Here is a 144,179-nt window from a genome sequence, read left to right on the forward strand (position 1 = left end):
GCAAAGTATGCCTGGCCGAGTCGTTTTTTTGACATCCCCAGGCCCAATGGAAGAAAGGTGTCCTGCACTACGTCAGAGCTGCTTGTGGGAACAGTTTTTCCATTGACAGAAAGGTATAGCTTTTGATGCATTTTTTGGGATATGCCGGATTTATTGGATGCTGATGTCTCTGACACAATCAATGAGCTGGATATAGCTGTGTTTAAATTGGATTCACATTTCAATCCAAAAAAGAGCACAATTATAAAGTGGTGGGTTCATTTGGTCGGTGCACCAATATGCCTAGGCAGGAAAGTCAATTGTTCCAAATGCAAGTGATGGGGATATTTCGCTAACTACTGAAAAACCTATTACAGGGACATTTAACAAAAATGAATTTTATGGAGGTGGTAAAGGATAGGAATCCTCAGACGAAGAGGGCATAGAGAATGTTACATGATTACTGTGAATATGATGGGAGGTCAAGGAGTTGATGATGATGACTGTGAATGTCCAGAAGCAGTGATCCATTAGAATAGCAGAATGGTAAAAATGATAGCTGATTCAGGTGCAAAGGTATCACTTATGTTGATGTTCTAATTTCAACAGATATCAGAGTGGGGGGGATATAATAGGGATGAAATAGAGCTGCTGGATCTTTGTGGCTGAATTTGGGTTTAAATGGATAGATGCTGTGGGTAAGATATATGTAATTAAGAAGGGAGTGGCTTTATTAGGGTGGCATGAACAGAGGAAATTGAGCATATGTTTGGACCTAAACACAAAGGATCAGGTTCTCCATGTGGGTCAGAGGAGTGCTGTGAGAGATGTGGAAAGTTATGAGAATGTGTTTGTGCAAGGAGTTGGTAGCATTAAATGAATGAGGCATGAAATTGTCTTGAATTAGTGTAGTGTGCCTGTGGTAGCAAAGCTTTGGCCCAATCGGTTGGTTCTTGAGAAAGGTGTAAAAGAAGAGTTGAGCAAATTGTGTACTATGAGAATAATAGAAAGCAAAGGTAATCTAGTGTGAATCTCGCCGTTGGTCATTGTCAAGAAACAGAGTGGTGAGTTACGTCTTTGTGTGGACCTCAGGTAACAAATGTGTTGTAGTGGAGAGGCACACTTTACTGAATATGTCAGAAATGTCTTTGATAGGGAAGGGGAAGGTGTTCACAAAGTTGGATCTGTCATCAGCGTATCATCAGGTGGATTGGAACCACAATCACGGAAGCGTACTGCTTTCATGACACATGGATGCATATTGCAGTTTCAAAAGATGCCATTTGGTTTGGTCTCCACATGTTCTGTATTCTAGAAAGTGAAGTATACATTGTTTGATGGTGTAAGAGCTGTTCACTGTTTTCAGGACGACATTCTTGTTTGTGGGGAGACTATTGAAGGGCATTAGCGAATATAAGGAGGGGTGCAGAACATTTTGGAGGAGAGAGGGATGACGTTAAGAAAGGAAAAATGTGTGTTCCAGAAAGCATCGGTGGAATATTTGCGGCATGATATACCTGCGAATGGGGCGAGGCCTAAGAAAGATATGGTTGATGGGAATAGTAAGGTCGAGATGCCGCAAACAAAAAGGGAATTGCAGTCATTTTTGGGAATGATAGAGTTGTACCAAAGGTTTGTAAGAAACTTTGACGATAAAGTGTGTGAAATGAGGAAGGGAGAGGATTCCATATGGAATACCAAATGTGAAAAGGTGTGTCATGTAATGAAATGGATATGGCAAAGGTTTTGGAACAGTTTGACTCATGTAGAAAGTCAGTGGTAACCATTGATGTAAGTGATGTGTGTGTTGGAGTGGTGTTGACATAGATTTTTAGGTAAAGTGAGGAAAGAGTCATTGTGCATGCCTCAAGGGTCTTCCATGGACTTGAAAAGCGGTATTCTGTGTTGGAGAAGGAAGCACTGGCATATTATTGGGCAGTAGAGAAATGTTGTAATTTTTGCATAATTTATTTTGTGGATATGCCAAAGACCTATAAAAGTGATATTTGAATCTAAGTGACTAGATAAAGAGCGCAGGTAGGTAGCATGGATGCAGAGTCATGTGTTTACTATGGGAGTCATTTCAGAACAGCAATATGTTATGGCAGATCATGTATCCAGGTTAGGTGGTAGAGAAGAAGGAATTAATAGAGAAGAGATATCAGAAATTGGTGTATGTGACACACAATGGCTTCATTGGTAAAGCAGAATGGCAAGCGACAATAAGGGAAGACAGGGACATTTTGTGTGCTGTACGGGGGCAGAATCGGAATGGCCAGAAAGTGGAGGCTAAAGGGAGAAGAGAGAGCATATTGGGAGGTGAGAGGAGAGCTAAGAGTTGCAGGAGGTCTATTGTACTGAGGGCTAAGGTAGTGTTATCCTTGATTTTGAGGGGGGGGGGAATGGTGGATTTGGCCCATGTGGGCCACACAGGTGTCACAAGGCCCAAGGCGGTGTTGAGAGACGATTAGCAGTGACTAAGGGTTGATAGAGCAATAGAGAAGATGTTGGAAAATGATATGGCATGTGAGAAGTCAGGTAAGGGTGTGAAGGCACATGTCCAACCTGATTGATTAAGGGGGATGTTCCAAAAGGTGTGTGGGTAGACCTAGCAAAGAATGTGTTGGGTCCTGTGGATGTTGGTGGTGGCTATGGGAAATGTATTGTGCTCGTTTTGGCTTTACTGTCTAGATGGGTGAAGTTTATTGTGAGGGAAGCTAATGCCAATATTGTGACCAATATTTTGGACAAGATGTTTAAGAGGGAAAGATTTCCGGGGAGCATTCTGACCAAAAATGGGAGTGAATTTGTGGGGAAGGGAGAGTATTTGAAAAGGATAGGAATTGTACATAAGAGGATGGCTCTCGGCCATATGGAATGTGATGGAGCATTGGAGGGAGTTAACAGGAGTATCATGGATGTGATAAGGTTGGCTGGTGTGTGTGGGATGGATAGGAAGGAAGCTGAGAGGGAGTGGATCTATGCTCTCAAGATGTCACCTCATTCAGTGATGGGAGTGAGTATGTTTGAGATTATGAGAGCAAGGAAGGGTTATATGAGAACATCGCCTCCGTGGCTTGGAAGGGCAATAGCATCTGATTATGTCATTGAGGATGTGAGAAGGAGAGTGGACTGTAGTAAAGAAGAATTGCTGAGGTGAGCAAATGAAAGGAAAGATCGTATGGCCACTGATATATGTGTCAGTGACTGGGTGAGGATAAAGAAAGGTGTTGTGAGAAGGAAAGGTGATCCGTTGTATAGTGAACCAGTTCAAGTTGATAGAGTGATGAGACAAGCTGTGAGAATCAGGGGTGGAAAGGTATAGCACCTTAAAAGTGTTGTCAAGGTGAGAAGATTTAGGCATATGAGGAAAACATGGAGTTGTGTTATATATCAGGCTGGCATCTTATGAGTAGTGTGATGAGACCATGGAATGTGGAGTGTCAGCCTTTCTGTGTGAGTTTGGTAGGTTCCAGAGAAACCTTGATGGCTGATGGAGAAATGTCTGGGGGCTGCTAGCTACAAGCTTTGTGAAAATAAAGAAGATTAACTTTCACCTCAAGTCTAAAGCGTCTTCATAACAGGTTCCTCCTATACCTCCTCCATGCAGTCTTAACAATGGAGCTATTGATGGCACCTGACTACCATGCTCACTTCAGGCCCATCCCACAGTGTCAATCATCACTGTCCTCTATAGTCCCAGAAGAAATCAAGGATTGTACAATTCCTTCATGATCCTCTGGTCAAAATTCAAAGGGTTGAGTTATGATTGTGCAGGATCACTAAGGCACTTGGTAGCTCCTCCAAAGACACCAGCATGGTTCAAGGATAGTGTATTTATTAGGGTTTTACAGGCACTGATATGGGGAGTAAAAAACGATCCTCAACTTAGGGCAGAATCATAAACAAACATTGGAGTTTCCTCTCCCCCTATCACCCACATTGCTTCGCTAATTAAGGACATAGAAAGTCTTTAGTGAAGATGTCAGTCAGTATCAGTTTTGACCAGATTCTTTTGTCAGATTATTAGTAGTGTTGACATTAGATTTTTGTTGGTTTCCCCTGGATCCTTCTTGGTGGCCAAAGGGTTCCATGTGTCACCCCTTAAGGTATTGTCTCCGCCCTCCTGGTTGTTCTTCCATACAGAGGATCCAAAAGCAAGCAGTTTTGAACCAGATATTTCCTTTGTGTTTCTTGCAGCCCTTTCACACAAGGCAATGTGTCTGGTTCAAAGAGTCTATATCTGGGTATACCCTGGTGTCGCTCAGCCTCTGGCACAGAGTCGCTCTGTTCAATGATATCTGAGTGGGTGAGTGACATTCCCTGGGTGGTCATTCGGTGGATAGCATTTCCAGTATATCCCACAATGGCTCTTAGAGGTGAGATATGCCAGAGGGGTGCATTCATGCCTGAAGGAATGCTGGTTCACCTCCCTGCCTTATGACTCTGAACCTCTGACCACCCAGCCCTGTTTTAATTCCCTCTAAAACGAGTTGATGCACACACTTGTATAGAGACACCAACTGCCTACCTCCCCTGCATTGGAGACAAGTATTTGGAAGGATGTGTCTGTTGAAAGAGGCCTATCAAATGTAACCTCGGAGTGATGACAACCTAGAGGAAGAACTCCCAGAAGAAATATGAAAATGAGCAAAGAAATTAAATTAATGACATCATAAGAAGGTATGCATGACGTCTTGAGATATTGGCTGTAAATGATATATGGATCCTAGAGGTCTAATGACAAAGTAAGGGATCGAGGGAACTCTTAAGTGTAAAAGAAGAAGATTACACATGCAGGAAGTGCTGCAGAAAACAAACGTTCAATAAATGTCCAGATGCTGAAACGCAAGGTAGATTAAGTCATCATAGAAGCTAGCTATGAGTAGTGGACAAAATGCAGGTGTATCCGCCATTGTACAGAACTTGGATATTGGTATCATGAATACCAGCCAGAAACCATGAAGGGAGAATGGAAAGTTGTGTTGCAGCAGAAAAGCAGACTCATAGAGCTGTGTGGCGAGGCTGTCTGGCCTAAAGTCAAGATCCTAGAAATCAAGGTCAGTTATCTATTCTGAAGAAAAAAGAGTGCACGGAGGTCGAACTTTCTCACGTTAAGGTGCAAACAAGAACACAAAGGATACCACGTTTTAATTCATTTAGATCATTTGGAAGCTGCAAAATGGACCAGATCATAGACTCCAGTCATGTGAGCCAAGGATGGAAATAGAGTTTGAACTTAGAGTTCCAGACACGATAGCGAGTGCCCACCCTCCTGTGCATTCTCAAAGATAAGAATACTCTGCAAGGCCAAGTGCAAAGACAATTTCATGGCAGAAGACATGGGTGATGAGAGATGCAAGACTAATTGGGTGGTGAGGTAGCTTCATGTCCTATCTCCCTGCACCTGGGCTTACGTGCTGCTAACTTAAGCAAATGTTCCAGACATGGCACAAGAGTGCCAACCAATTGTTTTAGTCCATATAATGAAGGACCTTATAGTTTGTAGACCAATGAGAAACTATTTATCAAATGTTTCAGAAATTACATGTTTTGAGAGGTAGGCATAGGTTGTCCACCCGATATTGGACAGCCAATAACAATCCTAGCTCCTATAGAAGTATATTTATAGATTTTTCCCTTAACCAATCCTGACCCTTAATAGGTTTTTCACTATTGCCACGTAGTATGACATTACCCTGACACATTATTGAGTATAAGAACCATACTTTGTGTGAAGATCATTGAAAGACTGAGCATACGTCCATTGATGTTCATTGTAACCTTCCTGTTTTATATACCTGTTGCATAAAACAGTAACTTGCCATATTCTTGAGTTTGTCCGGTTATTTTGACTCAGAATTATTCTGGTGTAATCCCATCCATTACCATATGCACGTTCCAAAGGGCCATAAACTCACGTGGTAGTAGAGGATGGCTTCAGATGCAAACGAGTTTGTGTAATACTGTGATACCTGGACATACAGTGATAGTAATAGTAACAGGATATTGCACGGACCTAGGTTGATACAGCAGTAGACAATAGGAGAATCCTCCTGGTCAACCTTGCCCACTCCTGCCAAAATGGGCAAGAATGGACAGGGTTTCCAGTGAAACCCTCTGGGGACTAAAACTCTGTAGTGCCTCTATCGATGCCTCAGTGGGCTTGTCTCAAATCTGGTCAGCGGCTATCTGGATGCATGTCTATTCCGGAGTAAAATCAGTAGGTATCAGGGGTCCTGGAACTATGATAGAGAAGAGAGTTAATGAGGGTAGTGTACCTCCTTTGCCAGTAAGAGAGAAGTAGCGGATATGATTACCCGCGTTTTCTCCCTGTGTAGTATGAAAGATCCGGAATTCTGAGGTTCAAGATTTCTGGGTTGTCTAGGGTGAGCATATCGGGGTACCAGGAGAAGGGTTTTTGAGAAACGATGGAAAGACGAGATGTATGTTATTACATCTCGCTGGAAAGGCAGAGAGAATAGGAGAAAGCCATAAGTGGCTACAGTGAAACGCTTCCTGCCTACCTGTTGTCAGGGAGACTGGGGAGAAATGCAAGCTTGGCCGACACTGACTGTGTGGTTAGCGGCAGCGAGAGACGGCTGTGTGCTTTGAGGGATGGCAATATGTAGTCTCCGGATTGATTAAGTAATGTGCTTGTGAGCACGGGCATGCAGCTGTCAGCAGGGAAAATGAGGAAAGCGATACTAATGGGAACTGGTGCTAAGTGGGTTAGCTAGGAAACGGATGCCTACCCTGAACTACGGCGTCCGTGGCATTCAGCTGGAAGTACGGGTGGTTTCGGGTACAAGTGAACAAAATCTGAGGGAAGAAAGTTCAGATTAGGAAGGACAGGATATAGCAATGAAGATACAATGTCAGAAGGACTAAGACAAACTTATGGTGCACTTGCTAGTGAAAGTAGCTACGCGCCGGCTCTCAGTACATGGCTCTGTAAGAAGTCCTGCAGCACTAAAGGGTGGAGCCCAATGGATACAAGACAGCCGGCGGACTGTAATGTTGCAAACACTGCTGGCAGCAATCTTGGGGTGGAACAGAGAAACCAATGCGATATGCTTTTAACGGTGCCATAGTGACCATCGGAGCCCCTGACGCATGACAGTATGTACCCTCCGAAGGAAGGAGCCACCCGGCTTGGCGGGATGAAACCTGTGGAAGCGTCTCATCAGATGAGCATGTACAGCAGAGGCAGGCTCCCAGGACCTTTCCGCCAGACAGTACCCCTTCCAATCAACCAAGTACTGGAGGGTACCCCTGCGATAGCGGGAATCACAGATGGCCGAAACTTCAAACTCCGGACCAGTGGCAGTAGTACCCGTGGGTGGACGTCTCCTGCCAACCCTGTTGAAGTGATCTGGAACATCCTTCTTGAGTTGGGGGCTGTGAAAAACTGGGGGAATCCTGTACCAAGAGGGGGGAAGGTGTAACAGAAAGGCCACTGGTCCCCTTTGATCCGAAACCGGAAAGCACGAAAGAACCAGGGGGAAAGTTTTAACGGTACCAAATGGCGAGGAAGGAACCGAGAATCCAGCCAAACCCGGTCACCAATGTGGATGGTGGTCGTGGGAGAACGATGCTGATCCGCAAAGAATTTGACACAGTCCTGCTATGCTTGAAGAGCTGCCTTTGCCGTCTTGTGTCCCTGCTGTATGCTAGTGATCAAGGCATCGACATCAGGGGAGGGAGTGACAGCTGCCCCAATAGTCAGAAAACAGGTGGGATGAAATCCGTAGGTGCAATAGAAGGGGCTGGTTGTCAATGAAGCATGGGAAGTGTTATAATAAGCAAATTACTCTAGAGGAAGTCGCTCAACCGAGTTGTCCTAGGCCGCTGAAATGTAGCAACGGAGGTAGCCTTTGTAGAGAAGGAGCTAAGTACCCCCACCTCAACCATCTCGCCCACAGCACCTGTATGTTGGATGCCGGAGTGTGAAACACATGCAGTACCAGTGAAAATACCGATACCTGGGAGAATCTGGGAGGCAAGGTTCCCATTGAGGAAACCATACTTACATACAAGACAGTATGATGGTCGTCTGAATGAAATTCCAGAAGAAACAGGATGGCTGAATGAAGAAGATGAATGGTGATGTCATGCATTGACGTATAAGGGAAGCGATGCAGAGACTAGAGAATGAAGATAGTTTATAAGGTATCAAGAAAGTATCGAGATAAATGACATCTTAGGATCAAGATGAAGAAACTTATGCTGCTGATATAATGAAGAGATCAAGTTATTTCACACGTATACGCATGCAAATAAACGCAAGCAGATGAAGTATTCTTAAAGACTAGCTAAATAGTGAATAGAATGCGGCATGCGCCAACATGTGCACATATATATATATGGATGTTCCTATTACGTATGATAGCAGTGCTGAGCAAAAGAAGGAAGGCCGTTTTTCCCAGTTACCAAAGTGTGGGGCAGGTAGAAACACAAGTGAATTAACAAGGGTGAAACTCAGAAAGGCGAGGTTGGATGAGCCAAGAAGACAAGGCCATATCAGACTGGGGTTAGCTGACATTGGATACAAATCGTGTGAAAGAACAAAGCTCCTGTTCAGAAGGCATGGACTAAAACAAGGAAAATGTCAGAGGTCTATTAAAGAATAATGTTTTAATACAATGAAAGCTCAATTTAGTGGTCTCTAGTCACGTGGGGAGGAGAAGTTGGACAAGCATGATGGTCACACCTACGCATGAGGGCAGAGCGGGCCTTCTCTCACCTGAATTCCCTGGAGCAAAGAACATGTTCAAGGCTGAGTTCAAAGACCTAATTGACAGTGGACGACAGAGGTGATGAAGGATGGTCATGCTAATTGTGGGAAGCTATGGTTAAGACTAGTTTATCTGCACCTGGAGGCTCAGCCTGCCTGCTGCTAACATAGGTTGGGGGGGTCCTGACGGAGGTTAGTAAGTAACCAATGATAGAGGACCACATGATCAAGGGTCCTATAGTTGTGTAGCCAATTAGATGTTGTATATTTAGTGACGTTCATAGTGATATATTTTAAGGGAAGCGCTTAGTTACCCCACCTGATGCCAAGAAGCCTATCATTTTCTTCCACTACCCTAAATGAGTATGGATCATATACCTAGATGATCCTTGTAGAACCTATTACACTCACCATTAGGTTTTTATAGTTTACCCCATGGGGTGATGTTAGTAATACGCAGGTTAAACGTCACTTATGACAATGTTTTACTAGAAGAATGTAATTTTTTATGAACTGCTTTGAGAAGTCTCGAGAGAGATCATGATGAGGGATGTCTGTTGATGTCCGTTGTACTCCCTGTTTTAGATCATTGATATTAAAACAGTATCGTTTGCCAACTATCTGAGTTGTTTCTATTATTGATGTTTGAGTAAACTCTGCATCCACATCCATCTCTTAGTTACTGCTAACCCATTATAAAGGGCTGAGAAGGAACCTCAGTTCCCTTCAAGAGTGTGGTTGAGTCTCTCTGTCTGCCCATTTGTCTGGGGATGGAAACCAAAGCTCAAGGCACATTTGATGATAGTATCGTACAGATGAGTCTCCAATATCGGGAGATATACTGAGGAACTCGATCCGAGATGATGGTTTCAGGAAGTCCATGTCTTTCAAATATGTTCGATAAAAATGTGTGCCATAAGGGAAGTTGTAGGTACCCCAGGTAAAGGAACAAAATGAGCCCTTTTAGTCAAAGAGTCGATGGTTACCATGATTGCTGTTGCCCTTTGAGAGGGCGGTAGATCCACGACGAAGTCGGTGGAAATGATCTGGCATGGTCAATCAGGCAGTGGCATCCTGACCAAAGCTCCGGGGGGGGGGACACACAGGCTTTTAGTTTGAAGGCACACCACGCATGAGGATACATAATCCCTGACATCCGCGGGTAGCATGGGCTACCAAACGCTTCTTTGGATCAATTCGGTGGTATTGGAGATTCCCCTATGGTCAGCCGTGAGGGAATAATTGCACAGTCTGAGGACCTCCTTTTGTAGTTGTTCCGTGGGAACAAAAACCCTTATACCCCAAAAGTAACATCCTTTATCTTTCACAAACTTGTGTTTGGTAATGAGTTCTGGGCTCTGGGTATTAAGATGTCTGGATTCGGATTCGATGCTCTTCAAGAAGTCTTGTATGACATATATGAATTTGGCCTTGGGAAAAATGGGTTCAGTATGGAACTTAGACAATAATGTCGGCTTACTAGGGTGTAGGCTCTGAGGTTATTCCGTCCAGGTATGAACTGAAAGATGATATTGTAGGAAGAAAATAAATAAGCCCAACAACCTTGATGGCTGTTAGGTGTTTGAGCATATTGCAAAGTCTTAAGTTTATGATGGTCCGTCCTTACTTCGATCGGGTATTGGGCTCCCAGCAGTAGATGCCTCCACTCCCCAAATGCCTTTTTAATGGCCAATAGCTCCTTCTCTAGAACTGTGTAATTTATCTCGGCAGAGGACAAAGTCTTAGAGAGATCGGCAATAGGACATTCCACTCCCTGAGGATCTTCTTGTAACAAGACTGCTCCTAGCGCGTTATGAGAGTCGTCCGATTCCAGGATGAACCTCTTGTTCTAGTCTGGGGAATGTCAGATAGGTGCTGTAGTAAAGGCTGTCTTCAGCTCCTCGAAGGCCTGCTGGACATGTGTTGACCATTGAAACTGGACCCCCTTCTTGAGCAGGTGGGTAATAGGAAGGATGATAGCCGAGAATTGGGGAATTAAATGCCTATAAAAATTACCAAAACCCAAAAACCTCTGTATTTCCTTGACTGACGAAGGGGGAAGCCAATCTAATACCGCTGCCACTTTTGATGGGTCCATGGAAATGCCATTTTTAGAGAGAATATATCCCAAGTAAGATACCTGACTCTGATTGAACTCGCATTTCTCGATTTTACAGTACAGATGTTTGAATTTCAAATGGTTCAAAACCTCAAGAACGTGATGGGTATGGATCTACGGATTGGGGGAAAATACCAGAATATCATCAAGATACACAATGACATAATGTAACAGAAAATCTGAAAAGATGTTTGTTTGTTTATTTGTTTGTTTGTTTTTTTATTTCTATAGCGCACCTGACCCTGAGGTATCTGGGCACGGTTAGGACAAAGTACATGGTTAAAGACATGGTTACAGGCATAGTAGAGTAGTCACATTATAGTCAGATTACAGTTGCATAAGTACAGGCAGAGTACATGGTTGCAGACATAGTAGTATGGTTAGATTACAGTTGCATAGCTAGTAGGACATAAGGTGATAGTGCAATTGTGTTAGGTGAGCAGATATATTAGTAGTGAAGAGGTGGTTTGAGTTCAGTTGTATCAGTTAGTTCTTGTTAATCAGCCAGGAGATGACGTCTCTCTGGAAGTTGGAGAATAACTGGGTAGACTTGATGGCAGGTGGGGGGTGTTCCACAACTGTGCAGCTAGTACAGGGAAGCTACTTCCTACTGATCTTTTTAGTTTGTATCTGGGGACCAGTAGGTATGGCGTGTTGGCGGATCTGGTGGCATGCGTGGTGCGTCTATAAAAGTGAATTTTTCAGTGAGGTAAGGGGAGCTATGTGGTTAAGAGATTTGAAGGTAAGGCACAGGGTTTTTATTTAAATTTTTTCTTTGTTGGATAGCCATTTATGTTGTTTCCTTGTTGCTGAGATGTGCTCTCTTCTCTGTATGTTTAGGGCAGCTCTAAGTGCATTATTTTGCAGTATCCGTAATTTGTTAGTCACAAATGTACTTGCGCCCAGGTAGAGACCATTACAGCAGTCCAGTTTTGATTGTATGAGTGCTCTGGCTAGGATAAGGCAGCTTACTGATGAGAGCAATGGTCTGCATGCTCTTATTAGTTTGCCCATGTAGGCAGTAGCAGATGCAGTCATGTTGACTTGCTTATTTAAGTTAGATGTAGCGTCTAGATAAAAACCTACTGCTTTTATATCTTTGGCCATGTGGATGTTATTCCCATCTATAGTGAAGGAGTCGTAGCTAGGGCTTGTCTTGTTTAGGTTCGCTGGTGAGCCTAGCAATAGAAGTTCTGTTTTATCATCATTCAGGCAGAGGCCATGGGGGGTCATCCATGCCTCAATGATTAGGTAGATATCGTTCACAAGCCGCACATCAGTGTCGTAGATGCCTGTTAGAGGAAGGAGGATCTGGGTGTCATCAGCATAGTTCGTGTAGGCGACACCCAGGCGGTTCAGTTCATCAAACATAGGCTTTGTAAAGATATTGTATAGGGTGGGGAACACACACAAACCCTTTGGTACTCTGCAGGTGAATGGTATGGGATTGGCTGTTGCAGACGGCAAGAAGACCCGCACGGTTCAGTTATTAAGGAATGATTCAATCCAGGTGATTGCTGACTGTGCGAAGCAGGCTGCAGTGGCGAGGTGGTCGCAGAGAGCTCTGTGTTCAACCAAGTCAAAGGCGGCCGAAAGATCAAGGAGGAGCAAGATTGCAAGTCCACCTTTGTCTTTGAGTTCGTCAATCTGGCTTTTTAAGTCGATCAGGGCTGTTTCAGTCCCATGTTGAGGTCTGAATCCAGATTGACGAACCCCCAAGAGCTGATTCTTCACTAGGTATTCTTGGATTTGCAGGTATGCCTATCCAAGATCTTCAGGAGGAATGGGACTGTGGTGATTGGTCTGTAATTGGAAGGTATAGTGGGATCTAGGGTTTGTTTTTTAAGTAGCAGGAGTACCCAGAATCCCTTCAAGTTGCTGGGTACAATGCCTGATCAGAAGGAGACATTGGGCCTCATTACGAGGTGGGTGGTAAGGGATTACCGGCACTGGTAAGGGCACCGGTGCAGGTAATCCCTTACCACCCTACTACGAGTTCCCCAGGCTTTAAGGACGGGACCCGCAAAGGGACTCTGGAGCTAATAACGGTACCGCAATTTGCGGTACTGTTATTAGCGCCTTCCCCATTCCCATTGAGCCCTATGGTGGCTCAGATGAGAATGGGGAAGGGCCCTGGTGAATGGGGAATTACCGGTCCCGCCAACCTTGGAATGGGCCGGTAATAGCTCCAATCACCAGGGGGGAGTCAGTAAGGTTTTGGAGGCCGCCATGGCGCTAATAGCGCCATGGTTACCTCCAATCTCGTAATGAGGCCCATTGATTAATTTAGTTAAGAAGGGTAGCAGGTCTCTGGCTGCATCTTTGCGCTGGGCGATTGGCATCTAGTAGGTTTCAGGGAGGCGATTGCTTTGTGTACCTTTGACACAGATACTTTTGAGAATCTGAAGCCTTGGGGGTGTTGAGTGGGAAGTTCTTGAGGCAGTTGGGTTGTAACTATGTTGGTTAGGTTGCGCCGTTTGTTTGCTAGTTTGGTTTGCAGAGTAGCGATTTGTTTGGAGAAAGCATTCTGAATGCTCGTGCACCAGGGCTTGTCTTTTTGGCGTGTGTCGGCAGTGTCGTTGGGAGTCTCCATTTCTTTCAGGATGATGAAGAGCTCTTTGGAGAAGGATTCAGCTTGTTTAATTCTGTTGCTTTAGGTATCACTTTTGGTACGGATGACCACCTCTTTGTATTTGGCAGAGAGGTAAGCAGGTTGGTTTTGTTCTCTGGGGATGCGGTGTGTTTCCATAGTGTCTCAAGTTTTCTTTTTTCGGATCTTACTGTTTTTAGCTCTGGGGTGAACCAGGAGTTCAGGTGAGCTCTTGGTTTGCTTCTGTGCATTTTCAGGGGAGCAACTGCATCTACGGCATTGGACATGGTTCGGTTGTAGGTGTCTGAGATGGTTGGGAGTGAGTTTAAAATGAAAATCACCAGAGGCATAATAGCTTCAGCATTGATATTGCGTTTGTTTCTTTTTAGGCATGGCAGCGCTATGATGCTGGTTTTGTTAGGTGGGTTATTGTTGGCGAGCCCAAATGAGAGGAGGTGGTGATCGGTCCATGGTTGAGGTAGGATGTCAGTGTGATGTGCAGTTAAGGTCTCCTATCCAGTCGAGAGTCCTTCCTTTCTCATGGGTGGGCTGTGTGATTTTTTGCAGAAATACGTGTTAGTTTAGGGTGCTGGCCAGTGATGTAGCTTGTGGGTCGTTCGGATCATTGAAGCCTAGGTTGAAATCGCCCAGTATGACGATTTGTGAGGATGTTTTAGTATTGTCGGATTGTAGGGTTATCATATCTTCCTCGAATGAGCCTATGGGCCCTGGAGGTCGGTAGATAAGGTGGATTGTGATGGTGCTTTTATGTGATATCTGCAGTTTGGCTGAGAGCAGTTTGCAGGAGGCGAGTGATGGTGGGGTGATTATTCTTAAGTCTAGGGAGCTTTTGAATATGATGGCAATACCCCCTCCTCTGAAGTCAGGTCTGTCCACTCTAATGATGGAATAGTTGTCTTGTACTGCTACTAGAAGTGATGGGCCGGCCACAGCATGCAGCCAGGATTCAGTTACTACTAAGAAGTCCAGATTCTTGGCTAGAATGATGTCCGCAATGTCAGTGGCATGAGCTATCAGTGACATGGCATTTATTAGGGCTCCCTTGATCTTTAGATCAGAGTCGTGTGAGGTGGAGGCCTTTAGTTTCGGCTTTGAGGAGTTCTTATTTTGGATGTCAGGCATTTTATTTGTGGTAGAGATCTCTGTCGGGGAATTTGTTCTGGTGGAAGGATTCCTTTTGTTTTTGAATAGGTAGTCTGGAGCAAAGTCTATGGCAAAGTCTATGGTTTCTGTCGTTGATGTGGAATGGGCCTTTAGTGGATGTGAACAAGGTGGGGGTAGGGGCGTGTTCGGTCTTAGAAAGGTTAGTTGCAAGAGTGTTGGATGAGGTGGTCTTATGCGGCTCTATGATGTTCAAGCATAATTTGGGTAGGAAGGTGGTGGGCCTGATTAGGGCATTAGGCGTGTTGAGGTTTAGCACAGGTAGGAATGGAGTAGCTCTGATCCTAGGAGCGAGGTTTTCAGTTGAGGACATATCTGAGTTGGGGTGATATATGCTTGTGGAGTATGGAGGCAGGTTGTGCCAGTGGGCAGCTCCTGAGAGATTTAATACAACTAATAGGATGGGACATATGGAGTGCATGATGTGCTTTAGGGCCAGAGGATTGAGTAAGGCATCATGGCCGTATTTGGCAAAATAGTACAATACTGAGCTGATCAATTGGCATAACAATGTGATACAGGGCATTTGTCAAAATAGTATACTGCTGGGCAGATTTAGGAGCATTCCATGAACCTCTGGAATACTGCGGGTGCGTTGGAAAGACCGAAGGGCATTAAATGATATTGAAAGTGTCCGAAAGGAGTGCAAAATGAGGTCTTCCATTTGTCGCCAGTTTTGATCCTGATGAGGTGGTCCGCCCCTTGTATGTCCAACTTGGTGTAAATTACCACATTTTTGACTGCTTCTAAAAGGTCCGGTATGAGTGGCATTGGGTATCTATTCCGGGATGGTAATCTTGTTGAGACCACACAAGTCTATACAAGGACGCAACTCTGTCGTGTTTTTCTTGGGGATAAACAACAAGGCCCCCGCTGGTGATGTGGATTCAGTGATTAATCCATTCTTGACATTGGTTGCTAGATACTCTTTCAAGACTTCTTTCACTCTGGCCGATAAAATATTCATCCTACCAAAAGGTAACGGTTGGTCTGGTATCAGATCTATAGAACAGTTGTCTCTACGGTGTGCCAGGAGTTCAGAATATTCTGAAACCGAAAACACCTCTTGATGTTTTAAGTATTGAAAGGGGACTCCTTGGATTGAATTAAGTACCATGGTATCGGGCTGGTGGGGGACTTGGGTGGAAGGGACAGGAAACCCTAGGGCTCCCTGAGAAAGGCAATGGGTTAGACAATGTTTGGAACCCAGAAAGAAGGTACCAGCCGTCCAATTGATAAAATGTTTGTGTAATCTGAGGCAGGGTAACCCTAAAATTACAGAGTATTGTGCCGTCTTGATGAGATTCAAACGGATCGCCTCACGATGGGTTGCCATGTTCATGTGGAGGGGTTGTGTGGTCACATATGGGACCGGAGGATAAAGGACTACCATCCACACTCTCTGCCGGGATTGAAACTGACTTCAGAGAGCAAGGAATTTCATGAGTGAGTGCCTAGTCGTTGTGAATGAAATTTCTGGCTGCCCCGCTATCGATAAGTGACGGTACTTCTGCGATCCTGGTCTTTCCCCATTAAAATGTGACTGATATCACCACCATGAGTGTTTCCGGCAAGTCAGTACTATAGAAGGCTAATTTGGCAGATGGGGAACCGTCTACTCCAGCCCGCACCAAGGTTCCCTCTATGGCCGGGCACTGGTGTTTCCCCATTTTCTGGCAGGAGCCACAGGACATTTGCGAACTAAATGATGATTGGCCCCACAATACATGCAACGCCCTAAATTTCGCCTGGGTGCGTTCTTCGGTGGACAAAGGACATTGCGCTACTGCTAACTGCATGGGTTCTTTGGGTGGAAGTGCTCTTCCTCAACTCATGGGTTTTGTCTGAGTAGTGGTGGGTTCTGGTGGCTGCCTGGGGGCTCGATACTTTCTTCTTTCTGCCTGTCTCTCATGCAAACGGTAATCCAGTTGCATGACTAATGCAATCATCTCTGCGAGGTTGGGGGTCTCTGGAGACCCGAGAGACTTCATCCTTCAAGTTCTCATTGAGTCCTCTAAAAAACAAAGTTAACAAAGCATCACCCAGCCAGGAAGTGTCGGAGGCCAGCTGCTTGAACCGGGTAATGTATGATAACACATCTTCGGAACCTTGTCTGAAATCCAGTAGATGTTCTTGTGAAGCCACAGTTATCTCTTGCCTGCCAAACATAGTTTTTAAACTGCTAACAAAGGCAAGGTATGCATCCAAGATGGGATTGTTAGCTGTGACCAAAGGAGTGGCCCATGCCAAAGCTGGACCCGTCAGGTGAGAAATCATGTGCCTACTCTGTCTCTGTCAGTGGGAAAAAAGGCGAACTTAATCATAAACTAAATAGTGCAGGCTTCTAAAAAAATATTTTAGTTTATGAGGGTTCTTGTCATGACTATCAGTAGTCAAGGGCCCCGGAGGAATATCTGAGCTTTGCGGAGACTGGACCATCTGTTGCCTTAAAACTGCATTTTCCTGCTTTAGTGATGTCATGAGAGACTGGACTGCAGCCACCAACTGCTGCATCTGGTCCATGGCTCGTCTCTAGTCCCTGTACTATTATATTCTTATAAGGCATAGCTAACTGTAATACTGTGATACCTTTACATACAGTGATAGCAATAGTAACAGGATACTGCACTGACCTGGGTTGATACAGCAGCAGACGATAGGAGAATCCTCCTGATCACCCTGCCCCCTCCTGCCAAAATGGCAAAGAAAGGACAGGGTTTCCAGGGAAACCCTATGGGGAATAAAACCCTGTGGTGCCTCTATTGATGTCTCAGTGAGCTGGTCTGCAATCTGGTCAGCGGCTATCTGGATGCACGTCTATTCCGAAGTATAATCAGTAGGTATCAGGAGTCATGGAACTATAATAGAGAAGAGAGTTAATGAGGGTAGTTTACCTCCTTTCCAAGTAAGAGAGAAGTAGCACACGTGATTCCCCATGTTTTCTCCTTGTGTAGTATGAAAGAATGGAATTCTGAGGTTCAAGATTTCTGAAGTTTCTGGGATGAGTATTCCGGGGTGCCAGGAGGGTTTCTGAGAAACGATGGGATGTTTGTTATTACCCGAACATCAGAGAGAATAGGAGAAAGCTGTAAGTGGTGTACAGTGAAAGGCTTCCTGCCTACCTGTTGTCATGGAGACTGGGTAGAAATGCAAGGTTGGCCGACGCCTACTGTGTGGCTGGTGACTGCGAGAGATGGCTGTGTGCTTTGATGGATGGCAATATGTAGACTCCGGATTGATTATGTAATGTGCTTGTGAGCACGGGCATGCAGCTGTCATGGGAGAACATGAGGAAAGCGATATTAATGGGAGCCGGTGCTAAGTGGGTTACCTAGGAAACTAGGATGTGGCTGCCTATCCGGAACTACGACATCTGTGCTATTCAGCTGGAAGTGCAGGTTGATTTCGGCTACAAGTGCGCATATTCAGAGGGAAGAAGGTTCAGATTAGGAAGGACAGGACTTAGCAATGCAGATACAATGTCAGAATGACTAACACAAACCTACGGTGCGCTTGCTAGAGAGAGTAGCTACGCGCCGACTCTCAGTACACGGCTCCGTATGTAGTCCTGCAGCACTAGAGGGTGGAGCCCAATGGATAAAAGGTAGCCGGCGGACTGTAACTTTGCAAACACTGCTGGCCGCCATCTTTGGGTGAAACAGAGAAAGCAATGCGTTATGCTTCCAACGGTGCCATAGTGACCATCACAGCCCCGAACGCATGACAGTTTGGCTCCAGAGTTTCGGCCAATCAGGCATCTTGTGTCATTCGCTGGAAGATCATGGAATTTCCTGTGGAGAGCGGCTGATAGAAATAAACTTGCAAGAAGAACCGAGATGGGCAGGTCCCTCTTTGAATAAATCCCTGCTTGGTTTCCACGTGCGCTCCACGGACGGAAGGCGAAGTGGTCGGCTAGGAGGAGGAGTTGAAGTTGATACCAAAGGCCTCAAGGTGGTTAACGGATGTAAGCAGACTAAGGGAAATGGCAATAATAAGGAGTGTGATTGTGATATTTTTGAGTAACGGGAAAATGTTGTGTAGATAAATGAACGCCTAAGTAATCCTATTTCAAGGGAGATAGAAGAAGACATCTCAAATTCCTTTTGAGTATTATTTGTTGCGTGAAGTTTAAAGGAGTAACAAGCTGTGAAGGATTGGTAGTGACATAGTTTTAAGTTAAGTTGTAGTAAACGATTGGTGCCAATTAGAAGAAAGATAGGTTGTTAAAACAAAAAAAGATTGAGCAGTGATTGATGGTGCTTGCTCATATTTGCTGTTTTAATATTAAAAGTGGCAAGCAGTAAATCTTGTGTTAGATAGATTTTATTAACGACCCAGTGAGCATTGACAGTCAATTATGGCTTGCCGCTATGGAGGACACTCCTCTTGTGCACCTTTGTAAAACACTACCAAAACATTCGCCCAAGCTCAAACAGTACAGTGCAGAATGGGTAAAGGGTCCAGCTAATAAGATGTTCACGCCATGGCCACAAGGGGAATCACTGTCAAAAGCGGTATTGCAATACTTGGCCACATATGTGCACGCTGAAATCAACTGGAAGAATTTAGAACAAAGGCTGGCAGTTTTCGAACTTTGGAAAATGTACCAAGAGGAGAAAGAGGACCGGCCACCAGAGGAATGGATGCTTAATCAGCATAACTGGGAGGGCATTGAGCCCTTGGCTCCTCTCACCTTGTGTGAGATTAATAGCGTAGATATAGAAGAGATAGTTTATTATTTAAAGGAATTAAAAACAGCTCTGGGGCATAGTAACCTAATATATAAAGCCCCCACTTACAGCAGTGACATTAGCCCAGAAAAGAGCAGAAGGATGGAAGATCGTTGGAAGTTCATACATCATATGGTAGAAACAGATAAAAGATTGTGTATATCGACTGATATACACTAAGAAATTAAACGATGGAAAGGAGAAAAGGATAGGGCTGATGAGGTAACGCTCATACAGAACAAATGGATGGGAGGACAGATATCACTCAAGTTAGATGGGAAAAGCATTGAGGAGGTTAAGCAGAGAGAAGACAAGGATGTGCAAGAAAAGAAGGCCCAGGAATGAGAAAAGAGATTAAGGGAGGATGAGCAAGGAAGAAAAAGCAGGGAAAGACGGGATGCGAGAAAGTGAAGGGAAGTAGACAAAGAAATAAAACAGAATAGGAAGCTGCAATGTCTGGATGCCAGTCTCATCCTTAAATAATGAATGAGGCAGAGCTTAGAAATATGATGGGATAGAATAAGAGAGATTCTCCTGATAAAAATAAATAATGCCAGAAACACCTAGAGTAGCACTAGAAGAGGAAAGATATGATGCAGAAAATATTGGAGAAAGGATCGATAAGGTATATCAGCAATTGAGGCAGAACAGCAGGTATGGAACTCAGGTGAGCGGTAACCGATTCCCGGTATCTAAACCATGGGATGCAGAGGAAAATATGTTTAGTGATGAGCCCTGAGCACTGTCTTTGAGCAGATTAAATTGAGACAGGGAAGAGTAAGATGATAGTACCACCAGTTGGGGTGTAGCCATGTCAGACGAGGAAAGAAAGTCGCGTCGTGGGATGGATGGAGAGGGTGCCTGCATCCCCAAGGAAGTCAACATAAGGTGATAAGATGGTCAGATCTCGAACACCCTAAGGCAAGAACACCAGATCCTATATCATATCCTGAACTCCTCCAAAGACGATTGCATAGTGAAAAATGGGAATCTCCACCTTATGTGACTAGTTTAAGATTGTTACCAGCACGAAGACAAATATGGATGATCACCCCTGTATTAGGGGAAGGAATAGTGGGATCTGACTGTGGGATGGGGTTCTCACAGTTCCCCTTCCAAATGAAGGGGGGAGCAAGGCCACAATAGATTCCATGGCCACAGATGGATAAGGATCATTTAAAATGCAAGCTCCCTACTTTGACTCTGGGGGTTGGGAAATGGATATATGAATTAGAAAAAATGACAGGAGGAAACACGCTGCCCATAGGAGACAGAAAAGGTCTACTGGCAGCTAATTATGGGGAGAGAGCTGACGACATATGGAGACAAGCGGGACATGCGGGTGTGACAGCACAAAACACAACTCATGGTGGAACGCCATTTAATAATTGCAGAGCAGATGTTTGGAGGGCTCTCAGCGTACAGTATCCTGATACATCAGATATGGGTGCAATTATGACATGTAAAATGAGGGAAGAGGAAGACCATATTGCTTATATTCAGAATATTCAAGAGAAATGGCAGTTTGAAATGTGTGAGCTGTGGGAAAAAATGGTGGCACTATTATTTTGTGTCAGGGATTGCCGAACTTGTACAGAGACAAATGGGAAAACAAGTAGGAATGGAAGAAGCAAAGCCATGGGCTGAGATACAGTTAACTATTGTGCCTCATTATCGGTTATTACAACAGAAGAATAAAAAGAAAGATGAGAATAGTAAGATTGAGGAAGCCATTAGGTCAGAAAAAATTGACAAAGTTTGCCATAGAAGGGGCATTATTGACAAGTGGAGAAGGAGTAGGAACGCAAGAAATAATGGGTACGTCACAGGTGAATAATGCACACCCGATGGATCAAAGTGGGTACAGGTTTTGGCCATGAGGTGAAGGTGTAGGCTTCAGAGGAAGGGGAGGTGGATTTCAGAACACCCAAGGTGGATTTCAGAATACTCAGAATGGGAGTCAGAAAACTCAGGGAGGATATAATCAAGGAGGGTTTGCCAGAGGGCCACCCCCAGTATGTTGGAACTGTGGAATGACAAGGCATATTGGCCCTCATTACGACCCCGGAGGTAAGTAATGGATATTACTGGCATGGCGCAACTAACGTGTCCGTGCTGGCCTGAAACCGTTAAAAGCGGTAAATTACGACCTCTCGGGCACGAGCATTGCGCCATGCCGGTAATGTAATCTGCGCCATGCCGTTAACATCCCAAAAACGTCACCTACCGGCATCGTATGCCGTGCAAGCTGCACCACCGCCACCCTACCCACCGATATTAGTGATCACCGCAAATAGCGGTGACTGCTATTAGCGGTGACCGTAAAGAAGCGGATCCAGAAGTTACACCATCGCACCGGAACGGGAAAGAGCACGGTGGCCATCTTTAAAAACACAATCCATTGCAATCCTCCACAACCAGTGCACATCTGACCCCGAGACCCGCCACAAACCTTCACCCACATCTACCCATCGTCAGAATGCCGAAAGTTGTCAAAAAATCTTGCGATTTGCTGCGGTAGGAGCACTTCAGTAGGGAAAAGCTCAGCATGTTGGCGGAAACCCTACAGGAAAACGCGGACATCGTATTCTCCACTGAAATGACCAGACCGGCAATAGCACAGAAGAAGGCCATATGGGACCTAGTCACAAAGCGGGTCAGTGCAGTAGGAACAACACCCCGCACCACAAAACAGTGCCGGAAAAGGTGGGACGACCTCTGGCTCCGTGTAAGGCGCATACTGTCTTCCAACAGAAACCTGGGCATGGCAACTGGTGGAGGAGCAGACTCACCAATTAAAATGGAACCGTGGGAGGAGATATGTGCCACAACCATTGGCATCGAGAGCATCGAGGGGGTCGGTGAAATGGAGAGAGGAGCCCCGACATCAGGTGACGCAGGTAGGTGCCTCAAATGAAGCCATGCTAAACTTCCTGAAGTCCAGTTTCATGGGAAGCACAATGTTGCATAATAGGGTTAACGAAACACATCAGCAGAAGACTGCCAACAGGCATCACTGACCTACACCCTGTACACATGCAGTATGCACAGTCTCACTGTAGGCACCCACATTCCTGCATGCTTTTCCCACCCAAAAGGGAGACAACCTGTATGTCACTGCCTCCAAAGTGCACCATCTAGTCATCAAATTCATGGCAGTCATCACAATACCTGCTCAATGTCCGCAGACCCATCAATAACACTTTCCCTCCTTTGCTCCACCACAGGCTCCCATTCGGACCCAGGCGAGGACGAAACTGGCACCACACCTGCCAAAAAGGCCAGGCCCGAGGCAACACCACACCAACCCTCCACCTCTGCTGGACCAAAAAAAACCCACAGCAGCCAAAATCGACTGCCACAACACAGGCCAGGGCAATGATAAGCACCAAGGCAAGCAGCATGGTACCACCAGCAACAGACATCCAACAACTGGTGGCCACTGAAGGGATTGTGTCTGCACGAAGCAGTACGATTGGGGAGACTGCTGCCATTGCAGCTTGCTCTGATAGTGATGTGGGGAATGATGAGGATGTCATAGAATGTCCCCCCACTGTCCACCCTCATTCCCCCTACCTGTCCCCATGTAACCTGCATGCTGATAACACACAGGTGCTAACCCCCGATGACTCCTGGCCAGCCACTCCATGCCCAGTGGAAGGTGTGGAGGAGGGGAGTAGCCCAATGAACGCGCCAATGGCATCATCCAATGCCCAAAAATACCAACAGTCGCTGGACCAAATATTAACAAGGCAACACCAACTGTCCTCACTCCTCACTCAGCATGTAGCCGAATGTGGAGGTGCAAGTGCTGACATGCAAAAATGTGCCGAGACTGTGAAGGCAGCCATGCAATCCTCCACCAAGGACATCTGTGCCGAACTTGCAGCAGTGCGGCACGTGCTCTCGGAGCTTGTACAGACAATGAGGGACATGCGTCCTAGTGAGCAGCCGAGTACCTCCTCCGCTGCCAGTTCTGCCCCAAGCAGCCCCGTCCGCAGGTCGGCCAGGAACCTGCGGAGTACAGGCAGGGGTGCCCCGGGGGCCGGCAGAGGGGGCTGCAAATAGAGGCCACCCAGTGGATCAATTCTACATTAGGCACTTCAACACAGGCATCCATGCACTTTTTCGGGGAGTTGAGGGGGGAGGTGGGAGTGGGTGTGTTGGGGAGTTGAGCGGGGAGGGGGGAGTGGGTGTGTTGGGGAGTTGAGTGGGGTGGGGGAGTGGGTGTGTTAATTGAATTCACATTTACAATAACATTTTTGCTTGATCACAAATCACATGTGTGGACATTGCTCATTGAGTATGTGTGCTTTATTGGTGAACAGTCCACAGTGTGCATATCCCAGACACACACAGTGCCCCAATTGCCATCTCCATGTGACACCCCACATCCGTGTGTGCTAGAAACATTGGTTGATCAGAGTCCGACGCATGTCACGTCCCTCCTGTGCATCGCTGCCTCCCTGAGGTGCTGCCCCATCCCCACCCTCCTCATCCTCATCGACAGGTGGTTGCAGTTCAGCTTCAGGGGGCAGGGGCACATTCCGTCTGATGCACATATTGTGTAGCATGACACATGCCATGACGATCTTTGCCACCTTCTCATGGCAGTACTGGAGTGCCCCACCAGACCTGCTGAGGCAGCGAAACCGTCCCTTCAATAGGCCAAATGCCTGCTCAATCACCACACGGGTTCGTGTATGTGCACGATTGAAGTCCTCCTCGTGCTGGTTCTGTGGGTTCCGGACTGGTGTAAGGAGCCACCTCTTCAGGGGATCGCCTGCATCACCTGTATGTGGGCAACAATGTATGTGTCAATAATGACATCAAATCTCAAATCATGACGTGCTACCATGGCATGCATTCAACTGTTACTTTGTACCACTTTTACATGCACAAATGGATTCACACTATGTGACCGGTATATGTGTATTCCTCTCATGGACTGTTTTGCATGCCATCAACCAATGTATGCAGGGGGGTTCAGTGCCTTTTGAGTGCCCATCCACTGTGTTCGTTCATGGCGTTTGTTTTGGTGACCTGGCAGGTGTCCTGTGATATGAACGCTCTCATCATGGCAACTTTGCTGTCAGACTCATGATGACCCCACTGAGCACTACTAATGTTGATAGGCATATTTTTTGGGCCTCGGTGTCTGTGTCGTGGTGTATTGATGTTTTTGTCCGTCATGTGTCTCCTTTGTGCGCAGTTATGGGGGACTGGCCTTTCAGTTGATGGTGTTTGGTGCCGTGTATTGGCTGAAGTCATTTCATGTAGGTGCATTTCATTGAGGTCAATGTGGTCCGAATCGGTACAATGCACTTGCAGATGGTTGTGTCATGGTTGGGACACACCTTCATTCACATGGTAGGGCTGCTTACATCGGGCATTATGTGTACAGGTGTCAGTTGACGTTTGGGCTGCTTTAGGGTATGATCTGGCTCCATTGCCTCTGGTACTCGCAGCCAGGTAAAGTATGCATCATCCCCCCCCTTTCAGTCAGGTAAAGTATGCATCATTCCCCCCCCTTTCAACCAGGTAAAGTATGCATCATTCCCCTCCCCTTTCAGCCAGGTAAAGTATGCATCATTCCCCCCTACCCCCTCTTTCAGCCAGGTAAAGTATGCATTGGTACGTCAATCACCTACCCACTTCACATTTGCATGGCCATGACATGAGACTCACCGAGTAGCCAGGATCTTGGCCCTGCATGTCGCTCCATGTAGCGTGATATTGTGGAGTTACGCAGGACCATTGAATCATGGGTTGATCCGGGGAATCGGGCACAACAATGTGTGATGATCCTGTTAGAGTCACATACCATTTGCACGTTGATTGAGTGAAATAGTTTACGGTTGCGGTACGCTACCTCCATGGCATGTGGGACCACCAATTCCACATGGGTGCAGTCGATGGCACCAATACAACCAGGTATGCCGGCTAGTGCATGGAAACCCACTTTGGTGTTTGCAATCTCCTGGGCAGACCGTGGTAAGGAAATGTGGCTGTCTGTGTGCTTGAGGAGGGAATCGAGCACTTGGATCAGTGTATGTGAGAATAATGGTTGTGAAATGCCATGCAAGTGCCCCACTGTGTGCTGGTAGGTGCCTGTGACCAGGAAGTGGAGCACGGACACTACCTTCAGTAGGGGGGGGTGGCGGTGGGTGTTTCTATCATGCTGACGATGTCGGTGTGTATCATGTCAACCATGGTGGTGATGGTGTCCCGGTCCAAACGGTACAAGGTATGGATCTGCTCAGCGGTGAGGTTGAATGGACTGGCTCGGATGCGTGGGATTGGGGGATGCCTGCGTGGTGGCACTGGCTGTGCTGGTGGGGCTTGCTGGCCCTGCCTTGCCCTCCTTCTCCTCCTGTGTCTCCTCTGTGCTGCCTGTTGTTGTTGTTGTTGTTGTTGTAGTTGTAGCACTTGCATTGCAATCAGGTCCTCCAGCCCCAACATTGCTAGTCGTATTGGAATCATTGTGGAGTGTGACTGGGTGTGGGAAGGGGTGGGGTGTGCTCTTTTTTTACTTGGTGAGTCTGCATTGCCTCCACCTGTGCTGATTCTGTGCACCTGTGGCAGCTGGGAACACTGCACATGGCCATTTACGGTTGGTTCGCGATGGCGGAATTAGCACCATGGCGGTAAGGTACTTTACGGCCTTCGCGATGGCGTTAAGAGCATGTCCGCTTGGTTCGTGATTTGCCTACCTTTGCGCGATGCCGGTACTTACGGCGTGGAAGGTCAGGTGCGCGCGAGCTAGGTGCTGTTAGCGGCACCGTTAACTACGATGCTGCTAATTGCACTTTCACGGGTCATGATCGGACCTAGCGGTAAGCGATGCCGGTAATCATTTACCGGCATCGTTTTTCACTTACCGCTGGGGTCGTAATGAGGGCCATTGTGTGCATATGCAGAAGCCGAGTGAACGTGCAACAAAATGGACAGCTTTCAAGAGGGGAGACAGAGTGTCCACCACCATACAGTACACAAACACAAGAGAGAAGGGGGAGGGGGTTTACCCTGCATACCTCGCATCAGTTAATTTCAATAAATAGATTTTCCACTATTTCTTGAAATTAACAGATGCGTGGTATCCAGGTTAAACACCCCCACCCCTTCCCTCTACTTAACAAGTGAGGTGTGGGCTACACCTCAACACTAACCTGTGACCTTGCCACCAATACGAAACAAAAAAATGGATTTTCAATACTAGAGCCTAGCAAGGTCGGTTCCACTTCTAGGGCCCACGTTCTCCTTTCACAAACACAAGAGGGTTTTGTCCAGGATAACACATCCTATCAGGCACAGGCACCACAAATACAGCAGGCACAACAGCAGGGACCAGTGCAAATACACCCACCACAACGGCAGTCGCTACAAGCACATATGCAAATACAACAAAATGCGATCACAGATAACATACTGACACCTTGGGATAGGGGGTGTCACTGTGGTAGGAGGAAATCCTTTCAAAGGGGCGGTAATGAATGTATACCCTCAATAGGTTAGCTCACAGGGTGACTTGATATGTTCAGTACTATTTGTGACACCAGACCCCAAGAGGAACCAAGGGTTGATGTGACGATAGGAGGCAAATCCTTTTCTTTTCTTGTAGAGACTGGGGCGACTCGCTCTTGTATACAGGAGGGAAAATATCCAATGTCAGGTAGTGCCATGAATGCTCAAGGGTCCTCTGGATCTATGAGTTTAGTTCCTTTTACTGATAAGTTACCTGTTTCTATGGGGGAATGTGACATGTCTGTCCTATTGTTATATTCATAACAGACACCAGTTAATATCTTAGGAAGAGATTTAATGACAAAACTTAACATGACAATTTCATTCACTGATCAGGGAATAGTGTGCTCTTCTCTTGGAATACACTATTTAAATGTTGGAGAGTTCATACCTGCATTCACAGGGCAAGTGGCTCTATCAGGAGTCCTGTTAGTTCCGGAAGTCTTCATGTACGGGGTGAGCATTTCTTTGACATGGCTACCTCGACTAGTAGGGAAGAGGATGAGGATACCTGATGAGTTCTTATTTAGACCACATGTACCTATGGATGAGGAAGGAGGACAAACTATTCCTACAGAATGGGAAGTAGCTATAGTATGAGAAGAAATAGCAATGCTTGAAGGGGTAGATGACAAAGGCAGATCATGGAGAACAGTGAAAAAGTTCAGAGTAGAACATTTCCATGACAAGGTAGTGCTTTTTTTATAAGCATTACATACTGGATAAAGCTTGGGCAAAGAGAAGTCCCACAACGAATGGCGATAATGCAGCAACAACCAGCATTCTTTCAGGAAGACCTTGAAAAGGTGCCAAGCGTCCTTTGTACTACAGGCCCATTTTACATAGGCCTATTGAAAGGAATACGAGAGGTTAAAATAAAACTCAAACCAGGAGCAATTTTACCCCAAGCAAAACAGTACCATATGTCCCGAGAAGTTGATCAAAGCATATTCAAGACTATTTCAGCACTAATGAACATGGGAATCCCACTACCATCGGAATCCCTGTGAAGTACTGCGGTGTATCCGATTAAAGAATCTAAAGGGGGGTCGTGGAGATTTATCCAGGACTTTCTCCCTCTTAATCAGATTGTAAAAGCACAGTTCCTAATCCTGCAAAAATATTGTGTGATATCTCAGTTGAAGCGAAGTATTTCACAGTGATTGATTTGAAAAATGCGTTTTTCTCGATCCTGTTGCACAAGGACTCACAAGACCTTACTTCCTTTACGTTTAGACAAAAGAGACTAAAACATACTCGTTTACCTCAAGGGTATTGTGAGTCCCCATCAATCTTTAACAGGGTCATACAGATGGCTCTAGGTAACATTGAACTCAAGAGTGTGGTGATTGAACTTGTAGATGACATACTATTCTGCAGCAAAACAGAGGATGAGGGTAGACCCCTACCACCTCATTACAAAGTTTGCTTGTGGGACCCGGTAAGGATGCCTGGTAAAACAAGGTGTCCTTAGCGGGTCCCGCAAGCAGACCAGGATGCAAACGACGGGCCCGTTATTAACCGGCCCGTTGTTTGCATCCTCCCCATTTCCATTGAGCCCTATAGGGAACTCTGAGTCGGCAGCTGTGTGGTCAATAAGAATCCAAGGATGAGACGAGGCAATTCCGTTAGAGAATCCGGGTTCAAAGCAGTTCAGGTAAATTAGCGAGCCTTTGGTAAACAAAACAGACAAGGACACAGGAATACAGAGCAGTCCAGGAAAACGTAGCAAGAGTATTCAAGAAACCAGGAAACAGCATAGAGAATAGGTAGCGTAACTTCACAAAATCAGAAGCACAGAAGTTCTACAAGAAGGGGCTTAAGAAGGCCCTCACATGACCGGCAGCATGTGACTCCGTAGTAACGCTAATGGAAGTGTCCCAATCTCCAAGACAACTGTCAACGTTTCTTAAAGGAGACATAGGGCCTCATTGCGAGTTTGGAGGCAGCCATGGAGCTATTAGCTCCATGGCTGCCTCCAAACCGGGCTCCATTATCGGGTTCCTGCAATGGGGGCTTACCGGGTCTTTCTGACATAGGAGGACCCGGTAAGTCCTCCTTGCAGGAACAATTCCCAATTCCCATTTAAGCCCCCATAGGGCGCAATGGGAATGGGAAGGGAGGTAACAACTGGCACATTACAAGTGTCCCGTTGTTACCTCCCTCTTCCCCTCGCGGGATCCGGAAAAGACGTCTGGTTTTACCAGACGTCTGATCCGGGTCCCGCAAAGGGAACCTCGTAATCAGCCCTGACGGAATGAAGGGGGACGGTCCCATACCGGCCCCCTTCATTCCGTCAGCGCAAGCCTCGTAATGAGGCCCATAATGTTTATTTACAGAAGTACTTGGGAATCGTGCAAGGTAAAATGTACGGCGTCTGTGTTTAGAATGCATGGAAGAGCATTTTGGCTGAATGCTAATATTCCGAGAACGGGAAACCTTATTTCCTGATGTTTGCCCAATAGAATCGTAATTCTTCACTGTATTCCTGACAAATATGCTGTCAATTATGCAACTAATTGAAATTCAGGGAAGAGCCCGCAAGAGGAGCAAGAGCTATGGAAACATAGGGGGCGTTCTTTATCTCCCATGGAAGCATTATGGAGACAGAAAAGCACTGGGAAGCCAGTGATGCCAGTTGCATTATTAAAAGTCGCACTTGAGCAGCTGCCTTACCCGTGCATATACCCGGAGAAAGTATTGCTGACACAATTGCAAAAGACTGATTAATTCCCAATTTATTGGAACACTTTGCACAATTTATGGTGAATTGGATTGTTGTTCAAAGGTTTACTGCTGGGCATACACTGAGAACAATCAGAGGAGTAATACCTCGACCGAATGGTCCGTTTCCAAATTGAAATATTGATGACGTCGATATGTTGCAGACATGTAATGGATACAGGTATCTATTAGTGGTGGTGTGTCCCTTCTCTAGGTGGATCGAAGCCGGTCCATGTGCATATCGTGGTGCCACTTACGCAGTAATGTTTTTAGTGTGCAAAGTCTTTCCAAGATGGGGAGTCTCACAATGTATTAATATCCGATAATGGGCCACATTTCGTTAATGAACTATTTGAACAAATAGAGCTTCTATTAGGCACAAAGCATACGTTCTCTTCTGCTTATCATCCACAAGTGAACAGGATATGTGAGAGACTCAATAGTATGCTCAAGGAGGGAATAGCCAACATTAAATTAACTTTGAGGAAGGGATGGCTATATTGCCTACCACTAGCCTTTTATGCCCTTCGAAATCAGCCAAGTTCTGACAACCACCTCACTCCCCATGAGTTAGTGACAGGGCATCACATGTGAATGCCTCTTATGCCTCCATCTAAAGTCAGGACGGAAACCCAGAGCCTAGTGAAGGCTCTAGGTGATAAAATGCATGATTATTTGACATGTATGACTACCACTGATTCTTTCATTGCAAATCAAGTCAAGCATCGGATGGAGGGGTCAAGGAACATGGAAGAGGACAGTGCAGTGACCAATACAAGTGAACTATTGCCACTGCCAAATTTATATTTGGGTGATTTAATCTGTATCAAGAATTTTACCTGCAGATGGCATGATCCCAGATTTAATGGACCCTTTAGTGTTGAGGAAGTCTCCCCTTCTGCAGTTAAGGTATCAGGAAGATGAGCTTGGCTGCATTTAGGTGATATAAAGATCTACAAAGGTGAGACCCTCCCTCAAGCAGTTACTGACCAAGAAGCAAGACAAGAAGAAGAATTTCTGTGTGTGCAGACCCAATCAATCAGCAAGAAGAAGGATGATAAAACGAGTGGTTAGCACATATTTCTTTTGGACTGGAATTCAGTGGACACTCCTTACACATGTTAGCAGGAAGTGCATAGACTTGCAGAAAATTCAAGAGGCTGAGACATACTTTTTTTTAAAATTATTTGAAGGAATTAATATTGTATCAGTATTATGCCTAAAAGTCAGTGCCTGATTAGAAATTGGAAGCGAGATCAATACCCAGATTCATTTTGTGGAGAATATCTATTTCAATTATAAATATATGATTCCTGTCAACAGTGACACACGTCAAGTTGTAGTTGCTATTTTTGTGTTTATACTTCAGTCCTATCCTGCTCTTGTTAGGTGAAATGTCAATATTCATACCTTCCTACATGACCCCAAGAATGGTCCATTGATAATGAGATTCTTATCTTATTAACAATAATTGAGAAGATTGTGCAACTACAAATGAGAAATTGAATATTTGCATTAGAAATGATCTGTGAAGAGGATAAGGTGATTATAGAGTGAGAGCACAATTTGAAGAAGTATTGGGATGGCACACCATTTTTTTTCCAGAGTCCTAGACCTGATATACATATGCAAGTGTGGTCGCTTTATTTTTCTGTATCTTACATTTCGAAGTCTCTATATATCCTAATGGTCCCATTGAAAAAACAGCTCCTATGAGTTTTCCTACTATCAGTACAAATGAGGACACTTTCTTTGATCTTTATGGGCATGTCAGATGACATAACAGGGATACAGAAGAAGATAATCAGGGATAAATACCTATTTTGATAATGCAGCTCATCTGGGCCATTATATGTGGTACCAGCACATGTAAAAGGTGGGAGAGAGAGCATCTGATGAGAATTGCTATGTCTGATCCTCTATGCCATGAATACAGTAACAAGCTTCATTTCGAAGGAGATGCCACTGTGCTGTCATGACCACTTTGAGGGGGCACAAGTTGTGCCACAAGCAGGCTCCCACCAGACCCCTGAGGGCCTTAAAACCACCGCAAAAGGGCTCATGAAGCCAGTCCTGGTGCCTTTGGCACGGCACCAGGCTTATATGTAGGAAGGAAGGGCTGTTCAAACTAGGTCCCATTTATGTACATGGGCCTTTAAATCCAACATGGAAGCACCCACACAGTTTAGTTCTAAGAACCAAGCCATGTGGTCTAGTGTTTTGGGTGTGGCAGGCCTGGAACTACTTTCCCTGGTACTACTTTACCTGGGCTACCTTAAGGACTTCCGGCGAACCGCTACCACAGCTGCTGTTTGAACATTGTGACCTGCAATAACGAGAAAGGGAAAAACAATATTAGAATGCGCGCTTCCAAAACATCCAATTCCATCAGTCTTACCTGAATTTCATCGCGCTACATCACGCTTCCACCCGGAGCACCACAGCAACATCTACAAAGGAAAAGAGACATATTCAGGTTTGCTGTCAATATTGAACAACCGCACAGCGCTGTACTTACCTTAACGGATTCCGGGGGCCTGTTTTTCATCGCGCTCTCATCCACTCGCAGCACCACAGCGGCCTGTGAGGAGAAGAAGAAGAAAATACATGTTAGCTTTAAAAGACAATAAAGGCGCTGCGCTTCGCGCTTTCTCTTACCTAGAAATGTGCCTCTCCATCTGGCACGACAGCATCAAGACCTTCGCACCTGAAAAGAAGGAGATAAAGACATTAACGAATTCCCACCATAAACAGAACAAAGACTTACAATTAACAAATCTGCCTGCCTACCAGCAGATTCGGGGTCACAGTAGGCCTGGGCCCAAGGAAGGCGTACTGCACCAGTGAAGCAACTCGGGCAGCTCACCAACAAACGTCAAGCTCCCCCACACAAGAAACGCAGGACGGATAGCTCACCCTACAAATAACTAAGGTGAGAAAATAAAAGAACCCAGTGGGAAGGGAATCAGTCAGAGGGAGATGGGAGATTCACCCATTAGAGACAGTTATCACAAATCCTCCCTTCTGTAATTTCAGATTCATTATTCAGCACTGGGCAACTACGCATCCAGGGTTCCAGATCTCAAGCCTTCCAGACGCCCCCGGGGACATCAGGTGAGCGTAACAGCACTATGCAAAATGGCTCAGTCAGAGGACAGTTTCAAGGCAACTGGGAAACCTTGCGATGGAGATCAAGGCAATAATTTCCATATCAGGATGATTACATCAAGACAACACAAATGGAGAAGGAGCCTAGATGGACAGACAGGATGCTTGTGTACCCTGCTGCAGGACAGGACAAGGTGATTGTTGAAGAGATTAAAAAAATGAATTGTTCTGATATGATAGAGAAGACTGGAATGCCTGGATGCTGGGAACATTCAAAGCTGCTGATCTATTAACGAGTGAGTACAAACAAAGGATGGGAAGATGGGATGATGTCCTGTGCAGATCATCTGCTGAAGAAGGAAGCATTACAAGGAGTACAAAAGATGAATGATGAATGTCTAAAGTCTTGAGGCAAATACTCCAAACTGCTGACATGGTTGGAAGATGAAGCAGGGCGGATGTCTGTGGTCCCACTCGTTAATGTGACAATGTCCTTCCAAAGCAAGGGATAGAATTATATTGAACATAATACGGGGTGCAAAACCATAATTGATGTTCCAGTAATGAGGAGAGGGACAGCTGTCCTAATGGATCAATATTGGGCCTGCGTATCTAGAGCATATATGAAACTGCCCAGGAATTGGGGAGGAGTGTGTTCCTTGGTGTGTATCCATGTTACATCATTGGTGATTCCACAAAGTGACCCGGAGATTGAAGAACTTCCTAAAGTGGATGATCACTTAAGAAGAAAGAGGTCACTGGAATTCCAGCAGATGAAGAGATCAAACTATTTTTCCCAAAAATGACTAACGGCCTACGAAAACATTCTGGACGAGCACAAATTGGTCAGCAGAACTGCAGTGATGTTTACATCTATGTTCATGTCTGCAATTCAAACAGCAGTGAATTCCAAATGATGCAGATCACCAGATGGGAGCTGCTACAAACATTCAAGGCCCTATAAAAGCATTTAACGCCATAAAGGAAGAGCTGAGGGCCACAAGGTTGACGACCCTCCAGAATATGTATGTCCTTGACATGATTACAGCGATGGAAGGAGGTGTTTGCACCAAAATTGGGCCATTATGTTGCACATTCATACCTTCTCATGACGGTGAGAACCGGACCTTGACAGAAGCCATTTTTATGTTGACAGATCTGCATGTGAAAATGGTGGACGGGACAGAGGCCATTGCAGATGACAGTTGGTTTGAGCTCCTATTCTCATGGATTCCATACTGGATGGTGAATCTATTCAAGTTTCTTGGAGCAATACTGGTGATAATAATATTTGGATTCTGTATGATCAGGATATTAATTGGACAGTGCAAGAAAATGGCAAATAAAACAGTGGGAATAGAGATCATAATTGATGCAAAGGATGAACCAGAAGACAAGGTACTAAGCAAGGATGCCATCAGAGACTACATAAAGGCTAGCATTGTAGCAATAGAAGGAATTAAGTTCTGCTATCCAAAGCATCACACGAATTAAGTGGGACATTGGGTCTACTGTAGCCCGAATGGACAGTGCAGCTACATGACCTGGAGAGTGGATGAACATGTTAAAACAGCAGGAACCCTGTGGGGGATGATGAAGATATGGACAACAAAGAAAAACTTCTTCAAGAGAAAATACAAAGGAGCATAAAAACTTGTGGAGGTTGTCGAGGACTCGACTAGAGGGGGGGAATGTAGAAGAGCAGCTGTATACATCTGCAGGAGATCCCGTCCCCCTACCTCCCCTATATTGGAGACATGAGACCATGCCATGTCTGAAACCAGTCATCGTACCAGTACCACCATGAGTATACTGAAGGAGGTATCCGTTGAGAGAGCCCTATCGAATGTATCATCAGAGTGATGACAACCTACAGGAGGAACTCCCTGAAGGAATATGAAAAAGAGCAAAGAAATTGAATTAATGACATCATGAGAAGGTGTGCATGACGTCTTGAGATATTGGCTAAAAATGATATATGGATACTAGAGGGTTAATGACGAAGTAAGGGATAGAGTGAGCTCCCACGTGTAAAAGAAGAAGATTACATGTGCAAGAAGTGCTGCAGGAAACAAACATTCAATACATGTACAGATGTTGAAACGAAAGGTAGATTAAGTCATCATAGAAGCTAGCTAGGAGTAGTGAATAGAATGCAGGCGAAGCCATTCTTGTACAGAAACTGGACATTGGTATCATGAATTAAGTGAGCCAGAAACCATGAAGGGAGAATGAAAGTTGTATCGCAGCAGAAAAGGAGGCTCATAGAGCTGTGTGGCGAGGCTGCCTGGCCTAAAGTCAAGATCCTAGAAATCGAAGTCAGTTATCTATTCTGAAGAAAAACGAGTGTGCAGAGGATTAACCTTATTGCGTTAAGGTGCAAGCAAGAACTCAGAGGATGCCAATTTTCAATTCATTTAGAGCATTTAAAGCTGCAAAACTGACCAGGTTGTGGTCTCCTGTCATGTGAGCCAAGGCTGAAAATAGAGTTTGAACTTGGAGTTACAGACACGATAGTGATTGCCCACACTCCCATGCATTCTCAAAGACAAGAATACTCTGCAAGGCCAAGTACAAAACCAATTTCATGGCAGAAGGCATGGGTGATGAGAGATGCAAGGCTAAGTGGCTGGTGAGGTAGCTTTATGTCCTATCCCCCTGCACCTGAGTCTGGGTTTATGTGCTGCTAAATGAACCGAATGTTCCAGACATGGCACAAGCGTGTCAACCAATAGTATTAGTCTGTATAATGAAGGACCTTATAGTTTGTAGACCAATGAGAAACTATAAGTTTCTGAAATTACATTTTTTGAGAGGTAGACATAAGTTGTCTACCTGATATTGGACAGCCAATAACAATCCTAGCTCCTATAGAAGTATACATCTAGATGTTTCCCTTAACCAATCCTGACTCTTGATACGTTTTTCACTATTGCTATGTAGTATGATGTCACTCTGATGAATTATTGAGTATAAGAACCATATCTTGTGTGTGTGGAGATTATGGAGAGACTGAGCGTCCATCCATTGATGTTTGTTGTAACCTCCCTGTTTTAGATACTTGTTAAATAAAACAGTAATTTGCCATATTCTTGAGTTTGTCCGATTATTTGGACTCAGAATGATTCTGGTGTAATCCCATTCATTACCATATGCACGTTCCAAAGGGCCATAAACTCACACTTGTGCCTGCGGTCCTGAGAGTAGGCCTCATTACCAGCTATTACGATGGCTGTTGTCTAACCTTCTTGGTGCTCTGCCACATGCTTTTTTCTCTGTCCCATTCTCCCAGACAGCAAATAGGTTTGTATTACCTTACCATATATTGGGCACTCTCCGTATGCCTCCAACAGATTTGCAACTGCCCCCTTCCTGTTTCTTCTCCACTCCTAAAATACCTGCACTTTTCTCCCTCCAATTCGCCTGCCGCACTCACTTCTGGTGGTTTCCTATTTATACATCAAAGTACCTCCTCCAACCTCTTTTCCTTTCTTCCCTCCACTTGGCTCTAACCCCTTCACCCTCTCTGGTTGACTTCCCCTCCTCCTAATACTCCAATTCCTCCTCCACCCCCAATTACTTCTGCAACTCCTACTCCTACACCTCAAATGCCTCAACTCCTCCACGCACTGCTCTCCCACTCCTTTCATGTGTGGTTTTTATAGCTTATAACCTTCACCTGTTCTGAGCTTGTGGTAAGGACTTGCAGCAGAGTGTGATAATCATTACTATTCAGGGATTGGCTAGGCGGATAGGGCTTGCATGCCCATGTGTATTTAAATTGACTTTACCAGATTTTTGCCTAATGCAGATTTGTTCTCTAACATGTTGATCCACCATCTTGGATTTGGCAGAACCACTCATGAATATTGATCGGGATGCACACGCTAAGTTCTATGAGTGGAGCCGGCAGGACCCATATCTGCAGAACTGTCTGCTGGTCTTTCACTCAGGCAGAAGGCGGCCTGATGGAGTCTACCTTGGTAAGATTTTGAGAAATATCAAAATGGACCAAACAATTTGGGTGAAGGCTTAGAGAGCCAGGATTTCTCACCTAATAGCCATAGTTTGCTTTCTTAAAGGGCTGGTAGCAGCAACAAAGGCTGTGTGGCATTCCCCTTCCCCACGGCTCCCACTATTGTGGGGGATAACATGGGAACACCCAAATACCACCTCCACGGATCATAGCACACTTTGAGTGGTTGTGCCTGGTTCCCTTATTCGCCTGCCCACACAGACGGCCAAGCAGGGGACATTATCACTGTAAGAACGCTAACCCTTCATCTGGAGCAGCCTTTTACCCTAACTTGATAGTCCGACAGAACTAGGGCACCTTCGGCAAGGACCAGATTACACTTCAAGCAAACATGTGACCTGTTGCCTACAATGGAAGGACCTTCCTAATTGGAAATAGGCCTCCATTCAATTGACTGTGTTTATTAGTTTGCTCCTAAGTTACATTTTAACCAAACTTGCATTAAAACGTAAATGACGACTAACAGAAAAAATATGAAAATATACGTAGTCATTTTATTGGCCAAAAAAGTTGCTATCATTGCTTAGTCAAACATGTTTATATCACTAGGTATAAACGTGCTGTGGCCGAAAAATGTGGATAGCCCCACCACACAGCCCACACGTGAAATAATAAACCCCCCGAAGGTGTCGGAAGCTGGGGTGCACATTCCGGTCTTGGTCCCGAGTCTCGGGCCCCAGGGAGACTGCAAAAAAACTCACTTTGAAGTTTGGCGGCCGCAACAGAGTATCGAGCCACCCCGGAGCACTGTGAGAGGGAGGGGTGTGAGCGCCGACTGGAGGTGATGCCGGGGTTCCTTTGCAGGTACCATTATCCACGCTTACCGGAGGCCATCAGGATCCCCCTTACCTGCCCGCAGCCCACCACCCGTGACTGGTTGTATGTCAGGGGGCTGCATGGCATGCCACAACCCAGGGGTGTTCAGGCAGAGAGGCCGCCTGTGTTGGCCTCAGTGCTTTGATGAGTAGGTACGGGGCGGATCACCCCTTACCAAGGAACTGTAATTGCCAGCGTGGCGGCAAGCGAACCGGCACCTTCTGACCGGCAGAGGATCTCCTCCCTTCAACCACCAGCTGTGATCTTCGCGGCCACGCTAGCTTGCTCTGCGCCCCGTTGGTCTGGCGTCACCCAGTGCATGGGTGGAGTCGCGGGGGCGCCTTGGGGCCTGGCTTCACACACCCACCACCTCCATCAGGGGATAAGGAATGGTGTCCTCCAGACGGTTTAGAGACCGGAGAAAGTGGCGGAGAGGCTCCCCCGGAAAGATGAGGAACCAGAGTAATGCAGCAAATCCTCCCTCCGACACAGAGAGAGGACATCAGGCAAAACCTACAATGGGCCTAGCCTGGAAGTGTGAGCCCCCCATGAGAGCCCCATCTTCTTCCGGACCGTGGCCTGCAAATGCCCCGTCTAAGCCAGATACCTACAACCCGAGGGAACCTCTCCAGGTAGTCCCTGTGGCTGACCAGCACCTATGAGAATATAGCTAGTGGACAGTGGTCGGGCGCAGGATTGGGGTCACCGTCTCTAGGCCTTTCCTCTGCTGGAACTCATATTGGTATAGGAAGGTGGCTGGCGACACTCCGGATCCCGGTTGCCCATTTAAAGATCTACCCACCAAAGGGGTGGGGTGGTCTCTGGATGCCCCCAGAGCACCCTTTCTGTTGACATTGTCACACCAGCCTGACTCCAACACAGACCATCCGGTACGAGGGAGGTGGACGCCCCATAGCAGTGACCTGCCCCCTTACCCTGATCCCCTGGAACACAGGGTACCAGTACCCCAGTGAAGCACTGAGGTTCGCAATGCAGAGTCTCCCATCACCGAGCCACTGTAGGGACTCACATAGGAGAGAATCGCAAGTCCCCTGCCCTATCCCCCCTAACGAGACGTCAGCGGCCCGATCCTCCACCTGGACCCAGAGGAACTGCACACTCTGGAAACTATCCATGAGCTGGGCAGACTCCCTCCAGAAATTCCGCCACGACCACTGCCCGCCCCAGCAGCTATGCCAACATCAACCGTTCCCGATGCAGAAGAGGCTTCAATCCATGAGCCAGGACATAGTGGCACTCCTAGAAGAGATCAGGCGCTTCAGGGCGGACATTGGTAGGAGGCTCGATCTGCTGGCAAAAAAGTAGATAACTTGGATGATCGCGTTAAAGACTTAGAGGCCAACAGAACCACAGTGGACTTACTGGAAACCCAGATCGACATGCACCTCTCAGAACTGGAGAGGAGAAACGAAAAGTGTGCCTTAAAGATGGACGATTTTGAAAAACGAGAGCGCTGCAATAACCTGAGGTTCTTCAGTCTTCTGGAACGCCATGGTGAATCCCCAAGTGATATCATTGCATCCATCAATACAGTGGTCCAGGATGGGGACAACAAAGCTTAACGTTTTTCTGAGAAATCATGGCCTCCAGGTTGAGACCAACGCTTTGCAGTGAGATCGCTGTTTTCTTGGCTGATGCCTTGGAGGTGGGGTAATTGGAATGTGTTTATCGGACACAGGCTGTCTGAGGGGAGCTCAGAGGAGTCAATTTGCTTTACACGGGCCCAGGAAAGGGGTAGGAAAGAGTTGCCTGGTCCTGCAACGTGATAAATGTCACAAGTGGGCCAGGCACTGGGGGAGGGGAGAACGTTCGGGGGAGTGCTGTTCTTTGAAGGGAGGTTTTAGTTTTGCAGGCTACCAAACACTACATCCATTCAGGCGGGAATTCTACTTCAGTTAGGCAGAGGCCAGAGACTATGGCCGGAGGAGTGTGTACCGAAAAACTAAATCCGAGATGTATGATTTCATACTACGCCGCCCCCGATGGCTGACACTACAAGTACACTGGCACTGGGTTCCCTCAATGCGAGAGGTCTGAATTCCCCCCACAAGAGGTCCTTAACAATTCAAGAATTCAATAGGTTAAAGATGGATTTAATTTTCTTCAGGAGACCCATTGGAAAAGGGGGAAGGAGCCATCCCTAAAAGTGAGGGCCATAGGGGAGGTATTCTACGTGTCCGCTTCAAATAAATCAAAGAGAGTCACCCTATTAGTTGCTAGTAAGCTTCACTTTGTACCCAAAGCCCAGGTACAAGACCCAGAGGGTTGGTTTATTATGGTGAAGGGAGATATCAAAGGATATGCCCTGACTGTTGTCTCACTCTATTGCCCGAATGAGGCCCAAGACCAGTATTGGGATTCAATTAAGGGTAGGATTCAAACCTTTGCTGAAAGTTCGAAAATAATAGGTGGGGACTTCAATATGGTTTTGCACCCAAAAAGTTATAGAAAGAGAGTAGGCCCCTGTACTATAACTAGAGCACAACAAAGGTACTCCATGCGCTTCCAGAAATTCCACATAGAATTGGGAGTGACAGACACACACAGGAGGGGAATTGGTCAGGACCATCTTTTTACATATTACTCGAAGGTCCACAACGCTTTTTCAAGAATCGACTACATCCTAGTGGAATCCCCTCTGATGGAGCACGTGAGCGCGACCGCTGTAGAGGTAGTCCTGTGGTCCGACTACGACTTGGTGAGAGTCCAGGTAGGAGTCTCCCAGGAGGTGCAGCATAACGGAAGGTGGTCATGTAACGACCAGTTACTGCTGGATAAAGAACTAGCCCAGTAACTTCTGAAAACAGTTATGGAATGCTTTAAGATCAATGACAATGGGGAGTTTGGGACTGACGGGGTCTGGGAGGCATTTAAGAACACAATAAACTGTGCCGCGGAGATCCCACCAGAGAAGGCGGAACCCATGGAAGCACCAATCACGCCCCAGGAAGTGATAGACACAATTATTGCCATGAAGGGGGGCCACCCGGGGGAAAGAATGATTCACTGTGTGCTTTTATGAGAGGTTTCGCTCCACCCTTGCAGCCTTTATGGCCAAACTGTTTACTAGCGCTCTAGAGTTTGGGATCCTCCCAGGGCCATGTTGGCGGCTCCGTTAGTGGTAATCCCAAAAGAGGGAAAGAACCCAACCGAGTGCCAGTCCTATAGGCCCATCTCCGAATGAACACAGATGTGAAAATAATGGCTAAATTGCTAGCCAACAGACTCTCCTGTCAGATGTCCCCGTTGGTACACGGGGACCAGATGGGATTTACCCTGGGGCACCAGGGGGCAGATGAAATAAGGAAGACCATAGACCTAATGCATGAGGTGAGGGGTAGGGAGCTGGACGCACCCTTGATATCGATAGGCTCAGAAAAAGCCTTTGATCGGGTCGAGTGGGAGTACATTGGTAGGGTTTTATAGAAAATGGGGCTTGGCTCAAATTTTGGGCAGTGTATTTTGATGCTGTACAATGATCCCATGGAAAAGGTGGCCATTAACGACCTGATCCCCTCTTCCTTCTCATCTCTAGAGGGGCAAGGCAAGGCTGCCCCATCTCCTCCTTGCTTTATGCCTTGTCCATAGAGCCTCTGGCGATCGCCATTAGGGAAAACTGAGGTATCACGGGAATCCAATGTGGTGAGGTAGATTTCAAGCTTTCTCTATTTGCCGAACAATATTCTCTGATACCTGACAAACCTATCAACACCTCTTCTCACACTCCTGAGGCAGATACAGGACTTTGGTAGGTTCTCAGGCCTGAATATTAACCTCCCCAAGTCCAGTGTGATGTCCATAGGGGCAGATGAGTTGGTTACCACAGGCAGTAAAACAATCCGTGGGATGAGAGTTGAGAGGATTCCGGAATACGCAGCAGTGGTTGCATGGGGGGTTGGAAAGGGTAGCCCAATTGTTCAGGGAAAACACCTTTATTGAGTCCGATCCCCTAGTAGAAGGGAGGCTGCAATATCAATGTACTTTAATACCTGCACTTGAAGAGTATCCTGACTGACCCCAAATGACATACTAACATCTCTCAAACCCTTACCCCTTTGGAGAAAATCTTTTGCGAACCCTCAATGCGGAAGAGTGTCCTCTTTAAGATTTATACAGTCTTTGTTACGGAGGATATGGAGGGGAGGCAAAACTTCAAGTTCACTTGGGAGACAAGGACAGGGGAAGAGATAGTGGAGGACACATGGGGAAATATCTACACGTTAATTTTTGCTGGGAACCTTTACACGTCAGCCATGGAACATAACTTTAAGATCCTGCACTCCTGTCACTTGCCCCCTGCGGGGCTTGCTAAGATGTTTAAGGGGCCCTCCCCACTCTGCCCAAGGGACTGTGGACAGCAGGGAACGTGGTACCACATATGGTTGGTGTGCCCGAATGTGCAGATATATTGGTCTAAAGTCCTAATTTGGATCAAGGACTTGGTCGGTTTAGCTCCCCACTTATCCCCCATCCAGATCTTGTTAGCCTTCCCACTCACTGATTCAGAATCCCAGAGGTTCCCACAAATTGTGGAAGCAATGATGAGAGCTGTTAGAGTAGCCCTAGCTCAGAAGTGGAAAGACAAGACCACCTCTTCCAAGAAGGAGCTATTCATTAAAATGTGGGATATATTCACGTATGACAAGTTGTCAGCCACTGCTGGCTACATGCCAGGCTGCCTCGGTCACCCATAAGAAGCCAATGTGATGTTTCCAGTGTGAGAAGCAATCTTTAGGAATTCCAACTCAGTGGTCACAGAGGTCTGCCTTGCGCAAATTGCCCCTGTTTTTATTAGCCACAATCCCCGACAAAGTGTGATATTTGGTGGGGGAAAAACACAATGTTCACTTTGTCTGGGGATCTGGGTAATAAATTCTGGGCCGCTTCGCGCAAGTCAGACCTCTGTGCATTCGCACAGGTGTCCTCTTTTGGGAAATGCATGGGGTTCCCTATTTTCCTTGTTGGCTTCGACACCCTAGGCCCAAATCTGTAGGTTGCCCACATGAACAAAATGGGCAGTGGCGAAAAGCTTGGAGTTACCAGTGGGTTACCCTTTTCCTTTTGCGCCCCCGGTAGGTGCACCCACACATGTGAGGTACCATTTTCATCGGGACACGTGTGGGGACGCGGGAAGGTAGGTGCCCCTCAGCCTCCCCTAAAAAGCAGACTACGATTTTGTATTATTTTCTTTGTTTACCCAACTTCGCTTGGTGCAGATGGCCACATTAGTGTGCCAATCTGACCCAGGGTGCCCAAACCCTACGCCCCATCTATGGGGGGCCTGTCCCACCATTTGCGGTGGCCCTCTCCTCACCCACTTCGGATGGAGGGGGGGAGCACATCATGCAGCCCTTCCTCAGAGGCTCAGGGAAGGCTGCATGAGGTGTCCCCCCCAGCCATTTGGGGTGGGGGGGGAGAGGGCCACCACAAAAGGTGGGGCAGGAACCCAAATGCATGGGGCAGTAGGGTTTGGGCACCCTGGGAGCTGTAAGGTGTATTGACCCACGTTTGAGTCATTAAGCTTTGTCAGCACATTTGGTGCTGTGGGCTTAGAAAATCCAAGATGGCCAAAAAGCCCACATGTGCGCCAGAATCCAGGAGAACCGCGCAGTTTGTGTGCACACCAAAATGGTCGCCTAACCTTCCACCCACCAGTGCGAGCGTGATGGGCCAGGGGTGCCATGAGTGGAATGTGTGCCAAAGGAAAAACAGCAGTGCCTGTTAGCTTAAAAAGCCCATTGAAATCACCTTGGTTTCTCTGAATGCAAGCTTTCAAACATTGCAGGATATTCAAAAATCTCACTGAACACCAGCAGACATTTGGCAGAATGAAGTTTTGTGTGCATACAAAATCTGGAAAGAAAAAGAGCCCAAAACAATGTTCATAACAAAACTGGCTGAGCTGTGGAGGTCAGCAGCTTAAGTTAAACTGAACTGAAAACCACTAAAATCGAAATGTTTAAATTAAATGAGGGACCTACTTTTGAGTGTCACATAGTTTGTAACTGTTGAAATGTCATAGTTTTGAACTTAGAATCAGCATTCTAGCTGCATGTGTAAAAATTGTCAGTTTGATTTGAATGTAGAAAACTGGGAACAAAAAGTGACATTTAGCTGAAACCTGGCTTAATGAAACTGGATTCTGCCTGACAACTACCCCCGACAGGAGTTGAAACTGGATCAACAGCTGTGTTCCCAGGCCTGGCTGCATTCTGCTGCCCCCACAAAAAAGAGGTGACACCTCTCTGATTGAATTACCTGGGACTGCAGGAAACTGAACAATGGACTCAGGCAAATGTTATATTGGGGGGCGCGTAACGTCGCTTCCTCTTGGGAGAAGTGGGAGGAGAAGTGCCTGTGAGAGCCAGCTGAGCTTGGGGGAAGTGGATAAACCAGTTCTTCCACCATGTGATGTGGAAAGCACACCCCTTTTTTTGACCAGGGCATAAGTTAAAAAGATAGATAACTCATAGTGCGGACTGCTCAAAATTATATAAGTAATATCATTATTCTTGTGATTTTTCTGTGCACGTTTTAAGAGGCGTTAGGACCCTGTGGTGTATTCTGGGGGGTTGCTAGTGGAAAATAGGGTCTCACTCCAAATGTCTGCATGTTAAAAATCTGACACTTCATCAATTAATGTCCATACTCCTTGCGCACATGTGTGTAATTTTTGGTAAATGTCCGATATTGGTCAACCAGTCAAAAAGCGCAAAATGTTGTCATTTTTGAATCCAAGCCCCCAGGAAGATCAGAGGCGGACAAGCATGGACCATAAGGAATATATAATGTGTACATGTAATTTCAACAAATTGTGTATCTGGGAAATATGTATTTGAATCAAATATAGATTTGTGGGCAAATTGACCAGGGCTGGATCCTCTGACCCATAAACAGACCTCATCATGATGACAATCCATTTCCTTACCCCAATAATGGGAGAGGGGAGAATTGGGCCAATGACAAGTAGAGAGGGGCAGGCTTAGCTAGGCCCAGGCACACACCCATTTTCCAAACACATAAAAAGAGACTGCTGGGACAGGTAGAGAGAGTCAATTCCATTTTCTGCGGGACGCTCTGCCGGGAGACTCCAGACTTCACATTCATCAAGCTTCAGAGACCAGAAATTTACTTCAGAACTTAAAGCAAGGGCCTAAACCCACAAACTGAGAACTCTTCTCAGCAGGCCTCAGCATCCTTAAAATCATTTGCAAACTATTCCACAGCCGGGCGAGCTGTCTGAATTCTTTTGCCAAGATCTTTTTCCAGTACCCAGAAAGCAGTGTTACATCCAGAATCCACTTGATCCGGACCGGAAAGCTGAGCAGTATCCAGAACCAGAGGCCGCTGTATCCAGAGAGGCTAGACCAGCAGAGTAGAGCTGACCCAGACTGCTGTGAGCAGAACCAGAGATCCAGATTGCTATGAGCAAAACCGGTGCCTGATTGACCCACCGAGCAGACAGAACCGCCGCCGGACGTGTTGACCAGATCCGTGACGAGGCCTAGTTCAAATTTATATTGTGAGTACCTAGCAGAACTGTGCAGAACCAATCTCTTTGTTAAAATAATCTAATTCAAGCTATTTTAACCTAAGTAGAACTGCCTCCTAGAAATCGTGTCATCTGTCATTTTTAAAGCTGCACAACTGTCACCTGTCAATTCTGCAGCTGCAAGCTCTCACCTGTCATTTTGAGTTTTACTTTAAATCCGAAAATCTACCTTTATTAAATCGTCCGTATCTCTGGAATCGTTTGGGCTAGGAACGAAATTTAACTTTCATTTTAACGTTGTGATTCTAGGCTTTCCAACCAACCTAGAACCGACTTCCTACTTCCTATACTTTTTTCGCAATCGCGATTTACGCACTCGCAAAATTTACCGCGATTCCCGATTTTGGCTCAATTTCTCCACTTGTCAAAATAGCAGCTCCATTCTTTCCTTTGTTAAAAATCCGTTTGCAACCTGGTAATAACTCATAGAGCATTGCTAAAGTGAGCCTGAACTAATACCAACAAGCATCTCTCACTCACCCTGAATCTCTAGAGGGAATTAAAATCAGTTAGCACATTTTCCCATCCATTGCCATCACATTTAAAAGCATTTTGGGCCTGTGTTTTAAAAAGCATACCTGTTGTCTAAGCTTGCTGGGGGGGACTGAATTCTGTATTGTATTTGATTGTATTCATGAAGACTGTGTGTGTTACTTCCATCTCCTTGCATTGCATATAGGGGGGGGGGGTGAATTGCCACCAGGGGAAAAGTGAACATATTATCTCTTGTGAAACCATATCAAGTTATTTCTGTACTGCATTTTATTCATCATTGCATTGTCCTTGAAGCCATAAAAGTATTCTCAGCTACTTCATCCGCTCTATATCACTTCTAAGCCATCAAAAAGAGTGTACCACTGTAACATTATCCATTGTTGATCACTATCATCCTCACAAGTGTGCTATCAAATATTATTTTACTATAGAAGTGTGATATATACATATATATATATTGTTTAATTTTTCAAATAAAACCTTTTAATTTGCGAAACAAACCTACTTCTTGGCTCAGTGGGGTCAGGGGTATTCTAAGAGAGGGGTGTGATGTAGGGGTTGTCATCCAGAGTACATGAAATGGACATAAACATATATCAATAAGGGTTTCCATCAGCATCCCAGACTAGGCATTGACTTAGCTGTAGTGTTGAAGTGAAGCCGCTTAACAAAGTGGGGGCTCGGAGCCGGGATATTCTGGGTTAGATTTACCACTTGTGCAGATTAATACAGTGTGCCAACTGACCAGATACACATATCCGGTTAGATCACCACGCTGTTTTACACTGTGAAAGCACCCCTCAAAGGAACGCTCTAAGGAAACGGTCTGTTTTGCAAAATAAAATACAAACTTCTGTAAGTCAGGAAGGAACTCAAATTCCAGAATGACGACACTGGTAGACATCAAAATAGCCAGAGAGCACTTCTTACATAAGCTATTTGTGAGAGGTGAGTGGACTCATCAGGACCAAACGGTCTGGTTGCAGGCAATCGCGCAACAGGTCACTGAAACAGGGTCAGATACATGGAGAGATCAGGGGCCCCTACATGTGGCCCTGAGTGAACTATATATGGCCCCTAAAGCCAAAGATGAACATAATAAGATTGCCAGGATAGCGGCATATTTGTACCTATATATGGGAGCCATGCAGGACAAATGTGCTGAAGGCCAAGATCTGGCAAATAGGCAACAGATGGCGCTAGAGAAGGCCCAATCTGATCTGGACTCTTCTGAGCAGAGGCTGCTCAGGAGCCAGGAGTCAGAAAAGGACAGCAGACAGTACATCACTAAAATAAAGGAGGATATGGATGTGCGGCAACAGGAAAAGGCTGACCAGGATACCAGATTTCTGGCCTTGCAGAAGGAGTACCAAGAAAGTTTGGACTCCCTACTGCAGAGCCAGAAAAAGCTGGAGCAACAGTTAGACTTCAATAGGTTATGTGCTGAGCAGGTAGTCACCCTGCAAAGCCACCTAGCTAGGGAGAAGGCAGGGAGCAATAAACTGATTTTGAAAGACCTGGCTACCCAGGCAGAGTTTGACCAGGAGCGCTAGAAAGCTGGTGCCTTACAAAGGCAAAGGGACGACCTGACGGCACAGATGCAGGCTCTTAGTCAGGAAAGGGATACCTTAGGCCTGGAAGTCTGCCACTTAAAAAGGAAAATGGAAGAAAATCACCTGGCCCTCCAGGGACTGGGTGACCTCCAAAAAGAACACCAGAACTTGTTAGAGCACACCAGGAGGGTGGAGGATGCTCTGGCAAGAAAGGAGCAGGCCAATAGGGACACAGCTCAGGAGGTAACCCTCCTGCAGCAAAGACTGGCCCAGTACTCCAGGACCAATCAGGAGGCACAGAGAGAGAATGAGGCTCTCTGCCAGCACAATGATAGGCTCCAGCACCAGGTAGCGATGCAGGAGAGACTGATAGAGTCTAGTAAGGCCTTAACTGAGGAACTGAAAGCGCAGGCTCTTACATTGCAACAGGAAGCAGGGGCGGATAGAGATTAGGTTTGCTGGGAAAGAGAAACTCCTGAGCATTACCTCAGGAGCCCTAGTACCAGAGGCCTTCATCTCTCCCAGTCCCTGGACTCTGCCACCCCCATGTCCCCTCGCGCACATGAGCCCAGGGCCACGGGGATGGCAGATTACTATCCAGCTAGAAGTATGGGGCTCATAGGCCAGTACCTCCCAGGAATGGATGGGCGGGCATCTGGATATGGGCACCCAAGCACAGTGCAATTTAGTGGGGAACCCCAGGAGAGTAGGCCCATTAAGGGCATCCTGAAAACCTCCGCCCAGTTAAGGCAGTGGGGGGGTACCCATCAAATCCTGGCAGCAAGGAGGGATCTGAAGACTTCTCTGAGCATTACAGGACACAGGAGACCAGGTCCCCACATTCTGCCAGCCATTCCCAGGCTCGCAGAATCCGGGAAAACCTGGAAGATCAGACGGGCATCTCTGGGAGCAGTGCTTCTGAGTCAGAGGATGAATGGACCAGGGTTACCCGAACCAAAAAGGCCAATAAGTCAAAAAGGGCCTTGCTTAATGACCCATTGAAACAAATAAAGGCAATAAGGAGTGTCATCACGCCTTATCATAAGAACGCCAAGTATTCTGTTTGGGAACACTTGGAGCTCTATGAACAAATGATGGAGACTTTCCATTTGAAGGACAGCAGTAGCTGCATCCAGTACGTCAAATGGACCTTCTGACCAGAATACTCCAGTTTCTTTGCAGGGCTGGAGGACCAAAACCATTCAAGATGGTCCGCATATAGGGCGGCCATCTTGAAACATTTTTCTGTGCACAGAAATCCTCAAGAGGCTCGCAAGGCAGCCTACAATTTGCAATGTGGGGAGGATCAGGCCCCACAAGATTTTGTGCAAGAATTAAAGCGTGCTTTTGCGCAGACCACCAGAAGGGTGCGCACGGATAGCAGAGAATTTATCAATACGTTTTTCCATGCCTCACCCAAATACATAATGATCCAGCTCGTGAGAGATTTTCATGAGAAAAGTTCTTTAGACTGGGTCATTGAACAGGCTACCCGGATCTATGAGGTGCAGAAGCCCATCGAAAATAAAAAGAATGCGCAGAAAAACCCCAAAACCAACAACACCCCTGCTGCTGCCAAGGTGGCGGAGGTAAAGGTTGCCCCCGTTTTAGATTTGGAGATGGGGGGGCCTAAAAACCTGCCTGCACCAAATAATTCACAGCCCAGAAGGCCCTTGGGCCAGTCACAGACAGGGAGTCGAGGAGGTAGTCCCACAGATGGGGTCCCCCGCTCCCCTGACTATGTAAGTCCCCGCTACAAGGGAAACCGACCCATCCTGGGTTATGTGTGGACTCCTCCAGCCCAAGGGGGGGATCCAGCCAAGCACCTGACCCAGGGAACTTCCCTCCTAACGTCCCCCAGGGGGGCAGAAATTCACCAAATCCTGGGCAGAACTTTTCCCCAGGTATCCACCCAATTTCCAGCCCCAAAATCATCCATCCTTCTTTCCCCAATTCCCTGGGCCCAGACAACCTAATCCGGGAGAGGGGAGGCCAAGGGTAGAGGGGTACCCGAATCTTCCCAACCCAGGGTATTACCAGAGAAGGGATAGCTACCCCTCCCGGGATCAGCCCAGGGGAGAAAATAGAGCCCCGTATCAGCCTGAGCGGGTTTCCCAGTTAGAGCACCAGGTCCAAAATATAACACGGGATCTGGGTCACATACTGAGGGCTCAACAGTACCCTCAGATGAGCATGCCACCGCAGAATGCCCCAAACTCTGGACCTGGTGCTCCAGAACAATGACGGGGGCAGCACCCCGATAACCCACTTGTTCCCAGGGAGGAGGCACAAGGGGAAGGGGGGTGTAAATCCTTGGAGGAAGCTTCCTTCCTCACTTGTAAACAGCCCCTGGAAACTCAGGAACCGGAAACGAAATCTTCTGCCCCTGAAAGTCTGCCTCCAAAGGAGCAGAGGGGGGTAGGAGAAACAAAGTACCCAAACAGGCCCAGTTTGTGGAGGAGGCACAGATCTTCCAATTTGAGGGAGAGGAATCCTCAGAGGATCCTGGGAAAAGGATCTTCTCCTTTAGAGATGGGGGAACTCCTCCCAAAGAAAAATGGGTCCCAAGGGATTCCAATCCAGACTGGGGAGATATGGAGACTGAGCTACCGCCGCCCATCATCTCATCCCAGAACCCACAATACCGAAATCCCCTGGTTCAAACCCATCCTGGTGACTGCCTCCAAAAAGGGGGGAGCGGCCCAGAACCGGAACCAGGGGAACCAACAATGGCTCTGATCTCCAGTTGCCAACTTTTTCTTTCAGATTCCCCAGGCTCTTCACAGAATTCTGCCCAAATCTCTTCGCTAGCAATGTCCAAAACCAGAAAGTTAGCCCACCAGTTGTCCAAAAATGTGCATTATCTGTGCCCCCTTGAGGAGAAGGAGGGAAGATATTATGCCCCGGTACAAGTACAGGGGCAGGGTACAATTTTGGCACTGGTGGACACTGGATCCCAAGCTACCCTTCTGTCCAAAAGGGCCTTTGATGAACTAAATGCAGGAAGGGGGGAGAATTACCGTATTCCTCTCACCTCTCTTCCTGGACAACTGCAGGACTTTGACGGGAAGGAAATTCCTGTCGAGGGGACTGCAGATATGGACATCAAAATTGGGCGACACAAGGTGAAACACTGGTCATAGTAGTGACTCCAAAGGCACCCCTTGTTTACTAGGGAATGACCTCCTGAGAAGGTTGTCACTCCTAATAGATTGCGTAAACAAGGTCCTCTGGACCCAGACTAGCCGACCAATAAAATTAAAACAGAGTGTCAACCATGTTAGTTTAAACGGCACCTGCCACATGGTTGAACAAAAATCTGACCAAGTAGAATTTCACTTCCAGAACAACCAAATTCCAGACGTGACAGTAATAGCAGTAGGACAACAGACTGTAGATGGGGGGGTCCTCTCTATTTCTGAAAATCAACCTTCCTTCCAGTTTAAGGTGGTATTCCACACTGGAAGGAAATACTCTGAAATTCTTTATGGACCTGGAAGCACCTAATTCCAAACATCTCCTGCCAAGCAGGTGTATGCTCAAAATCTCCATTGGCAACAAGAGCATAGTCCATAATTGTTGGGTCGTGCGAGACGTCACTGCCGCCTTTTACTTAGGCAGTGACATTCTCAATCGCTTTGCCATTAGTTTGGACCTAATAAACTTCAAAGCTTGGTCCCGATTAGCGGATAATCCCATGGGCTTTGATGATCAAGAAAAAGCATTTAGGTCAGCTCAATTGCTACCTTATGCAGTTGAAATTCAGCTTAAAGAGGAAGTCACCATCCCAGAAAGGACCCGACAATTCTTCCTGGAAGTGAAAGTTAAAAGAGGGCAAAAATTGAAAAACCCTGATGCTTATATTCATCTAAATGCTTCTCTCCAACAGCAAGGGTTAGGGGTAAACCCAACACCATTAGTCAACATAGAACATGACACCATTCCAATAGAGGTGGATAACAGCGACTTAAAGAGTATTACTCTAGCCGCATTATTGGAATGGCGGTTGATGACCAACATTTTTCCATTGATTTAGGAAATTAACTGTTAGGACCGATCCCTAAGGACTGTTTTGACAGTGACAGTGAGGACAATACAACACCAGACAGGATTTTCACCCGGCATGGGGGGAACTTCCTGGTGTACACTTCTTGCCCTTATGGTAAGGAAGATGTGACTTGTGACTTCAGGAGGGATGAGGTGATTTTCCAGGTCCATGAGGGCTGCCTTTCCCACCTAAAGCCTCCAGTCCAAATCAGCACTCTGACCAGGGACTTCTCCACCCAGCTGGAGGAGGCCGCTGAGATAGCCAAACCAAAAGTCTTTCCAGGCTTCAGGCAGGTGGTGGAAGAGAGAGTCAACCTTGCTGATGCTTGTGTGACTCTGGAACAGAAGCAAAAGTTGAAACAAGTTTTCTTGGATTTCCAAGATCTCTTTGCGGTAGACTCATATGACTGTGGTCGCACCGACATCCACACAACAACAATTCCCACGGACCGTGGAATGACTCCAGTGTTTGTGAAGCAATATCGCTTGCCTCTCACATCAATGGAGTCCCTTACTGAAATAATTAAGAACCTTGAGTCCCGGGGGATAATTCGTCCAGTCCACAGCACCTTCAGTAATCCGGTGCTGGGAATATTGAAGCCAAAAGGCCAGTGGAGACTCTGCGCCGACCTTAGGGAGCTCAACAAACAGGTCCATACTTCCCGATGGCCTCTGCCCTACATTGACCAAGGGCTGGCCCAGATCCAGGGGTCACAGGTATTCACTGCAATAGACCTGACCAATGGATACTGGACTGTGCCTGTCAGTAGGGAGGACCAATACAAACTGGCTTTTACCTTTGGGGGCCAGCAGTACACATGGACCCGGACTCCCTTCGGATACCTCAACTCCGGCAATTAATTCAACATTTTCTTACATAAGGCCATGCCCGACTGGGTGCGAGGGGTAACCTGGCTTATGTATATGATGTCCTCATCAAAAGTTCATCTGTGGAGGAACACATAGCAGAGATCCGTTATGTTCTGACGCAGTTGAGGGCCGCCGGAGCAAAACTTTCCTTTCAGAAAGCACAGTGGTGTAGAACCCGTGTTAATTTCTTGGGGCATGAGATTACTCCTCAGGGTCTCTGTCCCCAGGAAAAGAAAGTGGAAGCACTTCAGAAACTGAAAGACCCCACCACTCTGCGGGAACTAAGGAGCCTCCTTGGACTGACTAATTACAGCAGAAAGTTCATTGAGGGCTACGCAGAGATCACCAGACCCCTGATTCATCTCCTGAAGGGAGGGGTCAAGTGGGAATGAGGTCCAGAACAATCCGAGTCAGTAAGACAACTCAAGAGAAGCCTCTCACAAGCGCCTTGCCTAGCTTACCCTGTCAGAAACAAGGAGTTCTTCCTGGAGACAGGGTTCTCTAATACGTGCTTGACGGCAGTATTATACCAAAAGCATGACAAGGTCAATAAAGTAATCTCCTATGCGAGCAAAACTTTATCCTCTGTGGAGGAAAAATTCAACGATTGTGAGAAGGCACTCCTGGAAACGGTGTGGGCATTGAAGAATTACCGCCCGTTTATCCAGGGGGAACACATCATAGTGGAGACTCCACACCAGCCTCTGCAATATCTCCAGAGTGACAGAATCCGGGCCGGAAATGTGAGTAATTCCCGAATTACTTCCTGGATTCTGTCAATGCAAGGCTTTCCTGTGGAGGTCAGGTATGGCCAAAACAAGAAGAGTCCCCTCGCGCAAGGTCTGGCTGACTTGCATGATTGTGCCATAGAAAACTGTCTCGAGGACGAAAGTCTAAAAATCAAGGACAACATGGAGGCATACCTTAATTCCCCACACAAAGTCTTTGAAGAAGACAAGTGTGAGGGAATGCCCACTGTCTATGTGGATGGATGCTCTTACCATGTTGACAACAACGGGGAGAAAGAACTGGTGGCCGGCGTAGGGAATGTATGGGTGAAGGAGTTTCCAGAACCCTCCGCAAGATACAAAATTGGTCCCCGAAGTAGTCAGGTGGCAGAGTTGATGGCTGTGCATCAGGCCATCCTCACTGCTGTCCAACATCAACTCCATGAACTGGTCATAATCACAGATTCGGATTATGTACGGAACGGGTTCGTGGAACACCTGGTTAATTGGAAAACCAGAGGCATGTTATGTGCTAATAACAAACTCTTGAAACATGGGAAGTTAATCCAAAATATTGATGATCTGGTCACATCGAATGGGATGACCATCTACTGGAAAAAGATCAAGGGTCATTCCAAAGTAGAGGGACCAGACAAAACTGGAAATGACTTAGCTGATCAGCTGGCCAAAACCGGGGCCATCCAAGGGGATCTAATAGAAATAGAGTCCCTGTTGGGGGAAATCCAGGTCACTGCCATCACTAGGTCCCAGACCAATGCTCACAATGATCTTTCAACTGCAAAATGGAGTAAGGAGACCCCTGATGCTGATTTAATTACAGCTCAGAAGGGGGATTCAATTATTGGTAAGTTTTACCAACACCTTGAGGACCCTGAGAACTTTCCCCTGACGGATACCGATTACATCCGGAAAGAGGACCTAAGAGTGTTGATGAAATGTCCAAAAATGTTCCGAATCCAAGACGGTTTGTTGGTAAGGAAATCCCAAGCTGGCCATGATCAGTGGGTGGTTCCTACCTCATTCCGAAGCCTGATGTTAAGTCACGCCCATGATGCGGCCACCGCCGGTCATAGGGGGTTTCATACAACACTTGAGATCTTAAGAGAGATTGCATACTGGCCACACATGGGGCAGGACCTCGACCAATACTTGAAGGGGTGTCTTGTGTGTCCACAGTTTCAGCCATCATCCCTCACACACCGTGCGCCTCTCCAAAAGAGGGGGATGACACTGCCATGGTCAGATTTGCAAATCGACTTTGTAGGCCCTGTAATTCGCTCGTCTAGAGGAAACAAGTACATGTTGACCATTACATGCTTGTTTACCAAGTGGGTGGAATGTCTCCCAGCCCCAAACTGCAAGGCAGAAACAGCAGCTGCCCTGATGATTAACCACATCTTTTCCTGTTTTGATCTACCTCAAAGGATTGAGTCAGACAGGGGTAGCCACTTCACCAGTGAAGTAATGACAAAGATGTGGGAGATACTGGGGGTCAAAAGGAAGCTACATATTGCTTACAGGCCAGCTTCTTCTGGAGCAGTAGAGAGATACAACCGAACCATTGTGAGCATATTAAAAAAGTTTGTGGCAGATTCTGGGCCAAGTTGGGATATCTGATTACCTCTGGTCCTAATGGCCATCAGATCTACCCCTTCATCTGCAACTAAAATGTCACCATTTGAGTTGATGAACGGACGCAAGATGGTGCTTCCCCAGCATTTGCTCTACAGAACCCAAGAGCAGACACTGATAAATGCCTCCACAACTCATGAGTATGTGGAGAATTTAAGGAAACACCTCCAACATGCTTTTGCCTATGCTCAGCGGAATCTAGAAAGATCAGCTGAGAGTATGAAAACGCACTATGATTTGAAAACCACCAGGAAGGAATATGATGTGGGAGACCGGGTCTATCTATACAATTTCCAAAGGAACCAGGCCAAACAGCGAAAATGTTTGCCTACATGGAAGGGACCCTTTGAAATTATAGACAAGATCTCCCCTGTTGCCTACAAAATCCGCATCCCCAAAGGTAATTTGGCGGAAGGGGAAGATAAGTGGGTCCATATTAATTAGCTGAAGTGTTGCCATCCCAGGCACACTCTGCAGCAACTGGAGGAGTCCTCTGCAATACCAGAGGGGGCCGCTCCAGAGTAATTCAGTTCCAACCCTAAAATATCCCATATATAGTCGCTAAAATATTATGATGCTTGTAAGCCACTGTCTCTGAATGATATCTTGTTTTTAAAAATTGGAATGCTATGTCTATTAAAGTATAAAATGTATATGTCGCCCCACTATATCAAAAGTGGGGGAGAAATGTCTATGAATAGGTATTGCCGCTTTCCTTTGTTGTCCTAGGAGAAAGAAAGCATAGAGACTGGCCAAGGAGGACGATCCGGAGACCGGGGGCAAAGATCCGAGGGGCCCGGGGTACCGCCCAATATTCCCATCAAGACCGGCGAGGAGAACCGATCGATCCAACCGGATGGAGGAAAAGATGCTGAACTGTGCCATTTGCGGAATTGGAAGAAGATGATGCGGACATACCAGTGCGTGGGTCAAAACATTCTTCGCACCCGACTCCCCCTTGACTCAAATTCAAAGTGCAGTCAGGTGGGGGGGCTTTGTCAGGTGTATTGACCCACGTTTGAGTCATTAAGCTCTGTCAGCACATTTGGTGCTGTGGGCTTAGAAAATCCAAGATGGCCAAAAAGCCCACATGTGCGCCAGAATCCAGGAGAACCGCGCAGTTTGTGCGCACACCAAAATGGTCGCCTAACCTTCCACCCACCAGTGCAAGCGTAATGGGCCAGGGGTGCCATGAGTGGAATGTGTGCCAAAGGAAAAACAGCAGTGCCTGTTAGCTTAAAAAGCCCTTTGAAATCACCTTGGTTTCTCTGAATGCAAGCTTTCAAACATTGCAGGATATTCAAAAATCTCACTGAACACCAGCAGACATTTGGCAGAATGAAGTTTTGTGTGCATACAAAATCTGGAAAGAAAAAGAGCCCAAAACAATGTTCATAACAAAACTGGCTGAGCTGTGGAGGTCAGCAGCTTAAGTTAAACTGAACTGAAAACCACTAAAATCGAAATGTTTAAATTAAATGAGGGACCTACTTTTGAGTGTCACATAGTTTGTAACTGTTGAAATGTCATAGTTTTGAACTTAGAATCAGCATTCTAGCTGCATGTGTAAAAATTGTCAGTTTGATTTGAATGTAGAAAACTGGGAACAAAAAGTGACATTTAGCTGAAACCTGGCTTAATGAAACTGGATTCTGCCTGATAACTACCCCCGACAGGAGTTGAAACTGGATCAACAGCTGTGTTCCCAGGCCTGGCTGCATTCTGCTGCCCCCACAAAAAGGAGGTGACACCTCTCTGATTGAATTACCTGGGGACTGCAGGAAACTGAACAATGGACTCAGGCAAATGTTATATTGGGGGGGCCGTAAAGTGGCTTCCTCTTGGGAGAAGTGGGAGGAGAAGTGCCTGTGAGAGCCAGCTGAGCTTGGGGGAAGTGGATAAACCAGTTCTACCACCATGTGATGTGGGAAGCCACACCCCTTTTTTTTTACCAGGGCATAAGTTAAAAAGATAGATAACTCATAGTGCGGATTGGTCAAAATTATATAATATCATTATTCTTGTGATTTTTCTGTGCACGTTTTAAGAGGCGTTAGGACCCTGTGGTGTATTCTGGGGGGTTGCTAGCGGAAAATAGGGTCTCACTCCAAATGTCTGCATGTTAAAAATCTGACACTTCATCAATTAATGTCCATACTCCTTGTGCACATGTGTGTAATTTTTGGTAAATGTCCGATATTGGTAAAACAGTCAAAAAGCGCAAAATGTTGTCATTTTTGAATGCAAGCCCCAGTAAGATCAGAGGCGGACAAGCATGGACCATAAGGAATATATAATGTGTACATGTAATTTCAACAAATTGTGTATCTGGGAAATATGTATTTGAATCAAATATAGATTTGTGGGCAAATTGACCAGGGGAGGATCCTCTGACCCATAAACAGACCTCATCATGATGACAATCCATTTCCTTCCACCAATCATGGGAGAGGGGAGAATTGGGCCAATGACAAGTAGAGAGGGGCAGGCTTAGCTAGGCCCAGGCACACACCCATTTTCCAAACACATAAAAAGAGACTGCTGGGACAGGTAGAGAGAGTCAATTCCATTTTCTGCGGGACGCTCTGCCGGGAGACTCCAGACTTCACATTCATCAATCTTCAGAGACCAGAAATTTACTTCAGAACTTAAAGCAAGGGCCTAAATCCACAAACTGAGAACTCTTCTCAGCAGGCCTCAGCATCCTTAAAATCATTTGCAAACTATTCCACAGCCGGGCGAGCTGTCTGAATTCTTTTGCCAAGAACTTTTGCCAGTACCCAGAAAGCAGTGTTACATCCAGAATCCACTTGATCCAGACCGGAAAGCTGAGCAGTATCCAGAACCAAAGGCCGCTGTATCCAGAGAGGCTAGACCAGCAGAGCAGAGCTGACCCAGACTGCTGTGAGCAGAACCAGAGATCCAGATTGCTGTGAGCAAAACCGGTGCCTGATTGACCCACCGAGCAGACAGAACCGCCGCCGGACGTGTTGACCAGATCCGTGACGAGGCCTAGTTCAAATTTATATTATGAGTACCTAGCAGAACTGTGCAGAACCAATCTCTTTGTTAAAATAATCTAATTCAAGCTATTTTAACCTAAGTAGAACTGCCTCCTAGAAATCGTGTCATCTGTCATTTTTAAAGCTGCACAACTGTCACCTGTCAATTCTGCAGCTGCAAGCTCTCACCTGTCATTTTGAGTTTTACTTTAAATCCGAAAATCTACCTTTATTAAATCGTCCGTATCTCTGGAATCGTTTGGGCTAGGAACGAAATTTAACTTTCATTTTAACGTTGTGATTCTAGGCTTTCCAACGAACCTAGAACCGACTTCCTACTTCCTATACTTTTTCCGCAATCGCGATTTATGCACTCGCAAAATTTACCGCGATTTGCGATTTTGGCTCAATTTATCCACTTGTCAAAGTAGCAGCTCCATTCTTTCCTTTGTTAAAAATCTGTTTGCAACCTGGTAATAACTCATAGAGCATTGCTAAAGTGAGCCTGAACTAATACCAACAAGCATCTCTCACTCACCCTGAATCTCTAGAGGGAATTAAAATCAGTTAGCACATTTTCCCATCCAATGCCATCACATTTAAAAGCATTTTGGGCCTGTGTTTTAAAAAGCATACCTGTTGTCTAAGCTTGCTGGGGGGGAACTGAATTTCGTATTGAATTCCGTATTGTATTTGATTGTATTCCTGAAGACTGTGTGTGTTACTTCCATCTCCTTGCATTGCATATAGGGGGGGGTGAATTGCCACCAGGGGAAAAGTGAACATATTATCTCTTGTGAAACCATATTAAGTTATTTCTGTACTGCATTTTATTAATCATTGCATTGTCCTTGAAGCCATAAAAGCATTCTCAGCTACTTCATCCTCTCCATATCACTTCTAAGCCATCAAAAAGAGTGTACCACTGTAACATTATCCATTGTTGATCACTATCATCCTCACAAGTGTGCTATCAAATATTAATTTACTATAGAAGTGTGATATATATATATATATATATATATATATATATATATATATATATATATATATATATATATATATATTGTTTAATTTTTCAAATAAAACCTTTTAATTTGCGAAACAAACCTACTTCTTGGCTCAGTGGGGTCAGGGGTATTCTAAGAGAGGGGTGTGATATAGGTGTTGTCATCCAGAGTACATGAACTGGACATAAACATATATCAATAAGGGTTTCCATCAGCATCCCAGATTAGGCATTGATTTAGCTGTAGTGTTGAAGTGAAGCCGCTTAACAGGGCAGATTGGCACACTGCACCAAGCGAAGTTGGGTAAACAAAGAAAATAATACAAAATCGTAGGCTGCTTTTTAGGGGGGGCTGAGGGCCACCCTAAATTGGCAGCGAATGATGTACTGCAACGGGGGGGGGGTGGCCCTCACCCTCCCTTTCCCAAATGGAGGGCCCCACCTCATGCATCCCTCCCAGGGGTCAGATGCCCCTTCCTAGGAGCAGATATCTGCCCCCAGGGAGGGTTGCATGAGGTGGGTCCCTTCATTTGGGGTGAGGGGGTGAGGCCCACCCTCCTTGCAGTACATCATTCACTGCCAATTTAGGGTGCCCCTCAGCCCCACCTAAAATGCAGCCTACGAATTTGTATTATTTTTTTTGTTTACCCAAGTTCGCTTGGCGCAGATGGTCACATCAAGTATTGGTTGTCCCGATTCCTGAAAATATTATTGGATTTGATATTCTAGAAGGATTGACCCTCAGATTGGGGGGTAAACTATATCAGTTTGAAGTCAGTGCGTTCACTTGAACGGCCCTTATTGTGGGACAATTAAATATGTCCCCGGTGCAGGTTCCGATAACCACTAAAATAGTGTCCATGAAACAATATAGGATTCCTGGGGGACAAAAGGAGATCTCAGAAACCACTAAAGAGTATGTAGAAGCCGGTGTGTTGCGACCAGTGACCACGGCATGGAACAGCCCGATCTGGCCTGTTAAAAAACTGGATGGAAGCTACAGGATGACAGTTGATTATCGCAAATTGAATAAATATACACCTCCGCTGATACCGGCAGTTCCTGATGCGGTGACTTTAATTGAAAATGTACAGAAATTTGAGGGAAAACATTACTCGGTATTAGATTTGGCTAATTCCTTCTTCACCATTCCGATCGCTGAGAAATGTCAGGAGCAGTTCACATTCACCTGGAATGGGAGGTATTACACGTTCAAACATCTTCCAGTGGGTTATATGCATCCTCCAACAATCTGTCAACGGCTGGTGGCAGAACATTTGGACAAAATCATGTGTAAGCCGGATGTGCAGATCATACACTATATTGATGGTATACTAATCCAAGAGAAAGATGAGCATAGTGTGCGAGTGCACTTAGATCTTATTATGGATGGTTTAAGGAAGGAAGGGTAGGAAATAAATGAGACTAAAACACAAGGTCTGGCAGAGAATGCGATTTTTCTGGGAATTCAGCAGCACAATGGGCAACGCAAAATGGTGCCCAAAGCCAAACAAAAGATACTTGAGTTTTCCACTTTGAGAACTAAAAAACAAGCTCAGCAATTTTGGTGCCCCTTTACAAAGTAACAAGCAAGAAATTCAATTTTGAATGGGGTGAGAAACAAAACGGAGCATTCCAATTAGCCAAAGACACCATTCAGAAAGTGCTTGATTTATGGCCACTGAGGGAAGGCAAGGTTGAACCAAATGTATATTTCCAGGATGAATATGCCAACTGGAGTTTGTGGCAAAAACAGGACAGACAACTAGTGCCTTTAGGGTTTCGCAAGTTACCTGAAGCTGATGACAGATATACTCCATTTGAAAAGCAACTGTTGGCTTGTTATTGGGCACTAGTCGATAAAGAACAAATGACAGTGGGTCATGATGTATCTGATCTGACCGGAAATACCTATATTACAATGGGTAGTGAGTTCTCCTAAAACCCATCGGATTGGGAAAGGGAAGGGTGGTGTGGCCAGACTACACAAACAAGTGGCAGGGGTTACGTTAGCTGACTTGGATCTCGGGAAAAGGGAAGAGTAGCCAATTTGCTGAATCAATTGGCAAAAGCCAACCTCCCCATTAGACTTCTAACTTTACCCCCACTTAAATCATGTGAATTGCTCACTGCCAAAGTGCCCATTTCCAACTGCCGTACTTGCCTATGAGGAGGACTTATCCAGCCTTCCAGCCAACAATACCAAAGATACTTCACTACTACTAATACTGGGCGACTTCAACCTAGGATTCAACAATCCAGAAGACAAACCTGCCCAAACCATAGCAACTATGCATGCTGAACATGGTCTATTCCAAATAGTCCACAACCCAACTCATGACAAAGGAAGGACCCTAGACTTGGTTGCTGCCCTAAACTGCACCACTACCATTACTAAAATCACCCATCAACTATGGACTGACCACCACCTAATTGACTTTTCCATATCTATAAATAAACAAGTAGCCAAAGCTAAAGCTATGGCAATGCCGATCTCTACTAGTTCTAAAAAAAACATCACACCAGACAAACTCCTACCACTCCTCCTCCCTCCCATTAACACTCTCCCTAGCAACTTGGATCCCAACCTCCTTGTGGAACTCTGCAATAACACAATGGCCAAGGCCCTTGATACTATTGCCCCCCTCAAACTATGCAAGAGTAAACAGCAGGCACATCTTAATGCTTGGTTTTCCCCTCACCTTGAAGTTTTAAGACTGCAAAAAAAGAAAATTAGAAACCCTGTGGCGACACTACCCTTCTGAGGAAAACCAATTGCAAAAAAACAACATAAAGAAATAACCTGCACCAAAAAAGACCTCTTCAATGAAAGAATCTCCAATGCCAGCTCCAACACTAAGGAATTGTTTGTGATCCTTCGGGAACTTGAATCTCCCATACCTCTGCCTGACAATGTTCCCAAAGACAAACACTGGTGCACCAGTATCCAGAATGCCTTAGCTAATAAAATAACAACACTTCAAATCAAAATTGCCAAAAAAAAAGCTTCCTTGCCCCCTACCGAGATGCAACTCACTAGCCCTACTAAAGACACAGGGCCTCATTACGAGTTTGGGGGTAGCCATGCCCTTTAGCCATGCCCTTAATAAGGGCATGGCTACCCCCAAACTTGGGACCGGGTCTGGGTTCCCGGAATGGGGAAGTACCGGCCATTCCGACCTTGGAGGGCCCGGTAATTCCCCTTCCTGGGAACCTGGACCTGGTACATCCCCATTCCCATTCGAGCCCCCATAGGGCTCAATGGGAATGGGGAGGATGCAAACTACGGCCCATTAGCAATGGGCCCGTTGTTTGCGTCCTGGTCTGCTCGCGGGACCCGCTAAGGACGTCTGGTTTTACCAGGCGTCCTTACCGGGTCCCGCGAGCAAACCTTGTAATGAGGCGATAGGGGGTTAACGAGCCCAGCAGCTATACCAGCGCCGTTAACCCCCCACCGCCAGGGTCCTAATGAGGCCCACAGGCAGTCAGCACTATTCAAATTCACCAAAGTATCCAACCAGGAAACTGAAAAAATTATTGCATCTCTGAAGCCATCTAACTGCAAGGGCGACAACTGCCCTGCCCAACTAATCAAAGATGCAGCTCACAACAGCTGGCCTTGAGACGCTAGGCTTCATCGCTCTGGGCACCGGCCTGGGCTTATGAAGGCAGGGGGGTGTGTGGCTTAACTGGCAACAGGATTTTATGGACTCTGCTCTCCCGTGGCTCACAACAGCTGCCGATCACACCCTGGGCTTCACCGCTCCGGGACCCTGCCTGGGGTTATGAAGGCAGGGGGATGGCTTAACTGGCAATGCGATTTCCTGAACTCTGCTCTCCTGTGGCTCACAACAGCCGCCCTTGACATGCCGGGCTTCACCGCTCCAACTCCCTGTCTGGAGTTATGAAGGCACAGTGGTGTGGCTTAACTGGCAATGGGATTTCCTGGACTCGGCTCTCTGGCAGCTCACAACAGCCGCCCATGGCATGCCAAGCTTCACTGCTCTGGGTCCCTGCCTCAGGTTATGATGGCAGGGGGGTGGCTTAACTGAAAATGGAATTTCCTGGACTCTGGTCTCCTGCGGCTCCCAATAGCCGCCCTTGATATGCCGGGCTTCACCGTTCCGGGTCCCTGCCTGGGGTTATGAAGGCAGGGGGGTTGTGGCTTAACTGGCAAAGGGATTTCCTGGACTCTGCTCTCCCGTGGCTCAAAATAACCGCCCTTGACATGCCGGACTGAATGTGTACCAGTAGCACAAATGAAAGGACTCATATTGATGGCTGTATGAATGGTGTTGCTGTAAGCAAATTTGGCAATGGGTAATAAATCTACCTGATTTTCTTGGGTAGTGGTAGAATAACAGCGAGATAATACTGTTCCATGATATGGTATAATCATCCGATTTGGTCATTGGTTTGTGGGTGGTAACCAAAAGACAGGGCTCTTTTAATGCCTAATAGTTTACACAGTTCCGACCAGAAACTGGAAGTGTTTTGAGATCCTCTGTCCGTGGTAATGGAAATCGGCAAAACGTATAATCAGAATTTTTCCTTTCAGAATACTGAGGCCATGACAGTGGCTCAAGGTACCCTTGGTAAAGGGGTCAAATGGACAATGTTGGTGACGGAATCTATAGTCACCATGTTGGCCGTGCAGCCATTAGGACATAAGTCAATAACAAAATCGGTAGAGATATGTGACCAAGGGCTCTTAGGAATTTGAGATTGTACAAACCTTTCTATTGGTTTTGATGTGGAATATTTGCTTTGTGATCATATAGGACAAATAGACACATAGGGCCTCATTACACGTTAGGCGGTAGGGGGTTAATGGCGCCGGTATACCTGCCGGCACCGTTTACCCCCTGCCGCCTCATTACGAGGTTTGCTCGCGGGACCTGGTAAGGACGCCTGGTAATACCAGGCGTCCTTAGTGGGTCCCGCGGGCAGACCAGGATTCAAACAATGGGCCCGTTATTAACAGGTCCGTTGTTTGCATCCTCCCCATTCCCATTGAGCCCTATGGGGGCTCGAATGGGAATGGGGATGTACCGGGTCCGGGTTCCCGGGAAGGGGAATTACCGGGCCCTCCATAGTCAGAATGGCCCGGTACTTGCCCATCCCGGGAACCTGGACCTGGTACCCGGTATGGGGGTAGCATTGCCACTAATAGCGGCATGGCTACCTCCATACTCGGAATGAGGCCCATAGTCCGTAATGTCCGTCTTGATAGTAGACCCCCAAAAGGTATGGGAAATGAGATCAAGGGTGCCAGAAATTCCTTTGTCTGGCTGACCTATTGTCATGATATAAGGACATAACTCTTTGCTGAAGGTCAGAAAAAGGTATCACAAGGAGGTATTAAAAAAACAACAGATCTTCCTTCTTTTGAATACATCCAGTTATCAAAGGCGAAAGAGGGAGATTAAATCCAATGGGGGCTTCTTTCACACTCTGAGGGAAAGTGATGATGATAAACACAAATTGTTTATCTTTTAGTATCTTTTCAGAAGACGTAACAACATGAGTTCCAGTTTCATTCTTTCATGAAAGGGGGACTGTGATGACATTTTTACTGCCTGGAGTATAAATTGGAGAAAAGTCATATTGAGAAATGAAATATACTGATCTAACTTGGCAGCTATTATGGCATTCCGCTTGTTGTAAGACCTTTGCTGTTTTTGTGATCTGTCCGCACTTTGAAATCCTATAGGGCCCCTAGGAGTAGGTGTCACCATTCGGTACAAGGCTGTTGGATCACCAATAACTCTTTCTCAATGACAGAATAGTTTAACTCAATAGAAAGGAACGTTCTGGAGAAACATGCCACTGGATGTTCTTGTTTTATAAGAACAGCACCTATAGAACCATAGAAAGCATCAGACTACAAAATAAAGGGGAGTAGTTGATCTGTTTGAGACAAAACGGGTGCTGAACAAAATGCAGTCTTCAGGTTCTGGAATGCTGTCTCTGCCTCTGTGGTCCAAAGAAAGCATACATCCTTTTTAGCAATTTGGTAATAGGCAGAATAATGTTGGAATGGTTTTGAATACATTTACGATAAAAGTTTGCAAGTCCAAGAAAATGCTGTATGTCTTTCACAGAGGAAGGCATTGGCCTTGCAGGGGTCCATTTCTGTACCATGATTAGATAGAATAAAGCCAAGATTAGCAACAGATTCAAATTCATAGATAGCTAACCCTTTTTTAAACTTCCAATTTTCTTATCTATGTTTGTTTGTACGGTAGGGGTTGAAAGGGGCCCCTAGGGGTCCCTCGTGCTATGGAAACAAGGCAATAACCATACATGAAAAGATGCGCCAGACACAAGGTTCAAATTCCCAATGCTAGGGTTTATTGCAAGCAAAAATAGTATCAATTGGCCAATTCTGATCTCACGCCCCGCGACGTGAGTTTCCTAGACCTCGAGGGACGCAAGAGAGCGAATTACGTACATCAGTTACATATATACAAAATGCATATCATACAATCAGCAATGTCATGTTTAACAACCCTCTTTATTAAGTTCCTTTGAACTCGGGATGACGATGGACATATCCGACGAGTATGACGATTATGACACTTTCGATGTCTATTCTAGTAACAATGTGCAATTAGAAAGTGCTGAGGCATCTTTTAGTTGTTGAACAGAACACGGTGGTTCTGTTCTTGGAAGCAAGCTGCACACGTGGGAAGAGCCACATTCCAAGCTTTGCTATCTATGCGGTACTATTCGAGTCCTGGGAGCCAACACGTTCTAAAGGGCTTTGCGAGGGGGGGCCGTAGGAAGAGCATAATTCAAGCCTTTAGCTGTTTTTATTCTAACATATTCTACCATCGTACGAGACTGGCTGGCAGCTGTGAAGTGATAAATGCCCTGCAGCTCTCTCCCAAGGCTACAAAGGGGGAGTGTGGGCATTCCTCTCTGGGCTACTCATGAGGAGTTTCACCAAATTCTTCAGTCCCGCGACCTTGTCCTTCCATATTCAGACAACAATGTTAACAGTTGAGCAGACTAAGCAGAATTCACATGAATTGCAAGCTGCAAAGCAGTTTTAGACAGAAAGCAATGAGCAATGGTTAACAAGCAAAATGGCGATTCTTGCTACATTTAAAATGTCCGCTTGTTAGTCAAGCATAGCAGTTTATATTTCTATAATTCGGTGCATAAGAGGGTTGGCCCACGGCCATCAAGTTACGTCTGTCATTCAAATGAAGGGTATTCATTTTTCCAGATTGACAAACCCTCCTTTTGGTCGTATGCCAAACGTCTTATTCATTCATTGTATCCTCCTCCAATGAGGATAAGTCTGGGGTATCTATGTCTGAACCATCTTCATCATTAATGTCTATCGCCATGAATTGTTTTACTGTTTTTGTTTCCTCAGTGTCTCTGTTATTTCGGCCATGTGTTTGTTTTCCTCTCGACACCATGTGCATACATCCCTTTGTACATCCGTCAGTTATTTCAGTGCAGACTATTGGTAAGCATTGTATGCAACAGCAGCATGTTATGAATATCCCAAGCACCATCATTAGTATCGAAATTAACTTCCATCCCCAAGACCGCAATTATCCACAAAACCAGGATCCTATCCCCTAACCCCCTTCTTCAGTGGAGAGTGTGGAACTTATGATATGTAATTTCCAGATCGCTTTAAATATCGTAGGGGAGTAATCATCTATATACACACAGCATGCAGTTTTTACGAGTTTGCAAACTCCCCCACGATCAACTAATATTATATTGAGAGCCATCCTGTTTTGAAGTGCCATTAGTCTTATTCCTTTTTCTTCTAACGTCATATTCAATAAGATATCCGTTGTTGAATCTATTGTTTTTTGTAATATTCCAGACAGTTTTCTTATATTGTAGGAATTCTCTATTTGGGACAAGAATGGTATAAATGATTTGGCTATATCCATTGCTATCATTCCATCCTCGCTACTCCTTTGAGTTCTACCTTTTGTTCGTCTGGCTACTTCTGCTGTCTCCAAGAGGAACACTCCTGGGAACAGTAGACCTAGGTAGCATGTACCTCCCCAGTTCCTAGGTAACCATGGATATGCTTTTTCTCCACATATAAAGTAAACAGGGTCCCCTACGTACAAGGGTTCTATTTCGTGTTTTTAAACCACTGTGTTTAGGCAGTTGCGAAAACGTTCCTACTTTATAGGAACCCTTTTTCTGTAGACATAGGGGAGCAGTTTTGGGGCTGTGATCCACTGTATAGGCAGGGGGCACAGCATCTTTGTTCCATTCATCCCTCATTCGAAATGTCATTACTGATGTTTTTTCTGCTGGCGGGGTTGGTCTATTTTGCCTATGTAATCTATCCAGTCTTGTTATCTTTCATGTATTCTTTCTCATGGGTTCTAGTGCAAACACGCGAGCTTTTTGGAATATGGAACAACCCACAGGTCTCATGATCCCTTCCTCAAATTCATTCATATTGGTCTCATCTAGCTGACCCGTATTACTCTTGTTCCATTTCCCAAAGAACATTGCACTTAATGTTACTTCACATGAATAAATCAATGGCAATGGTTGTACATACCAGCCTATCCCTTTCCCACCGTGCTGTGATAAATGGGCGCAAACCCAGCAATCTTTTTTCTTTAAAACCACATGGGTCATGTTCATGATGAGCAACAATGTATTGTTGCTATATCCTTCTCTATGTCTCTCTTCCATTGGGGGCAAAGTACCAGTGATTACATGAACTGGGCTTTCAGTAGCTGCTTTTGGCAAAAGTGTTTCTAATGGGTGTACGTACTCCAGGAACCATAGTGTAATAGCTGTTATTGTTGGTACTACCATACTTAAGAAACACAGGACCAATGTCCAAATCAGTACCTTATTCCTTTTACCATGCTTTTTCATTAAATTTAGTCTCTAAATCTATTATCTTTTCAGCAGGGTTGCAGGAGGAGGCTGGAACCGGTCTTGACTTGTTCTTCATCGTCCTTCTTCTTGCTGGCAAAGTTCGTCGCAAATGTCTCTTGTTCTTGATGCCAGAAAAGTTCAACGAAAAATGTCACAGTTCAATTCTGCCAGCCTTTTCACAGCCTAGATCATTTATCCACTCCGAGCAAGATTAGTTGTTCTTTCTCCCACTGCTCAGATGATTTCTGAACAGTTCTTTATTGATAGAGTACTATGTGCATCCATCTTGTCCCGCTCTGGCTTAGGACACATGTACTCTATCAGCCTTAGTACTTATGTGCGTACAGCTTGTCCTGCTCTGGCTCCTGACACATGTACTTTTATAAGCGCACCGAGGAGCCGTGAGTCTTGAATTGTCCGACTTGCACAATTCTCACACTTCTCTCCTCTACGCCCTTGGCTCTTACTCCGTCCGTGAGTGGAACCAAAGGCAAAAGAAAAGCACCAAAGATCTGTGGATCACTTTGCCTGTCGAGGCCGCAAATTATACCGATTCACTCCTGGTATTGTATGATCCGTGAATAGTGCCGTTGCATTTCCAGTATTAGGCTCAGAGTCAGCCTGTGGCACAATCATATAGTTTCTTTCTTTGGCTTTGGTGCATTTGCAGAAACTGGTGGGCGCCAAAGGGGTACACGTGTTGTTTCTGCTCGTGTTTGCCATGCAGGGTTTGTGTCGCTCGGCAGTGATGTTGTTTCTGTTGAGCACCGTTGGGGCACTTTTCGCCCTTTCCCCTTACTGGCAGCCTCCTCAGGCTCTGTTTCGAGTTTCACTTCTCGCTTGCGCTTTGTTTCAACTTTCACTTCTCGCTCAGGCTGATGCTGTGGCATTGGACTGGCAACAGTTTCTTTCGTTTCTGAGACCGTTTCCTTTCTCTGGTCGTCGGCAGTTGTCTGCAGTCCTGGGAATCTTTTTGCATGTGTTGCATGGATCCTTGCCTTCCATTCGTCTACTCGGATGGCCGTTTGCGTTGCCAAAAGTACTTGGTAGGGGCCGCGCCACCTGGGTGCTAATGCTGTCTTCCGTTCAAAGTTTTTAATCAGGACCCAGCTTCCAGGCTCCAGAGAGTGCCCCGGTCTGGTATATCGCACTGGTAACGCCTCCTGCACCTGCTGATGAATCAAACGCAACTTCTGTATTAAAAGCCCACAGTTAACATAGGATGCTCGTCCTCACATACAGGGTAATTCATAGAAATTCGCACAAAAATGGCGCACGCGGCTGGCGCACAGTGTCTCCGTGCGATACACTGCGCCAGCCGCGTGCGAAAAAATCCTTTTCATCGCACAGCGTATTCATGGATTTTAGCCTCCGAAACCAGCCGTGGCGCAGAGTGGCGCAGCGACCCTGCAGCGGCGCCAGTTACGCCCCCAAGAACGCCCTGGCGCAAGGAAAAGCCTTCAAAATCCGCAAATCATCGCAAAGGGCTGAGCTAACCCTGGACCAGTTCACAGGGCTGCCAAACAGCAAACGCCAAGCGGGGAACGTGTATTTCAGTGGTTCGCGGGAAGTTCCACAAGCGATTGTCCTGGGTACGTGTACATCAGGGGTGCGTGGGAAGTAACACACGCGATTCCATCAGGGCACGTGTATTCCAGGGCTGCGCGGGAAGTACCACACGCAAAAACAGCAGGGTACGTGTATTCCAGGGGTGCGCGGGAAGTATCACACGCAAAAGCAGCAGGGTACGTGTATTTCAGGGGTGCGCGGGAAGTATCACACGCAAAAGCAGCAGGGTACGTGTATTTCTGGGGTGCGCGGGAAGTATCACACGCAATTCCATCAGGGTACGTGTATTCCAGGGGTGCGCGGGAAGTATCACACGCAAAAGCAGCAGGGTACGTATATTCCAGGGGTGCGCAGGAAGTATCACACGCGATTCCATCAGGGTACGTGTATTCCAGGGGTGCGCGGGGAGCACCACACGTGAATTGCACGTGTGGGTCCTCCCAGGTGTTCCCTCTACACCCTCCACAGCCCCTGCAGGTGGCCCACACCACAGGGGCCTACCCTGCACATGTCCCACAGGCACCCCATCCACCATGGCCATGCCCCCCAGCCAACCCACATGTCACCTTGCACTACTGCCCACCAACGCATGTCCCCTGCACCCCCAGCCACCAGGGGCACCCTCCACAAGGCCCCCACTAATGTCTCCCACCACCCCACCCCCCAGCATCCAGGGGCACCCTCCACCAGGCCCCCACTCATGTCTCCCACCACCCCCACCCCCCAGCATCCAGGGGCAGTCTCCACCAGGCCCCCACTCATGCCCCCTATCACCCCCACCCCCCAGCAGTGCAGGGGCAGCCTCCACCAGGCCCCGACTCATGTCCCCCTGCACCCTCACCCCCCAGCATCCAGGGGCACCCTCCACCAGGCCCCCACTCATGTCCCCTACCACCTCCACCCCCCAGCAGTGCAGGGGTAGCTTCCACCAGGCCCCCACTCATGTCTCCCACCACCCCCACCCCCCAGCCACCAGGGGCACCCTCCACCAGGCCCCAACTCATGTCTCCCACCACCCCCACCCCCCAGCAGTGCAGGGGCAGCCTCCACCAGGCCCCCACTCATGTCTCCCACCACCTCCCAGCATCCAGGGACAGCCTCCACCAGGCCCCCACTCATGTCCCCTATCACCTCCACCCCCCAGCAGTGCAGTGGCAGCCTCCACCAGGCCCCCACTCATGTCCCCCTGCACCCCCACCCCCCAGCATCCAGGTGCACCCTCCAACAGGCCCCCACTCATATCTCCCACCACCCCCCAGCAGTGCAGGGGCACCCTCCACCAGGCCCCCACTCATGTCTACCATCATCCCCACCCCCCAGAATCCAGGGGCAGCCTCCACCAGGCCCCCACTCTAGTCTCCCACCACCCCAACCCCCCAGCATCCAGGGGCACCCTCCACCAGGCCCCCACTCATGTCTACCATCACCCCCACCCCCCAGCATCCAGGGGCACCCTCCACCAGGCCCCCACTCATGTCTCCCACCACCCCCACCCCCCAGCATCCAGGGGCAGCCTCCACCAGGCCCCCACTCATGTCTCCCACCACCCCCACACCCCAGCATCCAGGGGCACCCTCCACCAGGCCCCCACTCATGTCTACCATCCCCCCCACCCCCAGCATCCAGGGGCACCCTCCACCAGGCCCCCACTCATGTCTACCATCACCCCTACCCCCAGCATCCAGGGGCACCCTCCACCAGGCCCCCACTCATGTCTCCCACCACTCCCACCCCCCAGCATCCAGGGGCACCCTCCACCAGGCCCCCACTCATGTCTCCCACCACCCCCCAGCATCCAGGGGCAGCCTCCACCAGGCCCCCACTCATGTCTCCCACCACCCCCACCCCCACAGCAGTGCAGGGGCAGCCTCCACCAGGCCCCCACTCATGTCCCCCTGTACCCCCACCCCCAGCATCCAGGGGCACCCTCCACCAGGCCCCCAATCATGTCTCCCACCACCCCCACCCCCCAGCATCCAGGGGCACCCTCCACCAGGCCCCCACTCATGTCCCCTATCACCCCCACCCCCCAGCAGTGCAGGGGCAGCCTCCACCAGGCCCCCACATATGTCTCCCACCACCCCCACCCCCCAGCCACCAGGGGCACCCTCCACCAGGCCACCATTCATGTCTCCCACCACCCCACCCCCCAGCAGTGCAGGGGCAGCCTCCACCAGGCCCCCACTCATGTCTCCCACCACCCCCACCCCCAGCATCCAGGGGCAGCCACCACCAGGCCCCCACTCATGTCCCCTATATCCCCCACCCCCCAGCAGTGCAGGGGCAGCCTCCCCCAGGCCCCCACTCATGTCCCCCTGCACCCCCACCCCCCAGCATCCAGGGGCACCCTCCAACAGGCCCCCACTCATGTCTCCCACCACCCCCACCCCCCAGCAGTGCAGGGGCAGGCTCCACCAGGCCCCCACTCATGTCCAACTCATGTCTCCCTGCACCCCCACCCCCCAGCAGTGCAGGGGCAGCCTCCACCAGGCCCCCACTCATGTCCCCCTGCACCCCCACCCCCCAGCATCCAGGTGCACCCTCCACCAGGCCCCCACTCATGTCTACCATCACCCCCACCCCCCAGCATCCAGGGGCACCCTCCACCAGGCCCCCACTCATGTCTACCATCGCCCCCAGCCCCCAGCATCCAGGGGCACCCTCCAGCAGGCCCCCACTCATGTTTCCCACCATCCCCAGCATCCAGGGGCACCCTCCACCAGGCCCCCACTCATGTCTCCCACCACCCCACCCCCCAGCATCCAGGGGCAGCCTCCACCAGGCCCCCACTCAAGTCTCCCACCACCCCCACCCCCCAGCAGTGCAGGGGCAGCCTCCACCAGGCCCCCACTCATGTCCCCCTGCACCCCCACCCCCCAGCATCCAGTGGCACCCTGCACCAGGCCCCCACTCATGTCTCCCACCACCCCCACCCCCCAACATCCAGGGGCACCCTCCACCAGGCCCCCACTCATGTCCCCTATCACCCCCACCCCCCAGCAGTGCAGGGGCAGCCTCCACCAGGCCCCCACTCATGTCTCCCACCACCCCCACCCCCCAGCCACCAGGGGCACACTCCACCAGGCCCCCACTCATATATCCCACCACCCCCACGCCCCAGCATCCAGGGGCAGCCTCCACCAGGCCCCCACTCATGTCTCCCACCACCCCCACCCCCCAGCAGTGCAGGGGCAGCCTCCACCAGGCCCCCACTCATGTCCCCCTGCACCCCTACCCCCCAGCATCCAGGGGCACCCTCCACCAGGCCCCCACTCATGTCCCCCTGCACCCCCACCCCCCAGCATCCAGGGGCACCCTCCACCAGGCCCCTACTCATGTCTCCCACCACCCCCACCCCCCAGCATCCAGGGGCACCCTCCACCAGGCCCCCACTCGTGTCTCCGACCACCCCCACCCCCCAGCATCCAGGGGCAGCCTCCACCAGGCCCCCACTCATGTCCCCTATCACCCCCACCCCCCAGCCACCAGGTGCACCCACCACCAGGCCCCTACTCATGTCTACCATCACCCCCACCCCCCAGCATCCAGGGGCACCCTCCACCAGGCCCCCACTCATGTCTACCATCACACCCACCCCCCAGCATCCAGGGGCACCCTCCACCAGGCCCCCACTCATGTCTCCCACCACCCCCACCCCCCAGAATCCAGGGGCACCCCCCACCAGGCCCCCACTCATGTCTCCCACCACCCCCACCCCCCAGCATCCAGGGGCAGCCTCCACCAGGCCCCCACTCATGTCTCCCACCACCCCCACCCCCCAGCATCCAGGGGCAGCCTCCACCATGCCCCCACTCGTGTCCCCTATCACCCCCACCCCCCAGCATCCAGGGGCACCCTCCACCAGGCCCCCACTCATGTCTATCATCACCCCCAGCCCCCAGCAGTGCAGGGGCAGCCTCCACCAGGCCCCCACTCATGTCTCCCATCACCCCCACCCCCCAGCAGTGCAGGGGTGCCTCCACCAGGCCCCCACTCATTTCTACCACCACCCCACCCCCCAGCCACCAGGGGCACCCTCCACCAGGCCCCCACTCATGTCTCCCACCACCCCCACCCCCCAGCAGTGCAGGTGCAGCCTCCACCAGGCCCCCACTCATGTCTCCCACCACCCCCACCCCCCAGCATCCAGGGGCACCCTCCACCAGGCCCCCACTCATGTCCCCTATCACCCCCACCCCCCAGCAGTGCAGGGGCAGCCTCCACCAGGCCCCCACTCATGTCTCCCACCACCACCACCCCCCAGCCACCAGGGGCACCCTCCACCAGGCCCCCACTCATGTCTCCCACCACCACCACCTCCCAGCAGTGCAGGGGCAGCCTCCACCAGGCCCCCACTCATGTCCCCCTGCACCCCCACTCCCAGCATCCAGGGGCACCCTCCAACAGGCCCCCACTCATGTCTCCCACCACCCCCACCCCCCAGCAGTGCAGGGGCACCCTCCACCAGGCCCCCACTCATGTCTACCATCACCCCCACCCCCCAGCATCCAGAGGCAGCCTCCACCAGGCCCCACTCTAGTCTCCCACCACCCCAACCCACCAGCATCCAGGGGCACCCTCCACCAGGCCCCCACTCATGTCTACCATCACCCCCACCCCCCAGCATCCAGGGGCACCCTCCACCAGGCCCCCACGCATGTCTCCCTAGACCCCCACCCCCCAGTATCCAGGGGCAGCCTCCACCAGGCCCCCACTCATATCTCCCACCACCCCCACCCCCCAGCATCCAGAGGCACCCTCCACCAGGCCCCCACTCATGTCTACCATCACCCCCACCCCCCAGCATCCAGGGGCACCCTCCACCAGGCCCCCACTCATGTCTACCATCGCCCCTACCCCCCAGCATCCAGGGGCACCGTCCACCAGGCCCCCAATCATGTCTCCCACCACCCCCACCCACCAGCATCCAGGGGCACCCTCCACCAGGCCCCCACTCATGTCTCCCACCCCCCCCCAGCATCCAGGGGCAGCCTCCACCAGGCCCCCACTCATGTCTCCCACCACCCTCACCCCCCAGCAGTGCAGGGGCATCCTCCACCAGGCCCCCACTCATGTCCCCCTGTACCCCCACCCCCAGCATCCAGGGGCACCCTCCACCAGGCCCCCAATCATGTCTCCCACCACCCCACCCCCCTGCATCCAGGGGCACCCTCCACCAGGCCCCCACTCATGTCCCCTATCACCCCCACCCCCCAGCAGTGCAGGGGCAGCCTCCACCAGGCCCCCACACATGTCTCCCACCACCCCCAGCCCCCAGCCACCAGGGGCACCCTCCACCAGGCCCCCACTCATGTCTCCCACCACCCCCACCCACCAGCAGTGCAGGGGCAGCCTCCACCAGGCCCCCACTCATGTCTCCCACCACCCCCACCCCCCAGCATCCAGGGGCAGCCTCCACCAGGCCCCCACTCATGTCCCCTATCACCCCCAGCAGTGCAGGGGCAGCCTCCACCAGGCCCCCACTCATGTCCCCCTGCACCCCCACCCCCCAGCATCCAGGGGCACTCTCCAACAGGCCCCCACTCATGTCTCCCGCCACCCCACCCCCAGCAGTGCAGGGGGAGCCTCCACCAGGCCCCCACTCATGTCTACCATCACCCCCACCCCCAGCAGTGCAGGGGCATGCTCCACCAGGCCCCCACTCATGTCCAACTCATGTCTCCCTGCACCCCCACCCCCCAGCAGTGCAGGGGCAGCCTCCACCAGGCCCCCACTCATGTCCCCCTGCACCCCCACCCCCCAGCATCCAGGTGCACCCTCCACCAGGCCCCCACTCATGTCTACCATCACCCCCATCCCCCAGCATCCAGGGGCACCCTCCACCAGGCCCCCACTCATGTCTACCATCACCCCCACCCCCCAGCATCCAGAGGCACCCTCCACCAGGCCCCCACTCATGTCTCCCACCACCCCCACCCCCCAGCATCCAGGGACACCCTCCACCAGGCCCCCACTCATGTCTCCCACCACCCCCACCCCCCAGCATCCAGGGGCAGCCTCCACCAGGCCTCCACTCATGTCTCCCACCACCCCCACCCCCCAGCAGTGCAGGGGCAGCCTCCACCAGGCCCCCACTCATGTCCCCCTGCACCCCCACCCCCCAGCATCCAGGGGCACCCTCCACCAGGCCCCCAACCATGTCTCCCACCAGCCCCACCCCCCAGCATCCAGGGGCACCCTCCACCAGGACCCCCATTCAGGTCACCTATCACACCCAACCCCCAGCAGTGCAGGGGCAGCCTCCACCAGGCCCCCACTCATGTCTCCCACCACCCCCACCCCCCAGCCACCAGGGGCACCCTCCACTAGGCCCCCACTCATGTCTCCCACCACCCCCACCCCCCAGCATCCAGGGGCAGCCTCGACCAGGCCCCCACTCGTGTCTCCCACCACCCCCACCCCCCAGCAGTACAGGGGCAGCCTCCACCAGGCCCCCACTCATGTCCCCCTGCACCCCCACCCCCCAGCATCCAGGGACACCCTCCACCAGGCCCCCACTCATGTCTCCCACCACCCCCACCCCCCCCCAGCATCCAGGGGAACCCTCCACCAGGCCCCCACTCATGTCTACCATCACCCCACCCCCCAGCATCCAGGGGCAGCCTCAACCAGGCCCCCACTCATGTCTCCCACCACCCCCACCCCCCAGCATCCAGGGGCAGCCTCCACCAGGCCCCCACTCATGTCTCCCACCACCCCCACCCCCCATCAGTGCAGGGGCAGCCTCCACAGGCCCCCACTCATGTCCCCCTGCCAACATGTCACCACAATCTAGATCCCTGGCCCTTATAGTCAGCCTCCAAATGCCAAACACCCACCTGAGTATTGCATCCACCCACTTAGAAATGGCAAAAACATGATAGAACCCCAATTGCAGGTTTGGAAATGAACACATGTCCCTCACATGCACCCAATGGGTGTCAGTGAATGTCAAAAACCATATCATGATAAGCATGAAACCAATGAGATGATACTACACATTGAAGTGTGAAGAAAAAATATGTATTAAAAGCAACATAAATTGAATCAAAAATAAACAAACAATAATGGAAATTAAAAAAAAAATAAACAAGCAGGTACGTGAAATAATACAAAACCACAAATCATAATGCAAAGGAAAGGTGTCCAAAGTCACAGTCCACAAAAGTAAATCCAATGGAAAATTAAAATCGAAAACCATTGCTCCATGGGGAAATCATAAAAAAAAATGAAAATCCAAAAGTCAACTATATACAGAGAAACAATCCAGGGTCCATGATCCCAACCGAAGAAATGAAACCTATCTAATAACACTACCTAAAAAAAAAAAATGTGGCCCATTGTCCAAAAGGTCCAAAAAAAATGCAAAACCAAAGGAAACCTAAAACTAACTACAGAACTATTTACAAGGGCAGCGGGCTAGTCCGATGATTCACTTCGGGATGTTCCGGGCCAGGGCATCATCGAGCTCCTGCTCAATGTCCCGGAGGCGGTCCTCCTCCATGGCCCCGAGGGTCCGCAGAGCCGTCCACATGTTCACCCCAAACTCCCTGCGGATTGCCTCGAGGCACTCGCCCCGCCTCAGGGCCCTCCGCATGGAGTTCTCCGCCCTGACCATCGTGAGCCGTGCCTCTTCCACCCGCTGCCGCTCCGCATCTATGGCGTGGCCCAACGGCTGCCACACGGAAAACACTTCACGTCCTGGGTCCTCCTGCCCTCCAGCCGATACCTGCCCCTCCGATGTCGAAGGCCCCGAGCCATCATGGCTCCCAACACGTTGCTGCTGCTGCTGTGCCTCTGCCCGTGCACTGCCTCCTGCTGCCTGCACATCCTCCGCTGGCTGGGGTGCAGTTGTTGATGTGGCCACCCCTGCTGGACATCCGACTCCCGACTGTAGCAGGGATGCCTCCTCCACCAGCCTGGCCGCACCGTCAGAGGCCGCTCCACAGGGCACCAGGTGACTGATGGGTGGGAAGATGGCACAGAGGACGACTGGTGCATAGGGGGTTCAGTTGAGGAGGGGGTCTGAGCAAGCCCCATCAAACGGAGGAATCCGGCCTGGGTGACCTGTCCCAGTAGGCCGACGCGGTCAACGAGCCATTCGAGATGACGTGCAGTCTCCTCATGAAAAGACTGCAGGTCACCTCGCATGGCCCGTTGACACAACACCACACCAGTCAGGACAGGCTCAACCCGGACCCGGATAGCCACGTCCGCAGGCAGAGGAAGGCCAGTCGTCGTGAGCTCATCCCCTGCCTGAAAACGGGTCTGGACGTAGGCATCCCTGCTGGTGCAAGATGATGCAGTGACAGGATCAGGGACAGGATTGCACACAGGCACCTCTGCGGCGACCTGTGCTGCCTCCTGTCCCTGGTCCTGCACTGCACCACTAGCACCAGTGGAATCCCCACCTCCAGACCCCGTCTCTGTTGCTTGCACGTCCTCCTCCTCCACCAAACCCCCCACCAACCTGGATGACTGTGTGCCATCTTCCCCCGTTGGGCCCTGTGGGGTCCCAGCTGCCCCTTCTGCTGCCGAGGAGTCCAACTCCGACCTCCGTCTCTTGGACCTCCCCCCGGCAGCTGCGGCCTGGGATGAGGCACCGGACTCCTCACTCCCTGACGAGATCACAACCTGGGAGGGGAGCCGGGCCTTGCGTCTCCGGCTGGCGGTGCGATCCCCGCCGCTGTGCTCCACAGAACCTTCTCCGCCCTCTTCATCAGTTGACGCTGCAGACAGGTAGAAATAAAACACAGGCATCTCGGCACTGTACAATAGACACATACACACATGACAGTTGCACATGAGTGGCATTGGCAAACCTCAGACATGGTATCACAATTGGCAACACACATGTCATTTCAACATGCACACATGAGCCATACCACAGCCACATCGCAACTGCCGGCACCATCCATACACATACAACAGCATGAGCAGGCAAAGGTGAGCCAGACATCACATGCAACACAGGGAGTGCACTACACATGCACACACACCACCACACTTGCATGCATGTGTACACCTCAGCCAACTGTCGCAGTGTTCCGATGGGCATCCATGTCACATCTGCCAATCAGGCTTCCACATCCCGCTGTCACATGCATCCATGTTGCATCACTGTTGCACCCTTGTCAAATACACACACATGCACATGTACACAGTGCTGATACATGCAGCTGAAAACAACATACATGCGTGACATCACGAACATGCCTACTTACACACACATTCATCCAAACATGTGTGCCCACACAACTGCATTTGGCATGCAAGCCTACACACACAAGCACCATCCATGTCTCACACATGACAGCCCTCGCATGTGTTAGCCTCATGGTCCTGTACACCCCCACCCATACTCGGCCCCATACAAACAGATGTGCAACCGGCACACTACTGGCACATCACCATACGCAGTTTACAATCATGATGCATGTACACTTACCGCTCGACTCCAGACGGGTCTGCCTCTCAAGGACCTGGACGTGGAGCGCTGGGGATAGGCGTACCAGGACCCTCATCTGATCTTCCGACAAGTGGCCCGGCGCCCCTTAGCATCCGCTGCCTTCAAGAGGCGCCGGGCCTTGTTCAGGGTCCTGGACCTGAAGTCCTCCCAGCGCTTCTTGACATGTTGGAAGTCGCGGACTGCCACCCCCTCCGCGTTGATGGCAGTCACGATGTCCGTCCAGATCCGAGTCCGTCCTTCCTTGTCGGCGCGCACACTTCCGTAGAGGGCATCATACTGCCCCAGGACTTCCTCCACCAGGACACCAACTTCCCTGGCACTGAAGCTGGTGCCCCTCTGCCTCTCTGGCCGGGGTTGTCAGTGGTGCCAGATGTTGCAGTGCCCGACATGACAACCCCAGAGGCAGGAGTGGGTGGGCAACTGGGTCCTGGGGCTGGGCTGTGGAGCGATGGAATCCCAGTCGGGAGTCTTCGGTTCCTGCAGGGGTGGTCACAGCAACAGCACCCCTGGCTGATGTGCAGGCAGCAAATGGCAGGGCATGTGGGCAGCAGGCAGTCAGGCAGCAGCAGATGGCAGGTGGGAGCGTGCTCGGGGGCTCTGGGGGGCAGTAAATCGGCTTTCTGGGCAGGAGCGTGGTCTTCCGTGTGCTTACGCATGGCCAGCTTGATACGGAGTGATTTGGCACGTGAAACGTCCTGCACGTCTGCGTGTAATTCGAGGAAAGGCCCTTAGCGCGTAAGCGCGTCTGCACGCATATGCGATTTCATTGGCCCAAAGGCCCCCATGCGCAGCTATGATGTCACGCGCATGGCCGTAGAGAATGGCGCGTGTAAAAAAAAGATACACGTCCGAGTGTCAAATCGTGTAATTGGTGGAAATGGCTTCATCGCGTATGCACGTCTGTGACGTGTGTAAAAAAGGTACGTGTAGAACGCCATTTCCTTGTACGTGCTTTTAGTGGAGAGTGAGTGGGTGAAATCTGTACTTCTTGTCGGTTCACACGCGATTTACTTCACGGCGTTTCAAGTTTGTACTCCCTGTTACCTCTGACAGCTTTTTCTCTTTTCCTCTTTTTCCTGGACCTGTTTCCTCAAACAGCGTTCCCTTGTATTGTTGTCCTGTCTCCTCAGACAGCGTACAATTCTTCTTTTGGCGGGGGTGTTGCCAACGCGCACACGCGCATATTTTTCACGCTTTTGTTCCTGGCAGACGGTGAGTCGCGCACGTATTTAACATCTGTGCTTGCCCCGTGTGTTGCGTACCCCTTCAGAGGTCATTCTAGGCTGCGTGTGACACGCATACGTTCATTCTTGTGTTTCTGGGTGCCACAGCGTAGTGCAGGTTTATTTTTCCACGCACGTGGTCTAGGAGGGGTTGCGTGCACCTTACTTCCCTTTTTTGGGGTGCCTGTGCGTTGCGTGACCCGTCATCTTTCCCCAGGGGTGACATACAGCCTTGCTAGAGCACTAGGGTACGATTACCATCTGGTACCCAACCCCTTTGACCCCCAATTGCCCAGGACAATAGTTCACATCGACTCCCATACGCACAATAACATCAGTGCCATGGCTGGGAGGCGAACAAGCCGTAAGGGTGGAAAAGGTGGCCGAGCCCCAAGTGGTGGCCATGGTGGATCTGGTAGGGGACGTGGCCGTGACTTGCAGGGTGCCCCTAGCCCCCCATGTGTGGAGGAGCAGTCAGGGACACCCATGCCCCCCCGGTTGAGGTTAACATGGCTGACACCATCCATGCTCAGCCCTTGTTGGACCAGCCCACTGTGGAACTAGACCTGGCACAGGGTGACTCCATGGCTGACTTCCAGGTCAGCAGGTCTAGGCCACGTGCGCCGGTGAACGTTGGTGTCATCAGGCCACGTGGATCAGGGGCAGCTAGGTCATCTGCTGCCCCGCGTAGGCAGGCTGGGGAGGCTGCAGGGGCAGCTGCGGCTCCATCCCCCCCACCTCTCACACACCCAGCCAGGACAGTGTCGGTCCAAGTCCATCATGCTGACATTCCCCCTGATACTATCACACTTGAGCTAATGCCTGCACCAACTCCCATGCTGAGTGTGCAATCCCACACTCCTAGTACAGAGTCCACCGGGGCTCCTGCCCCTAGTGTCCAGAGCGGCGTAGGACACTCAGGATCCCCACCACCTTCCAAGCGGAAGAGGAAGAGTGCTCGTCCAGTAGAGGCTGATGCCCTAGACACGGCTACACAGTCCGGCCCGTAAAGGAAGCCCAGCTTCAATGATGCCGAACTGAATGCACTTGTAGAGTATGTGTCCGCACATGACCGTGAAATGGTGATTGTTGCAGGATCCAAGACCACACCTGCACAACGTCAGGCACACTGGCAGACCATTGCGGACATCATAAGTGCCCTTGGAATCGTGAGGCGCACAGCTACTGAATGCTACAAGCGCTGGAATGACCTGAAGCACAGGGCAAAGAATAAGCTGGCCTCAAGTCATGCCGCAACTCTAGTGACTGGAGGTGGGTCTCCAGCAGAGGACATAGAACTCACTCCACATGAGCAGGTTGCTGGGACCTACGTCACGGAGGAACAGATCCAAGGCGTGGGAGAACTGGCAGATTACGAGGCATTGTCCGGTGAGTGCACATGCATGTGTGTGTCATCCATGTGCATGGTGTGTGTGGGAGGGCTTCTGTTTGGGTGCCAGGTGAGGGTGTGTGTGCCTGAGTGGTTTGGGTCACCCATGTGCCTCATCCTATACATTCTGCGCACCAGCATTTGGGTATAGCAGCATCCCTTCTGCCAACATTAGACATCCAGCCCAACACCACGCCAGTTGCCCTTGAAGTGTCATCTTGCCACAACATTGTTGCTTATTTACCTCTGTTTATTCAGGCAGATTGTTTGCATACCGCCACTTTTACTCTGGATTTCTCAGTCCTATTGTCACATGTCTGACATGGCTATGGTACAGTGGACTGGCTTTGTTTCCTGGACATGATTTGTTTAGACATGTCCCTGTGCTATAGGACCATTTTGGACTGGCAGCTCCAGGTTAAACATTTGAACCATTTCAATGAGAAAATCAATTTCATGAGGAAACTGGACTGAATGAACAATTGGTGCTCTCCTCTCCCTCTTCACTTTATGGCTAGGGTACATGCCATCTATGTGATGGCATGTGTTTTTGACCTGCCAATCACTGGCCAATGTGTGATGCCACTGCTAGGCAGCATGCAGCAAATGTGTTCATCTTCCATCTTGGTGTCATCAATGTGTGCCATCTGCCTACTCTTCACACGCAGTGACGGTGCAGGCATGGGAGGGTTTTAGTCATGTGGGACATGTGTCAATCAAGTACTGTTTCTGTAGCCTCTCAGCCCTAATTGTGTGCCATAGTGCTAATGCCTGTTTCCATTTGTTTTCTTTTATGTCTTTGCAGGGGATGACGCACTTGATACTGCTGGGGTTGTGGAGATGGTGCAGACCCAGGAGGGGTCTGAGGCCCGACCGACCACCAGTGAGGGACGTGGTGTGGTGGTGGGTGAGAACCCACAACTGCTGCAGGTCGTGCTCTCAAGGGGTGTCTCTGGCTGCACTTCCCCCGAGCTGTATTCAGGTGTCGATTTGGATGATGAGAACTATGTGCCGTCGCAGGTGAGTGTTCCTGGGAGGGATTCTGTTCTGTCTGACCCACCTGCACCAGGGTTAGAACCCTCAATGGGGATGTCAGTGTTGGCAGGTATGCCTTTGGTGGTTACGGATACAGGGTCACACTCCGCGACATCTGATCCTGTTCCTGGGCCAGCAGATCAGAGGGGGAATGCAGTTCTGCAGCCTCAGGCAGTGCCGGCACAGCAAGGCGCAGTTCGCCTTGCCCCAGACAGGTGTGGTGCCCGCTGACGTGGTGGCCGTCCGCCACCTGGCAATACCGCATCGGAGCAATCCATATACGGTATGGCAACCCAACAGGCAGCATCATCAGAGATGATGGCTCAGGCCATGGATAGGGTAGCCACTTCCATTGTCCCCCCCGAAAGGCTGATGGAGCGACTACAGCAGGCAACAGACTCTATCTGCCAGTCACACAGGGAGGACATGTTGGCGTCCGACAGGGACAGGCGGGCGGCTCTGGCAACTCTGCAGGAAGTCATTTTCATAGAGTCCCAGGGCCACAGGGAAGCCCTGAGGGTGGAACTCCTTCACCTCAGGACAACTCTTGTTGAGCTTGAGGCTTCAACAAACAGAAGGACAGAACAGCAGCTGGAGCGTCTCACACGTACGCTCTCAGCTGAGATGCAGGCAACTAGGGCGGAGGTCCGGGCATCCCGTGAGTTGTTGCATGGGGACCTCCGCACAATTATCCTCCAGAACGAGACCTACCACACCCGCATGCTTGCTGCCATGGAGGAATAGACTAGGGCTTTGCGTGGGCTGCCTCCCATAGTGCCACCACCTCCTGATGCAGCTGCAGAGGGTGAGGAGAGCGACAGCAGTTATTCTCCCGCAATAGGGTAGCCGTGTAGGCCATGAGCCCATGGAGGTGGTTTTTTTTCGCAAGATCCACACAGGTGGGTTTTGGTGTGCACCCTGTCCCCGGACCTCCTGGGTGGCCTCCCCCACCCCCCCCCCCAGGCCCATTAATGGCCATTTTTGGGTTTTTTTTTTTTTGGGACAGTGTGTTGCCTTGTGTGGCTTCCGATGGCATACGCTGCATTGTGGCTGGGCACATGCAGGCTTGTCATGAATTTGGTTCAGATGCTTGGGTTTTTGTGACACACACCCCTCCTGCTTCCCATTTCCATGGGCTTGCAAAGGGTGTGCCCAAGTGACATTGACGTACATGGTGACATTGGACTCCCATTCGATGTGTGGGCAGTCTGTAGTCAATACTGTGTATACATTCATAGTGCATATTGTTGTTGTATTGTACACTGCATGGTTTATTGATATGTGCCTCTGCATCCATCTCATCCTCCTAATTTTCAGGTCCATTTCTCATGTCTTCACAAGGCGGTCCACCTTGGAACTGGAGTCCATGTTGTAAGCAGTGCACCTACACTCTTGCGTGGCGCTTACACTGTATACTTGGAAGTGTTCGAAGTGCTGACATCATCAGGTAGTGAGGCTAGCAAGTTTTTAAGTATGTAATGTCATGTTTAAGGTAGGTTGGAGGTTGTGTAGGTGATTGGTATTCTTGGTAAGTATTTGGTAATGTGTGGTGTAGGTCCTGCATTACTGTGAGCATTTCATGTGTGGCCATGTTTCCATTAGGGACACTGTAACTGGTGACACTTGGGCCATGTTGTGGGGATTAATTTTTTTGCTCTCACATTGCATGACATGCCATGGTGTGTTGTGTGGCCGTGCCGGGGAGGGGTTGGGTGACATGGCACTGTTTTCATGTAGTATTTTGCAAGTGGGTATTCATTTCTGCAGCATGGAAGTGTGTCTTTTGATGACACTGCATTGGTGGTGTTTGTGTAGGTAGGGATGCACACATTGTGACACTTCCACATGAACAATCTCAGGCTGCTATGGTTCTGGCAGTTGACTGTCCCTTTGTTCGTCATAATTGTCAGGTCGAGTCATCATTGCTTATCGGATGGTATGTGCCAGGGCTGTGTGCACTCCACAGGGGTGTGATTTCTATGTGAAGTAATTAGCCACCAGCTGCGTACGGGCTGCCTCACCCCGTGCCCTCTCCCCTCCCATGCGCAGCGGGCGTGCATGTGGTTGGGGATGTGGGGCACTACCATGTCCACAGCCAGGCCCCGGCGTGTTGCAACATTGTGCAGGACACATGCGGCCATTATGATCCTGCACACTACTGGGGGCGCATATAACAGCTGCCCGCCAGAACGGTCAAGGGAGCGAAAGCATGACTTGAGCACTCAGAATGTCCGCTCCACTATGCCCCGGGTTGCAATATGGTCTGTGTTGTATTTTACCTCGGGAGGCGTGATGGGCTTCCGAATTGGCGCCATCATGTGGGTGCTCAGAGGGTAGGCACTGTCCCCTGGTGAGGAGGTGATGGGTATCATTAGTGGGGTAGTGACATAACTCTGCATCTGACATGCATGCATGTGAAGTGGCATTCATACTCACCAAGCAGCCATGTATCGCCATGCCGCCCAGCTTCTAGGTCCCGGCTTAGGGTAGACATTCGGTAAATGAAGCTGTCGTGGGTGGACCCTGGATAGTTGGCATATACTGAGGTGATGATTCCCTTGGCATTACATACTACCTGCACGTTGATGGAATGCCAGTGCTTGCGGTTCCTATAGATGTGCTCAGATGCCCTGGGGGGACGTAGTGCCACATGGGTGCAGTCAATGGCACCTAGCACTTTGGGTAATTGTGCCACACCGTAGAAATCGAGGGCGGCAGCCTGCTTTTCTGCAAGTGTCCTGGGCAGGTATATGTGCCTACGGACTGATGGGCGTGCAGTGATGATGTTCAAGACCTGGTGTAGGCAGCGTGACTGCGTGGACTGTGACACCCCACCCACTATGGCACTTGTCCGCTGAAATGATCCTGTGGCCAAGAAGTGCAGTACATTGAGGACCTTCTCCAGGGGGCTGAGTGCTTGGGAGCACAGGGTGGGTGATGTGAGGTCATCCTCCCACTCACTGACCAGGTCCAGTATTATGTGTGGTGGAAACCTGTACCTCCCATACACCTGGTCATCAGGCATCCCAAAAAGGCTGGTACTGGGAGTGAAAATTCGGGCCCTCACTATCCTCCTCCTCCTCCTTTGGTAATCCACGGCCACTGCTGCTAGGAACGGTATATTCATCCTGGCGTCTGAGCTTGTTTGTTGTTTGTGCGCACTTTTATGCTGCGCGGGTCGACGTACGCCTGCTTCATGCTGGCGTACGTGTTTCAGGATTGGACCATTTATTTTTCGGCGCGTCGTAGGCGAATGTGTGAATGTACTCGCCCACCCCAGGAATACACGTAACACGCTCTCCCAGGCCCAGTCGTGAGTAAATATTCCCGCCCACCCCTGGAATACACGTACCCCACTCTCACAGGCCCAGTCGCGTGTGGAAGTTCACGCGCACCCCGAAATACACGTACCCAGGGCAATAGCGTGTGGAACTTCCCGCGAACCCCGTAAAACACGTAGCCTGCTGGTATCGCGTGTGGAAGTTCACGCGGACCCATAATACACGTACCCTGATGGTATCGCATGGGAGACTACCCGCGCACCCCAGGAATACACTTACCCAGGCAAATCGCACGGCTGGGGGATGGGGGTGCAGGGGGACATGAGTGGGGGCCTGGTGGAGGGTGCCCCTGGATGCTGGGGGGTGGGGGTGATAGGGGACATGAGTGGGGGCCTGGTGGAGGCTGCACCTGCATTGCTGGGGGGTGGGGGTGGTGGGAGACATGAGTGGAGGCCTGGTGGAGGCTGCCCCTGCACTGCTGGGGGGTGGGGGTGATGGTAGACATGAGTGGGGGCCTGGTGGAGGGTGCCCCTGGTGGCTGGGGGTGGGGGTGGTGGTAGACATGAGTGGGGGCCTGGTGGAGGGTGCCCCTGGATGCTGGGGGGTGGGGGTGGTGGTAGACATGAGTGGGGGCCTGGTGGAGGGTGCCCCTGGATGCTGGGGGGTGGGGGTGATAGGGGACATGAGTGGGGGCCTGGTGGAGGCTGCACCTGCATTGCTGGGGGGTGGGGGTGGTGGGAGACATGAGTGGGGGCCTGGTGGAGGCTGCCCCTGCACTGCTGGGGGGTGGGGGTGATGGTAGACATGAGTGGGGGCCTGGTGGAGGGTGCCCCTGGTGGCTGGGGGTGGGGGTGGTGGTAGACATGAGTGGGGGCCTGGTGGAGGGTGCCCCTGGATGCTGGGGGGTGGGGGTGGTGGTAGACATGAGTGGGGGCCTGGTGGAGGGTGCCCCTGGATGCTGGGGGGTGGAGGTGGTAGGGGACATGAGTGGGGGCCTGGTGGAGGCTGCACCTGCACTGCTGGGGGGTGGGGGTGGTGGTAGACATGAGTGGGGGGCTGGTGGAGGCTGCCCCTGCACTGCTGGGGGGTGCGGGAGGTGGGAGACATGAGTGGGGGCCTGGTGGAGGCTGACCCTGTACTGCTGGGGTGTGGTGGTGCAGGGGGACATGAGTGGGGGCCTGGTGGAGGGTGCCCCTGGATGCTGGGGGGTGGGGGTGGTGGGAGACATGAATGGGGGCCTGGTGGAGGCTGCCCCTGCACTGCTGGGGGGTGGGGGTGATGGTAGACATGAGTGGGGGCCTGGTGGAGGGTGCCCCTGGTGGCTGGGGGTGGGGGTGGTGGTAGACATGAGTGGGGGCCTGGTGGAGGGTGCCCCTGGATGCTGGGGGGTGGGGGTGGTGGTAGACATGAGTGGGGGCCTGGTGGAGGGTGCCCCTGGATGCTGGGGGGTGGAGGTGGTAGGGGACATGAGTGGGGGCCTGGTGGAGGCTGCACCTGCACTGCTGGGGGGTGGGGGTGGTGGTAGACATGAGTGGGGGGCTGGTGGAGGCTGCCCCTGCACTGCTGGGGGGTGCGGGAGGTGGGAGACATGAGTGGGGGCCTGGTGGAGGCTGACCCTGTACTGCTGGGGTGTGGTGGTGCAGGGGGACATGAGTGGGGGCCTGGTGGAGGGTGCCCCTGGATGCTGGGGGGTGGGGGTGGTGGGAGACATGAATGGGGGCCTGGTGGAGGCTGCACCTGCATTGCTGGGGGGTGGGGGTGGTGGGAGACATGAGTGGGGGCCTGGTGGAGGGTGCCCCTTGTGGCTGGGGTGGTAGTAGACATGAGTGGGGGCCTGGTGGAGGGTGCCCCTGGATGTTGGGGGTTGGGGGTGGTGGGAGACATGAGTGGGGGCCTGGTGGAGGGTGCCCCTGGATGCTGGGGGTTGGGGGTGATGGTAGACATGAGTGGGGGCCTGGTGGAGGGTGCCCCTGGATGCTGGGGCGTGGGGGTGATAGGGGATATGAGTGGGGGCCTGGTGGAGGCTGCCCCTGCACTGCTGGGGGGTGGGGGTGGTGGTCGACATGAGTGGGGGCCTGGTGGAGTCTGCCCCTGCACTGCTGGGGGGTGGGGGTGGTGGGAGACATGAGTGGGGGCCTGGTGGAGGGTGCCCCTGGATGCTGGGGGGTGGGGTTGATAGGGGACATGGGTGTTGGCCTGGTGGAGGCTGCCCCTGCACTGCTGGGGGGTGGGGGTGGTGGGAGACATGAGTGGGGGCCTGGTGGAAGGTGCCCCTGGATGCTGGGGGGTGGGGGTGATAGGGGACATGAGTGGGGGCCTGGCGGAGGGTGCCCCTGGATGCTGGGGGGTGGGGGTGATAGGGGACATGAGTGGGGGCCTGGTGGAGGCTGTCCCTGCACTGCTGGGGGGTGGGGTTGGTGGTGGACATGAGTGGGGGCCTGGTGGAGGGTGCCCCTGGATGCTGGGGGGTGGGGGTGGTGGTAGACATGAGTGGGGGCCTGGTGGAGGGTACCCCTGGACGCTGGGGGGTGGGGGTGGTGGTAGACATGAGTGGGGGCCTGGTGGAGGGAGCCCCTGGATGCTGGGGGTTGGGGGTGGTGGGAGACATGAGTGGGGGCCTGGTGGAGGGTGCTCCTGGATGCTGGGGGGTGGGGGTGGTGGTAGACATGAGTGGGGGCCTGGTGGAGGCTGCCCCTGCACTGCTGGGGGTGGTGGTGGTGGGTGACATGAGTGGGGGCCTGGTGGAGGGTACCCCTGGATGCTGGGGCGTGGGGGTGATAGGGGACATGAGTGGGGGCCTGATGGAGGCTGACCCAGCACTGCTGGGGGGTGGGGGTGGGGGTGGTGGGAGACATGAGTGGGGGTCTGGTGGAGGCTGCCCCTGCACTGCTGGGGGGTGGAGGTGATGGTAGACATGAGTGGGGGCCTGGTGGAGGGTGCTCCTGGTGGCTGGGGGGTGGGGTTGGCTTTAGACATGAGTGGGGGCCTGGTGGAGGCTGCCCCTGCACTTCTGGGGGGTGGGGGTGGTGGGAGACATGAGTGGGGGCCTGGTGGAGGGTGCCCCTGGATGCTGGGGGGTGGGGGTGATAGGGGACATGAGTGGGGGCCTGGTGGAGGCTGCCCCTGCACTGCTGGGGGTGGGGGTGGTGGTAGACATGAGTGGGGGCCTGGTGGAGGGTGACCCTGCACTGCTGGGGGTGGGGGTGGTGGGAGACATGAGTGGGGGCCTGGTGGAGGGTGCCCCTGGGTGCTGGGGGGTGGGGGTGGTAGGGGACATGAGTGGGGGCTTAGTGGAGGTTGCACCTGCACTGCTGGGGGCTGGGGGTGGTGGTAGACATGAGTGGGGGCCTGGTGGAGGCTGCCCCTGCACTGCTGGGGGGTGGGGTGGTGGGAGACATGAGTGGGGGCCTGGTGGAGGCTGCCCCTGCACTGCTGGGGGGTGGGGGTGGTGGGAGACATGAGTGGGGGCCTGGTGGAGGGTGCCCCTGGATGCTGGGGGGTGGGGGTGGTGGGAGACATGAGTGGGGGCCTGGCGGAGGCTGACCCTGCACTTCTGGAGGGTGGGGGTGATAGGGGACATGAGTGGGGGCCTGGTGGAGGCTGCCCCTGCCCTGCTGGGGGTGGGGGTGGTGTGAGACATGAGTGGGGGCCTGGTGGAGGGTGCCCCTGGATGCTGGGGGGTGGGGGAGATAGGGGACATGAGTGGGGGCCTGGTGGAGGCTGCCCCTGCACTGCTGGGTGGTGGGGGTGGTGGGAGACATGAGTGGGGGCCTGGTGGAGGCTGCCCCTGCACTGCTGGGGGGTGGGGGTGGTGGGAGACATGAGTGGGGGCCTGGTGGAGGGTGCCCATGAATGCTGGGGGTGGGGGTGCAGGGAGACATGAGTGGGGGCCTGGTGGAGGGTGCCCCTGGATGCTGGGGGGTTGGGGTGGTGGTAGACATGAGTGGGGGCCTGGTGGAGGCTGCCACTGCACTGCTGGGGGTGGGGGTCCAGGCGGACATGAGTGGGGGCCTGGTGGAGGCTGCCCCTGGATGCTGGAGGGTGGGGGTGGTGGTAGGCATGAGTGTGGGCCTGGTGGAGGGTGCCCCTGGAGGCTGGGGGTTGGGGGTGGTGGGAGACATGAGTGGGGGCCTGGTGGAGGGTGCCCCTGGATGCTGGGGGTGGGGGTGGTGGTAGACATGAGTGGGGGCCTGGTGAAGGCTGTCCCTGCACTGCTGGGGGGTGGGGGTGATGGGCAACGTGAGTGGGGGCCTGACGGAGGCTGCCCCTGCACTGCTGGGGGGTGGGGGTGGTGGGAGACATGAGTGGGGGCCTGGTGGAGGGTGCCCCTGGTGGCTGGGGGGTGGGGTGGTGGTAGACATGAGTGGGGGCCTGGTGGAGGCTGCCCCTGCACTGCTAGGGGTGGGGGTACAGGGGGACATGTGTGGGGGCCTGGTGGAGGCTGCCCCTGGATGCTGGGGGGTGGGGGTGGTGGGAGACATGAGTGGGTGCCTGGTGGAGGCTGCCCCTGCACTGCTGGGGGGGTGGGGGTGCAGGGAGACATGAGTGGGGGCCTGGTGGAGGCTGCCCCTGCACTGCTGAGGGGTGGGGGTGCAGGGAGACACGAGTGGGGGCCTGGTGGAGGGTGCCCCTTGATGCTGGGGGGTGGGGGTGGTTGTAGACATGTGTGGGGGCCTGGTGGAGGGTGCCCTGCACTGCTGGGGGGTGGGGTGGTGGTAGACATGTTTGGGGGCCTGGTGGAGGGTGCCCCTGGATGCTGGGGGGTGGGGGTGCTGGGAGACATGTGTTGGTGATCAGTAGTGCAAGGTGACATGTGGGTTGGTTGGTGGGCATGGCCATGGTGGATGGGTTGCCTGTGGGACATGAGCAGGGGTGCAGGGTAGTCCCCTGTGGTGTGGGCTGCCTGCAGGGGCCGTGGAGGGTGTAGAGGGAACACCTGGGAGGACCCACACGGCCAAATCACGTGTAGCATTCCCCGGCACCACCGAAATACACGTACCCTGCTGAAATCGCGTGTGAATCTTCCCGCGCACCTCGGAATACACGTACCCAGGCCAATCGCCTGTGGAACTTCCCGCGCACCCGAAGTACACGTACCCAGGACAATCGCGTGTGGAACTTCCCGCGCACTCCGAAGTACACGTACCCAGGCCAATCGCGTGTGGAACTTCCCGCGAACCCCGAAACAAACGTACCCAGGCTAATTGCGTGTGGAACTTCCTGCGCACCCCGTAGTACACGTACCCAGGCTAATCGCGTGCGCAACTTCCCGCGCACCCCGAAGTACACGTACCCAGGCCAATCGCAAGTGGAACTTCCCGCACACCCCGAAACACACGTACCCAGGCTAATCGCGTGTGGAACTTCCTGCGCACCCCGTAGTACACGTACCCAGGCTAATCGCGTGTGGAACTTCCCGCGCACCCCGAAGTACACGTACCCAGGCAATCCCGTGTGGAACTTCCCGCGCACCCAGGAACACACGCACACGCTATTTTTCACACAGCGGGTGTCCGTGTTTGTCGGTACCCCTTTGCACCTCATTTGTCCTAGAGGGACCATTCATCATGGCTGTATATGGGTGCTTTTTGTTAGCACACATTTTGGCGCACATTTTTTTCAGGCGCAGGGGCGCTACCGCCTGCTTTCTTGTGGCGTACTTGTTTGGCCCTGTGCACGTCTTTGACCGTGCGCTGGTTTGCCCTATTCGATTCCATGAATACGGGTTTTAGGCGAGCGTGTGGGCGCTCCGCGCACTTACCTCCTGTACTTCCCCCGTGACGCCCATATATTTTCACGCGTTGTTCCCCATTCCGAGTGCTACGCCCCGTGTTCCGCCTACTTTTGTGATGTGCGCCGCGCTATGTGCGATTTCGCAGTGGCCGTGGCGCACGCTGTTGGATGACCTGTGCGCCGGCGTGCGCGGTGCACATTTTTAGCGCACATCCAATGTTTTTCTCGCGCACGGACTTCCATGAAACGGTGTGCGCTGGTTTCCCTGCGATTTTCGCACTTGCACTGCGATTTTCACACTTCTACTGCGAATCGCACGTTTTGGCACCTCTGCGCAGGAATTTTCGGCGCACATTAATTCCATGAATCGAACCCATAATCTTTTGGGCTGCGGTGTGTACCATACATTTGCTGGTCTCCCCATTATAATCTCATAGGGGGAGAGCCTAGTCTTAGCCTGCACAGACGTGCACATACACAACAGCGCTAGGGGTAATGCATCCACCCAACTCAACTTGCTCCCAGCGCAGATTTTTGCTAACTTTGACTTCAAGATTCCGTTATGTCTCTCCACAAGCCCGGCAGAGCTGGGATGCCTGGAACTGTGGAATCTCTTCTCTATCTGCAGACCTGCACAGATCTGTAGCACTACTGCACCCACAAAGTGGGGACCGTTGTCTGACCACAGGACACGGGCAACCCAAACCGGGAGAAATACTCTTTTAACATTGCTTTTGCTGTGGACATGGCAGTACAGTATTTTAAAGGATATGCCTCCACCTACTTGCTGAATGCACAAATTACCACTAACACATATTTGTAGTTCTGGTACCTTTCCATTTCTATGAAATCAAAATGGACCACCTCAAATGGCATAGAGGGTGGGCCGAAACTACCTGCTGGAGTCACGGTACCCTTCTCTACATTGTGTTGCAGGCACGTAATACAATTCTGCACTAGTCTTTCTGCATTCTTTTTTATGTGCTCATTCTTCCATACTGTGGATAAATGCTGTACCATCTTCTTCGCGCAAATGTGGGTAGGGCTATGCGCCATTATAACCATTGCAGTCACGTAACAATTTGGCAACATCCAGTTCTTTGTTTTCTTGTCCACCCAACATCCTTCCAAATCTAACTCAGCAGAGCCCTCAGCCCACCCCTGAATCTCTATGGTCGTGGCCTCAGCCTGCATTTCTTTGACTGTGGCAACTCCATTCTCTATCATACAAGGAACTTCCTCAGTCTGTACTGTCATCATTTTATTCCCCAAATCTGTGGCTGTTTGCTTCGCAATCCTGTCTGCAAATGCGTTTCCCTCTCCCACTCTACTTGTTACTTTCTTATGTGCCTCGCACTTCACTATAGCTAGGCGCTTTGGAAACGTGAGTGCAGACAACAATCGCACAATCAAAGGGCCATGCTGAATCCTGGCCCCATGTGATGTCAAGAAACCCCTCTCAGCCCAAAGTCGACCAAAGTTATGAACCACGTCAAAGGCGTACTGGCTGTCAGTATAAATATTCACGTTCAAATTCTCAGAGAGTTCACAGGCTCGGGTCAGTGCTATTATTTCTGCAGCTTGCGCCGAATTGTAGGGGATTCTTCTGCTTTCTACAACACTCTTTAGGGTAGTAATTGCATATGCGGCCGTTGATGTGCCATCAGGTAATTTGAAACAAGAGCCATCACAAAATAACTCCCCATCTGGCTCTTTCTGTGGGATATCGCTCAAGTCAATCCTTCCCTTTGTTTCTTCTTCAGTGATCATTAAACAATCATGGGGTGGTGATTCGTTGTCACCAATTTCTGCTATGGGCAGTGGCATTAATTCTGCAGGATTCAATACGCTACACCTCATAATTTGGATGTGGAGTACAAACAAGATGAGCTCATATCTTGTCAGTCTAGCTGTGGTGAGGTGTTGCGTCTGTGTCCTATTTAATAGAACGTCTATAGCATGTGGCACCATCAGAATTAAAGTGTGCCCCAATACCATTCCTTCCGTTTGTTTCACTGACGCAGCAGCCGCTGCGACAGATCGCAAACATCGTGGTAGAGCGCGCGCTACAGGGTCCAACGCGCAAGAAAAATAGCTGCACGGCCTATTTCTTCCACCTTGTTCCTGTGTCAAAACCGCCAATGCACATCCTTCACTCTCACTTACAAACAGTCTAAAGATCGAAGGCCACCAGGGGGCGCAGGCAACATGGCCGCCTGAGCTGAGAGCTCCGTACCCAGCCCCGGGTAATTGTTGGCAGCAAAGAAGAGTGGGGGCCCCACCCTCCTCGAGACCCCCCCACGAGATTGTGGGAACCCTCGGCCACCAGCTGGGTCCAACTCCGACCCTCGTCCGTCAAGGCATCGCCGAGTTCCGCCGCCCGAGGGATCCGCCGGCCCCTCCCCCCACACCCCGGAGTGGAGCTCGACCGTGGGCAGCGCCGGCCACGCCAGACCCGGAGAAGGAGGGACCAGACGCGACGCGGAGAGTGCGGAGGCCGAGGCAGAGACCGGAGGCGGGACCCGCGGCCGAGCGAGGACACAACCTGAAGCCCGGACCCGCAGTGTGGCGCGTCGGCCCGGCGCGAGAGGTGAGATCGCCCCCGGCGCACCCACGGATCCAGAGGGGCGACACAGGAGCGCGCCCCCCCCCGGCTTCAACCTCCGTACCTGAGGACGCACGGGGCTCGACGTGGGACAGCGACCCCAGACACCCCCACGTACACGGGAGGCCGACGCGGGTGCACGCCCCCCCCCCTCTTTTTCTAGCCTTGTCCCCCCCCCTTCAACCTCCGTACCTGAGGACGCATGGGGCTCGACGTGGGACAGCGACCCCAGACACCCCCACGTACACGGGAGGCCGACGCGGGTGCGCGCCCCCCCCTCTTTTTCTAGCCTTGTCCCCCCCCCTCTCGGGGGACGAACGGGGCCCGAAGCGGGTCCGTGGCGGCCCTAGCCCCTACTGCAACAGTGAATCCCGGGGGGCCGACGCAGGAGCGCGCCCCCCCAGTCTTGACTCTCCCCATCTGGGACAAGCGGGGCTTGAGGTGGGACTGCAGCGGCCCCAGCCCCCAATACACCAACGGATCGGGGGGCCGACGCTGGAGCGCGCTCCCCCCCCCCCGCCGCCCTCTCTCTCGCCCTGGCTTTGGCTCTCCCCCCCTCCCCCGATGATAGAGAGAGCGCAGAAAAGGGAGGTGAACCCAGACTGACTGTCAAGGTGGGACCCTGAGAGGTGAGACCTACGACAAAGAGGCAGATACACGGAGAAATACAAGGGACCACGGACTATTGGTGGGAGGTCAATCAGACCGTTCCCCTCACATCCACCCCACCAGAACACGACGCCGCGAGCACACTGTGGGAAGAGAGGGCACCGGAGGAACACCAGAGGACCCCACCGACACCGGACCCCCACTTTCTCGACTAGGCCACACGAAAGCTTCGGCTTGGCTGCCCCCACCGCCCGGGATCGTCGTCGGGGGGGCATTCGTCCACCAGGTGCCTGCCCGTCCCGCCTCCGGGGTTGTCAACTACACACTGCATCCTCCCACGATCAAAATTGTGGGTTGGATAGGTCACAAAAACCACAGCCCACCGGAGTGCTCTTCCCATGAGCTGGAGGGAGAGCCTCGCCAAATACCAATTTGTGGCTTCTGAGGGCGAGATGGCGGCGGGGGGCACCTCTACCCCTCCCCCAGACCTGGGGGCTATACAAAACAATATCCAGATAATCCTAGAGGAGATTCGCGGGATGAGAACGGACATGGGGGCCAAATTGGCAGATCTTACCACCAAAGTCACCACCCTCGAGGACCGGATGGAGGGGGTCGAAAATAATCAGCTCTCCACGGCGCTTCTCGAGACCCAAATGGAGGTCAGATTCCAGGATATGCAACGGCGGGAGGAGGAACTTCGGTTTAAAGTGGACGACATGGAAAATAGAGAAAGGAGGAACAACCTACGCATTTTTGGGCTGGCGGAATCCGAGGGCGAGACCACACAAGGTCTGGAGGGCAAAGTACTGGACATCATAAGGATTGCCCTGGGTGAGAATGCTGCAGGCGAGATCAAATTTGATAGGGTCCACCGGGCGGGCGGAGGGGGCAGGGGCCCACGCTCGGTGCTGGCTCGATTGCATCACTACAGAGACAAAGCCAAGATCCTAGAGAAAGCGAAGAACCTAGGCAACATCCAATACGGGGACTCTAGGGTGTCCATATTTCAAGACCTTTCAGCCCTCACCCTACTAATGAGGAAGAAATGTGGCACCCTCACAAGATGGCTACAGGGGAAGGGGGTCAGATACCGCTGGGGCCACCCCTTTTGTTTATCGTTTGAATGGCAGGGAGAGAAGTACCATCTGATCTCGGAGGAGGACATCCAGAGGGCCACAGACGACCTACTTGGCGATATCCCCGCTCCCTCTGGAGGTAGAGTGGGTGGCACCCAAGACCTCCCTAGGGGCCCGGTCGGTCCGGGAAAGCTCAGCGGCAAGTCCAAGGTCAAGGGTACTCGCAAATTCCAGAAAACAAGACACCCATCAACGGCCTCCGAGGACCACCCGAACTCATGACTATACCACTCTCTCGGGGGTTGAGGATCCCTACGGAGGCTCCTGTGTTCTAAGCTTTGGCAGAGCTGGAAATTGAGGCCTGGCCTCACAGGGCCAAGGCCAGGCGCCACGTCGGCGCGAGTTTTAACCCGCCAGGTTGAAGGGCGGGAAGCAGTTTGATGCAATGTTAATGGTTTGGTTGTGGTTTTCCCGGTGTGGGGCTGAGTTTGAACCTTGAGGTGGGTGTGGGGGCCGGGGGGCTCTTTGGCTCCTGCGCTGACTACCCCCACCGAGGTAATGGTTGGGGTCGATATAGACGGAAAAACAAGAGTTGGGGATCCCTAATATAAGAAATACCCGGGGCTGGGGTAAGAGTCCTTGGTGGTTCGTTGACCAACCCCGACACTAGTTGGGGGGCGTGGACGGACGCCTTACAATGAAAGGGAAAAGGGAATGGGGGGAGGGGGTGAGAGGGGAGGACTGGGTGGGGGAGGGGGGGTGTGGAACACAGGGGAAGGGAGTGGGGAATAGCCGAATCAAACTAGGACTCGCAATGCGGAAACAGACTACAGGGCAACACTGCGACACAGGACAAACAGAGGGGGCATCCCCATACGACAATGGTTGAGGGCAAGATAGGCACACTTAATGTCAAGGGCCTTAACTCCCAGAACAAGAGATCCCTGACAAGTAACATGTTTCGCAAACAACAACTAATGGTACTCTTCCTCCAAGAAACTCACTATAGACAGGGCAAGGAATCACCCATAAGGGGAAGGGACATTGGATCTAATTATTGGGCATCCCACAGAAGCTCCAAGAAGGAGGGGGTAGGGATCCTCCTGAACAAAACGTTCCATCTCTCCAATATTGAAACCAAGAGGGGCTTTGGGGGCGGTTCCTGGCAATCAAGGGCACTCATGAGGGCGAACGCATCACTCTGGCCACCCTCTATGCACCCAACTCTGGCTAGATTAGGTTCCTAACCCAAATTATGGGGGTAATTGATGAATGGGCGGAGGGAGCCATGATCCTCGGGGGCGACTTCAATCTGGTAGTGGACCCCAAACTAGACTGGTGGACGGCCCGAGGGGTTGAACCCAAGGCGACATCTAAAGATAATATCTCATTCCAGAATCTCCTGAGGGAACACTATTGGGAAGATGTTTGGCGGGCGACACACCCAGAACCGGGAGGCTATACATTTTTCTCCCCTCCACACTACACATACACCAGAATTGACCTGCTCCTGACCTCTAAGGAAGGAGGCGGGGTGGCCACGGATCCACGAGTCGAGGCAATAACCTGGTCCGATCACGAGCTCCTGGTGGCGAGCTGGTTTCTCCCCCTCTCCCCTCGATCAACCCACTGGAGGTGCAATGATGTGCTTCTCAGAGACCCAGTCTTTAGGGACTTCCTGAGAGGCGAAATGGCGGCATACTTCGAAACAAATGATAATGGGGAAACAGACATGCCGGCGGTGTGGGAGGCAGCAAAGGCCACCTTTCGCGGCCTCCTCATAGCGGAGGGAGCCAGACGTAAACGGGAAAAGGGGCTCATCGAAGCCAGGATACGGGCGGACCTTGGAATCTTGCGGGGTAGGCTCAACCAGGGGGGGACGGACAGGGAATCCATCTTAGTGGAAATGAGCGAGAAACGACAGGCCCTACACACAGTTCTCATAGGAGAGGTGGTTAAGAAGCTGAGATACACACGACAGAGGTACTACGAGAGGGGAGACAGGGTGGGAACGCTGCTAGCTCGCAGAGCCAGGGGATGTCGACTGGAGAGAAGGGTTGGCCCCATCAGAGGCCGGGAGGGCTCCATGCTTAATACCAAGGCAGAGGTTGTGGGCTCCTTCGCAGATTATTATAAGGAACTATATACAAAACAGGGAGGAACATCAATAGAGGAGATGCGGGCTTACTTGGAGGAATACCCCCCGCCCCGCTTGACGGAGGCGGAACTACAGGAACTAGAGTCGGACATAACGGTTGACGAGGTTGAGGCGGCCATCAAGAGGCTGAGGGTGGGCAAGGCACCGGGGGGAGACGGCTATACAGCTGATTTTTACAAACAGTTCTCACCTTCGCTGGTGGAGCCCCTAGCCAAGCTCTTTAACCAAATCCGAAATGAGGAGACGCTCCCACCCTCCTTTCTCCAGGCCCTCATTACGGTTATCCCGAAGCCGGGAAGGGACCCGAGGGATTGTGGCTCCTACAGACCCATCTCCCTCTTAAATCTTGACGCCAAGATATTCACTAGAATCCTGGCGTCTCGCCTAGAGAAGAGCCTCCCACGACTGGTTCACCCTGACCAGGCGGGTTTCATACTTAACAGACAAGCCTCGGACAGCATGCGTAAAACTCTCCATGTGCTGTACTCAAGGGAGATCCGGGACGAGGGAGCTCTGCTCCTGTCCCTAGACGCGGAGAAGGCCTTCGATAGGGTGAGCTGGGAATTCATGGGAGAGGTCTTGTCTGCGGTGGGGACGGGCCAGAGGTGGCTGGGCTGGATGGCGGCACTGTACTCCTCCCCAACAGCCAGGGTGGTGGCTAACGGGACGAAGTCAGAGCCTTTCCCCCTGGGGCGAGGTACAAGACAGGGATGCCCACTATCCTCCCTGATATACGCCTTAGTTATGGAACCCTGGGCAGTTTCGGTACGCAACAATGAAACCATCACAGGGGTTCGGTTGGGCGACTCCCATTGCAAGATTAGTCTGTTCGCAGATGACGTCCTCCTGTACGTTACCAAGCCATCGCAGACGATCCCTCATTTACTACAGGCTCTGACGCGCTATGGTAACCTCTCCGGGTACAAGGTCAACTTAGACAAGTCTGTGGCATTCGTGGGGGGTCAGTTGTCAGAATCGGAGATACAATATGTAGAAAGTCTCCCCTTTCAACTGCAGAGGGAGGGGTTCCGGTACCTGGGAATCCAAATCCCATCCACTCCGGGCGACCTCTTTGCGCGCAATTTTACCCCACTATGGACTGCTGTCAAGAGAGATATTGAGAGGTGGGCGGCGGCGGGGATTTCATGGATGGCACGGCTCAATCTGATTAAGATGGTAATACTCCCTAAGTTCTTATTCCTCTTTCAGATGCTCCCCACCCAGGTGCCGAAGCCCTTTTTCGACTCAATGAAGCGGGTATTGCTTCGATTCCTCTGGGCGGGAAAGAAACACAGAATCTCCTACGATGTCTTGACAAGACCGAAGGAGGAGGGAGGGGTGGGGTTTCCCGATTTCGATGCATATTACAGGGCATCCCAGCTAAGGATTCTGGTTGACCATTTTAATCCTGGGACGGAGAAGCAGTGGGTGGCTCTGGACAATAGACTTCTTGCCCCAGTCACGATCGACGAGCAGTTATGGGTCCCAAGAACATGCATTCCCAGAAGGGTACACGAACACCCAGTGTTGGGGGTTCTCTGGTCGATCTGGAAGGAGGGGAGCTACTTCAGGTGGCTTACGACCTGGCCCTCCCCGCTGAGTTGCATCTGGGCGCCACCATTCCTGGCCAAAATAGCAGAACCAGCAGCATACCAGAGTTGGTACGAGGCGGGCCTGGTTAGGGCCGGCCATCTATGGGTGGGTGGATCCTTCATGCCCCTCCCCGATCTCGAGGAGGCTCTGGGTCTGGGTAGGCTGTCGCCATTCCGCTACCTTCAGCTTAAGGGAGTCCTTTCGGAACCCTCATGGGGGGACACTCTTAGGAGGGACCTTACAGATTTTGAGAAAATTATTATTTCCACCCGGGGCTCCAGAGGGGTGATAGCTCGGTTGTACAGACTCCTCTTGTTTTCAATACCAAGGGACCCCCCTCTAGCACGAACGCAATGGGAAAGAGACCTTGGCGTGGCAATAGATGATAGGAGATGGACCAAGATGTGCATCCGAGCCCATCGCTCAACCACGTCCCTCCAATACAGACACCAGGCATTAAAGGTCCTACATAGATGGCATTATCCCCCCCAGAGAATATCCAGAATGCTCCCAGGCTATGACCCACACTGCTGGAAATGTCGAAACACCACTGGAGACTACATACATATGTGGTGGTCATGCCCTAGGGTACAGATGTATTGGGGCGAGGTCCTATCCTGGATCAGGGGAGTTGATGGGATAGATAGACCCCTTTGCCCCTGGTTACTCCTCTTTGGGATTGAGGTTGGGGACGATCAGGAGGACACCCAGGGCCACATGCTCCAGGTTATGCTCGTGGCGGCCAGGTGTTGCCTGGCCCAAAAATGGAAAAACCCAAACATGCCACAGGAAAAGGAATGGGTCACCAAGGTCCGAGCGATTTATGACATGGAATTCCTTACACACGTTCTGGATGAGTCTAAAACCAGCATCGGAGAACTCTGGCTTCCATTTTTTGAAAGATACGAGCGCAGTGCATAAAGGGCCCAGTCTTCACGGGGGACCTGGTTCTGTCCTTTGAACACTGTTAAACTGTAAAGTCGGGGACTCCAAAGGCACCCATTAACTGGGACATGCTTTCTCCCCCAATAAGGGGGTCTTAATAGGTTGAGCCCAAGGACAAGTGCGCAAAATGTGCCCATCACCTGTGTTCTGGGACTGTGCAGTGTGTTCCAAAGTGTGCAATCAAGAATCTATTTTGATTAAACGGCTAGGGGGGTGGGGGGTGGGGGGGATAAAAGGGTTATTGGTGGGTACGCTTTCTATAAATGTAATTTTGTTTTTTGGTGCAATGTCTGCAATAATAACCTACAAAATGTCAATAAAAACATATTTTCAAAAAAAATAGTCTAAAGATCTTTTTATAGTTAGGAGTGCCTAAAACTGGCGCAGCACACAATGCAGCTTTCAATTGCTCAAACGCTTTCTGACATTCCTCATCCCACTGTAAAGGCATCTCTGCATCCTTTTTAGTCAACTTTATCATCGGCTTCACAATCAACGCAAAATTACTGATCCACTGCCGACAATAAGAGGCCATGCCTATTACAGCTCTCACTCCTTTTTGAGTTTTTGGAATAGGCATACTAGAAATACTTTCTATGCGTTCTGGTGTTAATCTTCTCCCTTCTTTCGTAAGTAGGTAACCCAAATAAGACACCTCCTTCTGATTATACTGGAATTTCTTCAAACTTGCCTTATGACCATGGGTCGCTAAGTGTGTCAATAGTAATATAGTACTTTCTTTACAGATCTCTTTCGTGTCAGCAGCTAATAACAAGTCATCTATGTACTGCAAGAGTATGCAACCTTCGGGTAATTCTAGCATGTCTAGCTGCTCTTTTAGCGCTCTGCTGTAAATGCTCGGGCTTTCTGTGTATCCTTGTGGAATGCGTGTGAATGTGAATGATCGACCTCCTAGAGTGAACGCAAACAGATATCTACTGCTTTTATCCACTGGAATGCTAAAGAATGCGTTCTTCAAATCGACTACACTAAAGTATTCTGCAGTGGCCGGTATCATTGTCAGTATTGTTGTGACATCTGGGACCAAAGGGAATTGTGGGTCTACCACTTTGTTTAATGCGCGCAGATCAATTATGAAATGATAGGGTACCTCATTGCCTCCTTTCTTGAAAACTGGAAGAATCGGGCTGTTGCACGTGCTACATGCAATTTCCTCAACCACCCCCAATCTGACCAGGTCAGTAACAATGCTTTTCAATCCCTTCTCACCTTCAACAGAAATGTTATACTGGGGAATTTGTGGTAGTGTGACACCTTCTTTCAAAGTTATTTTTGCTGGCTCTATTTTCAAGCACCCTACATTGTTATAATGCAATTCCCACAGACAGGTTGGTACTCTACTAAGCTCTTCTGGCAACTCTTTTAACAGAAATTCCGTCACCGGTGCATCGTGAGGCCACATCGTGAGGAACACCCCGTCTGCCGTACAATGTATGACTGCCCCCAATTTTCTCAACAAATTTAATCCTAGCAAGTTCTCTCCACAATTTTCTGTCAAAAGAAATGGACACTGTTCCATAAATGGTCCTATTGTAATTGGGACAACTTCGGACATGGGGTTAATTACTGGTGTACCTGCGAACCCTACAGAAACATTCTTCTACCCCGACAGTGGTATCTCCGGAACCAAGTGGTGGTCTATCGAGCACTTCTCTGCCCCTGTATCTACAAGGAAACGGTGCTCCTTATTCCCGACTCTCATTTCTACGTAGGGTCCTCTCTGATTCACGGGAATAGACACTGGTTCCGACCCCTGCCGTGGGCTGTCCTATCGCGAAAATGACACATCGTCCGATGTGTAGTCACCGCTACTGCTATAATACGTGTTTGGTTGTGTATCAAAAATATTCCCATTTCCCCCTCGATGTCCTCCACTCTGATCATTTCTCTGTTGGCCCTGCCCGCCCTGATTTTGGTTCGAAACACTTTGGTTCAATGTGCTTGGTTTTGACCATAGGATTGGGTTTGAGTACCTCCATTGGTATATCCCTGCTGCTGCTGCATGTTATTTCTGCTTGGGCCGTTTGACCCCTGATGTCCTCTATGAGGCCTTCTCTGACCAAACCCACCTCTATTCTGTAGGTGCGGGCATTGCGCTCGCCAATGTCCTTCCTCCTTACAAAACGCACATTGATTTAATCCCAATGGCACCCCATGCATATTATTCAAATTTCCTCTGCCTTGTGCATTTCCTCTACCTCTATTGTATCCAATGACCTGCTGCAGTAACACCCTCGTTTTTAAATTTACTCTATCCTTCACCTCTCTTTCTTTCACCACATTTAGCCTGTTCTCGTAATACTGGGCTATGTGTAATATCTCACTCACCGGTTTTGCTGCCCAGGAACTTTCCGACATCATTAACATATCTTGAATTGGTGATATTAGTCCCTCACATATTTATCAACAAATAGTCTTTTCCCCGACTCCGTGCTCACATCCTGCCCACTGAAGTCTGTGAATACTCCTTCAAATCTATTGAAATAATTCGTTACTGGCTCATCCTTGCCCTGTACACATGTAGTTAATTTGTTCCAATTAATCATTTTTTCTGGAATTATTTCCCTCAATCTCCGCATTATCCGTTCTGGTAGGTCTGCCATCCGGGTTCCCGGATTTTCCCCTACTTCCTATTTTTGTCCTCCAATAGTAACTCCGCCCATGTGGCGCCAAAAGCCCCTGCGTCATCTACCGTCCTCATCTGTTTCCATATATCTGCTGGCAAAATGACTGGGAAAATCAAATCTATATCGCTCATAGTAAGCACTGCTGATCTCAGGGTTGACTCTACTTCCTTGTAGAAACCTGCTGGATTCTTTCTTATATCGGGAATCGTCTGTTTTATAGTATTCACCTGTTGCCTGGAAAAGGGGACATGCACATACTGAGCGGTGAAATGGGCTGGTGTTACCTGTGCTCCTATTGCTCCCGTCGCAGGGATCTCTACTTTTGGTACAAACGTGGGCGGGACCTCTCTCATTGGAAATGCCCCACTCACGATCCCCTCCCCCTTCTCTTAGGTTCAAAAGTATTCCTAAGTCCAGTGATAAGCCCGTTTCTCCTGTATACCGCTAGTATCTCAGGTGGGCTAGCCTTATTATTTTTTATATCCTTCTCCATCAAATGTTCAGCCATCGATTGCAGTGCTTTTCTTTTCATTGGCATGGAATATTCGTCAAATATGTCATGTATAACCATTGTTGGAATACTAGGTTTCGATACCCATTTTATCGCTTCTCGTATACATACTTTCAACTTCTCGCCCTTCTGTACAGATGACGTTGAATGTCTCCGCTCTATGTATGATTCTACCGTCTCTCTCCCCTATCTTCTAATATCCCAACCCCTGTACCCAGGTGCAGCAAACATTTCGGCATATTCATTATCCAACTCATTCTAAGATCAAAAAGTCTATTCACATGTTCCCTCACTTCTTCATCTTTTATTCTACAACATGCTAATTGGTTCAAATCTAACAATCGCTGTGGTGGTAATTTGTCAAGTAACTTTTTCCATTCTCCCACCAAAAATGTCCCCATGCATTCCAACACTACCTGTCTCTCGTTGCTTCTTCGGTACCCATACAATGAGGCCAATGCTGCCGTCCCATCATTTCCTTCTATGTACATTTCTGCCTCTTGCCGTAATTCAATCTTTCTTTCTTTGCTGATCGCGCTTCGAGTTACCCGTCCAAATCCTGTTTCTTCAGCCCCGCCTCTCGCCTTCCCGGTCTCAATTTCGACTTCGGGAGGGGCGGATGGTGCTGAATCTGTCTCTGGAGCGGGAGGTGCGGATGGGACAAGTGACACAGGTGGCATCTGTGAAGGGCCTTCCTGGATGCTGGGAAATTGTGTGTCCGCGGTCTGCACTTGTGGGAGTGCTCACGCTGTGGGTGGGGCTTGGGTTAATGCTTGCATGAGGGGAAGTGCTTGGGCTACGGGAGGGGGTATGAGAGCTACTGGTTGGGCCTGCGCAGTCACTGCTGGCGTGTTTGGTTTTGATTCTGGTTTTGGGCCTCGACCCGTGTTAGTTAACAAATGTTCCATTAATTTGTCTGCTATGTGTAGTTCCCGCTGCGGGTATATTCTTTCTATGTTCATCTGGTCATCTGGTCACGTCTCCCTTCCCATCTTAGACTTGCCGTCCACTCCTCCTCTTCCTTTTCTTCTGCTACCTCAAGCTTCGTTTTGTGCCTACGCGCATGCTTCTGTCTACTCCTAAATCGGAGCATCTTTGACAGTCTCAAAAGCTGCAGGTCGCGCTTTCTTTCTAATTAGCACCCTTTCTAGGTTATCTATCCTCCCAATCTCAAAACTACCATTAATCGGCCACTGATGGTCGGGTTGCTTTCTAGTTTGCCTGTGCCAAATTTCACAAAATATTATCGCACCCACACCATATTTTGCATACATATCATAAGCCGGCGTTCCCCCAGGCGGTGCACTTTGGCCATATTCCAAGGACTGTCTACCGCAGCTGAAAAGCCCCGCTAAAGTGGACAGTACTCCAGGCATGTTTCTTTAACCTTCCCCTTTGGTTAGCTAACTTTTACCTGGACGTTTGAATTTGCAAAATCAACACTCTACCAAAAATCAGGTTTTTCTTTGAATCGGGGAATGACTCACCTGATAAAACAAGTCGCCTGTCCTAACGCAACCTCTCCCAACGTCGTGTCTGCGCTTCTCTGTCTTCTGCCTCGTCTCGGGACCCTCGCCTCCTTTGCCCTCTGGCCCGGTACGTCGATCAGGGATCAGATGTGTGCAGATATGCGGAAGGAATCTCTCCTCACTTCTACATGGCGCCCCGTACACTTCTTGATCCTGGCTCGACCGTCCCGTCCTCGCCGTTCTTCCGCCTTTACTCCGTTACAACGTATACGATGGAGCAAGTGAGGGAGGGTCCCTATTTGGGCACCATATTGAAAGGGGCCCCTAGGGGACCCTCGTGCTATGGAAACAAGGCAATAACAATACACGAAAAGATGCGCCAGACACGAGGTTCAAATTCCCAATGCTAGGGTTTATTGCAAGCAAAAATAGTATCAATTGGCCAATTCTGATCTCACGCCCCGCGACGTGAGTTTCCTAGACCTCGAGGGACGCAAGAGAGCGATTTACGTACATCAGTTACATATATACAAAATGCATATCATACAATCAGCAATGTCATGTTTAACACCCCTCTTTATTAAGTTCCTTTGAACTCGTGATGACGATGGACATATCCGACGAGTATGACGATTATGACACTTTCGATGTCTATTCTAGTAACAATGTGCAATTAGAAAGTGCGGAGGCATCTTTTAGTTGTTGAACAGAACACAGTGGTTCTGTTCTTGGAAGCAAGCTGCACACGGGGGAAGAGCCACATTCCAAGCTTTGCTATCTATGAGGTACTATTCGTGTCCTGGGAGCCGACACGTTCTAAAGGGCTTTGCGAGGGGGGGCCGCAGGAAGAGCATAATTCAAGCCTTTAGCTGTTTTTATTCTAACATATTCTACCATCGTACAAGACTGGCTGGCAGCTGTGAAGTGATTAAATGCCCTGCAGCTCTCTCCCAAGGCTACAAAGGGGGAGCGTGGGCATTCCTCTCTGGGCTACTCATGAGGAGTTTCAACGAATTCTTCAGTCCCGCGACCTTGTCCTTCCATATTCAGACAACAATGTTAACAGTTGAGCAGACTAAGCAGAATTCACATGAATTGCAAGCTGCAAAGCAGTTTTAGACAGAAAGCAATGAGCAATGGTTAACAAGCAAAATGGCGATTCTTGCTACATTTAAAATGGCCGCTTGTTAGTCAAGCATAGCAGTTTATATTTCTATACTTCGGTGCATAAGACGGTTGGCCCACGGCCATCAAGTTACGTCTGCCATTCAAATGAAGGGTATTCATTTTTCCAGATTGACAGGGTGTCTTTACCCCCCCCAATCCTGTTATCGCAAAATGTCGCCCTTTAAATCTCAAAGGATTTCCATGTATCAATGAGGCCTCTACCCCGGTATCAATTAAAGCATTTTCCTCCTGGATGTCTCCTGATTGCCAAAATAATTTTACTTTCACATGAGGTCGTCTATCGATCTTGATTTGGGCATTTGTTACCGGAGTTTGACTGTCATCCTATTCATATTTTGAGTGCATGTTTCTGGATTCCATTTCCACCATCTCACTCACCAGTTTCCTCAGATCAGCATATGTCGGCTGAGATTGCTTGGACGTTTCCGAGAACACATCATCTCCCTTCTCACGGGGCGATGCAAAAGGATCCTCCCCTTTCTGTTGTTTATGCATTTCTTGGCGTTTCACCTGTTTATAACGCTCCTTTCCATCCAAATCCTGCTTTTTGTATAATTGATACATTTCTTGTGTTTCAATCCCATCGATATCCCCTTGCGGTACCCTATCTTTCAGTAACGCAAGGAACATATCCTTTCTAGACATGTGCGAATCGCGACTGTCGAACCTCTTCCCAGGAGTGCGCCTTTCACTTCGCCCCTCCCTCTCCTGTTCTCTGGGTCTTTCCTCTGTCTTTTCCCAATCTCCTAATCCACCAATTGTCTAATAGCATCTACCATACGTTATTTTACCTGTCATTCCCACCAGTAGAGTCATTATGACATTCTTATATGCTGGAGGGGCGGTGCGGATAATAGTATTTCTGGCTGAGACAGACAATGCTACTAACCCCACATGTTCGGATCATCTAAATGGATTGCCTCTTTCATGGCATGTTCCCTCACTCTTTGATCGGGTTCCCAGTCCAGCCAAGCGGTGATAATCACAGTTGCTACCTTACGAGAATTCACTATCCCCTTCTCTTCCTGTATTTATAACGAGCCACTCTCACAGCAGCCCGCTCAGCTACCACCTGATATTTATCTGCTTTATCATGATATATTTTCATCTGGAGCTGTTGCATCAATGCAAGTTGTTTTTCAGCTGCAAGCTATTTTTCCAATTTCAGGACAATCCCCTGTAATTCTACATTCTGCTGATTTTTTTTTTTTCAGAAGGCATGTAACAATATCCAGCCCCTCCTAGCTAGGGCCAAACATTCCTTCCCTTTTTCAACCAGCACCTGTTGCAGACAACTCACTAATTCAGCCAGACTCGCCTCTCCTATACTGGTGTCCCATTCCTTGCTCAAATCCGAACCACATACCCAAGTCTGTGTGACTCTGTCATACACACTCTTGGTCCAGCCTGGAATAATCACCTCTGGACAGCCTCCACCTGCGGAGCTTCCTTTTTTCCTAAATAGGGAACCCATGTTACCAAATGGATATTACATGTCCCCTATCATTAATACCTCACCACACACTACTCACTTCCCAAAGTGTTTGCCTTGTTGAGTCCAATAGCATATATCTCATAGAATATTGGCAGGGAACCTTGGCATAAATATCAGCACAAGAACCCTGCTCACAGCACCAATTGTTTTGCTTTATCTTGGCCACCTATGGAGATCTCGTACGTACGTTCTCCTGACCCTTGCAAAATTAGTTATTGGACTCAGATAGGCAAAGATTTACACATAACACATTGGTTATAGTTATAAGAAAAATGGCACGTTGCAGGCCCTTTAATCACTTAAAACATCCAGAAAGAACAATAAACACTTGATCAGTTATAAGTAGACAAAGAGAAAATGCATCACTGTTACAATCGCTGCAGAAGACACCTTCATCTTGGCCACTACGACACTGCTTGGTCCCACAGCAGGTAGGTAAAGCGATTGATCATTCAAATGGGATCTGGAGCAGAGCGTCCTCCCTCTCAATGAGACTGCATCACCTGGGGTCCGAATTCTAACTAACTATTCTAAGAGGAAAACCTTGTCTCTTATAGGGCTGCTTTCGATCCCCGCCCCTTATGGGTTACCATACTGCCCTCGGCCGAAGAGCAGACAATAAGCATGAGGTGCAAAAAGAGTAGAATATTCCAGCTAGAAGCAGAAAAAGCCCATCCTCCCTTCTTGCTGTTGTTCCCATTACCCTTTATTTCTGCACCTGCAGAGTACTCCAACTCCCTTTCTGGCTTTGGTCATCTTGGTCATCTGACATAAATTTGTGACCTTGTCTTTGCAGCAGAAATACATGTTTAATTGCTGAGCCCAGAAATACATAGGCTTTCATTACTGTTTCATTGTAGTAAATGGAAGTGAATTCACTTCCGGTCCGGAAGCACCTCAAGGCCTTCCTCTTTTCTTCTGCCTTCGCTCCCCCTCTCCCCTGCTGATCTGTTCTCTCTTGGCAGTGTGCACCTGGCCACCCTCTGTCCTTCGGGCCCAGGTACCTGCTCACCCTGCCACCCTCCTGCACTGCCTCCGGGCCACCCCTTGCACTGGGGTCTGTATCTGTACCCATACAGCCCCCCTTTTTCTTCCTGCACTTATCAGACCTACCCTGTCTGCCGCCTTAAACACAGCACTTGCAAATTGCTGGCTGCATTACCACTGTTTGTTGCCTTTATTATTTATTTGTTGTTATTTATCTGTTTCTCCTCTGCTTCGCACTTTCCACTTCTCCCTCCTTCCATGCACTTTTCCCCTCCCCCTCTCCCATGCACTTGCGCGTTCTCAATGTCACTGGGCCTAGTACGATTGCTGTTTTGTTCTCCCCTGTTCCCCTCCCTTGCCGTGTCACACTCTGAAACACTTGTGTACGAGCGCGATAGAAATAAAATATCAATCAATCAATCAATCAATCAAGATGGCCACGCATCAGCGCCGTGTTTTCTGGCTCATTTTGCACACGCACTACAAAGTCCAGCCTTGAGATGATTGAAATAAGATTGTTAGCTCCAATACGATATAATCTTTAAATAGATGGGCCTACCGGATATGCTTACTAAGGTATGGGTCTTCCCTTCCACAGCCTGGTTAAAGTCATTTGGACTGGCTAGCTTATGCAATTGATATTGCAATAGTGGTTTCTATGCTTGCACTTTTATGGGCTATACAACAGATATCTGAATACTCTATGGAATATAAGTTAAAACTCAACTACATTAAAACTAAAGTTATGTGTTTCTCAAACAAAAGGACCTGTTGCATCCACTGTGGTATATATTGATGATGTACGCTTAGAAGTGGCACCAGGCTTTAAAAATGTGGAGGTAATCATTAATGATAGAGTAAAGTAGACTAGCTAAAAGTGTTCAATATTTAAGGCTGCATACAATTCATGTCAGCACTAAAGAGATTTCAGACTCAATGTGAGGGGATCCACATGTGTCCTCTGACTGACGAAAAGAAAATGTATATAGCACCTCCAGTAGTATTTGGATCACAATTTGGGCTTTTGAGAACATAGAATGGCACAAGAGACTAGAAGACAACAATTGGACAAGTGCCTTGGGGCTTTCAAAGGGATCCCAATGGAATACAACTTAGCAGAACAGGGACTTAATTTATCAGCAACATAGGCCATGATGCAAGCAGTGCAATATTTTGTGATGATACTTATTGCAAAAGAAAATAGATTATTAGTGCTCCGTAGGGAAGAGAATAATGAGTCTGTCCAACATGCCATAGAGGCTATGGGTAGTCTTGTTCTGTCTTAGTGGGTCAGTTAACAATAATGTTGATAGCTCCCTGGTATAACTACAGCATATAAAGCAAATTAAAAAGGTACTGATGGACCATGACCTTCACTTTAACTTTTCATATTTAAACGGGAGAAAATGGGGCTCAAAATTGCTTCAAAATGTTCCTAAATGTGAGAAATGCTCTTGTTATATAGATCAATGCCCCTCTAAAGCCCAGGGAAAAACGTACTTGAGATTCAGGTTCAACTTATTGAAGACTACCAATGTGATAGGCGCATAGTATAACACATCTAGAGCAGCACAATATTCAGCATTTGTAAAAGCCTATTTAAGATCGGGACGCTGTAAAGCCCACATAATGTGTATGTACACTTATGTTAGCAATGTTGAGGTGCACAATACAGAAGAATTTGCGATAACATGTCTGTGGTTCGCCCATCTATCACCGTTACAGCTGCAGCTTTGAAAAAAGTATGATAAAGCCTGTGTTAGTATGTGAGTGTACCTATCTGTTAGACTTGCTCACCATTCACGTCACTGTGGAAATTTGGTAGGTTTCTTTGTGCCGGTTTTGAGGTTTTAGTAATTATAATAGAAATGTACAGATATTGAATTATACTAAGGCAATGTAAGTTTAGGATTTTCTCTGTATTCAAGCTTTCTATAATCCAAATTATACCTACATTTAAAAAAATTAGATTGAGGAGCACTTATAATAGCCTTTGAATACAGAATGGGGGCAATAATGTTGCAAATTACAATCATAGAAGCACATATTCCAAACCAAGAGGTCAATGTGAAAGAGGTGTAACAGTCTCTCCTGAAATGCACTGAACTGCAGCCTCCTCCAGGGGTGAGCTGTGCCCAATCTCCTGCAATCCAGCCCCTGTGCAGTTTAAGATCTTGTAATTGGTGACAATTTGTTATTTTTTTCCATGTGCAGTCTGTGTTTGCCAGCTTGAGCCCTTTTTCACTTTCCCACTTCACTGCTTGCGTCCCAGCTCGCCTCGACCCGTCATTGGCCCTGGTGCCCCCCTTGGAAGCTCTGCTGCTAGTCTTGCACTGAACACGAGGAGCGGCGAGCATTCATGACCTGCGGCCTCCTCCAGGGGTGAGTTGTGCCCAATCTCCTGCAATCCGGTCACTATGCAGCTTAAGATCTTGTAATTGGTAACAAATTGTTAAATATTTGCCATGTGCGGCGTGTCCGTGGTGGGTGTTTCCCAACTTGTGCCCTTTTTTGCTTTACCACCTCCTGTCCCATGTCCCAGCCTGCCCCTGACCTGTGATTGGTCTTGGTGCCCCCTCTGGAAGCTCTGGTGCTAGTCTTTCACTGAACTCGAGAATCGGCATGCATTCGTGACCTGCAGCCTCCTCCAGGGGTGAGTTGTGCCCAATCTCCTGCAATCCGGTCACTATGCAGCTTAAGATCTTGTAATTGGTAACAAATTGTTAAATATTTGCCATGTGCGGCGTGTCCGTGGTGGGTGTTTCCCAACTTGTGCCCTTTTTTGCTTTACCACCTCCTGTCCCATGTCCCAGCCTGCCCCTGACCTGTGATTGGTCTTGGTGCCCCCTCTGGAAGCTCTGGTGCTAGTCTTTCACTGAACTCGAGAATCGGCATGCATTCGTGACCTGCAGCCTCCTCCAGGGGTGAGTTGTGCCCAATCTCCTCCAATCGGGCCCCTGCGCAGCTTAAGATCATCTAATTGGTGACACATTGTTTAATTTTTGCTTTCTCACTTCCCTGCCCGCCACCCAGCCCCCAAGCCCAGCCCGCATGACCCTTGATTGGCTCTGGTGCACTCCTTAAGTCATTACTCTAGGGCAGCCCCTCTGCCCATGAAGCCCCCTGCTGCGAAGGGCCCAGAGGCAAAGGGCAGCTCCTGCAGTAGAAGCTCCAGATTGTTTTTGCCAGTGTTTGCCAGTGGAGCATGCAGCACAGCCATCAACCAGCAGCGACTGACAAGTTAAGGAAGGTGCAGGCAGGGGGAACAGACATTACTGCTCTCTATTTAACTGTTCCTCCTCTCATAATGCTCCTATTAGCTAAGCTTGAAGTCTGCTGAACGTCGCCCACAGCTGAATGTTATCCATATCTGGCATTTAGGCGAAATGTCGTAGTTATCCCATATCTAGGAAAGTCAAATCTGGGTGTTTTGCATTTGCTGTTGTGTTTGAAATGTAGGCTTTTCCCTCTATCTAGGAATGTCGAATGTGGGTGTTTTCATTTGCTATTGTGTTTGAAATTTAGGGTTTTCCTCCTATCTAGGTAAATCAAATCTGGGAGTTTTGAATTTGCTGTTGTGTTTGCGATTTAGGCTTTTTTCCCTCTAACTAGGAAAGTCAAATCTGTTTTTTTTTCGTTTGCCATGGTGTGTTTGAAGTTTAGCCGTTTTTTCCCCCATATCTAGGAAAGGCGATGATGCTTTTACCTCGAACCAGAAAACTCACTTGGTGCCTTGCCTTTCTGCTGTATGTTGAAATCTAGGCTTTTTCCCTTTATCCTGGACACTTGAATCTAGATGGTTACATTGCTGTTTTGTTGAAGTTGGGCAGCACGCACTACAGTTTCTCCCTCCCTCCCTATTCCCTGCACTCCTTCTTTCCACACTCTGGCTCCATGGTGCTTTCAATCTCCCCAATCTTCTCTAACTGCTACTCCATCATCTATCCTATCTCTCCTTCAAAGTCTGGAAGGAAAACGTTCAAGATGGATTGCCTGGTCTCCGATCCAGGCATGCCCATCACCGACACCTATGTCAATGCTTCTTCCAGGCAGACTGTCACTGACATCCTCTTTGTCATTCCTTTTCTTGGCCTTTGGATTCACAATATGGTCTCAATGCTTTCCCCTTTCTCTTCCTAGCCCATTAATGTTGGCACCCGTTGGGAAGTACTCTTAGCATCCTTTCCTTACTCTAAGACAATCAATAATGTTCACCTGAATGGCACTGTTAAGGTCCAGGGCTCTCAGCCCAACCTCCAATGTCTTTATAGGCATCTTGCATCTCTCCTCAACTTTCTCCCCTCGCCTGCCACTCCTCCTTCTGCCACCATTCTGGCCCCTCTGCCGTCGCCGACGGGTATTACCATATTCCTGTCCCCTTCCTCGGAAGACCTTCAAAAGTGACAACCAGCTCTACTTAGCTACCCTAAACTCTTGCTCTGCTGTCAAACATGCCCTCTGACATCTGACTCCTCCTTGAATACCTCAACGTCCTCGCTCTCACTGGGACATGGTTCACGGCCACCTCTGTCACAAGGTTTGACACCCTCCTCCTCGAGGGCTACAAGATCCTCTCTAAGCCCAGGTCTAACCGGCCCAGGGGCAGAGTGGCCCTGATATTTCCTTAATGGGGCCCTGCTACCATCATACCCACTCAGTCCGACTCCCCCTTCAAATGCCTCATCTGCAGGTTGAACACTCTGGACATCTTTGCCACTATCATGCGGATCCGCAAGAAGCCTTTCTTCAAGTGCAACACCTGGCATGACTCCAAACTGGCCTCTCCGAAACACAAGTGGCAGGCAATCGAACACATCCTTCAACAGACTGGCCTGCTGCATGCTCCAAAGGCAATACAGATGATCCATCCACTCAAAGAAGAAGGCCTATATCCAAGCACACATTTCTTGGGCCACTAACAACACGGCTGAACTTTTCAAAATCTGCAAGGAACTCACCAATCCTACTGCAGTCTCTATTTCTCCTGGCCCTCTGCACTTCACTGGCCTCTAATAAAACTCAGGATATACTGTCCTCACTCTCTTCTACAGCATTCCCTTCTCTGTCACCCTGTCAGGCCCCCCCTTCCCTCCTTCTCTCCTCTTTTTCTCCCATATCACCTGATGAGGTCTCTAGACAATACGGCATCCAGTGATTATACCTAATTTAAAAAAAAATCATTTATAATTAATAATAAACAACAAAAGAATACCGAATTTGTTTTAAAAGATATATGTGGGATTGGATTAAGGGGTTAAATCTGGTGGGGTGGGGGTTGGGGCAGGGTTTAAAACATGAGGAAACAGAGACCCCCTCCCCAAAAAATGAATTCAGTATTTATTTCATTATTTTCGGTTAGTATCAAATGTCATTCTTTCTTCTTTGGTTTGTTAACATCACATAGATCCAACAAGTCTGCACTATGAAAGTCTCATCAATACAGGTGCTCCCCTGCTCCTCCAGAATTATCAAGGACAACATTGCCTCCCTTGCTCCAGCCTTGGTTGATTTCAGCAATCATTGCCACTGGATCCTTCTCTCTCTACTCCTCAAGCGCTCCCCTGTGCACTCTCTCCTCAAAAAGCCTTCTGCCAACCCTTCCTGTGTGTTTAACTACACCCTTATCTCATTACCCCTTCCTGGGCAAACTCATGGAAAAGTTCGCCATCTCCCAGCTTATCCACCACACTGAATCTGTTGATTGTCTTCATGATCACCAGTCTGGCTTCAGAGCAGCCAGAGGCACGGAAACGGTACTCCTGAACACCTATGAATACTTGCTCTCTAATCTCGACTCTAACTCTCCTTCTGTTCTCATCCTTCTTGACCTTTCCTCTGCCTTTGATACGGTCAATCATGCCACCCTTACAAATCGACTCTGTGATACCCTTGGCATCACGAACCTGGCACTGGGCTGGTTGACCTCCATCCTCTCTGACCGAGCTACCCAGGTTCAACTAGGCACTTTTCTCTCCTTCATTTCACTCTCCACCTCTGGTGTCCCTCTATCCTATCGCCATGGCTTTTCAAAATGTACCTTGCCCCTCTAGCCCATTTGATCTCTGCCTTCCTCCCTAACTTCCAGTGTAATGCAGATGACACGCAGCTCTCCTTTAAGCCTCGCTCCACTGCCTCCTCTTCTTCCTCTCTCATTCCTGACTGTCTGTCTGCTATTCAGGCATGGTGCACTGCTAACAATCTCTTCCCTAATGCCAGTAAGACTGAGATCTTTTTCATTGGGACCCCAGTTCCCTCTATCCCTCCTACACTCTGGCTACCCTCCAAGGGCCCCCTCCTCTCACCCTCCTGTGAGGCAAAAAACCTTGGTGTCATCTTCAAATCCTCTCCCTCACCTTCTCTACACACATCACAGACCTTGCCAAGAAGCCCACTTTCAGCTGCACATCCTCAGAGGCATTATGCCTTTCTTCACCTTCCCCCCAAAACTCAATGTCTCCAGAGCGCTGGTCCTCTCGAGGCTGGAGTACTGCAAAAGCCTCTCCCTCAATCTGCCTAACTCCTCCGTTCGCCCCCTTCAACTAATCCCGAATAGGACTGCAAGACTTATCCTTGGCCTCAAGCCCAGGGACCGCATCTCTCCAGCCATAAAATCTCTCCACTGGCTCCTGGTTGCTGCGAGGATCAGGTTAAAAACCCTCTGCATCATCCACAAGGCTTTCTGGGATCTGGGACCCGGCTACATCTAACTCTCTCTCTCACCCTTCAGTCTTCTAGCTCCCACTCTCTGCAGATCAGACCCTTTTCCAAGCAGATGGGGGTGGGGGGGTGGATCTCTCCTCTGCAGGTGCCTCCCTCTGGCAGGGCCTCCCTGCCCCTTTCAGACTTGAGCTGGATCTCCTTAAATTCCAGAAGCTTCTCAAGACGCTCCTATTCTCCTCCTCCTTCCCTCTCCTCCTCCCCTGCAAATGTCTCCCTCTGCCTCTTTTCACTGGCTGCCTGGTTCCTTCAGATTCTTACAAGGCACCAGGCCCTCCTCGACTAATCTTCCCCTCTACTTGGTCTCCCCTGACCCCCCCCACCCCTTACCTGCACTTGCCCTTCCTGAGCTCCCTCCCCTGCACTAGCCTGGCTGGGCCTGCACCCCACTGAGTCCTTCCAGCCCCATCCCTCTCACTTAGCATGTGGACCTTCTTTCCCCGGCACTCTCTGCCTACCCCGGCCACTTGTCCATTTGGCCTCCCCTTGGCACTTGCATAATCATTGGGCCCCTCCACCGTGACCGCTACCTGTGTCAGAGGGCTTGAAGTGGTGTGTGTGCTTAGTTCCCTGATACCTGAGTCAGGGGGCTTGCAATTGTGTGTTTGCGTAGTTGACTGCTATCTGAGTCAAAGGGCTTGAAGTGGTGTGTATGCTTATCCATTGCTACATGAGTAAAATGGCTTCCAGTGTTATGTATGCTTAGTCTAGTGCTACCTGAGTAGAGGGCTTGAATTAGTGTGTGTGCTTAGTTGGTTGTTACCTGATTCAGGGGCTTGCAGTGGTGTTTGTGTTTAGTTCACTGCTACCTGAATCAGAGGGCTTGAAGTGATGTGTACTTCGCTCACTGCTACCTGAGTCAGAGGGATTCCAGTGGTGTGTGCGTAGTTCACTGTTACCTGCGCCAGAGGGCTTGCAGTGGTATTTGTGTTTAGTTCACTGCTACCTAAGTCAGAGAGCTTGCAGTGGTGTTTGTGTTGAGTTCACTGCTACCTAGGTCAGAGAGCTTGCAGTGGTGTTTGTGTTTAATTTACTGCTACCTGAGACAGAGGGCTTGCAGTGGTGTGAATTTAGCTCGACTGCTAACCGAATCAGAGGACTTGCAGTGCTGTGTGTGCTTTAATTCACTTTACCCGAGTCAGTGGACCGCAAGTGGTGTGTATGCTTAGTTCACTGCTACCTGAGTCAGAGTGCTTGCAGTGGTGTTTGTGTTTAGTTATCTCTACCTGAATCAGAGGGCTTGCAGTGGTGTTTGTGTTTAGTTCACTGCTACCTGAGTCAGAAGGCTTGCAGTGGTGTTTGTGTACAATTTGCTGCTACCTGAGTCAGAGGGCTTGCAGTGGTGTGTGCTTAGCTCACTGCCACCCGGGTCAGAGGGCTGGCAGTGCTTTGTGTGCTTTATTTCACTGCTACCTGAGTCAGTGGGCTTGCAGCGGTGTGTATACTTAGTTCACTGCTACCTGGGTCAAAGAGCTTGCAGCGGTGTGTATGGTTACTCCACTGCTACCCGAGTCGCAGGGTTTGCAATGTTGTGTGTGCTTAGTTCACTGCTACCTGGTGGTGGCGTGCTTGTTTGGTTTACTGCTTTCTGGGTCAAAGGGCTTGCAGAGATGTGTATGCTTAGTTCACTGCTGTCAGAGTCAGAGTGCTTACAGTGAAGTTTGTGCTTAGTTCACATCTACCTGAGTTAGTGGACTTGCAGTGGTGTGTGTGCTTAGTTTACTGCTACCGGAGTCATAGGGCTTATGGTGGTGTGTATGCTCAGTTCACTGCTCCCTGAAACAGATGGCTTGCAGTGGTGTGTGCTTAATTCACTGCCACTTGAGTCAGAGGACTTGCAGTGGAGGGTGTGCTTAGTTCACGGCTACCTGAGTCAGAGGGCTTGCAGTTGAGTGTGCATTTAGCTCACTGCTACCTGAGTCGGAGGACCTGCAGTGGTGTGTATGCTTTAATTCACTGTTACCTCAGTCAGAGGACCTGCAAAGTATGCTTTAATTCACTGTTACCTGAGTCAGTGGGCTTGCAGTGGTGTGTATGCTTAAGTCACTGCTAACTTGTTGTTCTTTTACAGAAAATGTTCCAAATGCACAAATGTTCATCAGCTACTTCACAATAACAAAACAATGAGCTGAAAACAAACCACGCTTGCTCAGCTCTTACACACAGTATCACTAAACAAGTAACCACCCCTCTCTAAAGAAAAAAGATGGGGAAAAGTATGTGCAATAGACAATTTTGCTTTATGTCCATGTGCCCCTACTATATCCAGGTTTTCCCTCTGTGTCTCTCCATGTACTCTCCTGTTCTCAGGACTCCTTACTCCATAAACGGTTCCCTTGTTTTCAGGCCTCCCTTCTTCAATCAGGTCTGCTCTGGTGTTTAGACCTCTCACCTCACTTTGCTCCTCATTCTGTGCAGGTCCCTCATCCCGATGCTCTCCTCACTATAGTGCACAGGCCCCATCGTAACACTGTACTTACTGTATTCTGAGAACCAATTCTTCCATGTATTCACTTCTCAGACTCCACCTGGCTCCATTTCCTCTTCATTGGTTGTGTTTAGCCGCATGATCAGACCACCTCTCAGTGCTCTCTCTCTGTCTCTCCCACCTAGGTGGGGCCGTTGTCTTCAACACGTTTTCCTCCCTGTGCCTTTCAGACGGCTCTTCAACATGTTCATAACTGGGCTCTGGCACCTTTAGTTTCTCTGTACAAGTGGGGCCCGGTAGAATGCCATTCCTTCCAGGACTATTCTGGGACTATTCCGGGACTATTCCGCAGCCCAGGCTATCCAAGCGTTCAACCTCCTCGCTCAGTAGAAGAAGCATCCGTTCGGATTTTGTGACTCTCTCCCTCAGCATCTGCAATTCCTTTGTGTGGAGGGCCTGCAGATTTTGCTGCTGAAGACCAAGCTGCTCCATCTGCTTCTGAAGAAGACTTTGCTGATCTGCTTCTGTGTTATAACTGGGTTGTCCGGGGCGGGAGACGCCATCTTCCTGGACCCTCTGGCTAAGAGCCATGTCGGTTTTGCAGTTTATCTCTAGTTATGATGCAGGGCCACCCCTGAAGAATTTCCAAAAAAGTGATTATTTTGAGATGAATGGAAAGAAACATGTTGGGCGATTGTAGAGTGTGGGTAATAATGCAATGAGAGTGATTGTGTATGAGACTGAGTAGTTGTGTGTGAGTTGTACACTTGAAATTTGAAATAGACCTATGAGTTGTTAGCTCTGTGGGGATCACCACTTTGTTGTGATTTGTATTTTAATGAATTATTGAGTTTTTTTTTTAACTGTGTATAAAATGAATAAAATATGTTGCTATCTTTTACATATAATGTCTGTATATTTGTTTTGAAAAGACGTTTGACTTCCAGTAGTGGCAAGTGGGCGTGACTGCACTAGTAATAGGATTAACAAAACACAATTTTTCAGGGTGAGAGGTCCTTCAACTCCCAAAAAACACAATGTATACATGTGACTACATATACATTATTTCACATTGATGTATTTTAATATTATTGAGATAGAGTACCAAGGGGTATTCTGGAACAACAATACAAATGAGTATGATCCGTACCAAGAGAGGATCTTAATGTACAAACATACAACCGTAAAGAATTATTGTCAGAGCAGTTGTGCAATGGAGACAAAAATCAACAATTATTCACATAAACTGAAAAAATCACAATAACAACAGTGTTTGAACTGTCCACTGTTCATGTGAAGTATAGTCGTCGACACAACAGTGTTTCGGCCTAAGACAGCTGTAAAGTGCAGCTAGATGAGCAGGCCTTCATCAGGACGTGTGGTAAAATGTTAGAAGTCCCGGGATATCTATTTGAAAAGGAGTTGCTGCTGCTCGCGTCGGCTTGTGTTTCCCCAGCAACACTTTCACTGTTCCTTCTGTAGAGCTCCAATGACTCTACAGAAGGACGCCTGATTGTCAGCTACTGATGCAACATCACTCATCTCGGTGTGCTCACCCCGCAGTGCCTCTCAGGACAGCCGACTACCCCATGCTCCAAAATAAAAGATTGACGGGGTCATGTATGTCTTAGCCATGACATTGAAAGCCTGGCTAAGACCAGTGATATCCTCCCGCTCCTCTGACATCTGATTTATTTCAGGGCTAGAGAGCTAGTTGTCAGATTGAGCATTTACAACATGATGATACTAATGATTTTTTACCAAGCCCTGATTATATACATAATCTTCCCCCCTCAGTGCATAATACGCTTCTTTAAAGTAGGAAAAATAGACTAATACCCAGACTGATGGCAATGTACTTAATCGTATTGAATCCCTGAGTGGCATGAAAAACCCTTTCTTCGTCTAAAAAGGCATCTGTGGAAAAACTTGCAAATAACTCATGATTAAAGAAAAATACTGCATTCCCAGATTTTACTTCCTCTCAACCAACCCAAACCTAGACAAGGCACAGAGTATTCTGGATCACTGAAATAAGAAGATGTGTTGCAGTTTAGTAGCTAAGGACTTGTGCAAAACTGCAGGAAACTGGAAACGAATATCACCCAACTCTGAGACAGGGATGTCATTTAGGGGTTGCCAGAGGTCGAAACTGTGTCCTCTGGGGTCTCCCTTGCGACCTCTGTGGTCCCCCTTGCGACCTCTAAAAAAAAAAGAAGAAAAAAATGTTTTGTAATGCAAGCTCCTGGGCTGTGGCCAGCACCATGTGGCTATTTACTTCTGGAGTGGTTGGCTTTCTTGTTCAGGACCCTTAAAAAAAAGAAGAAAAAGAAGAACGAGTGCCACAAGTCTAACACTTTCAGCACTGACCCTAAATGAGAAAGAATAGGAATACCAAATAATGTGTCTTTCTGGAATTATATACAATACTTGCTAGACTCATTAAAGGTTTATTTCAGGCACGCTTCAGGGGGTGAGTCACTGATTTAGTCTGTTCTTAAATGCCTCAACTCAGCCTTTCATCCTTCTGAGGTCGGTAAATGAGTACCAACACATATTGGGTGATATTGGGTGTATATTTTTTCTATATAAAGCGCATAAGCAAAAGAGCTATATAATAACAAATCACTATCATTTGGTCATGGACATCTGCTTGCATTCACAGTAATTTAGTAATATGGGCCCATACGCACTGATCTTAATGATACATGTGCCAAGCCATTCTTGTATGAAATGTATATCACATTATAATGATATTGTAACCATATTTTTCGTAGTGTACAATGCTATGTGATGCCACTTCCTGTTTTGTCAACAGGTGAAAGGTCGTGTTCTATCCCTTCCTGCGATATCACTTCGGGCTAGGGTCAAATGACATCACTTCCTGTGATGTCCTCAGGGGGTTAAGGGTCGTGTGATGTCACGTCTGCTACCCCTGGCATTTTGATGAAATGACGTCCCTGCTCTGAGAACACTGCTTCCTTGCCTCATTCCTTACACCATGAGGTGTTCCGCCTCTGACAAAGGCACCTGTAGTAAGTAGTAACATAATTGTTGTCCAGCACCTGGAAACTCTATCCCCTCTCTGCCGAGTGATGCAGTCGGACAACCTATACAAAATATTTCTGTTCTTACTGTCTTTCCTAATGATGTATTATTTTATTTTCTCCTCTAATTACTAAGACACAGTGAAGGCTCACAATGAACCATCCTGGTCAGCCCCGCTACTTGCCTCTCTCCTCCTATCGTAGTCACCCACTTGGTAGGGTGCACCTGGGAGGCCAGGGGCTATCTCCCGTTACCCACTCAAGGCGGCCTTCCCCTGCTATTGGCGCGTCGGTGAGAGGAGTCCTGGGTTTATGCACCTTGAACCTGCAGGGAAGAGCCCAGTTCCTCGGAGACCCGCTGTAGGCAGGGGATGTCCTTCTGGAGGGAGGTTCAGAATGCGTGTCAAGTTAGCTCATAGCTCACTTTGGAGAGCAAGATTCCTAGGAAGGAGAAACGCTGACAGGGGTACAGTTGGCACGCCAGAACCTATATTATTTATTTATTTACGTATTTATTTTTGATATATAAGGGACCCTCTGTGGAACAAAGGCACTTCGTGGTGCCACACGAGGGAGAATAATTGGTATGGTATGGTCCAGCAGGGGCCGGACCGACATATTCTTTTTTCTTTGCCATCCTCATAGGAGTGCAATGGGATCAAAGGTAAGCAATCAGGACATGTAGCATGTGCTTTGCCCGCTCGAGTGTTTCAATAATTCGGGCAATTAACAATCGATATTTTTTTACCAGCTCCATTTTACATTCCAAATTGTTCTTTAGCCCATACCCTGCCTCTGGCTGATGTGTTTTATTGATAACTGGGAACGGAAACACGTTTTTAGTAAAACCAGTGAAGGCATTTTCATTGGTTTATGTGAGCGATGTTGTGCAAGTAAGGACAACAGTTTTATCTGCCCATCCATGAATGCATGCATGTACCCCTGTTCTGCATGCACTTCCCAGAAGCTGTTTTAAGGATCGTATTCATTACTCGTACGTAGATTCTCCTGTACGCAGGGTTTGTTTTAAAAAAAAATGTCCACGTTCTGTTCAGGATTTAAAATGAATGTGACAAGAATCTCGGTTTTAGACTTGGAATGACACTTAGAGCCACTAGATGGCGCTCCAGTGCTTTACCAACCACCACGGACCGTAATGGCGATGGGGGCACAGCCATTTTCATCTTTCGATGGATTGTGGCCAGAAAAACTGGTTAAGAAAATTAACCTCTCCTTGCCCTCTCCTCTCCCTTTGGATTGGGCAAAAAACGACTGCGGCTGAGTGATACGCTGAAAATGCATCTTACATTTCATCTGCCTTTGTTTGAAATAACTTTACTCGATGTGAATGCACTTTGAACTGGTACGTAAGTCAAATATGGGACCGATGGATCCCCAGGAGCCCAATACTGCATTAGAACCAAGATCACAGGGTGTCAAGTTTCACACTTCCTTGAAGTAGCCTGATCTGCAATTTTGGCGGCACTTTCGTACGAAGATCGGAACTTTGCCTGCCAAACTTCAACCATCACGAGCGAATCCCCACGAGAGACTGTTGGACGCGTTAGGACTGATCTCGAGTTTTAGGCATTTGAAGTTTTATGTGCGTTCTTAGAAACAGTCTTTTTTAAAGAAATACAACTAAAAAGGAGAATTATATTTTAAAGATGCTAAAACAGTCTGAAATTCACATTCCTTTAGAGGAGCAGGGGGTTAGCTCAACTTCAAAGGATTTGTGGTCTGTGCTGTTTCTTGAAAAATGCACCGAACCGGGGCTCCTTATGAGAACCGGGTTCGTTATATATGCACACATTTAAAAGAAAGGGTTGACGGCAGCCAATTCCAGCAGCACCCATTCATCTCTCCTTTTGTCTAACAAAATGGCTGCCAAATAGACAGTATGTAAAACCCACAGCCCCAAGACTTCCTCGCCTGTTTCCTTTGTCTGGGTGGTGAGTCCTCAACCAAGACACAGAATCCTCAGATACCCACTACACAGAAATAAATATCCTGTACAAAGGTCAACCTCTCACCATCCTTCAAAAAACTGGGGAACTAGCTGCCAACTTGGACTGGGCTAACAGCTCTGGAATTTTAAAATAACGGGAATAACCACAGTGGTCACCCAGCCATACACCTTTCCGTGGGGTCTCGCTCTCTCTTTCTCTCTCTATCTCTATCCCACTATGTCTCTCCCTATTTTTATTTTTTATTTGATTGGGTATTTGTACGGCACCTATACACAAGTGTTTCGAGGCGCCATAAGACAAATTGCGGGGGAGGGGTGGGACATAGGAAAGAAAACAATCAAATAACAAAAAAGGGTTATATTGGCCTTGTGACAATCCTACCATCAAATGTAAGACAAGGTGGTAAAAAAGAAAGAGAGGAGTCAAAGATGATCCCAAGGTTTTTTGCTTTATAGGTAGGAGAGGGGAGGGGGCCCAAAGAGGGTGGCCAGAGAGTGGGTGGGGGAAACAAGAGCAGGCGTCCCAATAAGAAAGATCTCCGTTTTACTGGCATTAAGGCAAAGATCAATGGCAGAACACCATGCCTAAATAGCAGTCAGGCAGTCAGGTATGAGAGAGGAGGTATATGATATGATATTTTATTTTTATCGCTCTCGTAAACAAGTTTTTCAGAGCGCGACCGGGCAAAGGGAGGGGAACAAAAACAAAAAACAACAATCTTACTAGGCCCAGTGACATTGAGAACGCGCAAGTGAATGGGGAAGGGAAGAAGGGGGAAAGTGCATGGAAGGGGGGAGAAGTGGAAAGTGCGGAACAGACGAGAGAAACAGAATAGATTATAAATAAAATAAATAAATAAACGCGATGAGCAGTGGAAGTGCAGCCAGCAAGTGGCAAGTGCTAGATTGGTCATCTAGGGTGTATCTGATAAGTGCAGGCGAAGAGTGGGAGGGGGACTGTATGGGTAAAGATACAGGCCACAGTGCAGGGGTGGCCAGGAGGCAGTGCAGCAAGGAGGTGGAGTTAGATGGTAGAGGTAGAGGGTGGCAGCTTGAAAGAGAGCTGTGTGTTATCTCCCTAACATTGGAAACGAGGACAGAACGTGGAGATCAAGTGGGCCTTTCTCTCTTTGGCGTTATCAGGGTGAGTATATCGGTATGGGCAGGGTGGGCTTCCGTTCTTTGCCAGTACATGTATTTTGCTCCTGCCTGTTAATTAATGTTTGAACCATCTCTGCTCCCACAGGTGAGGGATTGGAAAGGCTTTTGCTATCTTCTGCCTACAACTTACTCAATTTGGGAGGCAATAACGCAATAACCCTCCTCCCAAGCTACTGGCTGTCTCTGCCAGTGCTCTCTCTTATGTGACTGAGTACACCCACCTTCTAACACTAGTTCTAGGTTTCAAGGTGCTGCAAGACCAGCCAGATACTCAGCTATGCCTCATGACCATAATTAACAAACACACAATTTGCACATGCAGGTGCATGTAATATCACATAGGACATGCTGTGGAACACATCTGTCATCTGTTAACACTTGAGTTTACCTCGTCTTCCTATGTGTATGCTTCATATTCTAGAGTTTATTCTTGTGGATGTAGGTAAGGATATTGACTTGATCATTTTGTTAGACCATGCCTCTGTTAGCACAAATTATGAAATGTACATATATCATTAGAAACAAATGTGCGCTTTTTCAATTAATGTATAGGCAACAACACAGTGCTTTGAAGATAAGAACTGTACATTGCTGGTGAGAGCAGTCTCATTTGCTATGTGCCTTACAACCTAATAACAAGAGCAATTAACAAAGTAATTACACTTTGTCTGAATAACCAACTCAGAGGGAAGCTCCAGTCCAGGATGGCAGACAGCTCGTAAGTGTCCCATTCCTTTGGCCCCTCCTGCTCAACAACCAGGAGACTTCATAAAGCTAGAAAGATGAGGCAAGTTCTGACTGGCTCTAACTTCACCCAGGCCTTCTATGCACGTCTAGCTTTCTCCCATGGGGATCAAGCTCAGGCAGCATTTGCAAAGTGTGGTTGGTAATGGGCCCGACCTGTCAGCCTACAGCCACCATTTTATCCTACCCGTGGCATCCTCCTTGACCATCAGAACAGCTACTGACTCTCCTATGGTGAGCTAAAACTGTCCAGCTCTCTCCATGCCTGCATAAGAAACTACCTTCATGGCCTCTTGTTCTACCTTTTGGCTTACTGCACAAAAACCCAGACTCATTTCAAAGTGGAAAAGGTCGCTTTAATGTGACAGGCCAAAGCTTACAATCAAAACGCTTAACTGGCTCTATGGCCTAACAAACTAAAGAAATATTTTAACAACCAATTAAATAATTAAACATTTTCCTTTTCATTTTCATTTTCCCCCAACAATTAAATAATTAAATAAGCCATTTCCTCCCTAATTATCCCTTGGACCCTACCGTCTCCTTGCCCCTTTTCCAGGCGTCCTGCTTTCTCCCAGGGGCCATGCCCCTCCAGGCTCAATACCTGTTCCCCTGGGGTGACCTGCTTGTGCAAACAGCGCCGCCCCATACTTTCCCGTGTCATTCCCCCATTGTGCTTCCCTCCCCCCACATCAAAAGGGGCCATGCCCCCGTAACCCCGACCCACTTCAACACCCCTCAAACTCCCCTCTACACCAAACTCCCCCTTCCTATGACCTGCAGCCAGCCTGACCTGCCACATCAGCAACATATATTACACACAACTTTTACAATGCCCCGACCTGTCATACAAAACTACCAACCCCTACCTCCCTAACAGCCCCCAAAACCCATAAAAAACTTGCCAATGTCATATAAAACCCCCCTCAAAATCCCATGAACGATGGACCCCCCATATTCAATAACCAGACACCAGCCTAAACCCAAAATGAAGGGGTGGGAGGGCGGGACAATCATCAAGTCCAAACCGTCGCCTGCCTCCCGAACCTTCCCTGAGCCCTTAAATACCCCCGGGAGGTGCTCTGCCCCCCACGCCCACTCGCTGGCCATGTGCAGCGCCAAAAAATCCCCGGGGGGAAACGCTTCACGTTTCCCCCGGTATCCCCCTTTTGGCTTACTGCGCAAAAACCCAGACTCATTTAAAAGTGGAAAAGGTTGCTTTAATGTGACAGGCCAAATCTTACAATCAAAACGCTTAACTGGCTCCATGGCCTAACAAACTAAAGAAATATTTTAACAACCAATTAAATAATTAAACATTTTCATTTTCATTTTCCCCCAACAATTAAATAATTAAATAAGCCATTTCCTCCCTAATTATCCCTTGGACCCTACCGTCTCCTTGCCCCTTTTCCAGGCGTCCCGCTTTCTCCCAGGGGCCATGCCCCTCCAGGCTCAATACCTGTTCCCCCGGGGTGACCTGCTTGTGCAAACAGCGCCGCCCCATCCTTTCCCGTGTCATTCCCCCATTGTGCTTCCCTCCCCCCACATCAAAAGGGGCCATGCCCCCGGCACCAGAAAAACCTTCCCCCGAGGAGTTCTTTCTGCCCCCCCCCATTTCTTCTACCTCCAACTCCTTACCCAGTCTCTCAGCCAAGAACCCAAGTCCGCCAGGTAATGATTATTCCCATACATGGACAAGTGTACCCCATCCTCTCTAAAGATAAGGAGACCTTCATATGTTATTTCCTTATGGTCCATGACCTGCACCGCCACCGAGGCACAAAACTTAACCATTTCTCTGTTTATCCCCTTCCTGGCCCGCTCTATTGCTCCCTCACTTCTCGCTCCCCTCCAAACTCTTTGCGGCAACAACTTAGTCCACACCACCACTGCTTGAGGCCACATTTCCCGCACCCAAACTAAATCCCTCTTCATTTTCCTTAGCAGAGCCACCCCCGTATCTCTCACCAGGTCATTCTCCCCCGCATGAATAATCACCACCTATGGAGCCCCATAGCGTTCCCTCATCCCTGCCAATATAGGAAGCAGCTGATCCCACCGCAGGCCCCCCAACCCGTGCCATCTCACCACCACCTCCTTATAGCTGCACCCCAGTTGCCTACTAAACACCCTTTTCTCCGCCTCTTTACCAGCCCACTTAACAATTGAATGGCCAACAATCCACACTTGCGCCAACTCCCCCTCCTTTCGCGCAGCATCTGAAAAAGAAATTACAAAATCACTGACAAGTCAAAATATTCCAACAAAAAGCAGTTGTCCCCCAAAGTCCTTCGCCACCTTTCTTCAACATTCCCCTTTATCAAACTCCCTGAGGTACCCCTTGTATTTCCCAGACCTCCAACGCCCCAATCTTTTCACCTTGTCTTCTGAAAAACCCAGCCTAGTACCCTCAGATGCTGCGCCCATCCTAAAGGAATGAGTCCCAAAATCCTATGCCTTTTCTCCCACTGCCACCAGCGCCTTCCGCAATACACCCAGCACCTGGGCCGCTGAAACCGGCGATCCATCCGCATGCTGAAAAACCAAGCCTGTCTTACCCCCACAACGCTCCTTCCACACCCTGCCTGCCTGAACTGGGCATAAATCCTTGCTCCCTCGACCCAGCAGAACCCAAGAGCCCCTTCCCTTTTGGTCCGTCTTAGACCTTTTAATCTTGATGTCCAAACCTTCTTCTGTAATTTGAACATCATCCCATTGCAGTCCTCCTACACCTCCTCTTCCCCCGACCAACTCAGAAACCCTGAAAGCCCCAAAGAATAACCAAGTAAAACAAATCGCAAACAGCTCCCCTTCCCATACCGACCAGCAAACTCCCCCCACCACCTCAATCAACCTCTGCAGCAATTCCGCTGATATCGGCCTCCTCTTATCCTTGTCCCTCTTACTCTCCCTTGCCCATCCTTCCAACATCCTCCTCGCCATTTCCCCCCCACTTGGCTGATAACTCCAAAACCATTTCCCATAAAAAGCAATCCCTGCTAACTTTCCCGCTATCGTTGCCCTTGACCAGCCCCTGTCCATGCACCTCAGGAGGAAATTCATGACATCATCCCTCCTCCGCTCTTCCGCATCCCATCTACCCTTCCAACTACAAGCTCCTCCTCTAATAAAATCCTCCCAGGCCCTCCTGTTTGACTCCTTAGATGCTGAGGCCAATGAACCCTCCACCAAAACAAGCGCTCTCAGCTTCCTATCTTCCACAGCTCCTCTGGAATCTGCTGCCCCTCCTGCTCTGCATCTGGAGCCAATCCACAGAATCTCTGCCATTGAAAACGAGATAATGCATCAGCGATGCCATTATCCTTCCCCGGCACATGTGTTGCCTTAAACACCACATTCCATTCCATGCAGCGCAGAACAAATTCTCTCATCAGCCTTGCCACCCTCTGATCCCTAGCTGACTGCCTGTTCACCACATGGACCACTCATTCATTGTCAACATTGAAATTCACCTTCTTGCTTTGCAAATCCTTCCCCCACAACTCCAATGCCACTAGCAATGGAAAGAATTCAAGAAATGCTATACTCCTTCCTTCAACCACCGCGCTGGCCACTTCTCCGCACACCACTTTCCCCCCCAAAAAACTCCGAAACCTCCTGCCCCTGCTGCATCAGAAAATATCTGAACTTCCCATGTCACCGGTTCTCCCTGCAACCACATTGACACTCCATTGAAACTCTCCAAAAGGCGCAGCCAAATTCTGCAATCCTCCCTCACTGCCCCCGATACTCTTATCCGATGATGTGGGCACTTTGCTCCCACTGTAGCCCTTGCCATGTTCCTGCAAAACGTCCGCCCTGGGGCCACAACCTTGCATGCAAAATTCAGATGCCCAACCAATCTCTGCATCTCCACCAGCATCATTTTCTTGGCCCCCACCGCTTTCTCCAACAGTACCACCAATTTGCTCACCTTGTCGTGCGGCAAGCGTGAGGTCATGGCCACTGAATCCAGTTCAATTCCTAGAAATGTCGACACAACTGCCGGCCCCTCTGTTTTGTCTTCCGCTAAGGGCACACCCAGCTCCTCCATCAGCTCCTGAAACAACTTTAGCATTTATTTGCAGTCCTCCTCTCTTTCTGCCCCGCTAATGAACAAAAAATCAACCAGATAGTGCAGCACACTCTCCCAACCCGAGCTGAATGAGAAAACCCACGGTAAGAAAGAGCTGAACCTTTCAAACAAAGCACAGGAAATTGCGCACCCCATTGGCAAGGCTTTGTCTATGTATATGCGGTCCTCGAACTGCAAACCCAACAACCAAAAACCCTCCGGTGCACCGGCAATAACCTGAAAGCCGCCTTGATATCGCACTTGGCCATGAAGGCCCCTCGCCCTTCCTTCCTTATCAGCTCCACCGCCTGGTCAACACTTGCATACACAACCCCACCTTCTTCCGGGGCAATGAAATCATTAACTGACATACCCTCCGGCCATGATGTATCAGTCTGAACTCCCCCGGAGCTTTCTTGGGCACCACCCCCAATGGGGATATAACTAAATCACCCGGCATGCCATCAAATGGGCCCACTATCCTTCCTGCCGCTATTTCCTTGGTCAATTTTTGTCTTACCACCTCAACATTCTCTCTTGCTGACTTCAAATTTTCAGCCCACCGACGCACCCTTGAGCCCTGGTACCCCAATCTGAACCCCTGACAAAACCCCTCACTCAAAATCTTAGCCCCTTCCCTGTCTGGATAAAATTGCAACCATTTTTCCAGCACCCCCACTTTAATTGGAGTAAAAGCTTTTCCCCACAACCCCTCTACCTGAACCTCTCCCCCTCCCACTGTCTCCCCGTTGGAAACACTGAGTGAGAGGGTGTTTTCCACCACACTTGCTACACTCGTGCCTGAACCTACACAGGGTCCTTGTGCAGCCGTCCTTATTATACCCCCAGCACGCTGCTGAGGACTGACCCCTGCCTCCTCCTCCCACCCCCTCATGGGCGGGGCGACCAAGAAAGGGCCGGAAAGGCACGGGCAGCCCACTTGCTGTGTGCAATGTCGGGGCAGGCCTCGTTGGAGCCATCCATTGCAGCCAGAGATCCATGTCTATCTCCCCCCAGACCGCCTGACTGTCCTCCGCCATTCTCGCTCTGAATTCCTCATCATACCTTACCCAGGCAAAGCCCCCAAAACTCGTGAAAGCCTTCCTAATTACATCCATATATTTAAGCAGGGCCACGCAACGCTCCGGGAATTTTTCACAATACACAGAGGCATAAATGATGAATGCCGACGTCCAATTCTCAATAGTCACCGGGACCCTTGGGCGCGAAGCCAGCTCCCTCTCTTCCTCCTTAGACCCCTCCTTTGCTCTCACTTCCCTATGGAGCAATTTAAAGACATCCACAAATTCCCCCGCCTGAATCTTCTCCCTGGTCGCTGCCATCAAGTGCGCCCCCAATGGTTTTGTTATCCCCATGTATGGCAATTTTTTCTCCTTGCCTTTCACTTCAACCTCCTTATCTTTTCCAGCTTGCACTTCGAGCACCAATGGCTCCACCACCTTGTCCCTTTGGACCTCCACTGAGCAAATGCTCTTCTCAACCCCTGCGGCTCCAATGGCCTGCACACCAACTTCTTTACTTACACCTTGCAGTCCAGACCCTTCATTTCCTGTCACCCTTCTTGTGACCCCTCTCTGCCATGCAGATGACCATTCCCTTTCCCGCTCACCTCTTTCCATGCCTGCCTCCTGTGGTCTGGCGTCCACACCGATGCTCCTCATCTCCTTTCTTAGAGGGCTCCTACTGTGGAGACAAAACATGTCAGCAGACTCACCCAGCCAATAGTTCCCCTGACCCCTTACCCCCGACCACCCTGCACTTGCCTTTCCAGATCCCACCTCAAACCTCTTCTCTCCTCCCCCCTTTCCCTTGTCGCCCTATAGTCTTCCACTTCCCATTGCCCCACATATTCCTCCCATCCAACCTCATCACCCCTTAAATACCATTGCGGATGCAAGCTCATGCCCGAGTTGAGTTGATGATCTTCTTGCGAGCCCGTGGCGTCCGCCCCGCCACTCCTTTGACGTCTTCTCGGCGGGGTTGTGGAAACCCCTGCCGGGTCCTCTTCTCTCGGGTGAGGCGTTCTGTCCTCCACCCTCGAATCCTCATTGCTAGGGGCTGTGCTGCACCCTCTAGGCTCTTCTTGCGCTGACCGAGGAGGGGCCGTACTGAAACCCTCTACCTCCACCTGACCAGCGGGGGCTGCACTCTTCTGCAGGTATTTACCCCCTCTTCCCCTCTGCCCTGTCCCCCCCCTCTGCACCCCTTCACTGGCTCCACTCTTATTCCTTGGAGCCACCTCCATCTGAGAACTCCTATCTTCCATAGGGCTATTACTCGCTCCCTCCCTCCATGGCTGCCCACCCGAAATCATTTCTCCCCCTGACGCCCTCCTGTCTATTTCCTTCCTCAACTTCCTTCCCCTAGTTTCCCACACCTCCCCTCTCCCTGCCGCGGGGGTGCAAGCCACCACTGCCGCAAGAGCCCCATCTGCCGCTGCTCTACGCTGCGGCCTGCCACCACTTACCTCCCCCTCCCCTGTGACCTCTCCACCAGTGACCTCCCCCACTGCCCCCTCCAACAGGGCCCTAGATGCCCTACTAATTATTTCTAAGGCCTCCCTCAGAGCCCTAGCATCCACTAGACCCTTCTTGCTGGCTCCCTGGCCCACCATTGTGCACTACCAAACTGGTTGAGCACTAATATATATTCACCCCTTGACACTTAACCTAGCAACCTCAGCCCCCGAGCCAGAAACTACCTGTGGACCTGTGCCCCAATTGCACAGCACTAACTAGATACTGGATAAATACGCCCTTAAAAAACCCCAACCGCTAATAAAATACCCAGCAGCTCTCCTAAATAATTACTGGATATTTTCCTTTATTTATTTATTTTTTTAATTTCTAAAAATTACCCCTTAAATACCGCCCTACTCCCTAAAGAAACCCCCAGCCCAGGAACTAACTTGCCCAGACAAGAGAGCCCTAACAACCAGCAAACCAGCTAAACTGGGGCCAAGATGTGACAGATTACACTGCCCCCTGGTGGCGTCTATGCCCCACCGCACCTACTGGCCACAATTACAACGCGGCCCCTTTAAGAAATCCCACACCGCCCCCTCTGACACGCGACAGCTACCGCATACCGAGAATCCCTTCACTACACACGGGACTCGAACTATGCCGAAACCCGCCCTCCGCAACTAACGACACGCAGGACCGAAAAAACAGCTGCCTAACAGACCGCCCTCTCCCCCGCCCTAAATCACTCCCAGCCGAGTCCTCACGACGACAACCGAACGGAGAAAATCTACCTGACCCCGGATACGCAGAGGGCGACACGAACCAACAATAAGGAGGGGGTACCTTATCTACGGTACCCCCGGTTATGCCAATCCAATAAAAATAAAAATGTAAAATGAAATAACTAATTTTACTAACTTTCCCCCCAAACTCACTCTATCCCTCTCACAACTATAACTCTCTCACCTAACGCTATCCTGAAAACGAAGGCCCAGCTAACTCAGGGAAGGCTCGGGAGCAGGCGACAGGACCGATCCACAATCATCAAGTCCAAACCGTCGCCTGCCTCCCGAACCTTCCCTGAGCCCTTAAATACCCCCGGGAGACGCTCTGCCCCCCCACGGCCACTCGCTGGCCGTGTGCAGCGCCAAAAACTCCCCAGGGGGAAACGCTTCGCGTTCCCCCCGGGGCCCCCTTCTGACATTCACAATATCGTATATGCCCATTGCCCCTTTACATTACATAACATGTATAGACATTCCACCTTCACAATAGAACATCCCTTTCCCAGCATGATAAGCCTGTTTCTCAGCATGATAAGCTGTTTCTTACTTGTTTATTATTCCACTTGAAATCCTTCATGACATATAGACATCAATGCCATTGTTTATAGGCATGTCTTTGATTATTTGTACCATATTCTATTGCACTACATTAGACTGTACTGCATATGTTTGTATCCTGCCTCAACTCCTTATTTATTATTTTTTGTAGCTACTTTTTCTTTCTTAGCCCCTGCACTATATATCGCACTTGTCTCCGTTTCTCTGTTTCTTCCTTCTCCAACCCCTCACCAAATCCTCATGCCTCTGGCCTCCCCAACTAGCGGGATCTCTCGCTCCTGGTCTATCTCTTGATAGCTGACCAAGCCCACAGTTTACTCGCTCCCTGCGGTTCCTCCTGAATGGTACTTGCACAATCACCTTGCTTTAACAGCTGGACTCAAATCATCGCTGATTCAGGCAATAAATGAAAGGGAGTCGCTCAAACGATCCCCAGTCATGTTAACATCAACGCTCCAGTTTAGAACCAATACCAAAATATCCAACATCCATTCCAATAAACCCATTACAGGCATGCTTCGCCACACCAACATCCACCTGATACGGGGCAAAATGCTCTATATCTTCTTATCAGTTCTGGATTGCACCATTGCCCAAGACTGGAACCTAGATGGATCCCCTGGAAACCTATGCTTGACCCAGAAAACGTTAATGTTCACTATAAGGGTCCCATAATGTTCCATGGAAAGCACAGTTCTCGCAGGTATCTCTTCCTTGCCAGAACTGTTGCAAACCTTAAAAAAGAGCTCCTACTGAATCATCTATATTCACCTCAACATGCCCATCCTGCCACGCAGGACTTTCCGATTGAACCTTCCCACTCTATAGCCTTTCCACTGCCTTGCAAATTGCATACTAAGCTTCAACCTCCACCTCTCCACCATTAAACTACTTCCCTTCAGCAACGTTCCTAGCCAATGACCTACACTGCCTCCAACGGAGACACATCCGATGCTAACCCTCTTCGTAATAGGACTCTCTTAAATAATGAAAGTGAAGCCTGTGTCCTGCCTATGATACCACCCACACTCACGCCCAATGTTACTATTGGTCTCATCAATGCCAGACCAGCAGCAAAGAAGATTGTAGTATCTGCATCTTGCGTGAACTATTAAACATTGAGGTCATTAGCATCACTGAAAAATTATTACTCTGATAACTGTAGACCCTCAACTGACATCCTCCTTCGAGTTGGGTTGAAAATTGTTACACAAAACAGACCAAAGAAAGAGGTGAGCATTTGTCCTTATAATCCTTGAGCATATGAAGACCACCCTTTTCCGTATAACATCTGAAACTCCTTTGAGAGCCCCCTCTATATATGTGCTGTCACCCACAATGGGCGAAGTGCACTAAATTCATCCATGATGGGATGTCCTCACGATTGCCCTTCAGGCAAGCATGCACAATATCCTCACTTTGGGTAATCTCAACTTTTGCCTTTATTCACCATCAAATAAGCATTGCTCGGACTGTTCTGCTACAATGAATCCCAGCAACATAGAGGGTACTGGCTTAATGTTACTCTCTCTATCATATTATCATCATAACCCCAATCCAGCCACACTTCGTTCATTGTCAGACCGCCAGCTACTAACTACCAGCCAACCGTGTAGCATCAATCCTATCCAACAAGGATCAGAATACAAACATGAAGTCACTGCTGTCAGACGCTTCAAGAGTATAACTTCCAATACCTTCACTAGCCTGCTTCCAGCCCACTTAATCCCCATGAATCTGATACATTACTCCATCCATTTTGTGTCCAACTTGAAAGCGGATTGTATTGTCTCACTCCTAATATCAACGTAAATGGTATTTCATATGCAAAATATTCTAACAGGTGGTTTCACCTGGCTCATACTCTACTCAAAAGAGGATGCAGAAAATACAAACACAAATGGTGTATATCAGGCTCTGCCTTAGTCAAAGTTGCATGTGACAATTTCATTCGAGACTGCAAACCCACGCATTAATAAAACTACTTCAAACACCTGTACAAGGACTTGGGTAAATACTGGAAGATTTATCAGACCCATAATGAACTTTTCAGCGCCATGCAAAGCACGAGATTTCCCGTCCATTTTCTGGACCTGACAAACTCCTCTGATTCTTCCAGGAGAAAGTACTAGTTATCCAAAACACTAGTAAACAAAACCAAAACACCCCCTGACTTTAACCCCTGCACCAATGGCATTGATATATCTCTTCTTCTTTAACCTCACCCTGCAAAATATGTCCTTGCAATGAAAAAAAACAACACTGACTGACACAGCCCATCAAACTAACACACTATTTCTAATATACCATCTTTAGACAAAATATTTGAAAAGGTAGACACTAATCGGTTACAATCCTACTCCATATAAAACATCCTCCTCTATTACCATCAATCTGATTTTAGACAAGCTAAAAGCACCACATGTTCCATCCTCTTCATCAAAGAGGACCTACTAAAAGCCCTCTACGATTGGCAATCCATCCTCATTGATAACTTTCAAGCTGTCTTCAGCTTTTGACACTGTCAATCATTATATCCTTTGCAAATGTCTTAAAAACTCGATGAACATAAAAAGTTTTGCCTTGCATTGCGTTCAACCCTTCCGCTCTAATGCATCTGCACAGGTCACATTGGGCAGTCTCCTTATGCTTTCTCTCAAGGGGTCTCCTAGCACTGTGGATCTTGAATGTTTACTTGAGTTATTTAGCAGACCTCCACTAAACCTAAATCTTCTTTGTGCCAATTGCATGCCAATGACACCCAATTGCTTTCCCAACTTAACACAGATAGGCCGTCATTACGACTTTGGCGGTAGCCAAGCCGCTATTGACGGTATGGCTGCTGCCAAAATCGGGTCCGGGTCTGGGTTCCCAGAATGGGGAATTACCGGGCCATTCCGAGTTCGGAGGGCCCGATATTCCTCCCTTCAGGAACCCGGGCCTGGACCTTCCCCATTCCCATTTCAGCTCCCATAGGACTAAATGGGAATGGGAGAGGGAGCAAACAACGGGCCGATTACGAGCGGCCTGTTGTTTGCTCCCTCTTCCCTTTGTGGGACCCGCTCTGCACGTCTGGTAAAACAAAATAGTGTGCAATAATGTTTTGAATAAATGTACTTGTTTTGAAAATTTCTCTCCCTTGACCCTCCTTTGCCAGCATCTATACACTGGCAACCTGCTTCTCTCAAGCCTACCTTCTGCATACGGTTAGAACAGGGGTAGCCTATGACTCTTCTCTTCTTACTAGCCCAATTTTGATCTCCATATCTGCAGTCCCTTAGACAGAAATATCATTCCCATCGAAGTTTTTGGTGTTGTCCAGGAAGAGGTGTGAGGGGAATTTGGTGACTCTCCCCCTTCTTTAATTCAGGTGGTCGAAGGGCTTTTGGACAGGAGGGTGGCTAGGAATCGAGTATCCACCAACACTGATAATGCACACTGACTCTGTACCTTGACGGAAGCATAACATCTTCCTTCTCTCTTCTCAAGGGGGCAAAGAAAATGTGCCTCCTGTGCCAGCTTGGCAGTTCATTTTTTAATATTGAACTCCGACATGTGATTTTGGACAGTTTTCTGTGTCAGAGTCCGGGAATCTGAAGAGAAGAATTTGCACCCAGAAACTAGTGGGATTGGGAAGTCCCGTTTTCCCCCCAATTCTTTGCTGTCCCCTCCTTTTCCTGGGGACAGTTACCCAAACCTATTTGGGGGGAGCATACCTCAGTGCTTTCATCTGGGTGACATTGTTGAGATTTAAGAATGTGTTGCTCTGGGTCAGTCTCCATACTTACCCAGTCTAAATCAGGGCCTTTTGGGACCCATTCTTCCATGCAAGGGATTCCTCCACCCCTGAAGGAGAGGATTTTCTTTCCCAAATCCACCGGGGATTCTTCTCATTAGAAAGGGATGATGCAGACTTCCTCCACAAAGTGGGTTATCTTTTGCTTTCGATGTCTCCTACTTACCCTCTGTTCCCTACGCTACAGCTTTTCAGAGGTGGAAGATTTATGTTCAGAGGTTTCCCGGGGTTTTGTTCCGATGGGAAAGGAAGCTTCCTCTAGGGCTTTGCATTTTCTTTCCACCCGGACCCCTTCCTCTGGAACCTGTTGGTTTTCAGATGTTTCTTCCCGTCATTGCTCCGGGGCACCAGACCCGGATGTCAAGTTATTCTGGGCAGCAGTTTTCAGTGGAGGGTTTTGCTGAGCCCAAAACATGTGATGAGGTCTTGGGTTAATTTTTGGACCTATCGCTCAAGTTGGGAAATGTTTTCAGGTTGGTAGAGAGGTCTGGATTCATACCTTTGCTGCTCCTGGAATGGATAGCTGTCCCTTCTCCCAGAGGAGCTTGGGTATTGAGAGTTTCCCTGATAACCTTGCATCCTAGGTCTCCCTTATTTGGGAATCTATTGTCCTGAATGCGGGGAGAGGGAGGAAGGTTGTTCTGAAAATTGAGGTTTGAAGGGTATCTGGGAAAGAAACTTCAGTTGGGGTTGGAGTATTTTTTCTCTCCCGTGGGAAGTTCTGAGGGAAGTTTTGAGGGAGTTTTCCTGGGGCAGTACTTACCAGATTCGGCCCCCCTTTGTTACGGGGGAGTCGATACATACCCCAGGATGGGTCTGCGACCCTTGCATCTAGGACTGAAATAATTGGCAGGGTCAGACGGAGCGTTGGTCTGATACCCTGCCGGGCTACCACCCGATTGGGTTGGATCTGAGGGTCTCCTCCGCCTCTCCTTCTGCTTGATGTTGTTAGTGGGAGGTTTGGTTTTAGGCCCTGCCATTTCCATGTCAAATATGGGAGAATTTTTCACCTCCACTACCTTTGTAGAGGCAGGTGTGTTTGATGGTTTGGAATTTTTAGGGTTGTTTTTGTTTTCAGAGGGCTTTTAGGACCTCATAAATCCGGGTGGCCTTTTCTATCACCCAATCCAGGGTCCTAAGCTCATGGAAATCTCTTACTAGTTGGGGGTCATAATGTATTTTGGGTGTGCATGGAAGTATGTGTTGATGAATCCCCGGCTATTGGTGTACACCCTCCTGGAGGTCTGGGAAAATGCTTGCTTCAGGTCTTGCACAAACTCTCTAGGTGCTTGGTGTTCCCCACCCTGCAGGTTGTAGGCCACCTTGTGGGCCTTCTGAGGCTTCCTGTGAATTGAGAAGTGTTTGAAAATTGATTCCTTGTATGTGGTCCATTTCCTGTCATCTTGGTCCTCCAGCCATGTAAAGAAGCTGGAGTATTCCGGAGAGAATGTCCATTTGACAAACTCCATGGAATTTGAATCATTCTTAATACCAAATGACATCGTAATTTGGTCATAAAGCTCTAGATGCTCCCATACTGAATATGTGATGTTTTTATGGGAGGGAGTCATAAATCTCTTTATGGCCTTTATCTGCCGAATGGAGTCTTTCAAAAGACCTCTATTCTGTTTGGCAGACTGTCTTTTCCGCTGCACCCGAGTCCACTCACCCTCTGACTCAGAGCTGCTGCTATTGGTGGTCCACTCGCGGTCCTCTAGGCGCTCCCTACCACTCAGCTGGGGAGCAGGTGTAAGTGGATCTAGGTCACCTGGCCTTACACCTGCCTACCTGGCGCCTTCCTGGTTGCCGCTCTTTTTCACCACTTAGCAAGCCCCGCCCACCTGGTGCCTTCCTGCTTGCTGTTCTTTTCCCTACTTAAGGAGCCCTCCAGCCTCTTTTCCTTTGCAGCTGGGGAGCAGGTGTAATTGGATCTAGGTCACCTGGCCTAAGCCCCGCCCACCTGGTGCCTTCCTGCTTGCCGCTCTTTTCCCTACTTAAGGAGCCATCCAGCCTCTTTTCCTTTGCAGCTGGGGAGCAGGTGTAAGTGGATCTAGATCACCTGGCGTAAGCCCCGCCCACCTGGTGCCTTCCTGGTTGTCGCTCTTTTTCATCACTTAGCAAGCCCCGCCCACCTGGTGCCTTCCTGGTTGCTGCTCTTTTTCACCACTTAGCAAACCCCGCCCACCTGGTGCCTTCCTGCTTGACGCTCGTTTGCCTACTTAAGGAGCCCTCCAGCCTCTTTTTCCTTTGCAGCTGGGGAGCAGGTGTAAGTGGATCTAGGTCACCTGGCCTAAGCACCACCCACCTTCTTATCCCTGCCTCTTCCTTCCTGCTCTTAACTCTTAGATCAAGGGCGTCTCTTGCCTGGGCGTCCAAAGGCAAGGGCAGTCAAAGAAAAGGGCAATTCCTGTTTGGATCTGTTTGGACCAGGAAGATCCAGGGTCCGACCCCTTGCTAAAACAGCAGGTAAGCATGCACCAACATGTGTTTACAGCCTCTGTCCCCACAGGCCATCCCCACCCTCTCTGGTCCCCCTGTGTTGTTCACTTGTGCGACTCCCCTTCCCACACACAGGAGTCTGTCCTGATACATTCTGGTTTCACCATCACCGTTTTGTGGCCAATGCTGGATTTTACTTTTATGGACTTCATTGATTCACGGTGCGCCACCCTTTCTCAACTCTCATGTTGGACTTCCTTTGCATCTTGTACTTATGGTGGCCCTGAATCAAGCTGTTCCCATCTTCATCTTGTATCCTGTCTTGCAACATTATGTGTTACTACTGACTTCTGCAATTGTATTCGTCTTTCCTCTTTCTTCTTCACTCTTTTTGACAGCTTACTCTCTGTTCTCTCCTCGCCTCCCCTCTCCCTTTTCCTATCTCCTCCCCTCCACCCCTTACTTTCTTCTATGCACTTACTCTATCAGAATTGTCCCTGGACCTAGTATGATAGCAACCTCGTCTGTCGCTTCCCCATCCCCTTACTGTTCCCCCCCCCTCCAGCACTATCTGAAACATTGTCAGGCCTAGAACGATAGTCACTTTTTTTGTTCCTCCCCTACCTTTCTGCACTCTTCCTCACCTTTTGTTTTTCTCCGGCTCTACCAGAAATGTCGTCAGGCCTAGTACGGTAGTCTCCAGTCTGTTTCCATTTCCTTCCCACTTTCCACCTCCCTTCCTTTTCTATGTCTTAGATCTTGCACTATCTGAAATGTCATCAGGCCTAGTACGATAGTTAATTTCACATTCTTACTGTTCATGGCCTGTAAGAATGTCATTGTATTTTCCCTTGTTCCCTCCCTTGCCTTGAAGCACTTTGAAACACATCGTGTATAGGCACTATATAAATAAACTATCATACCATATCATATCATATCTATGAGACTGGGAATCCTTCACAGAATGACGTGATCTGGTCTCTTCTCTCCTGTGCTGCTCTGTGCTCTCAGGGTCATTTCCCTTGTACTCCCTTTTCGCACGGGGAAGTACTCATCCTCCTCATCCCTCCTTCCAGGGACAGTTTTAAATCCCCCCCACCTCCCTGAATGTATGGAGTTTTTGAAGATGCTCTTTTCAGGCCTAGATTCTGGTTCTTCTCTGTTTGCAAAGCAGACCAGGTGGTCCATTTGTAACTTATTATTCTGCAAATACAACTCCCTGATCTTTTCATCATATGAGCTCTCCTGGTCAAAAGTACATGCCAGGGTATTTTTAAATTCCCAGATCCCACTGGTCCGGCCCCCTTCCCTTCTACTGGGTAGAGATTAATATTCATCAATATCCAATAAGGACTGGCCTTCGGGCTCAATTTGACTGTGCCTGGATGAGTCCAGTTGCCTCATGTTTCCCTGTTCTTGAAAACTGGCAATTATGATGTGAGCTGCACCCTGTACATATGAGGTGTTGAGTTGGCTTGAGGTTCCTGGTAGAGATGTCATCACTCTGTGATCAGAGGGTGCTTTTCCATACCCTAACTGGTCGGAGTGCCTTAAAGCCTGTTCGTATTTGGCTATTTCATTTTCCAACCTTTGACATTTGTTTTTCTCAGTCTTTATCTCTTGGTGATATACAGAGGCCTGAGTTTTCAATTCTAACACAAGTGCTTGAGTGGCTTCTAGCACTTTATTTTGTGCCATTAATTAGTCTCTTAGTCCCTTGTTTTCTTCACAATGGGACTCATTTTACTTCTGTGAGGCTTGTATTATCTGCGCATCTTCAGACCGCTTCCTTTTCAGGAGGCTAATCTCCTTCCCTTGTGCAATTTTGGCATGTTTTGCCTGTTCTATGTCAACCTCTGGTTGCCTCACATGTTCGATTCATTTTGCATTTTCTAGCCTCATGTCAGTCAGTTCCTGAGAACAGAATTCACTTTTCTTCATGTCCGTCCTTAACTGAGGCACTTCCTGAAACAGGGCACTATTCCCTTGACACAATTTGTTATTTTCTTCCCTCAACTGCTATCTCTGCTGTTTCAAAGTGTTCATATCTTGGTGCATCTGATCAAATTCACCCTTAGAATTAACATCCCTAATGACTAACTGGCTGTTATCAGCTTTAATTTGTTTAATCTGTGCTTGAAATGTGAAAATGTCCTCTAAGCAGGCTCTATTGTGAACCACCTGCTCATTTAATTGTGCTCAGATATTCAACACATTCTTCATACTCCCATCGCAGTGCAGAAATTGAGCCTCACGCTCTGCATTGGCTTGCTGTTGTGACGCTAACTCATCTTTTAGCCGTTGAATGATATCTTCAAATTTTGACTCTGAATGTTGGCTCTGTTGCACTTGTTCTTCTAATTGTTTCAACTCTCTCTGGGCTTGATTGAAAAGCTCAGACTGATTTTGCACAGAGGCTTCACTATCCTGGTGTCTTTCTTTCATGATCATCATATGGAAGTACAGATATGCTGTGAGCTGAGCTATTTACATTTGCTCATCTTTGTTGGTCGGTGTCATGTAAAAGTTGGTCAGGGCCTGATGTAACAGCCCATTATCCTACCACATATCAACATTTGCAGAGGTAACCTCCCACATCAATCTAGCTTGCCATTGTTCACCTACCTTTTCTACTCAGTCAACTTTAATAACAAATTTGGATTGGTTTGCTCATTCTGAAATGTGTTCTGCACCTGATATACTCTCTATGCAAGGGCAAAAATATCAACCCTGTTCCTGCTTAGCTTCCCCTCACAATGACAACTCAAAATCCACACTGTTTTATCTATAAAACCTAGGGTACAGGACTGAATGGGACCTTCACAATGCAACACAACATTCTATCCACTGGCATGCAATTACACTCAAATTAAAAGTCTGCTGCTACTGCACTGTCACAAGGCTCTCAACCAAAATCTGGCCACGAGCCCCCAGCATTTTCACAGATTATTAAGGGGTCACAGTCAACTCAGGGAGTTCCTTTCCACCCCAAGCAAGGCAATTAACGGCTTTACAGATTCACATTTGGTGAGGCTTTCTACCCATCTGGCACCCACCCCAACATATACCCTTTGTCAACAATACACTAGGAACCAGGCTGGTATATTGTACGAATATTTATTTGAGTTTCGACCAATAATAACAAGACAGTCACAACTCAGCCACCAATGCCGTGGCTCGACACAATATCACAAATTCCAATTGTATCCACCAATTGACTAACATATATTTCTACTAAGCTTTTTGTTACGACAACACAGATGGAATATAGAGATTTGCAACCAAAATTAAATTCAGATTTTGTTGTAAAGGAAACAATATAAAACATTCACAACATAATACAAGATCCACAGGGATGGCTTAATTTGAAACAATACTTTTCTGCCAACAACCCCCAAACTCTTGGCCTCAATTAAATATGACCCCGTTGATTTAAAGGCAAGGCGCAGGGTGGGAGAGCACAATGGAAACATCATTTTGGCTTCTTATTTAAAAAGACACTATTTGGGTTGGAAATTCATTGGGAAAAATCATTTTGGGCTTTCTACTAGAAATGCAATATTAGGGAAAGGAATACAGTGGGAAAAAACTTTTTTGCAACACACGTGAAAATTAAAGGCATGGCTTTGGGATTTGGATTAGAGGAAAATGGGAACATAAAAAGGGAAATTTCATTTTACAACACACATACAAATGAGATGTAAGGCTTTGTAATTCTGACTTTGGTATAATTCGGAATAAATGGGAATTTTTTTTTGTACCCTCTACATTCACTTGAAAGGTAGTGTTTAGGATTACTTATTTTGGTATTATGGACACCCCCCTTCAAGGCAGGGGTCAGGGGTTTCAGACGGCCAGTCACCCAAGTCTTAATGATCTATACTGGCTCTAACACACTGGGCATGAGTTTTATTAGTTTCAAACTCTAACAAATCTCCTCATCCCGTGATTTTTCTATATGGGAATTCATTGATTTACTTTAATCAAATGTGCTAAGGGTCTACGCAGTGTCTCCCCCTTCACCACAATTTAATATAAAGCATTAAGGCAGGCAGTTCCCTACACATTCAATTTTAAGAGATAGGGTGGTTTTCTATGGGGAAATAATTTGAATGACATTTGATAAATTGTGCGAAGTGCGTCCCCATTTTCACCTCCTCTTTTTCCCCCTAATGGAAAGGAATAAAGACAAATATCTCGCCACAAAATCGATGGCCTTGAGATATCTACTTATATCGTAGCTCTCTTTTCTTTGCTCAGGAGGCCAGCCTCATTTTTAGGACCATCTTTTGGTAGGTAGCTCACACTAGTCCTCTCCCACAGCAAGGTCCCTCCATATAGGTCTCTCTCAGATAGGACTCCCAGGTTTCCAGGCAAGGTTTACCCTGATGGTCTTGGTAGATCTCATTGCCTCTCTACTAGTTGTTCCTCGCTATAGGCTATCTCCCGGAATGGTGTGAAAAAGCCCTGTTCTGATGCAAACCTGCCCTCTTATAGTGCCAATGACACTACAACAGGGTCATAATTCCCATGGTAAGGATTGGGTAGCACTCTCCCTTCACCTCTCACCAAGACGCCCACTGGCTGCTAAGACCAGAAGTTGGGAGGGAGATAAGTATGATGTAGGCTGAGGGAGGAGAAAAATGTGTCATCCCAAAGTGACATGTGGGTGTTACATTTTGTGTTCTGAAAAATCTCACAATGTGGTAACTCCCTTAATCTTTCAGATAACCACATGAATATATGTATATCTTTTAGTTCTTTATTTTATGGCGAGTCAAACAATACTATTTTATTTTGGCACGTTCTTCCTGGGCGGAGTCACCATTTTTCATGGTTTGCTGCTGTGCCAAAATAGTTACAACTCCGACACTGAATTCATACAACATTAATTTCACTGTCTATTAGTCTATCAATATCTCCTATTACTCAGATTTATGAAAATGCCAGAATTATACTTTTGATCATAACTTAAGTTAAATACATCACAAAAATGTAATTTGTACATGGTCACAACTGGTGTTTCATCCCCTTTAAATTGAACCCGGGGTGGGCTTGAGAGGACACATGATGCTCTTTTTATTTAGGAAAATGTTTTCAATGTTTAATCAATGGCACTGCATGCTATTAGAATTAGTTTAATTGCTCCTGGAGCAAGTGACCAGCCACCTGCTTAGGCCATTACTTATCCTACCCTTCATCTGCAGCGATTCAAAGGGTCTTTTTTCAGAGCTAAAGCACATTTTATGTGACACCTGCCCATTAAGATAATTTCTGTTGGTCTTGTCATCTGTAAATCCCATATTTTCAATCTACTACTTTGTATATTTTAGCATTTAAATTGACAACCAGACTTGTTTCCTTGCTGGGCCCAGCCCAAAGGTCTTGAGTTGCGATTTTGAAAGGGTCTTTGTTCAGAGCTAATGGACCATCAATGGAGAACCTGACCTTAAAGGTCATTTTCATTGGTTGTGTTATCTGTAAATCACATAATTTTAATCTACGTCTTTGTATATTTTTAGCATTTACATTGACAACCAGACCTTCTTCTCCTGGGGTCCTTAGCCAAAGGACTAAGTTCAGAAGTTCTTGAATTCACATTTTCAAAGGGACAGCCCTTTCA

Source organism: Ambystoma mexicanum, chromosome 12 (assembly GCF_040938575.1).
Source record: "Ambystoma mexicanum isolate Mex_15411 chromosome 12, UKY_AmexF1_1, whole genome shotgun sequence".
NCBI classification, from domain to species: Eukaryota; Metazoa; Chordata; class Amphibia; order Caudata; family Ambystomatidae; genus Ambystoma; species Ambystoma mexicanum.